The following is a 144179-nucleotide window of genomic DNA, read 5'->3' on the forward strand; positions in this document are numbered from 1 at the left end:
TTGGGATGTAAGTCGAGAGTGCTGGGAATGGGAAATATAACAGCAGCCACACAGAATGTCACGCCCACCTTTGAGGATGCCACCCCCCTACAGTGGAGACCACAACCCCAGCCAGTGTCCGGATGCTAGTCCCTGAACCCACAGACCTGTTGAGAAGTGGCTAGTTGGGCGGGCGCTCACAGTGGAAATTAGGGCAGGTATCCCCACGGCCAGTCCCGGTGGCTGGTGTTGAGAAGCATGGGGCTGGATGAGGAATGGGTGCACAGGGGATACACAGACCTGTTGAGAAGAGCAGCTGCTTATTTTCTTTTTTAATAATTTTTTAATTTTATAAAGGATTTCACAATGTTTGATTACATTTAATATTCAAACACCAATCCTACCACCATTATGTCTTCCCAACACCGTATTTCAGGTGTTTCTGTCCTGAACCCCAATCCCTGCCCCAAAGCAGAACCGAAATAGTATATTTTGTATTGCTTATTATGAAAAACACGGAAAATGCCACAAACAAAAAGTACCCTTAGAGGAAAGAGGGTGAAGATTGTTGTATTTCACCAGGGGCCATTAAGCCCTTCTATAAAAGATCACTAACATGTTGTTAGAAGTTGAGCCTTGTGTACTTTAATATATATATATATTGTTTTTTATTGCTTCTATGTAAAAAAAAGTTCCCACTAAGATAGGTTGCCTCCTACTTTGAACCCCATCAAATGTGGTGTGGTACTCTTGGAGTATGGATAGGGTGTGTCCTATGAGGTGTCGCATGGTCCAGAAATAGGTTCACTCATGGGTGAGGCTGAGCCTAAGCATGTGGACAGCAACCATGAGCATGGTGGCAGTTGAATTCTGGAGGTTTTTGGCTGCTGAAGTTGGATCCCTTGGGGCAGGGAGGACTATCAGACACCCACCTCTGGGATGCCCTAAGTGAAACAGCCTGACATGGGGTCCTGCAACATGGTTATGGTCATGTTATGCTCCCCTCTGGGAGAGAAAGACATGCGATCTGGGTGTGGCTGATTAGGAGATTATCTGGTACCAGCCAGGGGTGGCTTATGGGTGTGACTGCTGAGTTGCCAGAGACAGAGGATTGCAAGCAGAGGATCTCCATTCCCAGTCTGGTTGAACCCAGAGTTCTCAGTCACAAAATTCCACATACCTGGGTTTTCCGGCGGTTCACTCATGGGTGAGGCTCGACCTGAGGTTGGGTGGAAAGCAGTCATGAGCATGACGGTAGTTAAGTTCTGGAGGTTTCAAGCTGCTGGGGCTGGGTGTCTTGGGGCAGAGAGGGGTCTCACCCACCACCCTCTGGGACACCCCGAGTGAAACAGTTTGGCTCAGGGTCTGGCAGTATGGTTATGGCGAGCTTCATGTTATAGCATTTCATTTTCAAAGTCCCTACTGTAGGATAACATTGGGTTTGTCCTTTCAGCCTTGCCACAGGGAACTTAGTTTACCTTAAAGCAATGTCCTTTCTGTATGGACACAGGAAGACAGTTAATATTGTGCTTTGTAATTTGGGAGCTGATTGACTCCAATAATATTTACTTCCAGGCATCTGCTTTCTCAACTCAGTTGCCTTTAGTTCCTAGTACCCCAAAAGCAGGGTCCTGATGAAGGATGGAATGGACCCAGGGCAAGCTGTGAGCTACCCTGGCATCAAAATGGGCCAGGCCAATACTCAACTATAAGTTGAGAACATGGTCATAGACAAATGCTGTCATGATCCAAAAGTAACAACAAGACTAGGACCCTGATGGGATTAAGAAGACTAACCTGGCCTGAGGACTGTGGTCTGGAATATATAGTGAATGTCCTCAGAAAGAACCAAACTTTAAGTCTTGTATCTCTTACTGTGCTCATACAGAATGACATTGCTAGAAATGTTAGAAGTAAATTTACTATAACTATTTAAGTGGATTACTATCTGAGGAAGGAAGAAAGAGACACACCCTTGTTTGGATCCCACCCTTGAGCGGATCTCCTAGTAATCTAGAGTAATCTCCTTAAGTGAGATTTTGTTAATCTCCTGGAGAAATTGTCTTACCCCTCCTTGTTGATTTGTTAATGTTCAACCCACCTTTGTGTCACTACCCTATGTGATTGCTATATAAACTAAGACTGTAAGGGGAAAAGAGGTAGAGGTAAGACAGAAGCAAGGAGAAGAGACAGAAATGGAGAGAAGAAACGGAGGCAAGACAAAAGACACAGGAGAAGACACAGAAGCAAGAAGGAAGGCACAGAAGCAGAGAGAAGACACAGCAGCAGAGACAGAGAGAGTTCGGAAGAGAACAGAGAGAGACTACAGAGACAGAGATAGAGAGACAGACAGAAGAGAGCACAGTGGCACACAGAAGCAGAGCACAAGGAGGAGCCATCCCGATTCAGTTCATACACAGCGACTCGAGAGCACCGAACTCAAGTGGCAAGAAAGAGAGAGCTCCACCCCAAGAGCCTGCAAACAACACAACACGCATCACAATGTGTGCGTGTCTTTGTATTTTTTACACCCTACTTCATGTGTCTCCAAAGAGCAACAAGTGCCATAAGGTTCTGAAATCATCTTCTATACTTCCATATTCTTTGAATGGCCCTAGTGGCCATCTATTTAATGTCCCTAAGGGCTCGAGGGATAGCTCTACAATTCAAGCACATGCTTTGCGTGCAGAAGACCCATATTCAATCCCCAGCACTATATGGCCCCTCAAGCAACTCTAGGAGTGACCCCCTAGAACAGAGTCAGGAGTAGCCCTTGATCACTGCTGGGTATAGCCCCCAAACAAAAAAAAAGCCATAGAGGGGACAGTTTTCTTGGTTTTTCATTTAATATATGCCAAAGCTCACTTTACCAACTCTTTGTTATCTACTTGTCATATTTAGCCTTCCAGGCTAAATGGTTCAATTGATTGAGTTTTTGTTGTTGTTGTTTTATTTGTTTGCTTGTTTGTATTAGGCCACATCAAGTATTGCTCAGGGATTATTCCTAGTTCTGCAGTCAAGAGTTACTCGTGGTGGTGCCTAGGGGACAAAATGGGAAGCTGAGGATCAAACTCTGGTTGCAAAGCAAGCACCATACCATTATACTATCACTCTGGTCCCATGGCTGAATCATTTTAAATTCAATATGTATTTTAGTATTTAGTTATTGATTTAGTATTACCAGCTATGTTTCCTGAAACACAAAAAAACATTCATCAATGGTTCAAATGTCATCTGGCCTAGCAATGTAGGGTTTCTTAGGCCCAACAGTGCTGGGGGTCTACAAGGTCCAATGTGGCAGACTTGGGAAGATCATGAAGTATCAGAGATTAAGTTCAGGGGCTTGCCCAGGTAAGCGTGCATCCCCTATCCCTTAGCTATCTCCCAGACCTTTCTATATATAATTTATTTTTTTTTATTTTTTATTTTTTATTGAATCACTGTGAGATACAGTTACAAAGTTTTCATATTTGATCCACCACCAAACCCCACATACCCCCCTCCCACTCCCCCTCTGCCTGTGTGGCAGACACTTTTCACTTTACTCTTTCCTTACTTTGATTACATTCAATTTTCAACAGGAATCTGACTATCATTATTTGGAGGTTTTCCTCCAACAGTCAGACATGTTGGATGGCATCAATAGATTATACGTCTTCATTTTTCAGAAAATGACATTTAGTTATGTGTATGAGATTGGATCAGTGGCCGCACGGTTTGGAGATGTCCCAGTCCCGCATCCCAGAGCCGTGTTAGTGGTTGCTCAGTGTCTCCGGGGCTCCATCTGGAGAAGGCGTACCGGCTGTGCCTCCTCCGTCTGGTTCCCCGGTGTTGCTGGCCTGGTCTGGGGTCCGGAGCAGTCTCCAGCCTGTGCCACTTACCAAAACGCCCCACCCCTTCTATATATAATTTTAATCCTATCTATGTGCCTTAAAATCCTATCTATGTACTTAAAACTTCTGAAATTATAAAGTAACAGAATGGGAGACTAACACCCAAGAATAGTAGAGATAAGTACCAAGAGGTGTATTCCACAGCTTGGAAGCTGACCTCACACCCTATGTGAAGAAGCAGATCTGATAGAGAAGGGATCACCAAGCAAAGGGTGCTAGGCGGGCCCACTAGGGATGGGAGATACAGGCTGAAAATAGACTATAGACCGAACAAGATGCCCACTTGATACCTCTGTAGCAAACCACAACACCCCAAAAGAGAGAGCGAACAAATGGGAATGCCCTGCTACAGAGGCAGGGTGGGGTGAAGGGGACAAGGTGGAATGGTGGGAGGGATGCTGGGACCATTGGTGGTGGAAAATGGGCACTGGTGGAGGGATGGGCACTTGATCATTATATCACTGAAACGTAAGCATGAAAACCTGCAAGTCTGTAACTTTATCTCACGGTTATTCACTAATAAAATAAAATTAAATTTAAAAAATTCTGAAGTTTTTAAGTACTTCCGAAGAGTAATAATTTATTTCTAAGTTTTGTTAAATAAGTAGTTATTTTATACTTTGAGTATGTCTTACCAATCCTAATTTTTCAACAAAATAAGTCTTATTTGATCCTAATTCTTTGCCAAAAATGATTATTGGCAACATATATTCACAGAAAATCACAAGAAACTTATTTTCCTTGTGCTAAAAAATAGCAATGACAATTTTACTAAATATAAAATTTCCCTAAAATTGAAGCAAGGAATAAATGTCAGTGCAATATGATTATTCTGATAATTTACAAACAATGCACATTTTTTAATTTATCTAAAGGAAGTAAGTTTTTTAAACTGACTTATGAAATTACACTGGTGTAGGGATGGGTGCTAAAACATTATATGACCGAAACCCAATCATGAACAATTTAGTAATGCTCTATCTCATGGTGGTTTAATAAAAAAATAATTTTAAAAAATAATTGACTAATGGGCTGAGTGATAGTACAGCAGGTAGATAGTACGTCTTGCACATGGTCAACCCAGGCTCAATCCCCAGGACAACATGGTTTTTCAATCACCATCCAGAGTCATCCTTTAGCACAGAGCCAGGAGTAAACCCTGAACACTGCTGGGTGTGGCCTAAACCACATCTCAAAAAACGGATTTGTAAAAGAACAGTGAAAGACAGAAAAAATTTTTTGCAATTTTTATAGCTTTATAGCTATAATTTTTATTTTATAAAGTAGTTCACAAAAAAAACTAAAAAAAAAAGTAGTTCACAATGTTTGATTACATTTAATATTCAAACACCAATCCTACCACCATTACACCTTCCCAATACCGTATTTCAGGTGTTTCCGTCCTGAACCCCAATCCCTGCCCCAAAGCAGAACCGAAATACCCAAGGATCCAATTCCATACACATAACTAAATGTCATTCTAAATATATCATTCTTTGTGGGGTAGGCTACATAACTTCCACACTTTTGAGCATGAAATAGAGGATCTTTTACAAACTAGAAGTCCTATTTCTGTATCACTTTTCTGTAATACTTTACAAGGGGTTTTATTAGGTTTTGTATTGTTCTTGAGTTAGAAATTTTTAATAATCTTTCATGTTTCATTTTCAGCATTGTCTCCAGTGGGTAAGTTTCTTATATATTTTCAATAGTGATATTTTCTGTCTTTTTTTTCATAGTGAAAGACACAGTTTCATAGTTATTCATGATTGGATTTCAGTTATGTCATATACTCTGTGTCTTATGGTTATTTTCCAATATAATTATTTCTTCTTCCAAAATAATTGGACCTACTAACATCATTTTTAATGTTCCTGTTCTCCATAATCTCCTAACATTTTCAATAACTATATTTAGAGATATTGCTGTAGAAAAGATGAACTTTTGTATAAAAGGATGCCATAACCTCATTCCAGCTTATTAAGTCCAAAAAAGAATCTCCTGGCTAAGGAAATAACACAGCTGCTAAGGTGCTTATCTTGTACATGGCTGACCCAGGTTCAGTCCCTGGCACCCCATATGGTCCATCAAGCTCTACCAGGAGTGGGCCCTGAGCACAGAGGCAGGAGTTAGCCTTGCATAATATTGAAAAAATCTCCTAACTCTCAGAAAACTATAATGGAAAGAAGAATAGTTTCTGAATACCATTAGTTTTCCTCTGGAAAGATAGAACTGCTGAGTCATGTAAATAAGGAACACACAGTTAAAAGCAAAATTTTATCTAACTTCTGTTCCTTTATAAAAATAAGTATATTTGATGAATAGTAGATATTGAGTACCTACAATAGTGTGTCAAAAAAAAGAAAGAGATAAATAATTCATATATCATCATCATCATCATCCTGTTGATTGTCAAATTTCTCAAGCAGTCTCAGTAACATTTGCATTCGTCCTAGCCCTGAGATTTTAGAAGCCTCTCTCTACTTGTCCTTCCCAACAATGCTACATTGGAGGCTCTTTCAGGGTCAGGGGAATGAGACCCAGCTTGTTACTGGTTTTGGCATATGAATACACCATGGGGACCTTTCGAGGCTCTCCCATGTGGGAAGGAAACTCTCAGTAATTTGCCAGATTCTCCCAGAGGGATAAGTAGGCTATAAAATATCTTCCAGGAGCTTGCTTTTAAGTCTCTGGATGTGGCCATTGATGGGATTACATGGAGCCTGAGGCAGTCCCTGGGTGTGACCGCCTACCTACTGGGAAATGGGAAATCTGGGCGGAGGAGGCCGAGTCCCGATCGGAGCAGGCTTGGAGGTCTCAGCCCCAGGTCCCACACACCTGGGTTCTTCTGCCAGTACCTTCATGCGTGAGGCTCGTCTGAACATGTGGAGAGGGGCCTTGAGCATGGCTGTGGCTAGGCTCCAGAGGTCTTCGGCTGCCAGGAGCTCTGCTCGGGGCGAGGAGGGAAGCTGAAGCCCATCCCCTCTGAGGGGCCCTGGGAAGACAGCCAGGCGCGCAGGCAAGAGACTCTCATATAATATTCATATAATATTATACATAATAGTAAGTAAAAAACAAGTTACCCTCAAGATATAAATCTAAAACTACTTATTTGTTGCAAAAAGATTGGTTTGTTTAGGAGTTCATTCCATAGGATTCTCAAGGTTAGAAGCTTCATCAGAGAAACATACTCATTTTCATATAGCACAACACCCTTAAGCAAAATAAGTATCTATTAGTAGTATTATCACAGGATAGTCTGGGTCATCATTCTTAATACAGAAACACAACATATGACCAGCAATTTTCATTAGAAAGTTGTGAACAGTTTTGTGTAGAATAAAATGTCAGTAGTTACACCTTACTGATCAGAGAGGAAAATATATAAAAAGGTTCAGAGAGCACTGCTGCAAGATTCATAATGTTATTTTGATTTTGGTGTCAAAGGTTTAAAATAGCAAAGGAAAACTGGTAAACTAAATAAACATTTTAATTTATAGTTATCTTCTTATCAAAGAAGTGTCTGGGGGATGGGGTGATAGCACAGTGGGTAGGGTGTTTGCCTTGCATGCGGCTGGGTTTGATTCCAGCATCCCATATGGTCCCCCAAACACTGCCAGGAGTAATTCCTGAGTGCATGAGCCATAAGTAACCCCTGTGCATCGTTGGGTGTGACCCAAAAAGCAAAAAAAAAAGTGTGTCTCATTTTTAACAACTGATAAGATTAATTATGAGGCAATATTTCAAACATCAAACACTAAGAATACCAAAAAGTTCTCTATGCTGTAGACTAGTTTTAAAAATTTATGCAGTAATACAATGAAATATTTTCTAAAATATTTTACTAGAACTAAGAATGCCTTGTCTTGATAAGTCACAGATTATAACTATACTATCTCATTTTATACTAATAGTTTCCAATATCTATTAACCACTTACTGTTTAGCATGCATTGCATTATGCATTATTATCTATTCCTAAATAATATCATTTCTACATATTATTATTTAATCTGCTAACACATTAAGTGCATAAGTACAGTTGTCCCCATTTTACAAATAGGAAAGTGAAATTTACCCAAGGTCATTAGATAACTGAGCATGAAATCCAGATTTGAACTAGTCTGTCTCTAAAGACCATGATCATTAAACATTTTTCTTGAATCTTTAAATAGCTATGAAATAAGAAAACTATGGGGAAATAACTGATTTTCTAGAATGATATCTAGCTTAATGCCAAAGCCATGTGTTCTGATTCAGCTTTAAAATTCAATATTTTTTCTACTACTACATATAAAACATTAGGCCATCTCAAAGTATATCATGCCTCTGCTTTATAGCATAAATTCAGTTTTCCTGGATATTGTAGTCCATTTTTATAAACTTTTTTTTTTGCTTTCTGATCACATCCGGCGATGCACAGGGGTTACCCCTGGCTCATGCACTCAGGAATTACTCCTGGAGGTGCTCGAGATACCATATGGAATGCTGGAAATCGAACCCGGGTCACCCGCATGCAAGGAAGACACTCTACCCGCTGTGCTATCGCTCCAGCCCCCCATTTTTATAAATTTATAGAACCAAAACACAGAAAAAGAGAAGGAAGAAGAAATAAAAGAGGAAGGAGATAACAAATTCAGGTTTATTATGTCACAAAGACATTGAGACATAGAAAATTTGGTTGACCTGTCACTTGTATCACTAGTCACTTGTCTTCCCATTGATCTTCGATTTGTTTGAGCGGGTGCCAGTAATGTCTCCATTTGTCCCTGTTGCATGCTAGTGTAGCCCAATGATATCTGCTCACTCCAGGAACAGGAAGAGCCTCAAACCGTTCATTCAGGGTTTTGACAAAGAAGTCTGACCATCTCGTTGGTGGATGGCCATGAGGTTTTCTGACATCCCATGGAATCCAGTCCGTAACAGTTCTAGTCCAGCAGTCGTCTCTGAATCGCATTACATGTCCGGCCCATCTGATTTTTGATGTCTTGGCAAACAAGACAGCATCCATGATTCTTGACCATCAATGGAGGTCGGAACTTCAGATTCTTTCTCTCACTTGAGTGAGACGTGATACTCCTAGCATAGCTCTTTCTATTCCTCTTTGGGATACCCGAATAGATTTACCTATAAATGATTAAAAAAACTGACATGAAATTTATTTAAGTAAACATATATCAAAATAAGCAGCCTAGAGTACTGGTTAAAACTAAACTCTAGTGGGATCAAAGTGATAAGCAATAAGCCTAGCAGGCAGGGAACAGGGATATGATTCCCGGCAACCCCATATGGTCCTCTGAGCCACCAAGACTGATCTCTAAGCAGAGCCAGGAGAAGCCCCAAGCACCACCAGGTATGGCCTTAAACAAAATAAAACAAAAGAAAAACCTAAACTCTAAGAGTCTCACTACTCAGGTTCAAATATAGCTCCACTAACTTTGATAATAATCTTCTTCATTGAAACATCCCATGCTTCTGTTCTTTCATCTATAAAATAAAGATCATAACAGCATTCACCCAATCAAATTTTTGTGAGAATTAAATAGTTAATGCATATCAAGTTCCCAAAACAGAAAACGCCTAGTTTATGAGAAATAATAAAAGTCGGGGGCTGGAGCGATAGCACAGCGGGTAGAGCGTTTGCCTTGCACACGGCCGACCCGGGTTCAATTCCCAGTATCCCATATGGTCCCCTGCGCACAGCCAGGAGTAATTCCTGAGTACAAAGCCAGGAGTAACCCCTGTGCATTGCCGGGGGTGACCCAAAAAGAAAATAATAATCTCAAAAAAAAAGAAATAATAAAAGTCACATGAAATGTTTTTATGTCTGCATAATGATATATGTACTGCAACAAAACAATGTTTGAGTTTCCTTTTCAGGTTTTTGGAGAGTGGGCACACACCCAGTCATGCTCAGAAACTATTCCTCACTCTGTTCTCAGGAGTTACCAATGACAGGGCTTAGAGGACTATACATGGTACTGGGGGTTCCAACTGGGATCTGCTGCTTACAAGTCAATCACCTTATCTCCTGTATCTCTCTACCCCTTTGAGTTCTTTTGTTTAAAGAAGCAAATATTCTTTCCACCATTTTCAAAAATCCTGTTTCTTTTCAGAATATATCTTATTTTTAGCTATTAATCATTTCTATTTAATTATAGTATACTAAACTTATGTCAGTTTATTTTAATCATTTCATTAATTTTCTAGTTTGTTGAAAGAGTCCTGGATATCTGCATAAGTTCCACCAATTTTTTTCAGGAAAATTTATATTATTATCTATTTCTCTGTTTTAAGACAAAGAAAAATATTGGGAGGAATTGTAGTACTAAAGAAAAAATACCTGATATGTGAATCATACACTTTTGCTGTCTTCAGTTTTATATCCAGGTTGCAAGAACAAAGACTTTACAAAAAAAATGGACACCTCAAGTTCTCAAAGTATGGAAGAAGAAAGCAGGACAGCAGTTCCATTTACAGATTCTGATAAATCTTTGACATCAGTAAAAAAGAAGGCAATAGGCAAAGCAACAAGAGTTGAGTTGAAGAAAGATGAGATAAGAATAGAGGCAGATGGAAAGAAAAAGGGAAGCGCTAGAATACTAAAAAAACAGGAAGCCCAAGTAGAGGAGAGTGAGTCTGCAATATTAAAAGGACAGAAGGCCCAAGGAAAAAGGAAAGAGGCCAGAATACAGGAGACCCAAGAAAAGGAGAGTGAGGTCAAGATACCAAAAGGATCTAACTCTCTGGAAAAGGAATATGAGACTGGGATACCAGAAGAAGAAGAGGTCCAAGGAAAGAAGCATGAAGTCAAGAGATCAAGATATAAAGTTCTGAAAAAGGGCCATGAGACTGGAATACCAAAAGGACACACATCCCAAAGAAAGGAGGATGAGGCCAAGATACCAAAAGAATCTAAAGTTCTGAAGAAGAACCATGAGGCTGGAATACTAGAACAGGAGGCCCAAGGAAAGAAGAGTGAAGCCAACATACCAGAAAGACAGGGATCCCAAGAAAAAGAGATTAACTTCAAGATACCAAAAGAATCTCAATCCCAGAAAAAGGAGAATGAGACTGGAATACCCAAAGAACAGGAATACCAAGACAAGAACAACGATGCTGAGATACCGGAAGAAGAGATAGCCGATGAAAAGGAGACTGATGTACCAAAAGGACTGAAGGCCCAGGAGGAAGATAATACAACAGAAAATACAAAAGGACAGGAAGTCAAAGAAAAGAATGTTGAGGTTAAGATAGCAGGAAAACAGAAAGACCAATAAAAGAATGAAGCTGGTACACAAAAACAATAAGAATGCCAGGGAAAGAAAAGAAAAATTTCTGAGGATAAAGGAAAACAAGCCTTCTGGGATGAAGGAAAGAAAAGGAAGATTCAAAGAATGTATCAGCACAAAAAGATGATATAAACAAGAAAGATGATGAAGAAAAGGACAATGTTAAAGAAAATGAGGAATCAGAAGTACCCCAAAAGGTGGAAGAGTAAAGTAGATAATTAAAAGACCCTTAAAACAACTGAATATTATGATTCTCATCCTCCAGATACACATCATATTTCAACAATTGCCTAAATGGATCATAACTACAGAATTCCTTTATCCTGCAATCTACAGTTTCTTTGGAAGTTTCACCATTTTAGACCCCAGAACAAACCTCAGATTCCAAATGTTTCTTTTATAAATTGCTACCTATATTCCTTAGTCAAAGAAAGAGTAAATACTTTCTGAAAGAAGGCATTTCTTATTTTGTTTTATTGGCTGAGATTCTGTAGTTTACAATACTATTAATAAGAGTTTCTCATGAACATAAATCCAACACCACACCAGTGTATCCATCTTCTCCTCCTAAGGACCTGAACACCTGTTGTGTGAATCAGTTCTCCCATTATGTTACCTTTGGACCTTTATTACTACTTTATTGTGTACCTTTAAAGCCCACATATTAGAAACCATTCTGTAGGCCCTTTCCTTCTGATTGACTTCACTCAATAGAAGGTCTCATCGTCATATCTATTGAGACATCATCTACACCACTCTTTTCTTATTGGAGCTGTCAATCCCTTTCATGTTCCCCTTACAAGAGGCTTATAACTTGTTTTATAATTCTATCTAAACTATGTTTTGACAATTAGATTTTTTTATTCTTAAAATAGTCATGTAGGAGCAATGAGTAAACAGGCATCAGAGCTTCAGTTATATTAGAAATATGAATGAGGGATATAGCCTTATATCCAAAACACAGATTAAACATAACTGAAAACATGAGATCTAAGTGGCAGCCACTGGACTTAGTGTCTATTGAGTTCACAGGTGGGGATGGAGTGAGAGTTGAAGAGGGATGGAGAGGATGGAGAGGGAATCTGATAACATGGATGGAGTGAAGTTGACTGGTGGAGAATTGGTTTTGAATTATTGTATGCCTAAAACTCAACTATCAATATCTTTGCAAATCATGGCTCTTTAATAATAAAAAAAGTAAAAAAATTTTCTCCAAGAAAAGAGAATTCTACTCTGGACTACTATGAAACTCAAGTTTCAGCATCATCTCTCTTTTTTTTTATTTTTTTTTATTTTATCATAATGTGGAAAGTTACAAAGTTCTCAGGTTTATGTCTCAGTTATACCGTATTCAAACACCATCCCTTCACCAGTGCCCATATTCCACCACCAAGATCCCCGGTATACCCCCTCCCCCCACCCCAACTGTATAACTGATGAATTTCACTTCATTTTCTCTTCACCTTGATTACGTTCCATATTTCAACACAAAACTCACTATTGTTGTGGGAGTTATACCCCCAAACAAGATAGACCTACTAAGGAAGCATTTGATAATTAGTTTTCCATTAAAAGATTGTATGTTTTCAGGTTTTAGAAAAAGTCGTGCGTTAGCGGCCGCGAGGCTCAGATGTGTCCCAGTCCTGAATCGCGGAGCCATGTTAGTTACTGCTCAGTGTTGCCAGGGCTCCGTCTGGAGAATGTGTTGTGGCTGCACCTTCACCTTCCGGCTCCCCGGTGTTGTTGGCCCCAATTCGGGTCCGGAGCAATTTCTGGGCCGCGTTCAGCATCATCTCTCTTTAGATTTCCAGCCAACTGACTTGCTTTCAATATTTTGAACTTCTCAGTTCCCATGATTACTTGTCTCTTTTCCCTCTTCCCCCTACAGCATTAGAGATATAAATAGTATGAATGATTAATTATCCTAAAAAAGTAAGATCATAAAGCTCCTGACCCTGAGTGAAAAGAGTACAGCTCATAGGGATCTGAATACTACATACATATCATTCCCACTGATCATGCCAAATTTACTTATATGAGGGTGGTAGAAATAGAACTAGAAAATGTATTAAACAAAACATGTGTATGTAATATATTTGCTTTTTGTGTCTTAATTCCTTGTAGAAAATCAGTAAAAGGTATAGTATGAAAAAGGCAAAAGTACAGTTTTTAAAAGATTAAAACACTAAAAACACATATGCACATTACATAGATAAGTTATTCAGTTTCAGAACTCTAACTTACATTTTTCTGTGTAGAAAATATATACAATTCTATACAAAATTGCTAGAACAATGGTTTTCAAACATTAGGCACAGCAAGAGGAGGTATTGTTGATATAATAAGATTATCATGCCAAAATTAAACCATTTGGTTTTTTTAATGAATCACCATGAGGTACAGTTACATACAAACTTTTATGCTTAAGTTTCAGTCATGCAATGATCGAGTAGTATGACTGATCTCTCCACCAGTGCCCATTCTCAACCACCAATGTTCCCAGTATCCCTCCCACCACCCCCACCCCTTCCACCCCAACCCCCGCCTCTGTGACAGATGCATTCCCTTTTACCCTCTGTCTCCTTTTGGGTGTTGTGGTTTGCAATACAAGTATTAAGTGGCCATCATGTTCAGTCTATAGTCTACTTTCAGCATGCATCTCTCATCCCGAACGGGTCCTCCAAGCATCTTTTACTTAGTGGTCCCTTCTCTATCTGAGCTGCCTTTTCCCCCAGCATGTGAGGCTGACTTCAAGCCATGGATCAATCCTCCTGGTCCTTATCTCTACTATCCTTGGGTGTTAGTCTCCCATTCTGTTATATTCTATTCCACAAATGAGTGCAGTCCTTCGATGTCTGTTCCTCTCTTTCTGACTCATTTCACTTAGCATAATATTTTTCATGTTGATCCACTTATATTAAAATTTCATGACTTCATCTTTTCTAACAGCTACGTAGTATGCCATTGTGTAGATGTACCAAAGTTTCTTTAGCCAGTCATCTGTTCTCAGGCACTCGGGCTTTTTCCAGATTCTGACTATTGTAAACAGTGATGCAATGAACATACAAGTGCAGATGTTATTTCTACTATACTTTTTTGCATCTCTGGGATATATTGCCAGAAGTAGTATTGCTAGGTCAAATGGGAGCTCAGTTTCTAATCTTTTGAGAAATTCCATACTGTTTTCCAATTCTCACCAGCAGTTAAGGAAAATCTCTTTCTCCCCACATCCATGCCAACATTGGTTGCTTTTGTTCTTTGGGATGTGTGCCAGTTGTGAGATGATACCTCATTGTTGTTTTGATCTGTAGCATTGTAGCACTGTCGTCCCATTGTTCATTGATTTGCTCAAGTGAGCACCAATGACGTCTCCATTGTAAGACTTGTTACTATTGTTTTTGGCATATTGAATACACCACAGGTAGCTTGCCAGGCGCTGCCGTGCTGGCTGGATGCTCTTGGTAGCTTGCCGGGCTCTCTGAGAGGGACAGAGGAATTGAACCAGGGTCGGCTGTGTGCAAGGCAAATGCCCTATATGCTGTGCTATCGCTCTAGAAAAATACTAATAAAAACAAATGAGAGATCATCTTACACCTATGAAAATGACATATCAAAAATGCTGTAAACAAATTTAAAAGGTTCCTGTCAAGATGGCAGACTGAGAGTGAAGAATCCAGGCTGGTGGACAAAGCAAGCAAGAAAATGCTCCGGACCCCAGACCGGGCCAACAACACCAGGGTGCCAGATGGAGAAGGTGCAGCCAACCCGCCTTCTCCAGATGGAGTCCCGGCGACACTACTTCTACTAACATGGCTCTGGTATATGGGACTAGGACAATTTCTCCAAACCTTATCTGATATATAAAAAGACGCTCAGGAATGGCTGTGCCACCCCTGAGTGGCCATTATCCCAGTGGCACAGAAACCAACCTCGAGGGGCTGGAGCAATAGCACAGCGGGTAGGGCGTTTGCCTTGCACGCGGCCGACCCGGGTTTGATTCCCAGCATCCCATATGGTCCCCTGGGCACCACCAGGGGTGATTCCTGAGTGCAGAGCCAGGAGTGACCTCTGTGCATTGCCGGGTGTGACCCAAAAGAAAGAAAGAAAAGAAACCAACCTCCGAACTTAGAGGCTGCTGGCAAATATCCTCCTATGACTGTGAACTAAGCTATAGCCCCATGCAGCCCTGGGAGGGGAAAGGGGTTTTGTCCCTCGGCTTTTTCCCCTTTGCGGCAGCATGGTGACTGCCACCGTTCTGAGACAATTGGACAGAGAGGGGGGCAGAACCGGCCCTGCTCCCCGTCCAAATGAGACCCCGAGCGGCTGCCCATGAACAGCTCCACAACTCTTGAACAGCCATGATTCCAGAGGCACACAAACCAATCTCAGAATACAGCCGCTGCTGGCAGAAATTCCTTTGGGCTTAATTCCTAAAATACCAGAATCCCGAAACTGGACGGCTGCTTTTGCAACCATGCAACATCACATGCTCTTTGTTATTAACAATAGAAAACATATGATCTAATGATGCCATTTCGACAGGTCGGATTGTTGGGGGGGAAACTCCAAATAATAATAGTGGGTTTTCTGTCAAAAATTGAATGTAATCAAAGTAAAGAGAGAGTAAAGTGAAAATCATCTGTCACACAGGTGGGGGTGAGTAGGAGGGAGGGTATGCTGGGGTTCTTGGTGGTGGAACATGTGCACTTGTGAAGGGATGGGTGTTTGATCATTGTATGAATGAGACCTGATCCTGAAAGCTGTTCTCGTGGTGATTCAATTATATATATATACATATATGTGTGTATATATATATATATATATATTCCCAAAACCTAGGGGGAAAAAAAGATGGCAGACTGGGGCTGGGAGGATGGTAGGAGAGGGAATCTATGAACATACGAACACTGGCAAGAAGTAGACACTGGTGATGGAAGTGGTGATGGAACATTGTATGTCAAAATCCCAACTCTGAATAATTTTGTAGTTCATGGTGCTTTAACAATATAAAATTGGGGGTCATAATTAAATAAAAAACAATGATGAAAATTGTTCACATGTTACCACTCCAATCTGAAGAATCAATAAAAACCTTTTGGGCAAGAACAGATAAAGAAATTCATCACAATTATAAGAATCCTCCAAGAAATACTCAGAGGACTTCTTCAAAGGAAAAGAAACACCAAATTAAAGCTAGAGCTACCTAAGATAAAATGTGAGGGAAGAGGGGAATAGCGGTTCTATCTATTTTCACATTTATGGATTCTTTCCCTGTCTGTTATGTTAAGGTAATTTTTAATATGGAAGTTATATTTTTAGTTCTAAAATTTATATTTTGTTCTTTTACAATAAATCATTTCTCTATTAAAATAAAAGTCTGGAAACAAGAATGGTGATCCACTGTTGGCAGTATTTTCATCTGGTTCAGCCTTTAGAGAAAACAATATGGAGATCTATGAAAAATATAGGAATAAAACTCCCACATGACCCAGTGATTCAATTTCTTGTCATCTATCCACAAAAAACAAAATCATCAATTTGAAAGGATATGTGCTCATATATGTTCATCACCACACTGAGAACAATAGCCAAGATATGGGAACAACCCAAATGCCCAGCTACAGAGGAATGAACCAAGAAGTTATGGTCTATATTCCAAATGAAACTCTAAGAAAGAAAAAAGTGCTAACATTGGAAAATAAAGTTTATGCAAAATATTTTAGTGTAAATCCTTTCCCAATTAAAACGTTGCTAAGATTGGGGAGTCAGAGAGAGAGTACATGGGGTAAGGCACATGACTGAGCCTTGAATGTGACTGAGCCAGGTTCAATCCTCAGCACCCTTTATGGGTCTCAAGCACCATTAGAGTGATTCGTTAGTGCAGAATAATGAGCAAGCCCTGAGCACCATAGGTGCGGCCTAAAGACAAAATCCTAAAAGTTCCTGAATCAGAATGTTATTGCCTATAAATCCTAGAGTACAACTGACACTTAAATGAAACAGAATCTAAATACATAGATAAGATAAGGGAGAAAATATATGTAATTTAAAAATAGAATCCAAATAAATAAAAGGACAAACTGAATGGAATACTACACAGCTGTTAGGAAAAATGAGGTCATAAAATTTGCCTATAAATGGAGAGAGAGACTTGGAGAGTATCATGCCGAGTGAAATGAGTCAGAAGGAGAGGAACAGATGTATAATGACTGCATTCATTTGTGTAATATTAAAAACAGTATGAAATTAATATTCAAGCCAGGCAAAACAAGCCAGAAGGGCTAATCAATGGTTGGTCAATGGTATAGGAGATTGAGGGTAGTTAAAATAGAGGAGGGCCCATTATGACAATACTAGTTGGAAACGATCACTCATAGGGACAAGAACTGGGTGTTGAAAGTGGTTAAGCAGAGTGGGAGACTAACACCCAAGAACTGTAGAAATAAGTACCAGGAGGTTGACTCCATGGCTTCGAGGCTGGCCTCACGTTCTGGGGAAAGGGCAACTCAGAGAAGCGATCACCAACTACATTGTAGTCGAAGGCCATGTGGGGGAAGGGAGTTGCGGGCTGAATGAGGGCTAGAGACTGAGCACAGCGGCCACTCAACACCTTTATTGCAAACCACAACAGCTAATTAGAGAGAGAGAACAGAAGGGAATGCCCTGCCACAGTGGCAGGGTGGGGTGGGGGGGAGATGGGATTGGGGAGGGTGGGAGGGACGCTGGGTTTACGGGTGGTGGAGAATGGGCACTGGTGAAGGGATGGGTTCCCGAACTTTGTATGAGGGAAGTATAAGCACAAAAGTGTATAGATCTGTAACTGTACCCTCAAGGTGATTCTCTAATTAAAAATAAATAAATTAAAAAAAAGAAAGTGGTTAAGGGATATAGATAACCTTTCAGCATCTGTATCACAAACCATAATGTCAAAAATGAGAGAGAGAGAGAGAGAGAGAGAGAGAGAGAGAAAGACAAAGACAAAGAGAGAGTGAAGAGAGATGCCTGCCATAGGGGCAGGCTGAGGTGGGGGTGGCTTGAAGAGATGGGAGGGAAATTAGGGATACTGGTGCTTGGAAATTACACTGGTGGAGGGATGGGTGTTGGAACATTGGATGACTGAAATACAATCATGAACAATTTTGTAATGCTCTATCTCACGGTGATTCAATTAAAAAATTAACTAATTAGGTAAAGTAGTCCAAATATTCACTTTCATATTTGATGAAATTTCACAATTGCCCTTTTCTTTTTCTTTTTTTTACTTAAATAACCTGAGATAAGCAGTTACAAAGTTGTCCATAATTGGGTTTCAGTAATACAATGTTCCAACACCCATCCCAACATTATTTGTCGAATAGACTCTCTTTATTTCATTTCATGTTTTCAGCTCTTATCAAAAATTGACTGTCCATGTATATTGGGTTTAGTCATAGGATATTCAATTTTGACCCATTGACCAGAGGATCTATCTTTATTTCAGTACCATGCAGTTTTGATCACTATAGCTTTATAAACAGTTCCAAATAAGGAAATGAAATACCTCCCAATTTCTTACTTTTTAGCATGATTTTGGCCATTAATTTTCTTTTCTGATTCCATACAAACTTTATTATTGGCTTTCCTAGGTCCTGGAAGAATATTGTCTGAATTTGGATGGAGATTGCTTTGAATCTATATAATAGCTTAGGTAGAGTAGCCATTTTAATAATATTAATTCTTCCAATCCATGAGATATTTTTCCATTTCCTAAGGTCTTCTTCTGTCTAATTATTAAGTGATTTATATTATCATTGCATAGATCTACTACATCTTTTGTTAAGCCAATTCCTGATACTTGATGTTTCTGGATACTATTTTAAATGTCTTTTTAAAGAGCATTATAAAGAATAGGTTATGTATTGCTCATCAGGAAAGGTAGCTGACGTGTAACTTCACATAAAGTAAATCCTTAATTTGTTATGAAAACAAAAATCAGGCACTGATAAATCCCAACATAAGTACCAGAGTTCTTCAGTCTTGTTATACCGACAGATCAGCACCTGTCCTTCATACCAGTCCATGGATTGACATTTATAACCAAGGTGGTAGACTAGTGATTTTTCCCTTCTGCACCCAATGGACTGGCACTGGTCTGCAGACCAGTTGTTGAAGAGCACTGGAATAGATAATGACAATATTTATGGAATCTATTAAGGCCCAGGATGATACTGAGAAAACTCCAACACCTTCTGTATATTTCCAGGATTTAAAATTTTTCTTAACAAAGCAGCCCATTTATTTTACGATAAGGAAATGTTTCATGAGCAATAAATCATGCTAAAAGATGGTAAAAATGTGCATATATATACATATATATTTTTGTATCTTTGTGAATAAGAGAGATAGTTCAAAGGAATTTTTTATTAATTTATTCTTTTATTGAATCACCATGTGGAAAGTTACAAAGTTTTCAGGTTTAAGTCTCAGTTATACAATACTCGAACCATCCCTTCACCAGTGCACATAATCCACCACCAAGAATCACAGTATACCTCCCCCATCCCTCCCGCCTCCCCAGCCCCCACCCCGTATGTGTAACTGGTAAATTTCACTTTACTTTCATTACATTCAATATTTCAACAAAAAACTCACTATTATTGTTTGGAGTTTCTCCCCCCTAAAGTCGACCTGCTGAAAAGAAAGCATTTAATAATTTGTTTTCCATTGCTGAGAATGGAGAGATATGAGGTCGAGTGGCCGCACTAGCAGCCGCACGGTTTTGGATTTCTGTATTTTAGCATGTTAGTAACTAAGTCCAGAGAAATATCTGCCAGAAATCGCATCATTGTAAGCTTGTGCCTCTCAGCTACTTTATATTCCACATATGAGTGCAATCTTTCTATGTCTATCTCTTTCTTTCTGACTTATTTCACTCAGCATGATACTTTCCATGTTGATCCACTTATATGCAAATTTCATGACTTCATGTTTTCTGACATCTACATAGTATTCCATTATGTAGATACACCAGAGTTTCTTTAACCAGTCATCTGTTTTTGGGCACTCTGGTTTTTTCCACATTGTGGCTATTGTAAACAGTGCGGCAATCAACATAGAAATGCAGGTGTCATCTCTACTATACCTTTTTGCCTCTCCGGGATATATTCCCAGGAGTGGTATTGCTGGGTCAAATGGAAGCTCAATTTCTAACTACAAAGGGATTTTTTTGTTCTGGAGCCCCAGGTTCAATACCTCATATCACATGGTCCACTCAAGAACTTCCAGGAGAGACCCCTCCCAAGCAACAGGTCTGGAGAAGCCCATGAACACCTCTTATGTAGCCTAAACATCAAAAAGTACAAAAGCATACAGATAAAACAAAACTGTTCTGTGTGGTCAGTGAAACAGGCCTTACAGCTTATGGGGTAAGTTTATACCACTCCAGGCATTTGAGAGGCCACAGAAACCCAGACACAAAGAAAAACTCCAAGAAGAAAATGTCCTCTGAGCATAAAAACAATGAGAAAAGTAAGTTTATGTGTAAAATCCTATGTATAAACAAATATGTTCTCTACTAAAGTTGCTTTATCATCTAACAATTTTTGGCTTGTCAATATAGGCATGGTTAGGATTTACGTTTTATTGCCAAAGCCTATTAAATTTGTGTTGCATGAAGTGATGTATCAGTCAGTTGGAGGCGCTGATAAAAGACAAGACACATGAGAAGAATGTAGCAAGCCTCACATAGACTCGAGGCCAAGAGTGGCTGCCAGAGGCCTCTTTTTATTTTATTTCCTATCAACTACATCTCAATGAATTCATCATGGCAGAAGAAATCATTAACAGCGGAATTTTGGAATTTGGGGGCACAGACTAAACATATCTCACAAGAATGCCAAAGCATACATTGCCCTGCCACATCCATGAACCAAAATGCTACAGTCTGGAAGGAGGAATGCACTCAGGCATGTAGGCTTCATAAATCATGACTTCCTCACACCTGGGGTGATAAGTGGAAAGAGAAAATGTTTACATTTAAAAGCTAAGCTAAGTCTGAGTTATGTGGGAAGGGGAGTACTGCTTCTTTGTATTGCCAGGAGTTAAAGTAAGGCCAAGGCACCTGAGTGAAGACTTGTTAACCCTTTCCAGATAGGTAGGACTCACAAGCTTTAGCTCGGCCACTTAATGTAAAAGTGGGGTCCTGGTTCTGCTTTCTACTTGCAGGGCAGCTTCCGAGGACTTATTCTAATAATCTGGCTAGGCACCAACAAATTTGTCTTCTGGGGAAAAAAATGGAGATTAAGGTTTAAAAAGGAACACACCACAAGGCATAAATGTTATAGATGAAGCCACAAAATATAATTTTTGGATTGGATAGTTCAATGGGTAAGGTGATTGCCTTGCATACAGCCAACCCAGGTTCCATCGCTGGCACCCTATATTGTCCCCAGAGACCACCAGAAATGATCCCTGATCTCAGTGCCGAATAAACTCTGAGCACCAGTGTGACAGAAAAAAAAAAATTTTCATGACATCTTTTACAGAAATTCCTGGGAATATAGCCTAAGGGCCATAAAATCAATTCAGAAAAGACTTCTTTTCTGCATGCATGCATATGTTATGCAGCACTATTCACAGTAGCAAAAATCTGGGGAAAACCCAAGCATCCAAGAACAGGTGACTAAGAACGCAGCAATCTCCCCCACGCCCACGGTTTGGGGTCTGGAGACCCCAGGCCTGTCTCGCTCCTCTCACTCTCCCTGCAGCACCGGCCCTCAACTTTCCCTCCCCACCAGGGTGTTAGGGGCGTGGCCACACGTCAGGGGCATGGCCTCAAAAGGGGCGTGGCCTCCTTGTGGAATGGCGGCCGCTTACGCACTCATTGCATTGTGCTTTGGCCATAATTGATAGAATCTATTCCTCTGAAGAATACCCTGGTCATCTTAGTCACTATACGTTCACAGTCAACTGACCTAGCCTATCCTAATTTTACAAAAAGTGTCAGTGAACACATCAGGCTGCACATAAAGTCCTTTGTAAAAAGATCATAGCCCCACGCTTTCTTCTGAGACTCCTCTCAAGCTAAGGAGAGTGCCTAACAGTAAAACCCATAACAACATGAAGAAACAGTGAAAATCCCCACCACCAGCAGAGATGGAAGGGAGGATCTCAGCAACCCCAGCAATGATTCCCCAGAAATACAGTCTCCTCTCAGATAAAGAATTCAGAGGGGAAATCGTGAAGATGGTTGAAGAACTCACAGCAACTATGGAGCGAACATCCAATAAATTAAGGGAGGATATGGATGCAGCATTGGAACAATTCACCAAGATAATTCAGGAAGAAATGAAAGCAGAAATTTCAAAGCTACGATCAGAAGTGACACAATTAAAAGAATCGGTATTGGGGGCTGGAGTGATAGCACAGCAGGTAGGGCGTTTGCCTTGCACGCGGCCGACCCCGGTTCAATTCCCAGCATCCCATATGGTCCCCTGAGCACCGCCGGGAGTGATTCCTGAGTGCAGAGCCAGGAGTAACCCCTGTGCATCGCCGGGTGTGACCCAAAAAAGCAAAAAAATAAAAAATAAAAGAATCGGTAGATGAAATAAAAACCTCAGTAGGAGCCCTTAACAGTAGAATGACTACTGCTGAAGAAAGAATCAGTGATCTTGAAGACGAGCTGCAGAGAGCATATAAGCAACAACAAATAATGGCAAAAGACCTCAAAACAGCTCTAGAGCAAATTATATCCCTAGGGGATGACCTCAAGAGAAACAACATAAGAATCATTGGAGTACCAGAACCACAGGGGACCAATCCTAATGAAAAAAACACAATTAAAGACATCATTGCTAAGAAATTCCCAGAGCTAGAAAATATGGACATCCAGATCCAAGGAGTCCGAAGGGTACCAGCTAAAAGGGACCCAAATAAAAAATTCCCAAGGCATATCATAGTCAGAATGATGGATTCTATGAATAGAGACACAATACTGCAAGCAGCAAGATCAAAGAAGGAGATCATATACAAAGGCGCACCCCTCAGATTCACAGCAGACCTATCAGAAGAAACCTTCCAAGCCCGAAGACAATGGTGGGATATAGTGAAAAAACTCAATGAAATGAATGCCTCACCAAGAATACTTTACCTGGCTAAACTCCCAATTAAACTTGAAGGAACCATACACTATTTCACGGAGAAACAACAGCTCAGGAACTTCTTAGACTCAAGACCAAATTTAAAAGAAGGACTCAAAGGGCTACTATAAGACAAGGGGAAAAAACCGATAAGAACAACAAACCCTACAGAAAAATGGCACAAAATCCCATGACAATAATTTCTCTTAATGTTAACTGTCTAAATGCACCAATCAAGAGGCACAGAGTGGCAAAATGGATTCTGAAACTAAACCAAACTTTCTGCTGCCTACAAGAAACACATCTGAATAGTCAGAACAAACACAGACTCAAAATCAAAGGATGGAAAACAATCCTGCAAGCAAACAGCTCCCTCAAAAAAGCAGGAGTGGCCATACTAGTATCCGACAACATAGATTTCAGACTGAAAAAGATTAGAAGGGACAGCGAAGGTCATTTCCTATTGATCAAGGGATATGTACAACAGGAAGAAATCACACTATTAAACGTATATGCACCTAATGAACGATCAGTTAAATACTTAAAAGAACTCCTAACAGAATTTAAGGAGAACATAACTAGCACCACGATAGTAGTAGGAGACTTAAACACTGCTTTATCACCTCTGGATAGATGGACAAGAACAACACTCAGCAAGGAAACAATGGCTCTGAAGGAAGAAATGGAAGATTCAGGGCTAATAGACCTATACAGGGCTATACACCCCAAATAGAAAGAATACACATCCTTTTCCACCGCACATGGATCATTTTCCAAAATAGACCATGTTCTGGGTCACAAATTATACCTTAATAGAATCGGGAAGATAGAAATTGTATCAACTATCTTCTCAGACCAGACCATGATGCTCTGAAGATGGAAGTTAATCATGCACAGACTTGGAGAACCAAATCAAACACTTGGAAATTAAACAACTCACTATTGAACAACAAGTGGGTCATGAAGGAAATCAAGGAAGAAATCAAGAGATACCTCAAAACAAATGAGAATGAAGACACAAACTACCAGAACTTATGGAACGCAGCTAAAGCTGTGTTAAGGGGAAAATTTATAGCTCTGCAAGCTTTCCTCAGAAAGGAAGAAAGGGCCTATATAGATAGCTTGACTTCGCAGCTCAAGATCTTAGAAGAGGACCAGCAAAAGGAACCCAAACCAGATCTAAGGAAAGAAATAATAAAACTTAGAGCAGAAATTAACGATATGGAAACCCGAAAAACAATCCAAAAGATCAATGAGACAAAGAGCTGGTTCTTCGAGAAAATAAATAAGATTGATAAATCGCTAGCAAGACTCACAAAGAAAGAAAGAGAAAACCCTAATAAACCGAATCAGAAATGAAAAAGGGGACATCACAACAGAAACCAAGGAGATTCAAAAGATCATCAGAGACTACTTTGAAAGTCTGTATGCCACGAAACAAGAGAACCTAAAAGAAATGGATGAATTCCTTGATTCCTACAATCTCCCAAGACTGAACCAAGAAGACTTGAAATACTTGAATAGGCCCATAAATATCAAGGAAATCGAAACTGTAATCAAAAGTCTCCCCAAAAACAAAAGCCCAGGTCCATAAGAATTCATTGGCGAATTCTTCCAAACATTTAAAGAAGACTTGTTGCCAGTTCTCCTCAAGCTCTTCCAGGAAATTGAAAAGACAGGAACCCTTCCAAACAGTTTCTACGAGGCACATATCTCCCTAATACCAAAAGCAAACAAAGACACCACTAACAAAGAAAACTATAGACCAATATCCTTGATGAACACCGATGCGAAGATCCTCAACAAAATACTAGCAAATAGAATCCAACAACTCATCAAAAAGATCATACAGCATGACCAAGTGGGATTTATCCTAGGGATGCAAGGATGGTTTAACATTTGGAAATCAATCAACATAATCCATCATATCAACAAAAATAAAGATAAAAACCATATGGTCATATCAATAGATGGAGAGAAAGCATTTGACAAGATCCAACACCCATTCATGATAAAAACTCTCACCAAAATGGGTTTTGGAGGAACTTTCCTCAAGACAGTCAAAGCCATCTACCACGAACCTATAGCAAGCATTATCATCAATGGGGAAAAACTAAGGGCCTTTCCTCTAAGATCAAGGACAAGACAAGGATGCCCACTCTCACCACTTCTCTTTAATATAGTACTGGAAGTATTAGCAATAGCCATCAGGCAAGAAAAAGATATTGAGGGGATTCAGATCGGAAAGGAAGAAATCAAGCTCTCACTATTCGCAGACGATATGATACTATACCTAGAGAAGCCTAAAAGCTCTAGTAAAAAACTCTTAGAAACAATTGACCTGTACAGTAAAGTCGCAGGCTATAAAATCAATACCCAAAAATCCATGGCCTTCCTATATGCAAACAATGAGACAGAGGAAAGAGACATGAAAAAAGCAATCCCGTTCACAATCGTGCCCCAGAAAATCAAATACCTCGGAATGAGCTTAAATAAATAAGTAAAGGACCTCTACAAAGAAAACTATTAAACGCTACTCCATGAAATAAAAGAGGACATGAGGAAATGGAAACATATCCCCTGCTCATGGATAGGGAGAATAAACATTGTCAAAATGGCAATACTTCCCAAAGCATTATTCAGATTCAACGCGATCCCTATAAGGATACCCATGTCATTCTTCCAAAAAATGGATCAAGCAATCCTAAAATTTATATGGAACAATAAATGCCCACGGATAGCTAAAACAATTCTTGGGGAAAAGATGATGGGAGGCATCACCCTCCCCGACCTAAAACTCTACTACAAAGCGGTAACAATTAAAACAGCATGGTACTGGAACAAAGGCAGAGCCGAAGACCAATGGAACAGGGTGGAATATCCCTACACACAACCCCAAATGTATGATCATCTAATCTTTGATAAGGGAGCAAGAGAGATGAAGTGGAGCAAGGAAAGCCTCTTCAACAAATGGTGCTGGCACAACTGGACAACCACATGCAAAAGAATGGGCTTAGACCTCAACCTGACACCATGCACAAAAGTCAGATCAAAATGGATTAAAGACCTCAACATCAGACCACAAACCATAAGGTACATTGAAGACAAGGTCTGCAAAACCCTCCACGATATTGAAGATAAAGGTATCTTCAAAGATGACACGGAACTAAGCAATCTAGTAGAAACAGAGATCAACAAATGGGACTACATTAAACTAAAAAGCTTCTGCACCGCAAAAGACACAGTGACCAGAATACAAAGACTATCTACAGAATGGGAAAGGATATTTACACAATACCCATCAGATAAGGGGTTGATATCAATGGTATATAAAGCACTGGTTGAACTCTACAAGAAGAAAACATCCAACCCCATCAAAAAATGGGGCGAAGAAATGAACAGAAACTTTACCAAGGAAGAAATACGAATGGCCAAAAGGCACATGAAAAAGTGCTCTGCATCACTAATCATCAGAGAGATGCAGATCAAAACAACCATGAGATACCACCTCACACCACAGAGACTAGTACACATCCAAAAGAACAAAAGCAACCGCTGTTGGAGAGGATGTGGGGAGAAAGGGACCCTTCTTCACTGCTGGTGGGAATGCCGACTGGTTCAGCCCTTCTGGAAAACAATTTGGACGATTCTCAAAAAATTAGAGTTATTAGAGTTATTAGAGGACTCAAATCCCTCCCAGGGATCCCTGGAACCTTGATGACCTGGCCTGAATGGGTGTAGAAGAGTGAGCAATTTCATATAAGTGGATCAGCATGGAAAGTATATGAAATGAGTCAGAAAGAGAGAGACAGACATAGAAAGATTGCACTTATCTGTGAAATATAGAATAACAGAGTAGGAGACTAACACCCAAGAATAGTAGAAATAAGTACCAGGAGCTTTACTCCATGACTTGGAAGCTGGCCTCACATTTTGGGGAGAGGGCAATTCAGATAGAGAAGGGATGGAGACCACGCGGAGGAAGGGTGATGTGTGCTGAATGTAGACTAGAGACTGAACACAATGGCCACTCAACACCTTTATTGCAAACCACAACACCAAATTAGAGAGAGAGAACAAAAAGGAATACCTGCCACAGTGACAGGGTGGGGTGGGGGGGAGATGGGATTGGGGAGGGTTGGAGGGATGCTGGGTTTATTTGTGGTGGAGAATGGGCACTGGTTAAGGGATGGGTTCTCGAACTTTGTATGAGGGAAACATGAGCACAAAAATGTATAAATCTGTAACTGTACCCTCACGGTGATTCACTTATTAAAAAATAAATTGAAAAAAAATTGAAAAAAAATAAAGAAAAGAAAAAGAAGAGTGAGCAATTTCCTCCAGGCCATTGACTAGGTCTGCCACATGGTCAGCACTGCTACTAGCTCTGTCCTCACTCAGTGCTTGTGGCTACCAAGGGACATGCCTGAGAGACTCTGGGCAGTTGTGTGCGCATCTTTTATCCATCCCATAAGCAGTATGTCTGGAACCCAAGGGACCAGCCCCTACATGTTACCCATCACCTGTCTATTGTCCCTCACCCCTACATTCTCTCCATTATTCCTTTATTTAGCCCTTTTCTTCTTTTTATTTCACATTCCCTCTAATTAGGAGAAGTATTGGGGGCAGTGGTACGTCCTCCCAAGAAGTGCTCAAAAGATACAAGTGTCCCTCCCAGAGACTCTTGGTCAACCAGAGTAACAGTTCAATGTGAAGGTGCTGCTCAGGCCCTTTGATACTGGGGTTACCTGGGTCATCCTGGATGCTTGAGGAGTGGGATATAGAAAGAAAGAAAGAGGGGCGGGAGCGATAGCACAGCGGGTAGGGCATTCGCCTTGCACGCAGCCGACCCGGGTTCGATCCCCGGCATCCCATATGGTCCCCCAAGCACTGCCAGGAGTAATTCCTGAGTGCAAAGCCAGGAGTAACCCCTGAGCATCGCTGGGTGTGACCCAAAAAAGCAAAAAATAAATAATAAAAAAAAAGAAAGAAAGAAAGAGAGAGAGAGAAAGAAAGAAAGAAAGAAAGAAAGAAAGAAAGAAAGAAAGAAAGAAAGAAAGAAAGAAAGAAAGAAAGAAAGAAAGAAAGAAAGAAAGAAAGAAAGAAAGAAAGAAAGAAAGAAAGAAAGAAAGAAAGAAAGAAAGAGGGAGGGAAGGAAGGAAGGAAGGAAGGAAGGAAGGAAGGAAGGAAGGAAGGAAGGAAGGAAGGAAGGAAGGAAGGAAGGAAGGAAGGAAGGAAGAAGAAAAAAGAGAAAGGGAAAGAAAGGAAAGAAGAAGAAAAAGAGAAAGGGAGAAAGAAAGAAAGGAAGAAGAAAAAGAGAAAGGGAATAAAGAAATGTAAAATGGTATTGTCATTGGTTTAAGCAAAAAGATAGAGAGCAATTTAATTTAAAACTATGAAAAAATAGGAGAAAAGTTGTGTCAGTCATGCACACAGTTTCAAAGCAACTTACAGAGAAACTCCTGTGTTAGAGGATAAGAGCGGGGAAGAATCTTTGATTCAGCCTAAATTTTATGCTAAGCCACATTGTAATGATGGAGATTGAACTGGGCTTGGCTACATGCAAGACAAGTACCTAAAACTCTGTACTATAGGTCTGGCCCCTAAATCTTGAAACATTTTATGATGGTCATTTGCCCAGGTCTCACTCTTATTATTTCAAGTAAAATATCAACCTGCTTATTACCAGGAAAATTTATATTTCAGCAAGAAACACAAGTGAAACGTGGAAGCATTAAAGCAGCGGGAGCAGGAGTCTGCGGGTCTGGGGTGACAGTGGTGGCTGCTCTTTGTTGTCCTCCTTGTACCAGTGCCCAGTGTCCTTCCAGCCTTCTCAGGAAATCTTTCCTTGGCCTGGTCTCTGCTCCTTTCTCCTCCCAGAAGGAATCCGGGGACTGACACTTAGGGCAACGTCAGCTTTCAGGGCAGGATTGCCATCCTGGGGTAGGTCTGAGTCCAAGGTCCCCTTCCTGCTCCCTTTTCCCCTGAGTTGAGAGGAGCTGGGGTGGGGCTGGGCCCTGGGGGAGGGCAGGGCCTGCATGGCATCCCTCCCGCTCCATGAGGTTCTGGTTGAATGTTCCTGCACTCCATGGAGGGCCCAGGCCTATGCCTTCATCTCTATTTACATGTGTGACAGCCAAGGGCTACCAACTCATAAATGGTACTGTTAAAATTATAAACATTATTAACAGAAGAAAGGAAAAATTCAGTAAACATATACAGATGAGTACACACATAAAAAGGAGAGAGTGGGGCTGGAGCAATAGCATAGCAGGTAGGGCATTTGCCATGCACACAGCCAGCCTGGGTTCAATTCCCAGCATCCCATATGGTCCCCTGAGCACCGCCAGGAGTAATTTCTGAGTGAAGAGCCAGGAGTAACCCCTGTGCATCGCCGGGTGTAACACAAAAAGCAAAAAAAAAACAAAAAAGAAGAAGAAAATTCAGTTATCATATTGCTTTTTTTCTACAATGTCCAAAGCCCAGGTCAGGGTGAATATACAGCAGGTTTATGTTCCCTACATGGCAGGGAGCACATATCTTCAGTAAACATTTTTAAAGATATGAGTCTTCAAAAGTCTGCTTTCCTTTGTGCCCTGTTAACTTTTACTCGGCATTACAAAGCTTTCTGCAATTTACTCTGCACCGCAATTTACTCTCTTAGTGTGGGACTGAAGTGATAGTACAGCAGCTAAGACACTTGCCTTGCACACAGCCAGTTAGGTTTAATCTCTGGCATTCCATATAGTCCCTTGAACCACATCTGATGTGATTTCTTAATACAAGAGCCAAGAGCAAGCCCTGAGAACAGCCAGCTGTGACCCAAAGAAACAAGTAAGCAAAATCCTCCTAGTCACATCTTCATTTGGTAGCAGCTCTCTTGACATCTAATGTTGACATTATTTTTGTTAATGGGAAACCAGTTCCTTCACTTGAATCCATAAATCAACAAAGCATGAGTTTTTTATGTTAATAAAAAATTACTGCATTGGAAAAATAGATGTTTCTCTCTTGCCAGAATAGAAAATAGAAGAAAATATGAGATTCTTCTCCTATAAAAGATCCATTTATTATTCATTGCCAAGAAAAAATGAATGACCAAGTTTTCTAGGCAGACCCCAGATCCCAAATACACAGCTGAGGACCCACACTTGGTCTCAGTTTCTTTGCACAAATTCAACTGGATAGAGTCAACTTCTTTGTATTCTGAGGAGTAATTCAGTACTTATACATTTGTCCAAAAGTATAAAATACCCATACCTATTTTCATTACCAAAAATATTTATCTCAGGATAGTACACCAGGGAGGGCATTTGCCTTGCATGTGGCCAACCAGGTTCGATCCCTGGCATCCCAATGGTCCCAGGAGTAATTCCTGAGTGGAGAGCCAGGAGTAAGCCTGAGCATCGCTGGGTGTGACCCAAAAAGGAAAAAAATCTCCTTAGTAAAGTTAAGTCTTCACCCAGAGCACAGGGCAAAACCACAGACACACAGGACTCAACCAGAGGACTTTGGAATAGGTTCTGCAGTTCCTGGAAGAGTCACCAGAAGGGGGAGACACTGATGGGGACATGACCTCAGGGTTTCAGCAGAGTAATGGAGATGTGGGCCCTGGGGGAGCACCATCAACACCAGAGTCTGAGCTCACAGGCTCCTCCTGAGTAAAAGGAAAACTGTTCATGGGCACAGGGAGCTCAGGCCCAGGCACCACGGAGCAGATGGACAGGGACACGTCTCCTGATTGAATCCTAAAGTACGGAAAGAGGGTGCCAGAGAAGGAAACATGAGAGAAGGAGAAAATGTGGGAGCCATCAGTCATGTTATAGAAGGAGACATCCCCTTCCTCAGGGTCCAGGAAAACCCCCAGCCTCTGGGGAACCTGACGAAGGGACAGAGGAGTCCAAGGAGTAGTAAAAGCATGAAATCCATCTTCACAATTCCCCACAACCCAGAACCCCTTTTGTGGAGACTCTTGGTACCAGCCTGTCCGTTTCACATCTTCTCTACAGACCCCCAGAGCCCAAACACTTTTGACTCCATTCCTGATTTCCACCTCCCAGCAACAGCGCCCCGATGTGATGCCCTCAAGGCCTAAGATGCTACGTCTCTCTCCTGATGCTGTAGCAGTGTCCTTCAAGGTCAGACTTGTATTCTTGTGAGAGACGACAATTCCAGGACTGGAAGATCCTGGATCCAGAGTGACAGGCCCTGCAGAGAGAAGCAACAGTCATGCAAGGCCTTCAGCACACAAAACCTCACCCCATAGGCTTAGGTGCACAGGAGACAAGGGTATAAAAACCTACTGAGATGAGGAACACAAGCTTATAACCCTTAAGAAAAAGAAACCAACGACTGGTTTGGTTTATAAATTAGATAAGTCACGAGGCCCTTGAAGCCTAGTTGGGCACCATGAACTAAATGAAGTCTCTTTAGCTTCAAGTATCAGTCATACAACTGTATGACTATAACCACCACAGCCCAGCCATGTAGTATCTCTATCACAGAGAGAACTGATAGAGAGGCCACAAGCTGTGGGAGGAGCAGGAGCACCCAGAAAGAATATAAAGAATATGAAACCACTTACAGGTCTGGAATATGTCCTTGCGCCAATCTACAAGAAAACCATAATTCATATCAGAGATTTGTATACATATCAGAGTTGACTAGTCACTGTCACTGTCAGTCACTGTCATCCCATTGCTCATCGATTTGTTCAAGCGGGCTAGTAATTTTCTGAAATGATAAAATGAAGAGGGGTTTGGGCTCTGGGACATGTTTTGGAAATAATCAAATGATTTCCTAGGGAGATAGAGGGGGGGCCACCATACTGCAATCTTCCCATGAAGGCAAAACCATAAAGCTTAATACAGGGAGTAGGCGCTGGATATAGCTCTCAATATAGGAGACATTTTTTGCTTCTATAGAGATTTTTGTTATAGCCTTTTACTTATTAATATAAATCATGTACTATCTATAATTAAATATGTTCTAACATAAAAATATTTCTAACATAAAGCCCATATTTCTTTTGTAAGATAAAGCATACTTGTATACTTCTATAAACCTATTCAAATATTCCCCTAAAATTTTCTTAAGTCTGTTTTCACTCTTACTAAATTGTGTATAGGTGGGATTTATCTATTTCTTAATAATTTTAAAATATGTTAGCACAGAATTATTTATAATATTTTTAAAATTTATATACACAACCCAAAGAAAGATTTTTGGGGAAAAAATACATATTTTCAAAACTTATCATTGATTTACAATTTTGTAGAATTTCAGGAGATTATCTTTATTTATTTATGTGTGTTTAGGTGTCACCACCTCTACAAACTTTTAAAAGGATCTCTTTCATACGTGGGATACATAACATAATAAGAGGGAAAAATTGGCCAAAAAATGAGAACTAAAGAAATTGTCTGTAGAAATCTGAGCTTCCATGGGAGCAGGGGTGACGAGGAGGGGCCTTTAGGACACTGGGAAGGGGAAGGGGCATCCTAATACCCTACTGATGGTTGTGCTGCTGGAATGAGGTCTGCATAAAAGGTATAAATAACAGTATTATAAATCCCAGTGTTTCAAATTAAATGGCTTTAAAAAAAGGAAAAAAATCAAATGTTGTACTGGAACATAAAGACAGACCAGAGAGCAACCCAGCCATACAGGGAAATGGGAAGTTTTGTGTCAAGAGAAGGAAATCAAATGCCATATATAACCAGAGACAGGTGACCCAGACCATGGACTTCACTCTGATATCAAGTAGAGGCAACCAATAAAGTCACCAGATAGCTTTATGGAAACTACCTCTCCTCCACAAACACCAACACAATGATTTTAATAAAATCAAACAAGCACCTACCCACTGTACCATCACTCCAGCCCCAATTTTACCTATTTTATGTAAAATGTAAAATATCACAAAATTTTAAAAGTTTTTATTTATTATAGGAAAACATGATGATTACCACAATAAGATTCAAGTACCAAAAATACAATATATTTTAGCTATCATAGTTGAAAATTTATTTATGTAAATGAGATAAGCATTATATTAAATTAAATTATTATAATTTCTTGATAGGTTAAAATCATATAGTAATCAATCATTACAACTAAAATAAACTTTTGAGATTTTTTTAATAACTCCGTTTGCTACTCTTTAAGTTTTGTAGTAGCAACAATATGAAATAGATTTGTTATATGCCTGCCAAGAGGGTCAGGAGGAGGTGTGAGAGAGCCTGGGAACATTAGTAGAGAGAAGGAGGAGACACTGGTAGTAGTTGGTGTTGGAAGATTGTATATGTGAAACAACTCTATTATGAACAACTTTGAAAATCATAGTGTCTTAATAAAAACTATTTTTTAATGTATACATGTTAGGGGGACAGAGAAATAGTACAAGAATTAAAGTGCATGGGGGCTGGAGCAATAGGCCTAATTAAGCAATAGGGCGTTTGCCTTGCATGCAGCCAACCCGGGTTCAGCCAGCATCCCAGCATCCCATATGGTTCCCGAGCACCGCCAGGAGTAATTCCTGAGTGCAGAGCCAGGAGTAACCCCTGTGCATCACCGGGTGTGACCCAAAAAGAAAAAAAAAAGAATTAAAGTGCACACTTCCCCTATGGAAACCCAGTTCAATCCCCAGCACCTTATGGTTCTCCAGGCATCACAGGTGCAGGCCTGGAGGCCCCCAAACACTGCAGGAGTAACCCACCAGGCCACCCACAAGACCTAGGAAGCACCGTGTCATCAGGATAGTTCTCTTCCTCTCAAAGTACCTTGGCTTTAATTAGTGTCCTCTCATCTGCCACCACAATTCACCCAGAATCTCTGTAATGAAAATCTCGAATACACTCCACTTGACTACATTCCTCCTCGGGCACTCATCTCCTCCCCACCCATCGTTTTTCAATGATTTTTCTCCCCACAGTTTTTGTGGTAACAAATTTCCCTTGTTACAAATCTGGTAACTTCTCTAGATATGTCTTAGTTTACAGTCTCCACACATTTACTTGACTGACTGACCTGGATCAGTTCAGTCCGTCAAATAAAGAATTTTCCTAAAGTTGGAGAAAGAGAGAGAAAGAGACAGAGACAGAGGGAGATTTTGAAAATGTTCCATATATTCCTGTCACAAATATACACATAGAATTTGGCATATGATTTCAGATCTTTCATAAAAAGCAAAACCTACATGAAAGTCCTGTAGCCTGAAGTTCCTCCAGTGGTTCTGAACCCAAAATTCAGAACAGAGAACCTAAGTTGCATCAATTCTTAGCCACTTAGAGGAATAAACCCAACTTGCATGGAGAACCAGACCACGATAAAGCAAAGGATCAATATTCCAGAGGATTGAGGAGAAAGGGGGAATAAAGAAAACCAAAATTGATGATAAAGTGGTTTCGGTAAAAAACGGATTCAGAATCTATAATTAATCAATTAATTAAGAAGACTTGAATCCTGATCTGGCAGACAGGATTTTTGAAATCAGCAGGAGGGAGCTATATGGCTACCCTGCTGCAGTGTCCACTCACAATGACCTCCATTATCACTGTGCCCCCCCAAACCGCTCCCAAGGGAGCACCGTTACAAGGAGTTTTCAAAGGGGCTGCTCACCCAAACCTGACCTGCAGTAGACAGGGTCAGAGGAGGCAGATCTGTGTCCCCAAGGACAGTCCCTGCAATCTTCAGATGGAGGCTAGAGAAATGACAAGAACAACAGAGACAACAACCCCTTCCTGCCATGGGGTCCTTGGGTAGAGAAAGGGAAGGAGTGAGGCTGGAGAGGAGTCACAAGACACTTGGAACACCTACCTGCGTACAGCAGGGCCTTTCTCCAGGCTGAAAGGGAACACAGAGAGCTCAGTCTATCAGCCTGCCAAACCCTGCCTCTGGCCCAGCACCTGCTCTCTGCTGACAGAAGGGGGCGCAATGGAGAGAGGGGAGCTCCTGCAGGGTGCTGAGTCCCACTGCTGTCCCTCTGCTTCTGTGTGACTTGACAGTCACTTAGCTGCTGAGTCTCAAGATCCTGAAAAATGCCTCCTCTATCATCACTCACTTTTTTCACTGAGGGTTATAAATTATACTACATATTCAAATATTTTAAGGAACATAATATAAATTATTTGATAGCTAATTTTAAAATGTTGCTATTATACCATTTGTTAGTAAAAAGTTCAGAAATAACTTCAACAGGGTTATAATTAGGGACAGGAAAGGACACTTCGTTGCAGATCTCTGGGACAGAATAGTCTTTATTAGATAAAACATCACTATTCTGGTGGGCTAGAGAAAAAGGACCGGGGTTAAGGTGTTTTGCCTTGCATGCAGTCACGTCTGGGTGATCACTAGCAAATGATATTCTGAGCACCCCCAGGAGCAGCCCCTCAGCACTGCAGGTATAGCTCAAATCTCACCTGACCCTCCCCCCAAAATAAAATCACTATTCAGAATATTGAGAGAAATTCTAGCACATTCCCACCCTGCTCCGCCTCATAACTATGGCTCCAATCACTGTAGGATCACAGCACCTTTAGACGCTGAAAGGAACAGGCTTCCCCTAAGAAGTGTTTTGGAGACAGGGGCAGGAGTCACGTGCCTAAACTCAAAGTTCCCATTTAGTTTTCTGGCTCCTACAGTGCTTTCAGAGCAGCTACTTCTGTTTCTAGATGCAGAGTAAGAACGAGATGCCCTAAAGATTAGAATCTCGGCAATGTAGAGAAAGGGACCCAGAATGAAAGCAGACTGCAGAGGTCTCTGTGACAGCCAGGTCACCAAGTACAGGGTGAGACAGCAGGACAGACCTGGGAGAGCATGTGGGCCAGGTGGGGCTCTCAGCAGCTTCTGCTTCAGCTCAGGGAAGGGGACCCATTTCTGCCCCAGCACACACAGGGAGAGGAACACTTGGGCACAGGTAGGACAGAAGACAGGACACCTGAAGTGTCACTCACCAGTCAAGTACTCCAGCTTCCTCTGGTCTGAAAGGCAACAGAAACAAGTGAGCTCAGAACCACTAGAACCACAACCAAGGGAATCCAGGGAGTTGAAGAAAAGCAAAACTCAAGAGATTTTTCCAGACCCTGTACAAGGCTGAGTGGTCTAAGACAACCCAGGTGGGGGTGGGAAGGGAAGGTGAGCTCCACATCCACCCAAACAGAGCCCCAGCAACCAAAAACCTCCACACACCATGATCGCCACCATGTTCCTGGTCCTACTCCGCTGCTCAGAAAGCCACTACCCAGTTAAAATTTTTACTCCAGCTGTACACCCCATTAAAAAATTTGGACTTGGGGCTGGAGCAATAGCACGACGAGTAGGGCATTTGCCTTGCACACGGCCAACCTGGGTTCGATTCCCAACATCCCATATGGTCCCCTGAGCACCTCCAGGAGTAATTCCTGAATAGAGAGTCAGTTGTAGAGGAGTAACTCCTGAGCATCACCGGGTGTAATCCAAAAGTAAAAAAAAAAAAAAATTGAACTTCCTGGAGGATGCATCCACATTTATGACCATGTGACATCTAAAGTCAACACACTGATAAACCAGGAATAGCACACCAGATTGGATGAGTTGTAACAGAAAAGGCAACCAATCTCAATTAACAAAATATAAACACTGAAGGTTTAACCTATAACAACATCTTAGTACTCTCTTATAAAAGGGCTTAATGGCTCCACAGTGAGATTGAAAAATCTTCACTAGCTTTCTTCTAAGGAAACATTTTTGATCATTCTTTTAACAACTTATTTACAACAAACATATTAAATTACTGAGCAACTACTATGGGGGCAGGCTTAAGGGGTGGCTGGGAAACTTAGAAATCATGGTGGTGGGAAGGAGTAATGGTGGTGGGATTGGTGTTGGAATATTGAATGTTTGTAACAAATCATCATGAACAACTTGGTAAACCATGGTGTTTATATAAAGTATAAGGGAAAATTTTAAACAGAGGAAAATAGAGGAGAAAAACTCACCTAAATTTGCCTGCAGTTCACCTGAAACAAAATGAAAAAAATAAAAGCATGAATTCTCTAACCTAAGTAATAGGAAAAAAATGGGCCAGCAGAATCCACCAAAAAAGGATATCTGTATCTCTTTTAATTTATTTGTTATTAAAGCACCAAGATTAACAAAAGTTTCATAGTTAAGTTTTAGCCGCTCAATGTTCTACAACTGATCCCACCATCAGTGTCAACCTTCTTCCACTAAAGTTTCCAGGTTTCCCCTTCCACACTGCTGGTGGGAATGCCAACTCGTTCAGCCCTTTTGGAAAACAATATGGACGGTTCTCAGAAAATTAGTTATTGAGCTCCCATTTGACCCAGCAATACTGCTGCTGGGAACATATCCCAGAGAAGCAAAAAAGTATAGTCGAAATGACATCTGCACTTATATGTTCATCGCAGCACTATTTACAATAGCCAGAATCTGGAAAAAAAAAAAGAGTGCCCAAAAACAGATGACTCACTGAAGAAACTTTGGTACATCTATACAATGGAATACTATGCAGCTGTGAAAAAATTAGGTCACGAAATTTGCATATAAGTTGATCAGCATGGAAAGTATCGTGCTACGTGAAATAAGTCAGAAAGAGAGAGACAGACATAGGAAGATTGCACTCATCTGTGGAATATAGAATAACAGAGTAGGAGACTAACACCCAAGAATAGTAGAAATAAGTACCAGGAGGTTGACTCCATAGCTTGGAAGCTGGCCTCACATGCTGGGGAGAGGGCAACTCAGATAGAGAAGAGAACACCAAGTAAAATGTTTTTGGAGGCCACCCGGGGGAAGGGTGATGCATGCTGAAAGTAGACTAGAGACTGAACACAATGGCCATTCAACACCTTTATTGCAAACCACAACACCTAATTAGAGAGAGAGAACAAAAGGGAATACCCTGCTTCAGTGGCAGGGTGGGGCAGGGGGAGATGGGATTGGGGGGTGGGAGAGATGCTGGATTTATTTGTGGTGGAGAATGGGCACTGGTAAAGGGATGGGTTCTCAAACTTTGTATGAGGGAAACATGAGCATAAAAATGTATAAATCTGTAACTGTACCCTCACGGTGATTCACTAATTAAAAAATAAATAAATTTTTTAAAATAAAAATAAAGTTTCCAGGCTCCTTCCCATACCTCTCACCTCAGCCTGCCCTTTTGACAAGGACCTTTTTAAATTCAGTTGTTAAAGTTAGGGTGTCATGATTTTGGTGTTGTTGATTCTGTGGCTTGAATACTTAGCTCTATCATTCCGTAACACCACCAATATACTGAATCTTCTTAGCCCCTGTACCCCGTTGCTTCTCATCTATTTCTTCTCCTTCTCCCCTCCTCTCATTTTCATACTCTAGACCTAAGGGTGATCTAGGGATTCTCTTTAAAACTTTGCAGTCTCTCATTCAGTAATTCTAACTACCACATATAAGTGATGTCATCCTTTGTTTATCCTTTTTCTTTTATGTCTTATTTCATTTAATATGGTCTTCCAGTCCCACCCATGTTGCTACGAATTGCATAATTTCATAATTGCTTGCTTCTGCATATTATTCCATTAGAATTTATATATATACCACACATGATCCACTGATCTGTTCTTGAACATCTAGGTTAATTCCAAATCTTAGCTATTGTATTTAGTGTTTCAATGACTAATGGTGTGCATATGTCTCTTTGAAGGAACATTTTTCTGTCCTGGAGATAGATACCCAAAAGTGGAATTGAAGCACAATTTTAAGTTTACTGAGAACCTCTAAACTGTTTTCCAAAGGGGTTGAACCAAACAACATTCACACCAGCAATGAGTGTCCCATTTTCACCGCATCCCTGCTAACTCAGATCAATCCCGTTATTTTTGATATGTGCCATTCTCACCAGTGTAATATTATATCTCTTGTCATCTTAATTTGGATTTCCCTAATTGTAAGTACGATGTGCATTTTTTCATCATGTGCCTACTGACCATTCATTGGTCTTCCTCAGATAAGTGTTCATTTCTACTCCCCATTTTCTGATGGGGATTTTAGTTTGTTTGAGTTTGGGTTGCTCTTTGTGAATGCTATTTATATCTTGGATATTGACCTTTGTTATCTGAGTTGTTGAATACAAATAGTTTCTCCCAATCAGCTGTCTTTCAGTTTTAGCCCATGTTCCTTTTTCCATAATGAAACTTTTTATTTTAATATAGTCCCATTTGTTTTCTTCTGATTTTATTCTGATTCTATAGCTTTTGTCAATGGTATCATAGATTTGAAGTCTCCTTTGAGGTTTAGATCTTGGAATTTTCTTCCTAGAGATTCCTCAACGTGCTTTATAGATTCAGATATGATCTCAAGCCTTTGATCCACTCTAAGATGACTTTTGTGTAAAATTTAAGACATGGGCCCAACTTTAATTTCTCACATGTGGTTATCCTATTCTCCCCCAACAACTTTTGTTTCAAAAGCTGTCTTTGTTCCATTTCATGTTTTCAGATCCTTTATAAAAAAACAACTGATCATATATATGGGGGCTCATCCATGGATACTCAATTCTGACCCATTGGTCAAAGAGTCCTTCTTCATTCCAGGACTACACTGTTTTGACCACTATTACTTTACAGTATAGTTTTAATGTAAGTGATGAGATGCCTCCCAGTCTCTTATTTTTCAGTATGGTTTTAGCCATCCAAAGAGTCTCTGTATCCTGATGTGAAGATTCTCAACAAAATATTAGCAAATAGAATTCAACAACTCATCAAAAAGATCAAACACCATGACCAAGTGGGATTCATCCTGGGGATGCAAGGATGGTTTAACATCCAGGGGCTGGAGAGATAGCACAGCGGGTAGGGCGTTTGCCTTGCACGCGGCCGACCCGGGTTCAAATCCCAGCATCCCATAAGGTCCCCTGAGCACGGCCAGGGGTAATTCCTGAGTGCAGAGCCAGGAGTAACCCCTGTGCTTCGCCAGGTGTGACCCAAAAAGAAAAAAAAAAAGGATGGTTTAACATCCGGAAATCAATCAACATAATCCATCATATCAACAAAAGAAAAGATAAAAATCATATAATGATATCAATAGATGCAGAGAAAACATTTGACAAGATCCAGCACCCGTTTATGATGAAAACTCTCACCAAAATGGGTATAGAAGGGGCCTTCCTCAATATTGTCAAAGCCATTTATCACAAGCATCATCCTCAATGGGGAAAAAACTAAGAGTCTTCCCTCTAAGAACAGGGACAAGACAAGGATGCCCACTCTCTCCACTTCTGTTCAATATAGTACTGGAAGTACTTGAAATAGCAATTAGGCAAGAAAAAGATATTAAGGGCATTCAGGTAGGAAAGGAAGAAATCAAGCTCTCACTATTCGCAGATGACATGATACTATACTTAGAGAACCCTAAAACTCTACCAAGAAACTCCTAGAAACAATAGACTCGTATAGTAAAGTTGCAGGCTATAAAATCAATACCCAAAAATCCATGGCTTTCCTATATGCAAATAATGAGAGAGAAGGAAGCGACATGATAAAAGCAATCCCGTTCACAATTATGCCTCAGAAAATCAAGTACTCCGGAATCAGCTTAACTAAGGAGGTAAAGGACTTGTATGATGATAACTACAAAACACTACTTCAGGAAATAAAAGAGGACATGAGGAAATGGAAAGACATCCCCTGATCATGGGTTGGAAGAATTAATATTGTCAAAATGGCAATACTCTCCAAAGCATTGTACAAATTCAATGCGATCCCTATAGGGATACCCTTGACATTCTTCAAAGAAATGGAGCAAGCGCTCCTGAAATTCATACGGAACAATAAGCCCCCATGAATAGCTAAAGCAATTCTTGAGAAAAAGAAAATGGGAGGAATCAATCTCCCCAACTTAAAACTCTACTACAAAGCGGTAGTAATTAAAACAGCATGGTACTGGGGGCCGGAGTGATAGCACAGCGGGTAGGGCATTTGCCTTGCACGCGGCCGACCCGGGTTCGATCCCCGGCATCCCATATGGTCCACCAAGCACCGCCAGGAGTAATTCCTGAGTGCAAAGCCAGGAGTAACCCCTGTGCATCGCTGGGTGTGACCCAAAAAGAAAAAAAAAGCATGGTACTGGAATAAAGGCAAAGCTGCAGACCTATGGAACAGGGTTGAATACTCTGACACACACCCCCAAATATATGATCATCTAATTTTTGATAAGGGAGCAAGAAATGTGAAGTGGAGCAAGGAAAGCATGTTTAACAAATTGTGCTGGCAAAACTGGACAGCTACATGCAAAAAAAATGGGCTTACACCTCCACCTATTACCATGTACAAAAGTCAGATCAAAATGGATTAAATACCTCAACATTAGACCAGAATCCCTAAGGTACATTGAAGACAAGGTCGGCAAAACTCTCCACGACATTGAAGACAATGGTATCTTCAAAGCTGACACGCCACTGGACAAGCAAGTGAAAACAGAGATAAATAAATGGGACTATCTCAAACTAAGAAGCTTCTGCACCTCAAAAGAAACAGTGACCAAAATACAAAGACAATCTGCAGAATGGGAAAGGATATTTATGCAGTACCCATCCGATAAAGGGTTGATATCAAGGATATACAATGCACTGGTTGAACTCCACAAGAAGAAAACTGCCAACCCGATCAAAAAATGGGGTGATGAAATGAACAGAAACTTTCTCAAAGAAGAAATCCGAATGGCTGAGAGGCACCTGAGAAAATGTTCAACATCACTAATCATCAGGGAGATGCAGATCAATACAACAATAAGATATCTCACACCACAGAGACTGGCCCACATCCCAAAAAACAAAAGCAACTGGTGTTGGCCTGGATGTGGGGATGAAGGGACTCTCCTTCACTGCTGGTGGAAATGCCGACTGGCTCAGCCCTTTTGGAAAGCAATATGGACGATTCTCAAAAAATTAGAAATTGAGCTTCCATTTGACCCAGCAATACCACTCCTTGGAATATATCCCGGAGAGGCAAAAAGGTATAGTAGAAATGACATTTGCATTTCTATGTTCATTGCAGCACTGTTTACAATAGCCACAATATGGAAAAAACCAGAGTGCCCAAAAACAGATGACTGGTTAAAGAAACTTTGGTACATCTACACAATGGAATACTATGCAGCTGTCAGAAAACATGAAGTCATGAAATTTGCATATAAGTGGATCAACATGGAAAGTATTGTGTTGAGTAAAATAAGTCAGAAAGAGATAGACATAGAAAGATTGCACTCATATGTGGAATATAAAGTAGCTGAGAGGTACAAGCTAGCAATGATGCAATTTCTGGCAGATATTTCTCTGGACTTAGTTACTAAAATACTAAAATACAGAAATCCAAAACCGTGTGGCTGCTAGTTCAGGCACTTGACCTCATATCTCTTTATTCTCAGCAATGGAAAACAAATTATCAAATGCTTCCTTTTCAGCAGGTCCTACTTTCGGAGGGAGAAATTCCAAACAATAATAGTGAGTTTTTTGTTGAAATATTGAATGTAATCAAAGTAAAGTGAAAGTAAAGGGAAATTTATCAGTTACACAAGCGGGGTGGGGGGCTGGGGACTTGGGGGTGTGGGGGAAGGTATACTGTGATTCTTGGTGGTGGAATATGTGCACTGGTGAAGGGATGGGTGTTCGAGCATTGTGTAACTGAGACTTAAACCTGAAAGCTTTGTAACTTTCCACATGGTGATTCAATAAAAGAACAAATTAAAAAAAAAAAAGAGTCTCTGTATCCTAAAGTTTCACAACCATCCGGGCCTCCACAGTCCTCTGGGGACTCCTGAACCACCTGCTCTGAGCTACTGGAGATAGAGCCTAGACTCTGACCCACAGTCCTTGGGTCACTCCCGGCCTGGGCCTGTCCTGACTTACCTATGGCCTTCAGTGCTGCCCTCTTTGCCTGCTCATCCTCCTCCCAATCCTGGTGCAGCTCCTCTCGTTGCTGCCTCTCCTGCACCTTTATGGAACGTTCTCTCCAGGTGTAATAGGCAGCGCCAAGGATCAGGAACGTCAGCAAGGGCACACACACCACACAGACCAGCTTCCACGGAGAGGCCTTGGGAAAGAAGGGCTCTGTGGGCCCCAGAAGACCCCATAAGGGCACAGTCAGGACAGCCCAGCCCAGCTCCCCCAGGAATCCCTGCCCCTCCCTCCAGGTCGGGAGACCTACACGGGAGAGAGCAGCAGAGCCCACCTGGGATAAATATGGCCATGGCCTTCTCCTGGCCCAGGGTGGGGTTGAGGATGGAGCAAGTCACGTTTCCCACGGCGCTGTCTCTCACCACCAGCGCTGCTTCCACGCTGAACAGCCCCTCAGCGTCCTGGGCCTGGGTCTCTGAGAAGGCCAGAAACTTCTCCCCACTGGAGTCTCGCCACTGCACCTGGGGCTTGGGGAACCAGCCCACCGCCCTGCACATCACTCGGACCCCGTCTTCCTCAGTTCCTGTGATGTGCACCTGGGGGGCAGAGTTCATACCTGCAGGTGAAAGGGAGGGCCCAGGAGGCCAGATCTGAACATGCACACAAGCCCTGGAGCCAAGCTGCATCTGTGCTGCTTGGGAGGCCTCTTCCCACCCCCAACAACTCAGGTTTATTGGACTCACTGCTAGTAACCACAGTGCCCACGTTCCACTGCTCCTGCCGGCTCATGTCCTGTCCATCCTCCTCAATAGCTCTTGGGAAACCTGTCTATTAAACTCAGGTGCTGCTCAAGCAAACATCCAAAAGCTTTTCTAAGTGCCAGAGGCAGCAAAAGTCAACTCTTTTTGAGCTCCACTTACCAGAAATATCTTATAACTCTTTTTTTTTTTTTTTTGCTTTTTGGGTCACACCCAGCAATGCACAGGGGTCACTCCTGGCTCATGCACTCAGGAATCACCCCTGGCGGTGCTCAGGGGACCATATGGGATGCTGGGATTTGAACCCGGGTCGGCCGCATGCAAGGCAAACGCCCTACCCGCTGTGCTATCACTCCAGCCCCATTATCTTATAACTCTTACAACCCTGATGACCTCCTTGTGTGCCCAATCTCTCTGGGTGCTCCCTGCTCATACTTGCATCCCCACATATTCACTTGATTAAACCCCAATTGCATTCCATTTTGCTCAGATTATCAAAAGATGCAAACTGAGCCTCTCTATAACACCAAAGACTACCCTCCCCACCTAACCCAGCTAATCCCCTTCCACTATTCTACCTGCTCTTTTCCTAAAAAGTTACTATCTCTTAATCTTATCTCAAATGATATATTGTCTTATTTATTTGTTTCCACTTGAATAAAAAACTTACAAATGGACACTTGCCATGGACAATGGCTTATACCAGGTATTCATAGCAAGGTCTGCATGCAGGAGTTCTGTATCTGGATTAAATAAATGAATGAGTTTCTTTGTCAATAAAACAAGACACTAATTGCCCTGGTCCCTGAGGTTTCATTCAACATTCACCTTCAAGGATTCTAGAAAAGAGATAAAGTCACCTACCTACCACCTTCAGCTCCAAAACAGCTTCTTTAGAGAAACCTTCCTTCCTGAAGAAGCAGGTATACTTTCCTGCATCTGAAACCTGGACCTTGTGGATGTGAATGTTACCCTCCCCCTGGGAAAGGAGGTCTGTCTCCAGAGAGGTTCGCCCCGTGTACTGGGCCAGCTGCTCCTCCTTCTCCTCCTGGTGGTTTTGGTAGATGAACACAGCTTGTGAGAACTTAGAGCGGAACCACCTCAGCTCCATGTTCTCTGCATTCATGGCCGGAGACACACGACAGGGCAATGTGATGTTGTCTCCCACCACAGCAATAATAGGGTCCAAGGGGCCAATCACCAGGAACTCCTCTGTGGACACAGACACGGGAGTGAGAGGCTGAGGAGCTGCACACCCAGAGTGTGAGACACCCCCAGAGAGTAGAAGCCAGGAGAGCCGGAGCAGTCCTGATGAGAAGACTCCAAGCTGGGGGACTGAGTAATCATGACTCTGAATCTGGATAAGATCTTCTTTCTGCTCATTGTGGCCAAGGATGATGGCAAAGAGAGTCCCGCCTAGTCACCTTCTCAGCAGAGCCTTTATACAGGGCTCCATGGGTCTTAGATCCAGTGAGTCTCAGCCTTCCTCCTGCATCAGAAGCACCATGAAGGCAAGCAAAGTAAGTACTTGGCCCTAAACCCTATTGGAATCAGTTCATCTGAGCATGACCAAGTGTGCACATGAAGAAAGTAATTCTGGCATGCAGAGTGCGTACATTGCATAGAAACACAGCTACAACCTGGCCAACCAGACAAAATGACGACTGGAGCTGAGGAGATGGCTCAAAGGTTTCAACAACATGCTCTGTATGTGGGAAACCTGGTTTAATCCGAACTCCAGAGGGTCCCCAAAGAACCATAAAGAATGGCTCCTGAGCATTGCACATATTACAAAAAAAAAATGGTGGGGGTGGAAGAGTAGGAAAGAGAAAGTGTCAGGGTTAAGGTGTGCTCGCCTTGCATGTGGCTCACTCTGGTTTGATCCCTGGCACCCTGTATGGTTCGCCCAGCACTGCCAGGAGTGATTCTTGAATAGAATCAGGAATAAACCGTGAGCACCAATTGGTGTAAACCAAAAATGATTAAACAATAAAGGTAATGAAAAATATAAATAAAACTGAGCAAAGGGCACACCTGCAGTCTGCGTGGGAGCCCTGACTTCACAACAGGAACATCCTACTTCCACCCCTAACTTGGTCATTTGTGTTCAGATATTTCTCCTCTGTAGAATTATATCTACTGAAAACTAGAGCAAATTGAGTGGTGGAAAAACTCAAAATAATGGTGGTGGGAAGGTGTCATTGTGGTGAGATTGGTGTTGAAATATTGAATGTGATCAATTACTGTGAACAACTCTTTGAAAATAATTTTTTTTAAAAAAACAGGAGCTAAATATCATTTCATTAAACACCTGCCTCATTCATAGGAGTCCAAACACTAATTGTTAAGCAACAGAGTCTCCAACCTGTTGCCCCTTCTGAGCTTCTTGGCCTTCCAGAGCCTGGAATGACTCTGCAGGAGCAGCCCCGCCTCTCTCTGTGTCTCTCCTTCCCCCTCCCGCTGCCTGAAGCCCTTTCACCTGAGCTAACCATGTCCTTCCTCCACTGTAAGCCTTGTGATGGCTCTGTGGTTCCCACATGGCCCACGGACCCCATTGCAGTGACCACCCAGACTCCAGGCACCGTCCAGCTTCTGTCCCTCTGCTCACTCTGTCTCAGTCACTGTCCTGAGATACCAGGACAGCTTTGCATGGACTGTTCCCTTTGTTGAAGCCCACTTTCCATGGACACCCTCATAGGCTCTGCCCCACCACATCCAAATCTTTGCTCCCATCTCTCTATCTATACCAGAAGTTCCCAAATTCATCCTACCACAACTTTTCAGAAAATAGTTAATGACACAAAGGCCCTCAAAAATTGTCTTTTTAGGCAAAGGTCAGGAAGTTGTATTCCAGACTACTATCAGCCCCTGAATAGTTTCAGGGCCCCAGGGGCGGTACCGCACCCTTGGGAAAGCACTGATCCTCACTGCCCGCCTTACTCAACACAGCCGCCTCCACACACCCCTGCCCAGCCTGCTCCTATGCACGGAGCACAGCACCTTCCCCTCCCCAGGCCCCAGCTGCAGATTGGACTGCTCTGTTGCCCTTTTATTAACAGCATCTGCGAATGAAGAAATGAAATATTGATCATTGCTTCTCACACAAATAAGACTGGAAAACAAAAAAAGAATAAAATGTTTTTTGACAGTGGCTTTTAAACATAAATTTCTCACTGGAAAGTTATCAGGCACATTCCCCTTACTATATGATTTATTGACTCCTCTGGGATTCCCAAGTGGATGCAATGACTGAGAGAGCAGAGAAATCTCTAGAGCCAAGAGCACCGCACATGGTCACGAGCTCAGGGCCAAGCCAGGGAAATACAGAAGCACAGCACAGACTCACCTATGGACCCCGCGGTGGGCAGCTGCAGGAAAAGCAGGAAGGCCAGAGGCCAGAGCACGAAGGGTGGGGAAGACCAACGCTCCATCTCCTCGGGGCTGGAGAGAGACAAAGTGAGGAAACAGCCAGGACCAACAGGCAAGGCAGGGCCCCCAGAGCTCTGGGTCTCAGGAGAGCAGGGCTCAGGGCTGGGACACCCCCACAGGAGAGAGCATCTCCTCCTGGCTCTCCTGTGAGGGCAGGGAGCCCCACACAGCCTGATGTCAGCTCAGACCCCTACCAGCCCTCTGAGATCACCTGACTGCAGAGACTCAAGGTCAGCTGCAGAAAATGCTCCCTTGCCTTCTCTTCCTTTCCTGTCCCTTCCCTTCCCTCTCATCACTCCCCTCCCCTCCCTTCCACTTCTCTTTCTTTGCCTTTTCTTGCCTTCCCTTGCCTTCTCTTGCCTTCCCTTCCCTTCCTTCCTTTCCTTTCATTCTCCTTCCCATCCTTTCCTTCCACTTTCCTTTCCTTCCCTTCCCTCCCTAGCAGCATGCCCAGTGCACCCCACTCTACCCAGGACTTCTCATCAGCACTTGAGCCCCATGAGGAAACCATCCTCCATCTCTCCATTGTCACACACCATCTGTGACTCAGGACAGAAATCCAGTCAGGTCCTCACCATGAGGGACAGACCAGTTCAGCTAGTGGCTCTCACACCCCTAATGTGAGAAGCCTCAGCACAGACAACACCGTCCTCAAGGCGATGCTCCTGTTGGCTTGTTCCCCTCACCTGTATTTCAGTCCTACCCACCCCTGACCCTGTTGTGAGGGACCCAGGAATGACCCTGCACTCCACTGGAGCTGCCAGGTCACACCCAGCTGATACATGATTCTTTTTCCTCCAGCCTTCTGTGCGGAATCTGGGGATCAGGCGAGAGTCCCAGGAAGGACAGTTTTGGGGGAATGAGAGGAGCTAAGTATCCCAGATTCCCCCACTCTCTGTTGTCCGCAAAATAGATTTCCTGCCTCAGTTTTTTAACCCACAAAATGGGAAGTATCTGCTTCCCCAAATGAACTGACATTTGTAGACATTGCATTAACTAAAATCAGGGCTTATGCAGAATGGGTCACAAATAGCCTCAGTATTGGGGACAGTGAAATAAAGAAAAGCTCTCAATGTCTCAGTCCTGGTCCTTTTTACACTCACAACATTCTACAGCCACATGACCAGTCCCCCAAACCCTACATCCTCTGCCTCCATCTCATAACCAGATGCTCGCCACTTAACTCCTCTTGGACAAATGTCCTTTGAGGACAAATGTCCACAAAGCCAACATACCTGCTTCAAAGTCTCTTCAGAAGTATTTTGAGAAGGTTCAGGAAGCCAACAGCCCTCAAAATCTGCCTGTAGACTTTCCACCTGCAGTCAGCTGATCAGAGCCCCAACCCTGCTTCTGGCCCCAAGGCTGGGTGTGCGGGGATCCTCATGTCGGAGAGGCCGGAGGTTCCCAGGAGGGTGAAGCAGAACCTGGTGCCGGTTCTGTCCATAGAGACCCAGACAAGCGCTGCCTAAAATTGTTCCTGGACAGCCAAGTCTATGGTGTTCTGGCTCCTTCCTCTGTTTGAAAGTGAAAGCGACAAGATGCATTCCCAGGGGACTCTGCCCTGCCTTGTGGACAGGGCACTTGGTTATCAGGGAGGAAAGATCAAAACCAAAGAACCACAGTGGGTTGGTCAGGTACTTTGAAACAATGCTCAAAGGTGTGGCAGACATACACGCATTTGTTGAACAACCACTGCACTCCAATTTGGTTTTCTCCCAGACCTCAGCATGAGGAATTGTGTGTAGTCAAGCCAACGCTGATGCTTCCCTAGGCAGATCTGGATCTGTACCACAGACTCAGGACCAAATTGACCTCCTGCAGGTGACACAAAGCACACTGTCTGCCTGTCTATGCAGTAGCTGTTTTTCTTTTCCTCACAACAGAGGGCGCAGGAGTCCTCACAGCCAGGCTGCATGCAAGGGGGTTAACCAGGGTTTCAAGTAGGTTCCGAACCACCCTCATTTCACCTGGCACAGCAGAGGTCTCTCAGGTGTGTCCCCACCTACTCCAGCCTTTCCTCGCCAGGTTCATTCTCCTCCCAAGTCTATGGCCTTCCCTAGTCTGCTTAGATCTACTCTCTCTCATTCCCTTGAGGGATTCCTCTTCTCAATCACTTCTGAGGCTCCTCTCTGGCCTCTCCCCGTTGCTCTCCCAGATGCTCCTTCCTGGCCTGATCATTTCTCCAATCAAGGAATTTCCCAGTCTCAGGCCTTCTCACATGCCCCTGGGGGCTCTTTAAGGTCCTTATCGGACTTCCTGCTGCTCCGACTCAGTAAGTGCCCTCCTGATGGGAACCTCTGCTCACACCCTCCGTCTCCCGATGTGCACGGCACATTCTCGGTAGAGTTTGGGGCTCCCTGTTCTCCACCACAGTCCTGAGGTGTGTTCATGTGAGGACCATCTGTGGAATCCACTGGAGGAGCCACTGTGAGTCCTGTTCATGGAACAGCACCTGCTGATCATGCCACAAAGATTCCCTCACACTGGCTGCCCAGTCCTGTCCAAAATCAGGAAACAACATTGTCCATCAAGAAACAAGTTGTTAGCTCTGACCTAAATAAGTCAGACTCTGGGTGGACACAGTGATGCACCATCTTCTGTTTTTCTCACTACTCCTTACTCAGTAAACGATCAAAGAGCTGCATACACACTTGGCCACAAGGTGGCAGCAGGGCCTGAAGTGACCTGGAGAGACCCACATGGCCCCTTCTACCTGCCCAGCCCCTCTTTCTGGTTGACCCCCGAAAGGTGCTGCAGATTAACTCTGCTAACCTCTCTGGGGTCTGCTACTTTGGGAGTGTTTCAGGTGTGAGGAGATGACAGCTGGGTCCCACTGACAGTCACATTGTCCTTACAGGGAATTTTTGCTTTTCCCCTTCCCATCGTCTGTAGGTCACACACATCTGAGTTTGAGAATCAACTCAGAGATGTGGTAGCAGCACACCTACAATCTCAGGTAGCAAGATAGGGCTCAACAGAGTCACCCAAGCCAACATGAGTATATTTGAGCATACACTAGCAACTATTAACAAGTGTTGTACACATAACACATATACAAATACTGCATTAAGAGAGACAAAACTAAAGCTTTTATAGAAGAAGTGTAATATGTTTCCTTTTTTAATGACTGGGAATGTGTCACATCTGGTGGTGCTCAGGGGTTAATCCTGACTCTGGACTCAAGGGTCACTTCTTGAGACCATATGGGATGACCAGGATCAAATCTGGGACTGGCCCCATGCAAAAGGCAAGCCCCCTACCTGCTGTACCCTTGCTCCAACCCAGAAGTTATGTTTCCTGCCTCTCCTTTGCTCCTAGATTTTTTCGAATCACCCTGAGGCTGCTGTCCTATCTAGTGTGCCCCATTAGAGCTCAGCTGAGCTGTGGAGTGCCCAGCTCCCTGGGTGCTATCCACACAGCCACGTAACCCAGGCAGGTCTCCTCCTGCTGAGCTTCTGTTCCTCAGCAGTGAGGTGGGAAGGTAAGACTCTCCTCAAGGAGTGTAGAAAAATTCATGTAATGTCCTGAGTAAAATGATCCAGAGTTATCAAAGACCCAACTCCCTCCCAGGGATCCCTGGAACCTTGATGACCTGGCCTGCATGGCCATAGAAGAGAGAGCTAATTACTTCAGGCCATTGACTGAGTCAACCTCATAGTCATCACTGGTACTAACTTTGTTCTCATCCATTCTTTGTGGCTACCAAGGAACCTGCCTGAGATCATCTTGGCAGTTGTGTGTGTATCTGTCCCATGAACTGTATGACTGGAACCCAAGGGAACAGCCCCTACATATTCCTCAGTCAACTGTCCCTTGTCTCTCTCCCCTTTTTTCTCTCCATTATTCCTTTATTTATCCCTTTTCTTCTTTTTATTTCTCTTTCTCTCTAATTAGGGAAAATATTGGGAGCAGGGGGTCATCCTCCCAAGCAGTGTTCAAAAGACATGAGTGTCCCTCCCAGAGACTCTTGACCAACCAGACAAAAGGTCAACGTGAAGGTGCTGCTCAGGTCCTTTGATGCTGGAGTTTCCTGCATCATCCAGAATGCTTGGGGGAAGCCATACAATGGAGGAAATTGAACTGGGCTTGACTGCATGCAAGAAAACTGCCTAAAACTCTGTGCTATAGGTCTGGCCACTAAATCTTGAAACATTTTATGACAGTCTTTTGTTCAGGTCTTACTCCTATCCCTTTTCATATCATGTTGGGTCTCCTCACTTGCTCTGGAATCCTGAGAAGCACAATGCAGTGCTCACTCAAGAGGTGCAAGGACAAGGGCTGGGGTTGGGAAGGGGCTCTCAGGAAGTGTCCAATGGGCAGACTCCTGCTGCTAGTGAGAGAGCCCTTAGATAGTCCTGGCACCACCTACAGTTGGGCATTTCAGGCACTTCAGTTGTGGAGACTGAGCCTCAGAGGGAGGTATATTCCTTGGGGAGCTGCAGCACAGGGGCTTCCAGTAAAATATTGACCCATTTATTACAAGGACAATTTGTATTTTAGCAAGAAACACTGGTGAAACGTGGAAGCATTAAAGCAGCAGGAGCAGGAGTCTGTGGCTCTGGGGGGACAGTGGCAGCTACTCTTCAATGTCCTTATTGTTTTATGTAGCTTTTGTTCCAGTATGGAGAAATGTTGAACTGGGCTTGACTGCATGCAAGGAAACTGCCTAAAACTCCGAGTCCAGGGGCTGGCACTTAGGCTAATGTCAGATTTCAGGGCAGGATTGCCATCCTGGGGCAGGTCTGAGTCCAAGGTCCACTTCCTGATCCCCTTCCCCTGAGTTGTGAAGAGCTGAGGTGGGACTGGGTGTCAGGGAAAGCTGAGGCCTGCACGGTGCCCCTCCCCCTCCACGGGGCTCTGGTGGAATGTTCCTGCACTCCATGGAAGGCTCAGGCCTATGCCTTCATCTCTATTTGCATGTGTGACAGCCAAGGACTACAAACACAATTGAGGTAGTGCATCTGTGGGTATGAGTAAAATTGGATTCATTTCCATCCATCTTTACATTATCTCATAACAAAATTCTCTTATTTTATCTTAGGTCTTGACAAGCCTCCCCACTGTGTAGGATAACATTGGTATGTCCTTTCTCCCTTGCCACATGAAGCTAAGTTTTATTGGGTTACACCACTCATAGTACTTCCGAGGCACTCCCATTCCTGTATGTTTGTCTTTAACTTCTCTGTGCTCTCTTCCCCAGTTAATCACCTATTTCCCCTAAGTAGTACCTGTGACTAATAAGTCCAAATTCCTAAGAAATCTCTGATTTTCTACTTGTAAGTGAAATATTGCTTTTCTCATCCCCTTATGTCTTTTGCATAGTTTACTTCAGAACAATGTCCTTTTTGTATAGACACAGGAAGACAATAAATGTTATACTTTTGTAACTTGGGAGTTAATTGACTCTGAATAATATTCATTCCTGGGCATCTTTTTTCTTGAAGTAAGCCTCAATCACCCTTAGTTCCTAGTACCCCAGAAGCAGGGTCCTGGCGAGGAATTTGGATGGAACCAGGCCAAGCTGTGAGGTACCCAGGCAAAGCACCAAAATACTTAATTATAAGTTAAGAGCACGGTCATGGACAAATTCTGTCATGATCCAAAGAGAAACAACTGGACAAGGACCCTGCTAAGGTTAGGAAGGGCTCATCTGACCTGAGCACTGTAGTCTGAGATCTAAAGTGGATATTGACAGGAGAGCCACCCTATAAGCTTAATGTATCTCTTACTGTGTCCATACAAAGTGACTAATATTAGTAAGAAGTGAAATTAAGATGAATGCTTAAATGGTTGTGGGACTAAGGAAAGGAGAAATGCACCCCTAGATGGTATTTTGCCCCTAGGTGGATCATCTTGCTGGATGAGAATTTGTCCTAGAAGAAGCTTTTCCTAGGGAAGTACTTTACATCGGTCGACTGTATACCACACCTATGTGTAATTGCTACCCCAACTCCTCATGACTTGAGAATATAACTAAGGCTGTAAGAGTGGACACAAGGAGGCAAACTGAGGTGGATAAAGGAGGAATATGGGAGTGGGTGAGACTGGAAGGAGGCAGAGAGAGATTATATTGGAATAAACTGCTACTGACCACAAACCAGCCTGGCTCTCGTTTCCTCCTTCATCCGCCCATTGCCATTAGTCATCCAAGATGTGGGAAGTGGCTCGAGACCACTGAACACAGGCGGTAAGAGAGCACTGAGACTTTGAATTCATTTTTTGAATACACACCACTGAGCAGGAATACTTCAACAGGTGTTATTTGGTGTCAATGGGGGTATAGACTGGAAGCTATTGAATTCTTTACTCATTAGTCATCTTTTGCAGATATTTCCCTATATTATGTTTTTTGGAAGGAGGCATGTTGTTAATGCCCAGGGCTACCTGTGCAATGCTCAGGGGAGTTGCAGTGCCAGAGATCAAACCTGAGCTCCATCAGGCAAAGCATGCACTCACCCATTGAGACAGCTCCTGATACATTACTCAGTTTTGAATTAAGATTAGCTTCCTGCTCTGGAGAGATACTACAGTGGCTAAGGTCCTTCCTTTGCATACCACCCTGGTATGAATTCCTGGCACCACATATGGTCCCCTGAGCATGTGTAATCCCCGAGCACAGAGACAAGACAAATACCTGAGCACTGCTGGCATGGGCAGAAACAAACGAACAACAACTAAAAATTAGGGCTCCAATATCTCTGAGTCTAAGTGAAATAAACAGAAATGAACTTGGGGACGACACAAGTAGGGTGGATTTAGGGATGCCTAGCATTCCTGGCTTTTCGCAGTGCCTTACTGCTTTTGATCCATATTCCAGCTAGAAACTAAGCCATTCCCATGCAAATAAAACAACAGATAGAGGAATTTGGGGAGGGAATGGGAGAGGATATTTCCCCACCAGATTGATAAAGCACTCAGATATCCAAGATCTCTTATAATAATTTGGTGGTAGTGGTGTGCAGTAACTTCCTACATCATTTCTACAAATTTTGATATTATCATGGTCATATTACATAAGCTCTAATGAAAAAATAAAACTCAAAATTATCTCAACAAAATTGGGAGAAATGGAACATTACTCAACATTGTAATATTTATTTACAACAAACTCACAGCCAACATCTTAATAGCAAAAAATCTAAAGTCTTCACCATGAGATCAGGCACAGGGCCAAAAAAGTCCACTTTCACCATTACTATTTAATATACTTTGAAGGCCTTGACACAGCAATTAGATAAGAAAAATAAATCAAAGAATCCAAATTGGAAAAGAAAAACTGAAACTAGTTTGTGCAGATGTCATAAAAACATCCACAATCGGAGAGGATTGGCAGCTTGACGTCATGCAAATGATCAAATGTTCAAATTTTTAAGGTATAAATATCTATTGGTTCTTATTGATAGCTTCAGTGGATGGGCAGAAACATTTCCAATGTGCAAAGTGGCTTGGTGCTTTTATGCCATTAGAAAAATCTGGACACAGGAAGTCATTTTCTATCAACCATGGGTGAAGCAGTTATTCCTTTCCATTGTTTTTATGATAGAAATGGGCATGGCATTATGTTGCTTTGGTTTGTGTTGCTGATCAATTCCAAGGCTGATCAACTTTGTGGATACAGATAAGACCTTGAGCAGTGGACTCTGAGGAGATTGGACCCCTCCCCATGAAGGAAATTCCTCGAATTCCCTTGGACCTCTCCTTTAATCTGATTAATTCAGCCCAAAGAAGACCATCACCACTCCCAACCTCCCTGGTAACCTCCTTAGCAACAGACTTTTACCTGGAATAAGCCCCATGCAGGGGCAGGTTGGAGAAACCCTATAAAGGCCACCTTGAACAAAGAAAGGGCGCGGATATGCTGCCAGAGCCCATGTGCTGCTTGTGCCTACTGGGTTTATTGGTGGTGGAGAATGAACACTGGTGGAGGGATGGGCTCTCGAACATTGCATGAGGGAAAAATAAGCACTAAAATGTGTGAATCTGTAACTGTACCCTCACTGTGACTCACTAATTAAAAAATTAATTAATTTAAAAAAAAACCTCCAAGAGAATGTGGGGAGAAAGGGACCCTTCTACACTGCTGGTGGGAATACTGACTGGTTCAGCCCTTTTGGAAAACAATATGGATGATTCTCAAAAAATTAGAAATTGAGCTCCCATTTGACCCAGCAATACCACTGCTGGGAATATATCCCAGAGAAGCAAAAAAGTATAGTCAAAATGACATCTGCACTTATATGTTCATCGCAACACTATTTACAATAGCCAGAATCTGGAAAAAACTTGAGTGCCCTAGAACAGATGACTGGTTGAAGAGACTTTGGTACATCTATACAATGGAATACTATATAGCTGTTAGAAAAAATGAGGTCATGAATTTTGCATGGATCAGCATGAAAAGTATCATGTTGCCCTTTGCAGCCCCGCGCGAGATCGACCCCGGAGGCAACTGAACCACTTTGGACACGAGCGTCGCCCCCAAAATGCCTCCAAGTGGTGTGCTCGGAGCTTCTGGCCCAGGCGCTGCCAGCAGGTATGGTCTTTTCTCTCTCAACTCTTTCTTTTTGAACGCAGTGAGGCTATAGCCGGTTTTTAGACTCTACAGGAAGCCCGGGATAGCCGATGGGCGGGACTCCCAGATCCGCCCTGTGCCGGCCGACATTTAAGCACAGAGCCATGTGGGGACGCTCCTTTGCGGCCCCGCGCGAGATCGACCCCGGAGGCAACTGAACCACTTTGGACACGAGCGGCGCCCCCAAAATGCCTCCAAACGGTGTGCGCGGAGCTTCTGGCCCAGGCGCTGCCAGCGAGTGATGCAATTACCAAAAGAATTTCCCTTGGACTTCATATAGAAATCCAAAACCGCGCGGCTGTGATAGCAGCCGCGCGACCTAATATCTCTTGATTGTCAGCAACGTGTAAATGTTCCTTTTTGGCAGGGCTTAACGTGGGGGGAAACTCCAAACAATAGTACTAAGGTTTTTGTTGAAGGGTAAAAGATTGTAGCGATAGAATTTTAGGCAGAATTTTCCCTGGATTTTATATAGAAACCCAAAACCGCGCAGCCGCGGCAGCCTAATGTCATCTAATCATCAGCAATATGAAATGGTTCCTTTGTAATGGGTTGGACTTTGGAGGGACCATAATAGGGTTAAAGTTTGTAGCGACGTGTAATTTCTGGCTGTACTTTCCCTGGACTTTATACAGAAATTCAAAGCCGCAAGGCCACTGCCATGGCCGCGCAACCTATTGTCATTTAATCATCACCAATATGAAATGGTTTCCTTTTAACGGGTCGGACTTTGGTGGGAAATCCTAACAAGAATAGTGTTTTGCTGAAATATTGAAGGCCACCAAAGTGGTAGCCATCTCTATAGACTCAACTAAGCCATATCCCCACGCCGGCTGAGAAGAAATATCCTTCTTTCTCGGGAAGAAACGCGGCGTGGCGTTAACCATAGTATGATGTCCATTAAGCTGACACAGACCTGGTGGCGTGGGAATGGGATACAAGGGAATAAATTATTATGTACTTGGAACAGCGGGATGCTGGTGGAATCTTGAGCTGGGGCCGATACCAGCGTATTACTTTTGGTTCCAGAAACTGCTTGCAGACATTCTACCAGACTATCAACTAAGCCAGAGCCCCACGCCGGCTGATGACGAGAAATAACCATCTCTTTTGGTTTGTTTTCCCTTTGTCAGGCAGCGTGGTGATTACTAAACAGGCGTGATCTCGGTGGCACGGGACGAGGCGGGGGAAAAAATAGAAAAGTTATGTAACAAACAATGGGACTTAATATCTCTACATTCTCAGCAATGGAGAGCCATCAAATGCTTCCTTGACAGTGGGACTGTCTTCTCTTTTTTGGGGGGAAACCCTAGCAACAATAGTGAGTTATGTGTTGAAACATGGACTGTAACCAAGATAAATCGTAAACGAAGTGAAACTTATCACTTACAAGGGCGGGGACTGGGGGGGCGGGAGGTATAATGGGGTGGTTGGTGATGGAATATGGGCACGCGTGAAGGGAAGGGTGTTTGAGTACTGTATAACTGACATAATCCTGAGAACTTTGTAACCCTCCACATGGTGATTCAATAAAATTTAAATTAAGTGAAATGAGTCAGAAAGAGAGAGACAGACATAGAAAGATTGCACTCATCTGTGGAATATAGAATAACAGAATAGAAGACTAACACCCAAGAATAGTAGAAAGAAGTACCAGGAGATTGACTCCATGGCTTGGAAGCTGGCCTCACATGCTGGGGAGAGGGCAACTCAGATAGAGAAGGGAACACCAAGTAAAATGTGGTCAGAGGCCATTCGGGGGAAGGGTGATGCGTGCCAAATGTAGACTAGAGACTGAACACAATGACCACTCAACTCCTTTATTGCAAACCACAACACCTAATTAGAGAGAGAGAACAAAATGGCTGGGTGGGGTGCGGGGAGATGGGATTGGGGAGGGTGGGAGGGATGCTGGGTTTATTTGTGGTGGAGAATGGGTACTGGTGAAGGGATGGGTTCTCGAACTTTGTATGAGGGAAACATGAGCACAAAAATGTATAAATCTGTAACTGTACCTTCACGTTGATTCACTAATTAAAAATAAATAAATTATTAAAAAAAAACTCCAAGGGCTGGGGCAATAGCACAGCGGGTAGGGCGTTTGCCTTGTACCCGGCCGACCCAGGTTCGAATCCCAGCATCCCATATGGTCCCCTGAGCACTGCCAGGGGTAATTCCTGAGTGCAAAGCCAGGAGTAACCCCTGTGCATCGCCAGGCATGACCCAAAAAAAAAAAAAAAGCAAAAAAAAACCTCCAAATAAAATCTATTTACTTCAAAACAATCCACAAAAACACCAAAAATGCCACCAAAAAACTCTAGAAAAAATTAATCACTACAGCAAAAAAGAAGCATACAAAATAAATACACAAAAAAATTGTTATGTTTCTATATACAAACAATGAACGATCAAAAAGTACCGTACTTGGGGCTGGAATGATAGCACAGAGGGTAGGGCTGTGGCCTACCTTGCATGTGGCCAACCCGAGTTCAATTCCCAGGATCCCATGTAGTACCCCAACACTTCCAGGAGTAATTGCTGAGTGCAGAGCCAGGAGTAACCCCTGTGCATGGGGTTACTTCGATGGGTTTGACCCGAAAAGCAAAAAAAAAAAAAAAAGTACTGCACTTAAAATAATGCTCAGACATCAAATACCAAAGAAGCAACTTAACAAAGGATATGAAAGAAATAGAAGACACTAGGATATAGAAAAATATTCCATGTTTAAGAATTGAAATACTTAATATTTTCAAAATATTTATCATGACAAGGCATTAAACATATTTTTTAAAAGTCTTATCAAAATACCAATATTCCTCAAGGAATTACAACAAGCACTACTAAAATTTGTGTGGAAACATAAAAATCCCAAAAATAACCAAATCCATTTTGGAAAAAAAAATAAGTTGTGAGATATCAAAGCCCCTGATTTAAATTTTCCTACAGAGCTATAGTAATTAAACGATCATTGTAAAAGGCTAAACACTGGATGACAGAACAATTGATCAGAACTGGGATTCCATTGATAAATCCTCAGCTATCTGGACAGTTAATCTTTGAAGAGAAAATTAGATACCTGAAGTGGAGCAAGAAAATTTCTTTAATAAATGATTCATCGTTGTGTGGTTGTAACCCAAACATGAAAGCTTGTAACTATCTCACGGTGATTCAATAAAATTTAAAATAAATAAATAAATGATGCTGGGAAAATTAGATAACTACTTGTAAAAGAATAAAACTGGGGGCTCGCGCTCCGCCAGGATTCAAACCGGGTGGCCATGCGTTTGCACGGCCACTCTGCTACTGAACGACCAATATCCAGAGCCAGCTAGATGACTTCTGAACCCAGCAAGTGCTCCCAACCATGTCCCCAGACCGTGAACTAAGCTTTTTCTTTATGCTGCCTCAGGAAGGGAAATGATGAAATTTCCCACTTAAATCTCCATGTACTTAATTACTAAAACACAGAAATCTTAAACCTCGAGGCCACTACCCGCGGCCGCTCAACCTTTTACCTCCTTATTCTCATTCGTGGAGAACTAATTATCAAATGTTTCCTTGTCAATAGGGTCGTATTTTGGGGGGATAAACTCCAAGAAGAATAGTGAGTTCAGTGTTGAAACCCCAACAACAATAGTGAGTTTTGGGTTGAAATATGGAATGCAATCAAGGTAAAGAGAAAATGAAGTGAATTTTATCAGTTATGCAGGTGGGGGTGGGGGGTAGGGGGTGGGAGGTGTACTGGTTTTTTCTTCTTCTTTTTTTTTTTTGTTGGTGGAATATGGGCACTGGTGAAGGGATGGGTGTTTGAGCATTGTATAACTGAGACATAAGCCTGAGAACTTTGCAACTTTCACATGGTGATTCAATAAATAAATTTTTTTAAAAAAAGAATAAAACTGGATCCAGAGATTTCTCTGTCGATGGAAAGTTATCCCCACTGCTCAGTTTCTCGGGGAGTTGTGGAACTCAGGCTGGACCAAGGATTTGTTTTTTGAATAAAGAAAGGAAAGCAGTTCTAGCTTATTCTCAGGTTCCTTCTCTTCTGCTCTGCTGCCTAACCTCACAGGTGGAAAAAAAAAACAGAACAATGATGTAAGAAAGTGTATTTGGGAAGTACACAGAGAGAGAAAGAGTTTGGGACTTAAGGGAGTATTCAACCATTCCCAGAATGGAGGGAGTCAAGTACACAATCCCCAGCTGAGATGCAGACAAATGCCCAAGATGAAGAATGCGCCAGAGAGCACAGGCTCAGGCAGAGAGTCTGGCCACCTCTGGAGATGGGTAGCTGAAACCTTTTGCTCCTTCAAGTTACTTTATATACAGATTTCTCAAACTGACCCATAAAGTCTCCTGCTAGAATGGTAACCAAGAGGCAGAGCTTGGATCTCTTGATGGTCTCCACTCAGGGGATCCAATCATTCTCTGGAAATGAAGCTCTGTCCCTTAAAGATTTTTTGGGCTTCTCAGATGTGTCCTATAGTTCAAAAGCCTTTATCCCTCTATGCTGGTTTTTGTTCTAGACAGTGTCTTCCCCTTTAATAAAAGCTCCCTATTACAGTAACTTTAGGAGAGAACCCTTAAATTGAAGAATATGGAACTTTGGCCTGGGTAAAGTCATGATGTTCACTATTATGCCACAGATCAAAGTTGCTGGGCAGAAGCCAACCCTGTTCACTGACAAGATTCTCTCTGTTACAGTCATTCTATCACTGACTATGTCAGTGTCAGACATGGGCATTAACAGAGGGGAGAGAACAGGTCTTCTGATCACACTGGCATAACAACTTAGATCTTAGATTCAGGGGGAAAAAGCCATTTCCTCATCTTGAGGCAGGCAGACAGATAGGAGAAGGCCCATGCAATAGAATTTCTAAGAAATAATAAATCCAATAGCTTTGAAGCTGCAAAATTTAAGGGCTAGACCTGATTAAATCTTACTGTCACCAGTGACAGAACCTGAGGAGGCTGGACCCCACAGAGACACAACTTCAGCAGAAATAGAGGCTGCAATTAAGAACCTGAAGGATATTTATGAAATCTTAATGACCCCCACCTCTGCCAGAGAAACTCCAGACCAAGACAATCCCCTTAGCAACCACCCTAGCAATGAACTCTTACCTCGCTACAAATCCCCACATAGGAGCAGGTTGGAGAAATCTTATAAAAGTCAACTTGTACAACTTCTGGCAGATATCTCTCTGGACTTAGTTACTAAAATACTAAATTACAGAAACCCAAAACTGAGAGGCCGCTAAGTGTGGTCACTCGACCTCATACCTCTTCATCCTCAGCAATGGAAAACAAATTATCTAATGCTTCCTTTTCAGCAGGTCTGACTTTAGGGGAGAGACTCTCCAAACAATAATAGTGAGTTTTGTTGAAATATTGCATGCAATCAAAGTGAAAGTACAGTGAAATTTATTAGTTACACAGGCGGGGGGGCTTAGGGTGGGGGGCTAGGGGCGTGGGGGGTTTGGGGTGTGAGGGGGCGGGGTGGAGCTATACTGGGATTCTTGGTGGTGGAATATGAGCACTGGTGAAGGGATGGGTATTCGAGCATTGTATAACTGAGATTTAAACCTGAAAACTTTGTAACTTTCCACATGGTGACTCAATAAAAAATAAAAAAAAAAAAGTCAACTTGTACAAAGGAAGGGTTCACATGTACTGCTTGTGCCCACATGGCCAAGCATATGTGGTGCCCGAACAAATGTGTTGCCAGAATCTCTCCTCTTGAGATGTACAATAGATTCTCTTCATCTTTGGAGAAGTCCGACTTTACATTTTACACAACTTTAAACTTTACACTTCATGACTTTACATGAGAGTCTGTTGCTCACTCTCTCTCTCACTTTCTCTCCCTCCTTCACATTCCTCAAAGAACTCCAAATAAAATCTGTTTTTAATTCATTGCTTACCTACTCCTGCAATTTTATTCTGTGAGGAAGACAAGTGCCTATAATCCCTAGATAAGGCCTAGGTCTGACTCTCTTTTCCTGAAAAGAGCAAATACTCCCTCTATCTTGAGACCTAGACTTCCCAGCTGGTTCCCAGGTGGCAGAGGTGGATCAGGAGAAAGTGACCTTCTTTCTCCTCTCTGCCTTACATAAGCCACCCATGGGGGCCCACCTACATCAATCTGTGACAGGAGTGCCCCATGCACATTGCTGACAAAAGCTAACACTGTCACATGGCAGATAGGAAGCAGTTACAGGACTAGGTCCAGTATCACACAGCATGGCACTGCAGGGGAGACTTAGACTGAGAGGGCATTAGTTGATAGGAGGCGCCCCTTTGTCCACTAAGTCTCTATACACATTGGCCCCAGGAGGAATTCCTGAAAGCAGAGCCAGGAGTGAGTCCTGAGCATCGCTGGGTGTGACCTAAAAAGAAAACTAAAATCTCCCCTAGTAAAGTTAAGTCTTCATCCAGAGCAGCAGAGCAAGACTGCAGACACACAGGACTCACTCAGAGGCCTTTGGAACAGGGTCTGCAGTTCCTGGAAGAGTCACCAGGAAGGGGAGGGACACGGATGGGGACATGACCTCAGGGTTTCAGCAGAGTAATGGAGATGTGGGCCCTGGGGGAGCACCATCAACACCAGAGTCTGAGCTCACAGGCTCCTCCTGAGAAAAAGGAAAACTGTTCATGGGCACAGGGGGCTCAGGCCCAGGCACCACGGAGCTGATGGACAGGGACACGTCTCCTGAATAAATCATAAAATACGGAAAGAGGGTGCCAGAGAAGGAAACCTGAGAGAAGGAGTAAATGTGGGAGCCATCAGTCATGTTATAGAAGGAGACATCCCCTTCCTCAGGGTCCAGGAAAACCCCCAGCCTGTGGGGAACCTGACGAAGGGACAGAGATGTCCAAGGAAAAGTAAAAGCACCAAATCCGACTTCAGCATTCCCTATAACCCAAAACCCCTTTTGTGGAGACTCTTGGTACCAGCCTGTCCTTTTCACATCTTCTCTACAGACCCCCAGAGCCCAAAAGCTTCTGTCTTCATTCCTGATTTCCACCTCCCAGCAACAGCGCCCCGTTGTGATGCCCTCAAGGCCTAAGATGCTACATCTCTCTTCTGATGCTGGAGCAGTGTCCTTCAAGGTCAGACTTGTATTCTTGTGAGAGACGGCAATTTCAGGACTGGCAGATCCTGGATCCAGAGTGACAGGCCCTGCAGAGAGAAGCAACAGTCATTCAAGATCTTCAGTACAGAAAATCTCACTCCATACTCTTAGGTGCACGGGAGACAGGGCTACAAAACCTCCTCTATGAGGGACAAAAAAGCTTATAACCCTTTAAGGAAAAAAAAAAACAAAGATTGATTTGGTTTAGAAATTAGATAAATCACAAGGCCCTTGAAGGCTAGTTGGACTCCATGAGCTGAATGAAGTCTCTTTAGCTTCAAGTATCATTCATACAACTGTATGATTATAACCACCACAGCCCAGCCATGTACTACCTCTATCACACAAAGAACTGATAGAGAGACAACAAGTCGTGGGGGAAGCAGGAGCACCCAGAAAGAATATGAAACCACTCACAGGTCTGGAATATGTCCTTGCGCCAATCTACAAGAAGACCATAATTCATATCAGATATTTGTATACATATCAGAGTCAACAAGTAATTTTCTGAAACAATGTAATGAAGAACCTATAGGACATACTTTGGAAATATTAAGTGATTTCAGAGAGAGAGAGAGAGAGAGAGAGAGAGAGAGCATGCTACAACCCTCTCATGAAGGCAAAGCCATAAAGCTTAATACCCAGAGATTCGAAGATTCGAAGTTAGAGAACAGCTCTCGGTATGGGAGACATTTTTTGCATCTATAGAGATTTTCCTTATAGCCTTTTACTTATTAATGTAAATAATGTATTATCTATTGCTGGATATTAACCCTAAGTGTTTTAGTCTTCATCAGTGAACTGCCCTTTTTCCTCCTCCCAAAGAAGTTTGGAGTGCCCTTGCTAGCTTCCCTAATTTAGTTGAAGTTTATCTTTAACCTTTACTAGTTTATCTTTAACCTTTACTTTGCCCTTGCTAGCTTCCCTAATTTAGTTGAAGTTTATCTTTAATCTTTACTTCCTTTCCTTTGTGTTGGATATTAATCCTAAATTCTTTAGGCTTCTTCAGTCAATTGCCCCCTTTCCTCCTCCCAGAGAGCTTACCAAATCTTGCTAACATCCCTAACTTAGTTAAGATCTATCTTTAACCTTTCCTTTGTATTTTACTTCTCATTATAACAGTTCCCCAAGTCAGTCTTGATTGTTATAAGCCACAAGTTTCTGGTAATTCTGAACTTTGTATTTGTCCTGCTTTGTATTTGAAGTGCTGTACATTTGTACACATTTCCCCTATAGCCTTGTTATATTTTACCATAGTGCAATGTTCTTTGGTTAAATACAGAAAGACCATTAATTCTATGCTCCTAATATTTGTGAGTTAATTGACTCTGAACTATATCTACTCCTGGGCATAATTACTTGGTCATAATTACTTGACTCAGGCTTCAGTGCTGCAGTTCCTAACACCCCAAAAGGGAAGTCCTGGTGTGGGACTGGAATGGACCAGGGGTGAGTGGCAAAGCTACCCCGACATTGAAATAGGACATTCTAGAAAGCATAAATGCATGGTCTTGATGCAAGCTCTTATGGCTTAAGAAACAGGAGCCCCATGGGGAAGGAAAAACTGAATTGGCCTGAAGACTTAGTCTGGGATTTATGGTAAAAGCCTTGCTTGCTCTCAGAGCCCAGAGAATTGAGTGTTAAAACCCTGCCTGCTCACAGCCCAGAGAACTAAGTATTGGGATCTTTGTTTCTTACCCTGCTTATCAACCAACTCTAAGTATTAGTAACTTATGCAATTAGAGGGAAAGATAAAAGCAATGTAGATGACCATGGATTTCACACTGAGATCAAGTAGAGGCAATCAATAAAGTCACCAGATAGCTTTATGGAACCTACCCCTCCTCCACAAACACCAAGACAAAGATGTTATAAACTCAAGCAAGCACCCTACCCACTGTACCATCACTCCACTCCCAATTTACCTGTTTTATGTAAAGTGTAAAATATATTATCACAAAATTTAAAACCTTTTATTTATTATAGGAAGACATGATGATTACCACAATAAGATTCAGGTACCAAAAAATAATGCAATATATTTTAGCTACCACAATTGAAATTTTATTTATGCAAATGAGATCAGCACTATACTATATTAAATTATTTCCATTTCTTAATAGGTTAAAATCATATGGTACTTACAAATTAACTTTTGTAGACTTTTTTTCTAATAATTCCATTTGTTGATTTTTTAAGTTTTGTAGGAACAGTAATATGAAATAGATTTGTTATATGCCTGCCAACAGGGTCAGGAGGAGGTGTGAGGGAGCCTGAGAACATTAGTAGAGGGAAAGGAGACACTGGTGGTAGGATTGGTGTTGGAGCATTATACGCCTGAAATAACTATCATGAACAACTTTGTAAATCATAGTGTCTTAATTAAAGTTATTTTTAAAAGTATGCATGTTAGGGGACAGAGAAATAGTACAAGATTTAAAGTGCATGCTTCACCTATGGAAACCCAGTTCAATGCCCAGACCATATGGTTCTCCAGGCATCACCAGGTGCAGACCTTGAGGCCCCGAACACTGCAGGGGTAACCCACCAGGCCACCCACAAGACCTAGACAGCACCATGTCCTCAGGCCCTCACACTGAGTCACCTCTGATTGACCAAGAGATATCTCTGGTCCTCCTGAGCTTAGTAGGCCTAAATTAATTAATTGATTTAAATTGTGTTATTTAATTCAGCAGACACGAAGAAGACAGCAATCTGATATTCATTTTTGTCAAACAAATCCTGAAAGTGAGTCATACACTCTAATAAAGTTTCCTCAGACTTCTCAAGTTCCTTTACTCAATGGTTCAGCCTTCAACCCTTCTTTCGCCTTCTATCTCTGATAGCAACTTGAAACATCAGAGCAGAAGGGCACCTAACATACTCCAAGAACACACCCTGGACAGCCTTTCTGTGCATGAGGAGCCCTGCGCCACACTCCTGCCACAACTACTCTAAAAAGTGAAATGTTTCCACTATCAAAATAGTCCACTGTTTGGTCCATCCAAATGATTTTAAAAAATCAATCTTTAGGGGCTGGAGAGATAGCACAGCGGGTAGGGCGTTTGCCTTGCACGCGGCCGACCCGGGTTCAAATCCCAGCATCCCATGTGGTCCCCTGAGCACGGCCAGGGGTAATTCCTGAGTGCAGAGCCAGGAGTAACCCCTGTGCATCGCCAGGTGTGACCCAAAAAGCAAAAAAAAAAAAAAATCAATCTTTATTGAAATCTCTCAAGGAGCTGGCAATGAGTTTTTTTTATTTGTTTGTTTTTTCTGGGTTTCCTGGGGGCGGGGGGCGGTTGTTGGTTTTTTGTTTGTTTGTTTGTTTGTTTGCTTGCTTTTTGGGTCACACCCAGCAATGCACAGGGGTTACTCCTGGCTTTGCATTCAAGAATTACTCCCGGCAGTGCTCAGGGAACCATATGGGATGCTTGGAATCGAACCCGGGTGGGCCGCATGCAAGTCAAATGCCCTAACTGCTATACTATCACTCCAGCCCCAGCAATAAGTTGATTACACTTAATGTACTCAAATAATTTATAAATTTTCTATGTTCTCTTCCTCTCAAAGTACCTTGGCTTTAATTCAAGATGTTCTCTCATCTACCACCACAATTCACCCAGAATCTCTGTAATAAAAATCTCGAACACACTCCACTTAACTACATTTCTCCTCGGGTACTCAACTCTTCCCTACCCATAATTTTTCCCTGATTTTCTCCCCACACTTTTGGTAACAAATTTCCCTGGTTATAAATCTGGGAACTACTATAGATGTCTTCACACATTTATTTGACTGACTGACCTGGGTCAGTTCAGTCAGTCAAATAAAACATTCTCCTAGAGTTGGAGAAAGAGAGAGAGAAAGACAAAGGCAAAGACCTTGACAGAGGGAAATATTGAAAATGTTCCATATATTCCTGTCACAAATATACACATAGAATTTGGCATATGATTTCAGATCTTTCATAAAAAGCAAAACCTATATGAAAGTCTTGTAGCCTAAAGCTCCTCCAGAGGTTCTGAACCCAAAATTCAGAACACAGAACCAAAGTTGCATTAATTCTTAGCAACTTAGAGGATTCAACCCAACTTCCATGGGGAACCAGGCCTAAAAGCAGAGGATCAATATTCCAGAGGATCCAGGGATGAAAAAAATAAAGAAAACCAAAATTTATGATAAAGTGGTTCAATTTCAGTAAAAAGAGGGTTCAAAATCCATAATTAATCAATTATTTAACAAGACCAAGATCCCAAGCAGGTAAAAAGAATTTCTGAAATCAGCAGACCTCAGCTACATAGCTGCCCTGCTGCAGTGTCCACTCACAATGAACTCCATTATCACTGACCACCCCCCACCAGGAAGCACCTCTACAAGGATTTTTTCAAAGGGTCTGCTCACCCAAACTAACCTGAAGTAGAAAAGGGTCAGAGGAGGCAGATCTGTGTCCCCAAGACAGTCCCTGCAATCTTCAGATGGAAACTACAAAAATGATACGGACAGAAGAGACACCAACCCTTTCCTGACATGGGGTCCTTGGGTACAGAAGGGGGAGGGATGAGGCTGGGGAGGAGTCACAGGACACTAGAAGCACCTACCTGCATACAGTTGGGCCTTTCTCCAGGCTGAAAGGGAACACAGAGAGCTCAGTCAAATCAGCCTGCCAAACCCTGCCTCTGGCCCAGCACCTGCTCTCTGCTGACAGAAGGGGGCGCACTGGAGAGAGGAGAGCTCCTGCCCTGTACACCCAGCAGGGTGCTGAGTCCCACTGCTGTCCCTCTGCTTCAATGTGACTTGGCAGTAACTTAGCTGCTGAGTCTCAAGATCCTGAAAAATGCCTCTCCTATTTTCACTCACTTTTCCCTCTGAGGGTGATAAACTATACCTCATATTCAAATATTTTAAGGAACATAATATAAATTATTCAATGGTTCATTTTAAAATGTTGCTATTATACCATTTTTTCTAGCAAAAATGGTTGAGAAATAACTTGAAAGGGAATAACTAAGGGCAGGGAAGGACTCCTAGTTGTAGATCTCTGAGACAGAATAGTCTTTCTCAGTCTTTCTTAGATAAAACATCACTATTTTGGTGGGCCAGAGAAAAAGGATGAGTTTAAAGTGTTTTGCCTTGCATGCAACCGCCTCTAGGAGATCCTGGCAAATGATATCCTGAGCACCACCAAGAGCAGCCCTAAGCACTGCAGGTATAGCCCAAACCTCACCTGAACCCCCCAAAAAAATCACCATTCAGAATATGGAAAGAAATCCTAACACATTCTCCCCTGCTCAGCCTAATTACTATGGCCCAATCACTGTAGGATCACAGCACCTTTAGGCACTGGAAGGAACAGGCTTCCCCTAAGTAGTGTTTTGGGGACGGGGCAGGAGTCACGTGCCTAAACTCAAAGTTCCCATTTAGTTTTCTGGCTCCTACAGTGCTTTCAGAGCAGCTCCTTCTGTTTCTAGATGCAGAGGAAGAACGAGATGCCCTGAGAACTAGAATCTCAGCAATGTGGGGAAAGGGACCCAGTATGAAAGCAGACTGCAGAGGTCTCTGTGACAGCCAGGTCACCAAGTACAGGGTGAGACAGCAGCCCAGATCTGGGAGAGCATGTGGGCCAGGTGGGGCTCTCAGCAGCTTCTGCTTCAGCTCAGGGAAGGGGACCCATTTCTGCCCCAGCACACACAGGGAGGGGAACACCTGGGCACATGCAGGACAGAAGACACAAGACACCTGAAGTGTCACTCACCGGCCAAGTACCCAGCTTTCCTCTGGTCTGGAAGACAAAAGAAACAGGTGAGCTCAGAACCACAAGGCCTAAAACCAAGGGGACTCAGAGAGTTGAAGAAAAGAAAAACTCAAGAGATTTTTCCAGACCTTGGAAAAGGCTGAGTAATCTAGGGCAACTAGGAGCAGAGTGAGGAGAGCAGATGAGCTCCACATTCACCCAGAGTCCCAGAGGCCAAAAAACTCCACACTCCACAATTGCCACCATGTTCCTGGCCCTACTCCACTGCTCAGATGAGACTCATTCACAAATTAATCCACTGAAAAACTCGAATTTTGGGGCTGGAGTGATAGATAGCACAGCAGGTAGGGCGTTTGCCTTGCACGCAGCCAATCCGGGTTTGATTCCCAGCTTCCCATATGGTCCCCCAAGCACCGCTAGGGGTAATTCCTGAGTGCATGAGCCAGGAGTAACCTCTGTGCATCACCGGATGTGACCCAAAAAGCAAAAAAAAAAAAAAACTCAGAGTTTTGTGACTGAAATCTCCAGGCTTTCACGGAGTCAGGGATGGGCTACCTCCCCCATCTCCCTGTACTTACAGAAAGCCCAGCAGGCACACATGCACCCCAAGGCCACTACCCAGTTAAATATTTCACTCCAGCTGTACACTCTGTTAAAACTTTTGGACTTCCTGGAGCATGCATCTATATTAATGGCCATGAGACATCTAAACTCTACACACTGAAAAACCAGGAGTAGCACACAGATTGGATGGGTTGTAAAGTAGAGGGCAAACAATCTCGATTAACAAAATATAAACAACGAGGGTTTAACCTGTAACAACATCTTAATAATATCTTATACAAGGGCTTAATGGCTCCACGTGAGATAGAACAATCTTCACTAACTTTCTTCTAAGGAAATGTTTCGGATCATTCTATTAGCAAATTATTTGTAACAAGCAATATTAAGTAAATTACTGAGAACCTGCTATGGGGGCAGGCTTACAGGGTGGTTGGGAAACTTAGAAACCATGGTAGCGGGAAGGAGTAATGATGGTGGGATTGGTGTTGGAATATTGAATGTTTGTAACAAATCATCATGAACAACTTTATAAACCACAGTGTTTACAGAAAGTATAAGGGGAAATTTTTAAATACAAGAAAATAGAAGATAAAGACTCACCTAAATTTGCCTGCAGTTCACCTGAAATAAAACGAAAAATAAAAGCATGAATTCCCTTACCTAAGCAATGAAAAGACAATGAGCCAGCAGAATCCAACCAAAAAAGGACATCTGTACCTTCTTTAATTCATTTTTATTAAAGCACCATGATTTACAAAAGTCTTCATAGTTGAGTTTTAGACATACGATGTTCTAGCACTGATCCCACCATCAGTGTCAACATTCCTCCACTAAAGTTTCCAGGTTCCCTCCATACCTCTCACCCCATCGTGCCTGCTTCACAAGTACCTGTTTAAGGTCTGTAGTTAAAGTTAGGGTCTCATGATTTTGGTGTTGCCTACTCTGTGGCTTGAATATTTAGCTCTATCATTCCTTAACACAACCAATATACCTGAATCTCCTTAACTCCTGTACCCCTTTGATTCTCATCTGTATCTTCTCCTTCTCCACTCCTCTCTTTTTCTTCTCCCCATACTCTGGACCTAAGGGTGATCTAGGGATTCTCTCATAAACTTTTGCATTCTCTCATCCAGTAATTATAACTACCACATATAAGTGATGTCATCATTTGTTTATTCTTTTTCTTCTCTGTCTTACTTCATTTAACATGGTATCTTCCAGTTCCACCCATATATAAACACACACACACACACACACACACACACACCCCTTCATGATCCACTGATCGGTTATTGAACATCTAGGTTAATTCTAAATCTTAGCTATTGTATTTATTGTTGCAATGAATAATGGTGTGCATTTGTCCTTTTGAATTAATGTTTTTCTGTCCTGGAGATAGATAAGCAAAAGTGGAATTGCAGCTCAATTTTAAGTTTACTGAGAACCTTCTAACTGTTTTCCATAGGGGTTGAACCAGAAAACATTCAACCAGTAATGAAAGTTCCTTTTTCACCACATCCTGCTAACTCAGATTGATTCCATTATTTTTGATATGTGCCATTCTCACCAGTATAATATGATATCTTTTGTCATCTTAATTTGGATTTCCCTACTAGTAAGTGATGATGACCATTTTTTTTTCATGTACCTATTGATCATCCATTCACTGGTCTTTCTTAGAGAAGTGTCTGTTCATTTCTACTTCCCATTTTCTGATGGGGCTTTTAGATTGTTATGGTTTTGGTTGCTCTTCATGAGAACTATTTATATCTTTGATATCAACCTTGAATATATGAACTATTGAGTGCAAATAATTTCTACCACTCAGCTGTCTTTTAGTTTTAGCTCAGCTTCCTTTTGCCATAACAAAAATTTTTAGTTTAATATAGTCCCATTTTTTTTGTTCTGAATTTTTCTGATTCTATAACATTTTCCAAAGGCATCATAGCATTAAAGTCTCCTCTGAGGCCTAGATGTTAGAGTTTTCTGCCTATACTTTCCTCAATGCACCTAACAGATTCAGATAGGATCTCAAGTCTTTGATACACTGAGTTGACTTTTGTGTAAGGTTTAAGATATGGGCCCAACTTTAATTTCTTACATGTGGTTATTCTATTCTCTCCCAATACCATTTGCTTCAAAGGTTGTCTTTGTTCCATTTTATGTTCTCAGATCCTTTGTAAAAAATCAACTGTTTATATATATGGAGGGTTGTCCGTGGATACTCTATTCTGACCCATTCCTCATAGTCCTTCTTTATTCCTGTACTATACTGTTTTGATGACAATAACTTTATAGTATAGCTTTAACATAGGTAATGAGAAGTCTCACAGTCTCATATTTTTCAGTATTGTTTTAGCTATCCAAAGAGCCTCTGTATCCTAAAGTAACACACTCATCTGGGCCTCCACAGTCCTCTGGGGACTCCTGGGACACCCCCTCTGAGCTTCTGGAGCCAGAGCCCTGGACTCTGACCACAGTCCTTGGGCACTGGCTGACACACTCCCAGCCTGGGCCTATCCTGACTTACCTATGGCCTTCAGTGCCTCCCGCTTTGCCTGCTCATAATTCTCCTTATCCTGACACAGCTTCTCTCGTTGCTGCCTCTCCTTCACCTTTATGGAACGTTCTCTCCAGGTGTAATAGGCAGCGCCAAGGACCAGGAACGTCAGCAAGGGCACACACACCACACAGACCAGCTTCCACGGAGAGGCTTTGGGGAAGAAGGGCTCTGTGGGCCCCAGAAGACCCCATGAGGGCACAGCCAGGACGGCCCAGCCCAGCTCCCCCTGGAATCCCTGCCCCTCTCCCTCCAGCTCCCCCACCCACACGGGAAAGGGCAGCAGAGCCCACCTGGGATGAATATGGCCATGGCCTTCTCCTGGCCCAGCATGGGGTTGAGGATGGAGCAGGTCACGTTCCCCACGGTGCTGTCTCTCACCACCAGCGCCGCCTCCACGCTGAACAGCCCCTCAATGTCCTGGGCCAGGGTCTCTGAGAAGGCCAGAAACTTCTTCCCGCTGGAGTCTCGCCACTGCACCTGGGGCTTGGGAAACCAGCCCGCCGCCCTGCACACCACGCGGACCCCGTCCTCCTCCGGCCCTGTGATGTGCACCTGGGGGACAGAGTCCACACCTGCGGGGGAGATGGAGGGCCTGGGAGGCCAGATCTGAGCAAGCGCACAATCTCTGGAGCCAGTCACGCTGCATCTGTGCTGTGTAGGAGGCCACTTCCCACCCCCCATATGCAGGGTACAGTTGCTGCCCTGCCTAGGGACTAAGGTGACACCTAAGCAGGAGCACTTCTCCCCAGATGTGCAGGGGGAAGGCCCAAGGACTAAAGAGAACAGGAGGAGGAATTTCTTCTTGATTCTATCCTCATCTTCCATTTTCCTCACACATCTTCCAGGGCATCTTCTTCCACCCAACTGCCTCTCCTGCTAAATCACTTCAAAATCCATGAGATCCTATTCCTGAACTTCCCTCAAACTTCCAAATCTGTGTATTATCATTACCAGGATTCCTCTCATATACTTCTCATTCAAAATTCTAGAACTGGACCAAGAATAGAGCTCAAAGGATTGGAGCCCATGCATAACACGCATTTGATCCCAGGTTCAATCCAAACACCACATGCCTCTCCAGCACCACCTGGCCCTAAAGAACCCGCAGCAGCTCTGTGGAAACTCTGAGTTCTATGGCACACAGTTCTATGCCACATATCAGCGCCAGAAGTGCCGTGGAACACCAAGCCCCATCTCATGACTCAGCTACATCTATAACAAATTAGAAAGACATCCCCAGTTCTTCAGTCCTCTTTGTATCCTGTTTATCTCTGCCTCAGTTATAATAGTGCCTACACTCACTGCCTCTGGGCTCAGTCACGTGGTTTGAATTGACCACTGAGAAAACCTCTAGGTGCTTTGACTGTGGTTGAGTGTCTGTGCCTTTCCTCTGCCCTCTGCCATCTTAAGAACAGTCTGGGGGGCTGGAGCGATAGCACAGCTGGTAGGGCGTTTGCCTTGCACTCAGCTGACCCAGGTTCGAATCCCAGCATCCCATATGGTCCCCTGAGCACCGCCAGGGGTGATTCCTGAGTGCAGAGCCAGGAGTAAACCCCTGTGCATCGCCAGGTGTGATCCAAAAAAGAAAAAAAAAAGAACAGTCTGGAACTGTTATCCTAGTTCAAGCAGCTTAAACAAACCCAGCCTCAGCCTTCCTGATGGCCTCTCCTTCTGTCTATAAGATTCATTAAGCCTAGCTTTGTAAAAATTGAGATTTTATTATATATTTACCATCTCCTAATGGAGTATGATTGTATCAAATTCTGATTCATAATTATTTAAAAATAAAAGTGTTTTTCTTTTATTTTTTATTAGTGAAGTAACAGATTTTATTTAGAGGTTTCTGAGGGAAGGAGGAAGGGATAAGTGGGAGAGAGAATAGTAAGAATAACGAGCTCAAGAGAGAACGCGGATTTCTCCAAAGGTGGAGAGAGCTCTACACACATCCTAGTACTGGACATGAAAACATGAAAGTACACATCTCAAGGGGGGAGATGCGGCCGACACATGTGCTCGGGCACCACATGTGCTCGGCCACGTGGGCACAAGCAGCACATGGGCTCAGGCAGCATATGTGCCTAAAAGTGTTTTTCTTTATTCACTATGTGAAGAGAATATCCAGAAAGGGAGATTATCTTTTCTATTAGATATTCCCAGCATAACCAATGATGTGTGAGGAAAACCCAGTTAATATTGGCCCGGGGCCAGAGTGATAGCTCTTGGGTAGGGCATTTGCCTTGCACAAGACCAACCTGGGTTTGATCCCCAGCATCCCATATGGTTCACCAGTGCACCCCCATGAGTAACCACTGAGCAAAGCCAAGAGTAACCCTTGAGCATTGCTGGGTGTGACATATGTATGTATGTATGTATGTATGTATGTATGTATATTATGTATGTTAGCCAAATTCAGATTTGTTGAATTCCATTAAAAACCTGAATTAAATAAATGACCGTTGCTCTATGTCAATGAAATTTTTCACAATGTGTTATTCAGCATTAGTACAGCAACCAATGTAACACAGAATTGTCAATATTCTTGACAAACAGACAAGGAAAAACTCTGGGAGCCTTTGCAGTCTTCTGTCCCTGTTTATATCTCTAAATTCATAAATATATTCACTGTCACCCTATTATCACTGCCAGAGGTTGAGCAACGTTCTGTCCACCCCATAACTGTACTTCATACCCCCAACCTTGCTGGACCCACCATTGATCCATCATCATCACAATTGCCCCAGTGAATAAAGCCACCTCTATATCCAAATTCTACCACAATCTTCACTTCTCCACCAAAACCATTCCAACTCTTAACTTGCCCTCAACATCCACCACCTACTCCCCATAAGCTCACACCAACCTCAGGTTTATTGGACACAGACACACTGCTAGTAACCACAGTGCCCACACTCTACATGTCCCTGCTAGCTTTTGTCCTGTCCATCCTCCTCAATAGCTCTTGGGAAATTTATCTATGGAACTAAGGTGCCTGCTCAAGCAAACATCCAAAAGCTTTTCTAAATGCCAGAAGCAACAAAAGTTGAGCTCTTTTCAGGATCCACTTACCAGGAACATCTTTTAACTCTTACAACCCTGATGACCTCCTTGTGTGCCCAAACACTCTGGATGCTTCCCCTGCTCATACTCAGATCCCCCACATATCCACCTGATTAAATCCCTAATTCACTCAGATTATCAAAAGATGAAAACTGAGCCTCTATATAATGCCAAAGACTACCCTCCCCACCTACCCCAACTAATCTCCTTCCACTATTCTACCTACTCTTTGCCTAAAAACCTCTTAATCTTATCTCAAATGATATATTATCTTATTTATTTGTTTCCTCCTGAATACAAAACTCACAAGTGCATATTAGCCATGGACAATAGCTTATACCAGGTGTTCATAGCATGGTCTGGCATGCAGGATGAAATAAATGAATGCGTTTCTTTGTCTATAAAATAAGAGAATAATTGCTTTGGTCCCTGAAGTTTCATTCAACATCCATATTTAAGAATTCTAGAAAAGAGATAAAGTAACCTGTAGGATAACATGGGATTTGTCCTTTTAGCCTTGCCACAGGGAACTTAGTTTACCTTAAGACAATGTCCTTTCTGTATGGACACAGGATGACAGTTAATATTATGCTTTGTAACTTGGGAGCTGGTTGACTCCAATAATATTTACTCCTGGGCATCTGCTTTCTCCACTCTGTTGCCCGTAGTTCCTAGCACCCCAAAAGCAGGGTCCCGACAAGGGACAGAATGGACCCAGGGCAAGCCGTGAGCTACCCTGGCATCAAAATGGGCCAGGCCAAAGAGCCACAACACTCAAGTATAGTTAAGTTTCGAGCATGGTCATAGACAAATGCTGTCATGATCCTGCAAGTGAAAGCAAACATAAACAAATGGGACTACATCAAACTAAGAAGCTTCTGCACTTCAAAAGAAACAGTAACCAAAATACAGAAAGAGCCCACAGAATGGGAAAGAATATTTACCCAATGCCCATCTGATAAGGGATTAATATCCAGTATATACAAGATACTTGTAGAATTGTATAAGAAAAAACCTCAAACCCCATCAAAAAATGGGGAGAAGAAATGAACATAAGTTTCCTAAAAAAAGAAATACAAATGGCCCAAAGGCACATGAAAAATTGCTCCACATCCCGAGTCATCAGGGAGATGCAAATCAAAACAACAATGAGATATCATCTCACACCACAGAGACTGGCACACATTCAAAAGAACAAAAGCAACCAGTGCTGGCGTGGATGTGGGGGAAAAGGGACACTCCACTGTTGGTGGGAATGCCGACTGGTCCAGCCTTTCTGGAAAACAATATGCACAGTCCTTCAAAAACTAGAAATTGAGCTTCCATATGACCCTGCAATACCACTTCTGGGAGTATATCCCGAGGGTGCAAAAGAGCACAGTAGAAATGACATCTGTACCTATATATTCATTGCAGCACAGTTCACAATAGCCAAAATCTGGAAACAACCCAAGTGCCCTAAAACAGATGACTGGTTAAAGAAACTTTGGTACATCTACACAATGGAATACAATGCAACTCTTAGGAGAGATGAAGTCATGAAATTTGCTTATAAATGGATAAACATGGAGAGTATCATGCTAAATGAAATGAGTCAGAAAGAGAGGGACAGACATAGAGGGACTGCACTCATTTGTGGAGTGTAGAGTAGCATCACATGAGGCTGATACCTAAGGACAGTAGAGACAAGGGCCAGGGGGATTGCCCCATAGCTGAAAGACTGCTTCATGAGTGGACAGGAGAAGGCAGATGGAATAGAGAAGGGATCACTAAGAAAATGATGGCTGGAGGAACCAGTTGGGATGGCAGATGCATGCCAAAAGTAGATAATGGACCAAAAATGATGACCTCTCAGTGTCTGTGTTGCAAGCTGTAATGCCCAAAAGTAGAGAAAGAGTATGGGGAATATTGTCTGCCATGGGGGCAGGGGGAGGGTGGAAAAGGGGGGATATACCCGGGATATTGGTGGTGGGGAATGTGCACTGGTGGAGGGATGGGTGTTTGATCATTGTGATATTGTAACCCAAACATGAAAGCTTGTAACTATCTCATGGTGGTTCAATAAAATTTTTTATATTTAAAAAAAAATGCTATCATGATCCAAAAGAAACGACGAGAGTACGACCCTGCTGGGGTTAGGAAGACTAACCTGGCCTGAGGATTGTGGTCTGGGATGTATAGTGAATGTCCTCAGGAAGAACCAAACTTTAAGTCTAACATATCCCTTACTGTGCTCATACAGAATGACATTGCTAGAAATATTGAAGTAAATTTACTATAACTATTTAAGCAGATTACAAGCTAAGGAAGGAAGAAAGGGACACACCATGACACACCCTTGTTTGGATCCCACCCTTGAGCAGATCTTCTAGTAATCTGGAATAATCTCCTTAGATGAGATTTTGTTAATCTCCTTGAGAAATGGTCTTTCCATTCTTTGTTGATTTGTTAATGTTCAACCCACCTTTGTGTTACCGCCCTACGTGATTGCTATATAAACTAAGACTGTAACAAAAGTAGAAGACAGCAAGAAAAAGAGACAGCACAGACAGAAGAAGAGACAGCAAGGAGAGGACAGAGGCAAGACAGAAGCAAGGAGAAGACACAGAAGTGAAGGAGACAGCAGAGAGAGAAGAGGAGATAGCAGAGACAGAAAAAGAGACAGCACAGACAGAAGAAAAGACAGCAAGGAGAGGACAGAGGCAAGACAGAAGCAAGGAGAAGACACAAAAGCAGAGACAGAGAGAGGTCGGAAGAGGCCAGAGGAGAGAATACAGAGACAGAGACAGAGATAGACAGACAGAAGAGAGCACATCGGTACACACAGAAGCAGAGCACAAGGAGGAGCCATCCCAATCTGGTCCATACACAGTGGCTCGAGAGGGAGAGAGAACTGCCCCAAGAGCCTGTGAACACACATCACATCTCCCCAACCCGCACACGCGCCCTTGTAATTGTTTACAGTCACCTACCTACAACCTTCAGCTCCAAATGAGCTTCTTTAGAGAAGCCTTCCTTCCTGAAGAAGCAGGTATACCTTCCAGCATCCGAAACCTGGACCTTGTGGATGTGAATGTTACCCTCCCCCTGGGAAAGGAGGTCCGTCTCCAGGGAGGTCCGCCCCGTGTACTGGGCCAGCTGCTCCTCCGTCTCCTCCTGGTGGTTTTGGTAGATGAACACAGCTTCGGAGAACTTGGAGCAGAACCACCTCAGCCCCATGTCCTCTGCATTCATGGCCGGGGACACTCGACAGGGCAGTGTGATGTTGTCTCCCACCACAGCAATAATAGGGTCCGAGGGGCCAATCACCAGGAACTCTTCTGTGGACACAGACACGGGAGTGAAAGGCTGGTGAGCTGCACGCCCAGGAACAGAGACACACCCGCAGAGTAGGAGCCAGGAAGTTGGAGCAGGTCCCGATGAGAAGACCCAGACTGAAGGACTGAGTAATCATGACTCTGAATCCTGATAAGATCATCTGTCTGCTCCTTGTGACCCAGAAATGATGGCAAAGTGAAGCCCACCTAAGTCACCGTCCCAGCAGAGCCTTATGCAGGGCTCCACGGGTCTGAGATCCAGAGCCTTCCACCTGCATCAGAAGCACCACAAAGGCAAGCAAAGAAAATACTTGGTCCCAAACCCCAGTGGAATCAGTAAATCTGGGCATGACCAAGTGTGCACATGAAGAAAGTTTTTGTGCACAGAGGGTGCACACATTGCAGAGAACCACAATTATAATCTGGCCAACCCAGGACAGAATGAAAACTAAAGCTGAGGACATGGCTCAAAGGTCTGATCCACGTGTTTTATATGTGGGGAACCTGGTTTAATCCCAAACTCCAAAGGGTCCCCAAAGGACCACAGAGAACGGCTCCTGAGCATTGCAGGTATTACAAAAAAGAAAAAAGGCACCGTCCAGCTTCTGTCCCTCTGCTCACTCTGCCCCAGTCACTGTCCTGAGATACCAGGACTGCTTTGCATGGACTGTTCCCTTTGTTGGAGTCCACTTTTAATGGAGACCCTCATAGGCTCTGCCCACCTCATCCAAATCTTTGGTCGCAGTTCACTCTCTACACCAGAGGTTCCCATTTATTCATCCTACCACATCTTTTCAGAATATTACTAATGACACAAAGGCCCTGGAAAATTGTCTTTTTAGGCGAAGGTCAGGAAGTTGTATTCCAGACTACTATCAGCCCCTGAATAGTTCCAGGGTCCAGGGGGCGGTACTCCTGGGAAAGCACTGATCCTCAGTGCCAGCCTTACTCAATGCAGCCTCCTCCACACACCCCTGCCCAGCCTACTACTATGCACGGAGTATAGCACCTCCCCCTCCCCAGACTCCAACTGCGGATTGGGCTGCTCTGTTGCCCATTTATTCAAAGCATCTGTGAATTAAGAAATGAAAGATTGAGCACAGCTTCACACACAAATAAGACTGGAAAAAAAAGAAAATTGTTTTTTGACAGTTGACTCTTAAACATAAATGTCTCACTGGACAGTTGTCAGGCACATTCCCCTTACTATATGATTTACTGACTCCTCAGGGATTCCCAAGTGGATACAGTGGCTGGGAGAGCAGAGAAATCTCTAGAACAACAACTCTGCACATGGCCAGGAGCTCAGGACACAGCCAGGGGAGACACAGAAGCACAGCACAGACTCACCTAGGGACCCCACGGTGGGCAGCTGCAGGAGAAGCAGGAAGGCCAGCGGGCAGAGCTTGGGGGGTGGGGGAGACCAACGCTCCATCTCCTCGGGGCTAGAGAGAAAGAGGGAGGAAACAGCCAGGACCAACAGGCAAGGCAGGGCCCCCAGAGCTCTGGATGTCAGGAAGAGAGCAGGACTCAGGGCTGAGACACCCCCACAGGAGAGAGCATATCCTCTTGGCTCCCTATGAGGGCATGAGGCCCCACACACCCTGATGTCAGCTCAGACCCCTCCCAGCCCTCTGATCACCCACTGCAGAGACTCAAGATCAGCTGGAGAAAATGCTCCCTTGCTTTCAATTCCTTTCCCTTCCCTTCCCTTTACTCTCCTCCCTCCCTTCCCCACCACTCCTCTTTCCTTCCTTACCATTCCTTTGCCTTACCTTCCCTTTCTTTCCTTACCTTCCCCTTCTTTCCCTTCCCTTCCCTCCCTTTTCCCCCTTTCCTTTCCCTTTTCTTTCCTTCCCTTCCCTCCCTAGCTGCATGTCCAGTGAACCCCACCCTACCCAGGACTTCGAGTCAGCACTTGAGCCCCAGGAGGAAACCATCCTCCATCTCCCCATTGTCACACACCATCTGTGACTCAGGACAGAAACCCAGACAGGTCCTCACCATGAGGGACAGACCAGCTCAGCTAGTGGCTCTCACACCCCTAATGTGAGAAGCCTCAGCACAGACAACACTGTCCTCAAGGCGATGCTCCTGTTGGCTTGTTCCAACCACCTGCATTTCAGGCCCACTCCTGCCCCTGCTGAGAAGGACCCAGGACATGACACTGCATCCACTGGAGCTGCCAGGTCACACCCAGCTGATACGTGATTCCTTTTCCTCCTGCCTTCTGTGTGCAATACGGGAAGTAGGCAAGAGTCCCAGGAAGGACAGAATTTTGGGGTTGAGAGCTGAGAGTCCCAGACTCCAGCGCTCTCTATTGTTCATATAACAGATTTACTGCCTCAGTTTTCTCACTCACAAAATGGGAATAGTGACAGCACTGTTTCCCCAATTGAACTGACATTTGTAGACTCATTGTATTTACTAAGATCAGGGTTTACACAGACTAGGCCACTTATAGCCCCAGTAAGGGTGACCGTGAAATAAAGAAAAATTCTCAATGTCTCAGTCCTGGTTCTTTTTCCACTCACACTATTCCAGAGCCACATGACCTGGAAACCCCCAAACCCTACATAGCCAAATCCTCACCACTTAACTTGGACAAATGTCCTTTGAGGAGAAATACCCTCAATGCCAACATACCTGCTTGAGAGTCCCTTCAGGAGCATTTTGAAATGCAGCAGCTTGACAAGTTTTAGGAAGCCAATGGGCCCCAAATCTGCCTGTAGACTTTCCACCTGCAGTCAGCTGATCAGAGCCCCAACTCCGCTTCTGGCCCGAAGGCTGGGTGTGCGGGGCCCCTCATGTCTGAGAGGCAGGAGGCTCCCAGGAGGAGGAAGCAGAACCTGGTGCAGGTTTCTGAGTGTCTGTAGAGATCCAGGACAAGCGTTGCCTAAATTGTTCTTGGACAGCCAAGTCTACGGTGTTCTGGCTCCTTCCTCGGTTTAAAAGTGAAAGCGATAAGATGCATTCCCAGGGGACTCTGCCCTGCCCTGTGCACAGGGCACCTGGTTATCTGGGAGGAGAGATCAGGACCAAGACATCCAGGAGGGTTGGTCAGGTACTTTGAAACAAGGCTTCAAGGTGTGGCAGACATACAAACGTTCATTGAACAGCCACTGCCCTCCAACTTGGTTTGCTCCCAGACCTAAGCATGAGGAACTGTGTGTGGCCCAGCCAACGCTGATGCTTCCCTAGGCAGACCTATATCTGATCTGTACCACAGACTCAGGACCAAAATGACCTCCTGCAGGTGACACAGAGCACCCTGCCCGCCTGTCTGCACAGTAGCTGCTTTTCTTTTCCTCACAACAGAGGGCACAGGAGTCCTCACAACCAGGCTGCATGCAAGGGGGTTAACCTGTATCACTGTATCACTGTCATTCCATTGCTCATCGATTTGCTCGAGCGGGCACCAGTAACATCTCCACTGTGAGACTTGTTACTGTTTTTGGCATATGGAATACGCCATGGGTAGCTTGCCAAGCTCTGCCATTCAGGCGAGATAGTCTTGGTAGCTTGCCGGGGCTCTCTGAGAGGGATGGAGGAATCGAATCCGGGTCGGCTGCGTGCAAGGCAAACGCCCTACCTGCTGTGCTATCGCTCCAGTCATATATACATATATATGTACATATATATATAGAGAGAGAGATACATAGATATAGATATAAGTCCATATATATAATATATAAGGGGATTAACCAGGGTTTCAAATAGGTTCCCAACCACCCTCATTTCACCTGGCACAGCAGAGACGTCTCTGGGGTGTCCCCACCTGCAGCCCCTCCTTGTCAGGTTTATTCTCCTCCCAAGCCTTCTCTAGTCAGCTTAGATCTATCGCTCGTTCCCTCGAGGGGTTCCCCTGCACAATACTTCTAGGGCTCCTCTCTGGCCGCTCTCCACTGCTCTTCCAGATGCTCCCTCATGGTTAGGTCATTTCTCCAAGTCAGGTAATTTCCCAGCCTCAGGCCTTCTCACAAGCCCCCAGGGGCTACTGTGGGCCCTCATGTGACTCCCCACTGCTCCGACGCAGTAAGTGCTCTCCCGAGGGGGACCTCTGCTCACACCCTGCATCCCCCCGATGTGTACTGGCACATGCTCAGCAGAGTTTGGGGCTTCCTGTTCTCTACCACAGCCCTGAGGTGTGTTCCTGTAAGGAACGTCTGTGGGATCCACTGGAGGAGACACTGTGAGTCCTGGTCACAGAACTGAACCTGCTAATCACGCCACAAAGACTCCTTCACACTGGCTGTCAGGAAAATCAGGAAACATGGTCCATCATGAAACAAGATGGCCTAAATAAGTCAGACTCTGGGTGGACACAGTGATGCACCATCTTCTGTTTTTCTCACTACCCCCAACCCAGTAAATGATCAAAGAGCTGCATACACACTTGGCCACAAGGTGGCAGCACAACCTGCAGTAACCTGGAGAAACCCGCATGGCCCCTTCTACCTCTCCAGCCCCTCTTTCTGGCTGACTCCCCACAGATGCTGCAGGTTAACTCTGCTAACCTCTCTGGGGCCTGCTACTTTGGGAGTGTTTCAGGTGTGGGGAGATGACAGCTGGGTCCCACTAACTGTCACATTCTCTTTACAGGGAATTTTTGCTTTTCTCCTTCCCATGGTCTGTAGATCACACACATCTGAAGTTGAGAATCACCCTCAGAGATGAGGTAGCAGCGCATCCACAATCTCAGGGAACAAGGCAGGGCTCAACAGAATCACCCAAGCCAACCTGAACATACACTAGCAACTAGCAACAAAGTGTTGTACACATTATAACACAAATACAAATACTGCATTAAAAGAGACAAAACTAAAGCTTTTGTAGAAGTTTTAATACTCTTCATTTTTTAATAGTGGGGAATGGGTTACATCCGGTGGTTTTCAGGGGTTACTCTTGACTCTGCACTTAAAGGTCCTTCTGGAGGTGTTTAGGAGACCATATGGGATACCCAGGATCAAATCTGGGGCTGGCCACATGTGTACTACAACCCAGAAGTTATGTTTCTGCCTCTCCTTTGCTCTGAGATTTTTGGAATCCCCCTGAGGGTATTGTCCTAATCTAGTATGCCCCATTAGAGCTCAGATGAGCTCAGGCATCCCAGCTCCCTGGGTGCTGTCCACACAGCCAGTTGACCCAGGCATTTCTCCTCCTGCTGAGCTGTTTCTCTACTGTGAGGCGGCAAGGTAATACTCTCTTCAAGGAATATAAGAAAATTCATGTAATGCTCAGAGTGAACTGGTCCAGAGTTATCGGGGGACTCAAATCCCTCCCAGGAGTCCCTAGAATCTTGATGACTTGGTCTGCATGGTCGTAGAGAGTGAGCAATTTCCTCCAGGCCACTGAATGTGTCAGCCTCATAGTCAGCACTGGTACTAGCTCTGTCCTCATTCAGTCTTTGTGACTGCCAAGGAACCTGTCTGAGAGCTTCTGGACAGTTGTGTGTGCATCTGTCATCTGTGCCATAAACAGTATGGCTGGAACCCAGGGGACCAGCTCCGACATATTTCCTAGTCATTTGTCCATTGCCCATCACTCCTTTCTTCTCTCCATTATTTCTTTATTTAGCCCTTTCCTTCTTTTTATTTCACTCTCTCTCTAATTAGGGGAAGTAACAGCGTGGAAGCTGGCCTCACATGCCAGGGGGAAAGGCAGCTCAGATAGAGAAGGGACTACCAAGCAAATAGTGCTAGGAGGTCCTGCTCAAGATGGAAGATGCGGGCTGAAAATAGACTTTAGACTGAACATGATGGCCACTTAATACCTGTATAGCAAACCACAACACCGAAAAGGAGAGAGAGAGAGAGAGAGAGAGAGAGAGAGAGAGAGAGAGAGAGAGCAAAAGGGAATGCCATGCCACAGAGCAGGGTTGGGGTGGGGGGGACGGGGTGGGGGTGGTGGGAGGGATGCTGGGACCATTGATGGTGGAAAATGGGCACTGGTGGAGGGATGGGTACTCGATCATTGTATGACTGAAACGCGAGCATGAAAGTTTGTATATCTGTAACTGTACCTCACAGTGATTCACTAATAAAAATTTTTTAAATAAAATAAATAATAATAATTAGTGGAAGTATTGGAGGTAGGAAGATGTCCTTCCAGGCAGTGCTCAAAATACTCTAGTATCCTGCCCATAGACTCTTGGCCAACCAGACAAGTGTTCAGCGTGAAGGTGCTGCTCAGGCCCTTTGATGCTGGGGTTACCTGGGTCATCCTGGATGCTGGGTTTGGTGGTGGGGAGCATTACAATGCTGGAGATTGAACTGGGCTTGGCTGCATGCAAGGAAAGTGTCTAAAACTTTGTACTATAGGTCTGGCCCCTGAATCTTGAAACATTTTGATTGTCTTTTGCCCAGATCTCACTCATATTCCTTTACATATTATGTCAGGCCTCCTCACTTCCTCTGTGTGAGTTCAAAAAGCATGGGTGCGCAGGACACGTGCATTTGGTGACAGAGAACTATTCCTCCTCCAGGCCCACGGTGACAGACAGATGAAATAATGGAGAAAATGGAAGAACAAAGAAAACGGAAGAACAGGCTGGTTGATAATCAGGGACAATTGATTCCATTCTCATTCTCCTCTCTTACCGCTTCATTTTCCTTAATTCTCTCTTACAGTGTAGTTATTTCTCCTTTCTCCTTCTCCTTTTCTCTTGGAGAGTAGTTATATAAAAGTCATGAAGGGTGGGGGTACACATAGGGGGAGTTGAACATTATTATAAGGATAAACAGATGTAAAACCCCTCCTTCAGGGGAAGTTCTTCTAGGAGATTAACTCAAGGAAAAATCTCATCCGGGGGTTCAGCACTCTAGATCACCAAGAGATCCACTCAAGGGTGGAATCCCATCTAGGGCATATTGCTTTCTCCTTTCCTTAGCTAGTAATTTCTTAAACAATCATAGTAAATTTACTGTTTACTAATATTTCTAGTCATTTTGTCTATACACAGTAAGACATATATTAAGCTTAAAGGGTGGCTCTTCCTGGGGACATCTCGCTATATATCCCAGACTATAGTATCAGGCCAGGCTATTTTTTCCTAACCCCAGCAGTGTCCATCAGTTACTATTTTTTGGGTCAGGACAGAGTTTGTTCCATGACTGTGCTCTTAACTGATTCTACTTCTTATGTCACTTAGTTTGCACCTTTTTGATGCCGGGATAACTTGCAGCTTGCCTTCGGTCCATCCTTGTTCCTCGCCAGTATCCTCTTTGGCGGGTATTAGGAAGTAAGGACAACTGAGGCTTAAGTGTATATGAGGCTTAAGTCGAGTGAATACATACATTCAGAAGGTGCAGGGACAAGGGCTGGGGTTGGGAAGGGGCTCTCAGGCAGTATCCAGGAGGGACTGGGCAGACTCGTCCTGCTAGGGAGAGAGCCTTAGATAGTCCTGGCACCACACGGTTGGGCACTTCAGGCACTCTGGTGTGGAGACTGAGCCTCAGCTGGGAGATGTGTTCCTTGGAGAGGGGCAGGCACAGGAAATTCAAGTAAAATATTAGCCCACTTATTACAAGGATAATTTGTATTTCAGCAAGAAACATTAGTGAAGCTTGGCAGCCTTAAAGCAGCAGGAGCAGGAGTCTGGGGTTCTGGAGGGACAGTGGTGGCTGCTCTTCGCTGTCCTCCCTGCCCCAGTGCCCCTGCAGCCTTCCAGCCTTCTCAGGAAACCTTTCCTGGGCCTGGTCTCTGCTCCTCTCTCCTCCCAGAAGGAATCCAGGGGCTGGCACTCAGGGCAACGTCCGCTTTCAGGGCAGAATTGCCATCCTGGGGCAGGTTTGAGTCCAAGGTCCCCTTCCTGTTCCCCTTCCCCCTGAGTTGAAAGGAGTTGGGGTGGGGCTGCTCCTCGAGGGAGGACAGGGCCTGCAGGGTTCTCCTCCCCCTTCGTGAGGCTCTATGTGAATGTTCCTGTACTCCATGGAGGCCCAGGCCTATGCCTTCATCTCTGTTTGTATATGTGACAGCCAAGGACCACCAACACACTTGAGATAGTGCATCTGTGGGTATCAGTAAAATTGGATTCACTTCCCTCCATCTTTTCATTTTCTCATATCAAAATTCTCCTCTTTTACCTTAGGCCTTGAGAACTCTCCCCACTGTGTAGGATAATGTTGGTGTGTCCTTTCTCCCTTGCCACAGGGAGCTTCGTTTTACTGGGTTACACCATTCACAGTCCTCCCGAGGCACTCCCATTCCTCTGTGTCTATCTTTAACCTCCCTGTGCTCTTCTTCCCAAACTGTTGATCACCAATTTCCCCTAAGCAGTACCTGTGACTTATCAAGTCTAATTCCTCAGAAATCTCTGATTTTGTACTTGTGAGTGAAATATGCTTTTCTCCTTCCTTTATGTGTTTTTGCATAGTTTACGTCAGAGCAATGTCCTTTTTGTATAGATACAAGAAGACAGTTAATGCTATGCTTTTGTAACTTGGGAGTCGATTGGCTCCAAATAATATTCACTCCTGGGCATCTGTTTTCTCTACTTAAGCCTCAGTTGCCCTTAATTCCTAGCACCCTAAAAGCAGGGTCCCAACAAGGGACTGGATGGACCCAGGGCAAGCTATGAGCTATCCTGGCATCAAAACGGGCCAGGCCAAATGCCATAATACTTAACTATAAGTTAAGAATACAGTCATGGGCAAATTCTGCCATGATCCAATGACAAACAACTGAACAAGGACCCTGCCTAGGTTAGGAAGAGTTCATCTGGCCTGAGCACTGTGGTCTTAGATCTATAGCAAGATGTTCCCAGAAAAGCCACCCTATAAGCTTAATGTATCTCTTACTGTGTCCATACAAAATGACTAATATTATTAAGAAGTAGAATTAAGATGAATGTTTAAATGGTTGTTGGACTGAGGAAAGGAGAAACACACCCCTAATGGGTTTTTGCCCATAGGCAGGTCATCTTGCTGGATGAGACTTTGCCCTAGAATATGCTTCCCTGAGGGAAGGACTTTACATCTGTCGATTGTATGACCACACATATGTGTAATTGCTACCCCAAACCCTCCTGATTTGGGAATATAACTAAGGCTGTAAGAATGGGTGCAAGGAGGAGAATCAAGGGGGACAAAGGAGGAATACACGAGTGGGTGACACTGGAAGGAGGCAGAGGAAGATGAGATTGGAATAAACTGCAACTGATCACCAACCAGACTGGTTCTCATTTTCTCTTTCATCCGTCCATTGCCATTAGCCGTCCAGGATGTGAGAAGTGGCCCAAGGCCACTGAACATACACTGCGAGAGAGCGCTGTGGCTTTGAATTCATTTCTTGAATACACACCACTGAGCAGGAATATCTCAACAGGTGTTACTCGGTGTCTGTGGGGTGTGGACTGGAAGCGATTGGATTCTTTACTCTTAGTCATCTTTTTGGGATTTTCCCCTATATTATATTATGGTTTTTGGAAGGAAGCAGGTTGTTAATGTTCAGGGATATCTGTGCAATGCTCATGGGATCCTGAGTGCCAGAGATCAAACCTGGGCTCCATCAGGGAAAGCATGCACTCACCCATTGAGACAGCTCCTGACACATTACTCAGTTTTGAATTAAGATTAACTTGCTGCTCTGGAGAGATACTACAGTGGCTCAGGTCCTTCCTTTGCATGCAGCCAACCCTGGTTTGAATCTCTGGCACCATATATGGTCCCCTTAGCAGGTGTGATTCCTGAGCACAGAGACAAGACAAACCTCTGAGCATCGCTGCTGAAGGCCAGAAACAAACAAAAACCAACAACAAAAATTAGGTCCCAGTATCCCTGAGCCTAAGTGAAATAGAAATGGACTTGGGGATGACAAGTAAGGTGTATTCAAGGAACTCCCAATAGTCCTGGTTTTTCTCAGAGCCTTACTTCTTTTGACCCATATTCCACCTAGAAACTAAGCCATTCCTGTGCAAATAAAAAAACAAATAGGGGAAGCGTGGGAGGCCACAGAAAGGTAGAGGATATTTTCCCACCAGGCTGGTAAAGCATTGAGATACCCAAGATGTCTTATAACACTTTGGTGGTAGTGGTATGCAGTAACTTCCTGCATCATTACTATACATTTTGACATTATCATGATCATATTACCTAAACTCTAATAAAACTATAAAATTCAAAATTATCTCACAAAAATGGGGGCAGATGGAATATTACTCAAGATAGCATATCCATTTCAAACAAACCCACAGCTAACATCATACTCAATAGCAAAACACTAGTCTTCAGCCTGACACCAGGCACAGGACAAAAACGCCCACTTTCATGACTACTAATTAATATATTTTGGAAGGTCACCGCAATTGGATTAAAAAATAAATAAATAAAAGAACCCAAATTGGAAAAGAAAATGTCAAACTAATCCATGCACATGGCAAAATAATATCCACAAAAGACACCAAAAAGCACTAAAAAAAAATTCTAAAAAGAATTAATCAATACAGAAAAGTAAAAAGATACAAAATAAATACACAGAACTTTGTTGTGTTTCTATCTACAAACAATGAACTAGAATAGAAGGAGATAGAAAGTACTTTACTTAAAATAATATTCAAAGATGTCAAATACCAATGAATCAACTTAAAGGATATGAAATAAATAGAAACACCTAAATATAGGAGAATACTCCATGTTCAATAATTGGAAATTTTAATGTTTTCAAAATATTTATCCTGACCAAGGCACTAAATATATTTAATAAAATTCTTATCAAAATCCCAATATTCCTCAAGGAATCAGAACAAGCACTACTAAAATTTGTATGGACACATAAAAATCCCAAAAATAGTCAACCCCATTTTGGAAAAAAAAAAAGAAGTTGCGAGATATCAGAATCCCTGACTTAAACTCTCCTATGGAGCTATAGCAATTAAAAAATCATGGTACAGGGCTGGAGTGATAGCACAGCGGGTAGGGCGTTTGCCTTGCAAGCGGCCGACCCAGGTTCAAATCCCAGCATCCCATATGGTCCCCTGAGCACCGCCAGGAGTACTTCCTGAGTGCCAAGCCAGGAGTAACCCTTGTGCATTGCCGGGTGTGACCCAAAAAGCAAAAAAAAAAAAAAAAAATCATGGTACAAGGCTAAATATGGGATGACAGAATAATGGATCAGAACTGGGATCCCAGTGACAAATCCTTAGCTATCTGCATAGTTAACCTGTTTTTTTCTTTTTGGGTCACACCAGTGATGCACAGGGGTTATTCCCTGGCTCATGCACTGAGGAATTACTCCTGGTGATGCTCGGAGAACTATATGGGATACTGGGAATTGAACCCAGGTCAGCAGCGTGAAAGGCAAACGCCTAAACCTCTCCCTCAAGAAAAACAATATTATAAAAATTATTATGAAAGTCATAAATAGTACTATTAAAATTATAAACATTATCAACAAAAGAAAGGAAAAAATCAGTAAACATACAGATAAGTACATACATGAAAAAAAGAAAAAAATGCGGTTATCACATTGCTTTTTTCCTCAGATGTCCAAAGCCCAGGTCAGGGTCAATGTACAGCAGGTTAATGTTCCACACAGGGCAGAGAGAACATACCTTCAGTAAATATTTCTGAAGATATGAGTCTTCATAAGCCTGCTCCCTTCATGCCCTGTTAACTTTTACTTGGCATCACAAAGCTTTCTGCAATTTACTTTGCAACTCAAAGTTCTCTTAGTCTGGGGCTAAAGTGAGAGTGTAGCGGCTAAGACACTTGCCTTGCACACAGCCAGCCAGGTTTAATCCCTAGCATCCCATAGAGTCCCCTGAACCACCTCAGATGTGATTTCTGAGCACAAGAGCCAACAAGAACAAGCCCTGAGATCAGCCATCTAAACACAAAGAAACAAGTAAACAAAATTCTCCTAGTCACATCTTCATTTGATAGCAGCTCTCATGACATTTAATGTTGATATTATTTTTGTTAATGGGAAACCAGTTCCTGCACCTGAACTCCATAAATCAGCAAATTCCATAAAAAATGAGTTTTTTATGCTAACAAAAAATTACTGTCTGGGGCTGGAGTGATAGCACAGTGGGTAGGGCGTTTGCCTTGCACGCGGCCAACCCAGGTTCGATTCCCAGCATCCCATATGGTCCCCTAGCACTGCCAGGAGTGATTCCTGAATGCAAAGCCAGGAGTAACCCCTGAGCATCGCCGGGTGTGACCCAAAAAAGCAAAAAAAAAAAAAAAATTACTGTCTCTGGAAAATTAGATGTTTCTTTCTTGCCAGAATAGAAAATAGAGGAAAGAGGCTGGAGCAATAGCACAGCAGGTAGGGTGTTTGCCTTGCACGTGGCCGACCCGGGTTCGATTCCCAGCATCCCATATGGTCCCCTGAGCACTGCCAGGAGTAATTCCTGAGTGCAGAGCCAGGAGTAACCCCTATGCGTTGCCAGGTGTGACCCAAACCCCCCCCCAAAAAAAATATAGAGGAAAATATGAGGTTCTTCTCCTATGAAAGATCCATTTATTATTAATTCCTAAGAAAAATTGAATGACCAACTTTTCTAGGCAGACTCCAGATGCCAAATACACAGTTGAGGACCCAGACATGGTCTCAGTTTTTCTAAACAAGTTCTAGCTGGATAGAGTCAACTTCCTTGTATTCTGAAGAGGAATTCTGTACTCATACATTTATTCAAAAGTATAAAATTCCCATGCCCATTTTCATTAACAAAAATAATTCTCTCAGGATAGTATACTGGGTAGGGCATTTGACTTGCACATGGCCAACCACGTTCAATCCCTGGCATCCCAATGGTCCCAGGAATAATCTCTGAGTGCAGAGCCAGGAGTAAGCCCTAATCATCGCTGGATGTGACCCAAAAAGAAAAAAAAATCTCCCCTAGTAAAGTTAAATCTTCATCCAGAGCAGCAGAGCAAGGCTGCAGTCACACAGGACTCACTCAGAGGCCTTTGGAATAGGTTCTGCAGTTCCTGGAAGAGTCACCAGAAGGGGGGGACACTGATGGGGACATGACCTCGGGGTTTCAGCAGAGTAATGGAGATGTGGGCCCTGGGGGAGCACCATCAACACCAGAGTCTGAGCTCACAGGCTCCTCCTGAGAAAAAGGAAAACTGTTCATGGGCACAGGGAGCTCAGGCCCAGGCACCACAGAGCAGATGGACAGGGACACGTCTCCTGAATGAATCATAAAGTACGGAAAGAGGGTGCCAGAGAAGGAAACCTGAGAGAAGGAGAAAATGTGGGAGCCATCAGTCATGTTATAGAAGGAGACATCCCCTTCCTCAGGGTCCAGGAAAACCCCCAGCCTGTGGGGAATCTGAGGAAGGGACAAGACAGTGAAAGGTTTAGTAAAAGCATTAAATCCATCTTCATACTTCCCCACAACCCAGAACCCCTTGTCTGGAGACTCTTGGTACCAGCCTGTCCTTTTCACGTCTTCTCTACAGACCCCCAGAGCCCAAACACTTTTGACTCCATTCCTGATTTCCACCTCCCAGCAACAGCGCCCCGATGTGATGCCCTCAAGGCCTAAGATGCTACATCTCTCTTCTGATGCTGGAGAAGTGTCATTCAAGGTCAGACTTGTATTCTTGTGAGAGACAACAATGTTTGGATTGGCAGATCCTGGATCCAGAGTGACAGGCCCTGCAGAGAGAAGCACCAATCATGCAAGGCCTTTATCATAATAGGAGCACACAAAACCCCACCCCTTACACTTAGCTCCAAGTAATGGAGAAATTAGCCTCCTGAGATGAGAGACTTGTGACACGAGTCTTCTAAGCAAGAAAAAGAACCCCAGGATTGATTTGGGATTGGATGTTAAATATATCACAAGGATCCTAAGGATCAATGTGAATTCCATGAAGGAAACTTCATTGTCCTCCATATAAGATATACCTACCACCCACCGTCCACCCACCACCCACCACAACTGATAGTGGCGGCTTCTGTGTCACCACAGAGAGATGAAGGGGAGACCATAGTTGTGTGGGCAGCAACAGTATGACCTCCCAGAAAAAACAAGAAGTCACTCACAGGTCTGAAACTTGTCCTTGCGCCAATCTGTAAGAAACGCACAAACATACACACATTCATGTCAAAGATTTGTATACATTGTACACACCAGGTACATTTCTGAAACATCATAATGAAGTAACAATAGGCACATTTTGAAAACATTTAACTGATTCTTTTATATATACCCTTGACACATACATGCATGCACACACACAGAGACACATACCCACACACAAAGCTGTCATGTACCAATATCCCCATAAAGGATAAGCCCAAAAGCTCAATACTCAGAGATTGAGATGTTTTATAAACATCTCTCAGTACGAGAAACAGAAATGTTATTACCCAGATATGATTATCTCTATTTGTGCTGATCAAGCACATAGATAAATTTATCCTGAAAAGTAAATTTTCTTGGAAAAAATTAAGAGATCAACATTTTTTAGGCCTCACTTTAGTTATAAAGAACTTCAAAAGATTGTTCTGATCTCTAAATTTTCTCTAAACAATAGGAGAAAATTACAATTTGACTGAGCTTCACTAAAATGATGATTGTAATCCATAAGTGCAGGAAACTCAGGATACAGTGAAAGATTTATCTTAATGAGTTAGGAGTCAACTGAGAGGTTTCAAGGCAAGAAGAAAGGTTCAAAGCAAGGAGACACACATATTCAGTGAAAGGAAGGACATTTGATTTACCTATCTCTTTAGTGAGGTGGTGGGGAGAGATAAGGCTGACAGAGAGATAAGGGAGAACAAAATCAAACAAAACTGAATCTTTTCACTTTATTTCCCCCAAGTCTAGCCCAGAAAGCTTCCAGGAGAATATGTGTCATAGAAGAACCCCAAAGAATCCCATGTCTTAATCCCAAGGTATAATGCTAATTCCATGAAAAATGTTAATTCCATAAAAAATATAAATTTTACAGCTGTGACTATTATTATGGAGTCAAAGATGAAAGGCACATGTTCACAAGAGGTAAACATTTGTTCACTCTCACTCTCTAACACCAAATGATCCCCAAGCATAACCCTCAAGGACCAACCCTCAAGGGTCCTCAAGAACCCCCCCACCCCCCAGTAGAGCTCAGGTGGCCTGGTAATCCCAGTACTGCAGAGCTCAAGTTGGATGCTCTCATTGATCTGCTGCTCCTATTGGTTAAGAATGGCTGGGAGGATGGGGCTGGAGCAATAGCACAGCAGGTAGGGTGTTTCCCTTGCATGCGGCCAATCCAGGTTAGATTTCCAGCATCACATATGGTCCCCTGAGCACCGCCAGGAGTAATTCCTGAGTGCAGAGCTAGGAATAATCCCTGTGCATCGCCAGGTGTGACCCAAAAAGAAAAAAAAAAGAAAGACTGGGAGGAGATCCCAGGCTTCTGTGCATTGATTGGGAGACCCAAAAAAAAGGAGGGGGAAAAAAAGATTATAAACATTGAGATGGAGACAATATCCTTAGTAATATAGACTTAATCATAAGAATCCTTAAAAGCAAAATCATGTCAAAAATTTGGTCAGACAGCTAGATGTGACCCCAGAAGCAGAGTCAGAGACTTTTGTGGTGCTGGTTTGCAGATGATGAAAATGGGCCATAAATGAAGATGTCCTCTAGAAGAAGGAAAAAGACAACTGCCTCCAGGATGAAAAGACTTAGGAACAGCGGTGGAAGGATATTGGCACTTTGACAGTGGGTATGGTCAGTGTGTATGCCTTCTAACACATAAATATTGATACTACTGTAAAGCATCACTGTCACTGTCATCCCGTTGCTCATCGATTTGTTCGAACGGGCACCAGTAACGTCTCTCATTAAGAGACTTATTATTACTGTTTTTGGCATATCCAATACACACGGGTAGCTTGCCAGGCTCTGCCGACTGTAAAGCATAATAAAAAATATTTTTAAATAAGGAGAAAAAGTGATAGTACAGGCAGTAAGACATTTGCCTTACACATGGTAAATCCCCAGGACCCCATATGATCACTCAAGCTCTGCTAGGAGGGATCTTGAAGCAGAGTCAGGAGTAAACCCTGAAGACTGCTGGATGTACCCAAAAAAGAAAAAAAGGAGGAAATAACAAAACCCTCCAGACACAGCCCTAGCCACACTTTCATGAAATATGACTTCCAGAGCAAGAAAATAGGAAATGCGTTTTGTTTTAAGCCACAGAAGTGAATTCATAGTGGCAGCAGAGAAAAAACTTATATACCCAAAAATACTACCTCCAACATGAGAAAAAAGCTATATACCAGGGATATCTCTGGTTAGAGACAAGTGATTGATACCAAGGATTTCACATGGAGATCAAGTGGGGAGAACACAATAGTCCCCAAACAATTATACGGGACCTCTACTCCCCAGAAACCAAACCAAAGACCTTAACAAGCAGGTCCAATAATTCTCCCAAGCGAGGACCTAAAATGACTAAAGATGAAGAGGTATCTCTGTCCCACACTCTGTGACACATACTATCCTCTGGACTTCATAATCCCCTCGGAAAGAATAAGTGACCACTGACCATTGCAAAGCTTATCATATGGAGTGAATCCTGAAATGTTCTCCATGAGGGAGTTGCTATCTCCCAAGAACAAAAATAGAGGAAATGACATTTTAGCACAGCTGGCGTGTAAATTTGTGAATAACTCCATTGAGATATGTTCATTCAGAGAAATTGTCATTTGTCTCTGTCATTTGGATAGAGGTAAAAACAGTTGAACTAATCCATATTAGTCTTATTTAAAGGTGAAATATACTTTTAGGAACAATGAACCTACTGTAGAGATACTATGTTGACTACAGAAATCCATTGAATTTGTGTATAAAAACAATGGAAGAAGAAAAGAGATCAAAAAACAAGGTATTTTCCAAGGGTATTTCCAAGCTCACCCTAACATGAACCTCAGTAAAGGAGAGTCAGAGGAGGCAGATCTGTGCCTCGGGGACAGTCCCTGCAGCCCTCAGATGGAAACTGACAGTGACTCCTTCTTACGGTAGGTCCTTAGGTAGAGAAGGGGCAGAAGTGAGGAGCCATAGGACACTTAGAGCACCTACCTGCGTACAGCTGGGCCTTCCTCCAGGCTGAAAGGGAACACATGAGTGAGAGCTTGGCCAACCAGCCTGCCCAGCCCCAACTAGGGTCCAGTGTCCCCCACCTCCCATCCTCTCCAATGGTTATTGGATCTTCAATCTCAGGGGGACAGATGGGGAGGTGCTAGAGTGGGGGAGCTCCTACATGTGCAGACACAAGCCAGGACAATGGTCAGGAAGCCTGCATGACAGGCTGGTCCCACCACTGTCCTCTTGTGACCAGCTGCTTTAGCTTCAAATTGTTAGAAATTCTTTTGACACCTTCATTCAGTTTTGCCACTAGGGCTTTGTAGATTGTAGATTATACCACATGTTCAAATATTTAAGAGAATAAGACATTAACTATTTCATAATTATTATGCATTAAATTTTATATTCAGTTTTTCTCTTGAAAATATACTAGAGAATTAAAAGGGGAAATGATTAAGGCAAGAGATGAGGTGAGTTCTGGGGCAGTGGTCAGGCTTTCTCAGACAACAGCACTATTCTACATCCTTGAAGCCACCATCCCACTATACTCCCACACCTCCTGAGCCGGGGCCCCGGCTATTTGACCTCACTATTTGATGGTCTCTCATCACGACTTGACCATCTTCCATCACTGTTTGACCATCACATCAGGACCTGCAGGGGACAGACTCTCCCTGGGTGTTGTTTCAGGGGAAGAGCAGGAGTCACACACCTAGACTCATAATGTCTCCATTTAGTTATCTGGCTCCTGTAATGACCACATGTGTGTCCCCAGCACACACAGGGAGAGGAACAACTGGGCACAGGGAGGATAAGGGACACAGGATACCTGGAACATCACTCACCAGTGAAGTACTCAGTCTTCCTCTTGTCTGAAAGGCAACAGGAACAGGTGAGCTCAGAACCAGGAGACATCCAAAGAAGGGGACTCAAGGAGTTGAGGAAAAGCAAAACTCACCTAAATTTGCCTGCAATTCACCTGAAAGAAAATGAAAAATAAAAGCATAAACTTCATGACCTTAGGAACAGAAAACTGTGGGCCTACAAAATCCACCAACACAAAAAGAATATCTATATCCTGAAGTTCCACTCCACACCCATCAGGCTCCTCCCAGGGAGTCTCAATCCTGAGCCACTTGCTCTGTGATCCTGGAGCCAGAGCCCTGGACTCTGACTCACAGTCCTTGGGTCACTTTGGGCCTGGGCCTATCCTGACTTACCTATGGCCTTCAGTGCCTCTCGCTTTGCCTGCTCATCATTCTCCTTATCCTGACACAGCTTCTCTTGTTGCTGCCTCTCCTGCACCTTTACGGAATGCTCTCTCCAGGTGTAATAGGCAGCGCCAAGGACCAGGAACGTCAGCAAGGGCACACACACCACACAGACCAGCTTCCACGGAGAGGCCTTGGGGAAGAAGGGCTCTGTGGGCCCCGGAGACCTCATGAGGGCACGGCCAGGACGGCCCAGCCCAGCTCCCCCAGTAATGCCTGCCCCCTCCCTCTATCTCCCCCACCCACACGGGAGAGAGCAGCAGAGCCCACCTGGGATGAATATGGCCATGGCCTTCTCCTGGCCCAGGATGGGGTTGAGGATGGAGCAGGTCACGTTCCCCACGGCGCTGTCTCTCACCACCAGCGCCGCCTCCACGCTGAACAGCCCCTCAGCATCCTGGGCCTGGGTTTCTGAGAAGGCCAGAAACTTCTCCCCGCTGGAGTCTCGCCACTGCACCTGGGGCTTGGGGAACCAACCCTCCGCCCTGCACACCACTTGGACCCCGTCCTCCTCCGGCCCCGTGATGTGAACTTGAGGGGCAGAGCCCACACCTGCGGAGGAGAGGGAGGGCTGGGGAGACCAGATCTGAGCAAGCGCACAACCTTGGAGCCAGTCACGCTGCATCTGCGCTGTGTGAGAGACCACGCCCCACAGCCCTCACAGGGGACAGCAGCCGCCCCATCGCCAGGCACAGAAGGAAGGGCATGGGACAAGGGTGGCACTGAGGCAGAGCACTTCTCCCCAGCTGGGCAGGGAGAAGGTTCAAGGACTAGAGAATGAGAGGAAGAATTTCAGCCCAGGTTCCATCCTCATGCTCCACCCTTCCTACCTCACACATGTCCCAGGACATCTTTCTCCACTCCAGCTGCCTCATGCTAAAACACTTTGAAATTGCATCAGTAATTTCAGTATCTATATCACACACCATAAATACCAGAGACAGAGAGAGAGAGAGAGAGAGAGAGAGAGAGAGAGAGAGAGAGAGAGACGAGGAAGAAAACTACCTGCCATAGATGCAGGCGGAGGGGAAATGGGGACACTGGTGGTAGGAAATGTACACTGGTGAACGGACAGGTGTTAGAGCATGTTATGACTGGTGGGAATGCCAACTGGTCCAGCCTTTCTGGAAAACAATATGGACAGTCCTTCAAAAACTAGAAATTGAGCTTCCCCACATGATCCCGCAATACCACTTCTGGGAATATATCCCGAGGATGCAAAAGAGCACAGGAGAAATGACATCTGTACCTATATATTCATTGCAGCACAGTTCACAATAGCCAAAATCTGGAAACAACCCGAGTGCCCTAAAACAGATGACTGGTTAAAGAAACTTTGGTACATCTACACAATGGAATACTATGCAGCTCTTAGGAGAGATGAAGTCATGAAATTTGCTTATAAATGTATAGACATGGAGAGTATCATGTTAAGTGAAATGAGTCAGAAAGAGGGGGACAGACATAGAGGGACTGCACTCATCTGTGGAGTATAGGGTAGCATCACATGAGGCTAACACCCAAGGACGGTAGATACAAGGGCCAAGGGGATTGCCCCATAGCTGGAAAACTGCTTCATGAGAGGAGGGTAGAAGGCAGATGGAATAGAGAAGGGATCACTAAGAAAATGATGACTGGAAGAACCAGTTGGGATGGGAGATGCATGCCAAGAGTAGATAATGGACCAAACATGATGACCTCTCAGTGTCTGTGTTGCAAGCTATAATGCCCAAAAGTAGAGAGAGAATATGGGGAATATTATCTGCCTTAGAGGCAGGTGTAGGGTGGGAAAGGGAGGGTATACTCGGGATATTAGTGGTGGGGAATGTGCACTTGTGGAGGGATGGGTGTTTGATCATTGTGAGATTGTAACCCAAACATGAAAGCTTGTAACTATCTCATGGTGATTCAATAAAATTTTAAAATTTTTTTAAAAGAACATTTTATGACTGAAACCCAATCACGAACAACTTTGTAACTGTGTATATCTCTGTGATTCAATTTTTTTAAAATACCTTTAAAAAATGAAAACTGGTATTAAAATATATACTTACTAGCACCAAAATATTACCTAAAGTAATAGCACTGTCCCTGAGACCCCTCCTAATCATTATTTCCCTGACTATTGTCACTACCAACATTCCTTATATGTGTATCATACTCAGAATTCTAGGGCTGGAATCAGGGAGATAGAACAAAGGGCTGGAGCTCATGGCCATCCTTCATAGGGTCCTGGTTCATCCCAACCCCACATAACTTCCCTAGTACCCCCTGCCCTGGAAATCCCCTCTCCCACCACAACAGCCAAGTGGGGGTTCTGAGGGGGTTGGAACTCTTGGGGTCATGGAGATGGCTCAAAAGTCTGGAGTGCATGTTTTGCATATGGGAGTTTCCCGGTCCCCCCAACACTGCCAGCCCTGTGGTATCCCTCACACTTTCAGGGATGGGTTTCTCCCATTCAAAAACTCTACAGCTGACAGCCCTGCTCCATCAAATCCCAACTCAGTCTCCCAGGAGATGCACACTGAGCAGATAAACTTTATGGAATCACTAGTCCCTGCAGCCGGAAACTCTGGAGTGCCCATGGGAGACAAGGGCTCAACTCCACCGCTTCACACACATTCTCTGCAGAGAAGCCAATCTGCAAATAACTTTAGGTACCCAGTGCCCAGAATGAGAACTCCAATGTCGAGGTGGTAGCTTCTCCCTAACCTCCCATACTTCTGGATGCTTCAACAGACATACCCACTGCCTACCACTGCCACAATCTGGACTCTTTGTCCAAACCATAGATCCTGATGTCCCTGTACTACATGGTCACATATGTGGTTGCATGACACCTCCTAAATTCTTAGACAAGGACTTAGCAACCATGTGATCAGATATACAATGATACATAAACTGATTTTCTAGACCTAGTAATTTTAATATTGCAACTCTGTTATCTAATCCATTTTAATTATAGAGTTGTATCAAACAGTTGTGGCTTTTTATTACATTAAAATAATTTTTTAATGATTTCCTTGTCTCTGAGGTTACTGTCAACTCCAGCACTCAAGGATTCTAGAACGTAGATTGAGTCACCTACCTGCCACCTTCAGCTCCAAACCAGCCTCCTCATAGAAGTTTCCCTTTCTGAAGAAGCAGGTGTACTGTCCATTGTCTGTAGCCTGGACCTTGTGGATGCGCACGGCAGCCTGCCCCTGGGAAAGGAGGTCCGTCTCCAGGGAGGTCCGCCCCGTGTACTGGGCCATCTGCTCCTCTGTCTCCTCCCGATGGTTATTGTAGATGAACACAGCTTCTGAGAACTTGGAGCGGAACCACCTCAGTTCCATGTTCTCTGCATTCATGGCCGGGGACACACGGCAGGGCAGTGTGATGTCACCTCCCACCACAGCTATAATAGGGTCCGAGGGGCCAATCACCAGGAACTCCTCTGTGGACACAGACACAGGAGTGAAATGCTGGGGAGCTCACACCCAGGCCAGGAGACACCCCCACAGAGTAGGAGCCAGGAGAGCTGGAGCAGGTCCTGATGAGAAGACCCCCAGGCTGGAGGATAGAGTAATAATGACTCAGATTTGAATAAGACCTTCAGTCTGCAATTTGTGACCCAGAAGTAATGACAGAGAGTCCCACCTAATTCACCATCCCAGCAGAGTCTTTATACAGGACTCTGATTCAGTGGATCTCAGTTTTCCATATGCATCAAAAGCACCAGGGGCTTGCAAACAAACTGCTGGTTCTCGGTTCCCAATCCCACATGGATTCTATAAGTCTGGGGTGTGACCAAGTGTGCACAGAAAAAAAAGTAGTTCCCAGGATATTGTTGAGAGGTGGGGGCAGGGCAGCCATACCCAGCAGTGCTCAGGAATTATTCCTGGATCTGTATTTATGGACTCGTTCTAGTGCAGCTCAGGATACCAGATGCAGTGTCAAGGATGGAAACCCAGTAAGCTATGTGCAATCACACACCTTATCCAGGGTAATATCCTCCAGGCCCTCGGGATGCTGCTTGATGTTCCAGAGAGCACACTTTGAATATCATAGCTATTATCTCACCAGTCATTGGACAGAAAGAAAATTGTAGCAGAGAAATAGCACAAAGGGCTGGCCTCATACATTTTATGCAGGATCTCCAGGAACATTCCCGCTCTGTATGGTACACACACACACACACACACACACACACACACACACACACACACCAGGGGAGTGGCCCCTCACCTTGGTTAAGGCTCAAAAAAGAAAGAGGGAATAGCTATCAGTGTGAGAGCTGTGACATTCACAACAGTATCTGTTCTACTCCCACCCCTAGCTTGATCATTTGTGCCCAGGTCTTTCTCCTCAGTTAAATTACATCTACACTTGGAGCTGGAGCTATAGTACAGCGGGTAGGGCATTTGCCTTGCACACTGCCAACCCAAGCTCAATCCCCAGCATCTCATACGGTGCCCCGAGCATCGCCAAGAGTAAGTGCAGAGCCTGAGTAACCCCCTGTGTATCGCCAGGTGTGATACAAAAAGAAAAAAGAAAAAAATTATACCTACACTAAAAACTAGAGCTATATAGCATTCAATTAAATACCTGCCTTCATTCTGCCACACACAGGAGCCTAAATCACTGCTTGTTAAACACTGAGGGTCTCCTCCCTTGGAGAGAAACATGCTGAGTGAAAAAAGTCAAAAGGACGGGGACAGACACAGAATTATCAAACTCATTTGCAGGATCTTAAAAAAAATAGTATAAGAATAATAATTGAGGGGCTGGAGCGATAGCACAGCGGGTAGGGCATTTGCCTTGCATGTGGCCAACCCAGGTTCGATTCCCAGCATCCCATATGGTCCTCCAGCACTGCCAGGAGTAATTCCTGAGTGCAGAGCCAGGAGTAACCCCTGTGCACTGCTGGGTGTGACCCAAAAAGCAAAAAAGAAAAAAAAGAATAACAATTGAATACAGTAGAAACAAGGGCCATGAGGACTAGTTCATGGTCAGAAGCTGCCACAAGTTGTGGGGGAGGGCAGTTAGGACAGAGAAGGGACCATTGTGACAATGGTAATTGGAAATGATCACTCTGGTCAAGAACTGGGTGCTGAAAAGAGGCTAAGTGATATACGTGACACCCTTTCAGTAACAGTATTTCTACCACAGTGCCTAAAAGGAAAATAAGAGAGAGGGAAGGACAGTGTCTCCCATAGAGGCAGGCAGGGGTGGGGGCAGGGGGTAGGGGACATGGTGGGAAGGAAACTGGAAATATTGGTGTTGGTAAAATGTACACAGGTGGGGCCGGAGCGATAGCACAGCGGGTAGGGCGTTTGCATTGCACGCGGCCGACCCGGGTTCGATCCCCGGCATCCCATATGGTCCCCCAAGCACCGCCAGGAGTAATTCCTGAGTGCAAAGCCAGGAGTAACCCCTGAGCATCGCTGGGTGTGACCCAAAAAGCAAAAAAAAAAAAAATGTACACAGGAGAAGGGACGAGTGATAGGACATAGTAGGACTGAAACTCAATCATGAACAACTTGTAACTGTGCATCTCATTTAGACTCGATTTTTTAAATGAAAAAATAAATAAACTAAGGAGATTATCCCAATCCCTTCTGAGTTCCAGGGCCTTCTGAGGCCTGGAATGTCTCTTCTGCAGGACCAGCCCCTGGTCTGACTTTGTCCCCGTCTTCATCCACCCTCTGCCCTAAGCAGAGTTGTCTCTGCAGTTCCCACATGGCACATGGGCCCCATTGCAGTGACCACCCTCCAGAACCCTCCAGCTTCTGTCCCTCTGCTCACTCTGGCCCAGTCACCATCACTGAACAGCATGCATGGTCTAGGCCCTTCATGGAAACCCTCTTCCCACGGGGAGCTCTCAGGCATGCTCCACCTTCTCCAATGGCTGCCCAGATCTCACTGTCTACACTGACCCTTAGGGAACACTGCTGCTCCCAAGATACCTCCTCCAGCCTGCCTGCCCACCCAGCTCCCCTGCCCTGAGCCTCCCTCGTCTCCTCTATCCAGCTCCGTAGCTGAAGATCTGGCTGCTCTGCTGCACTGCTCACTCTCCCCTAGAACACGGGCTCTGTGAAGAGACAGTTTCTGTACTCGAACACCCCTAAGGAATAAATGAAAGACAGATCAGAACTTTCCATACAAATAAAACTGAAAGACAAAGTAATGGAGAGAAAGGTATCTTAAGTTTTGATAAGTAACTTTGTCTTTAGCGTGCCGATCGAGGCTCTGTGACTGACAGTACTGTTAATGATGGTGTCCAGTGCACCTAACTCCAACACCACACCCCGCACCAGTGTCACTTTAAACATCCATACCCCGTTGGACAATTTTCAAGGTCCTTCTCCTCACTTAATGGTTTAGCAACTCAGCTTAAAGTGTCTAAGTCCCCGGAGTGGGAGTGGCTGGAACAGCGGAATCTGGTATGAGCCTCCACACTCCACTGGAGTCCTGGTGCTCGAGGTTCTGGGGGAGACACGGCAGCACAGCACAGACTCACCTATGGCCCCCATGATGGGCAGCTGCAGGAGAAGCAGGAAGGCCAGCGGGCAGAGCATGGGGCAGGGGGAGCAACGCTCCATTTCCTCGGGTCTGGGAAGAGACAGAGGGAGGAGGCAGCCAGGACCAACAGGCAGGGCAGGGCCCCCAGAGCTCTGGGCCTCACAAGGCTCAGGGCTGGGACACCCCCACAGGAGAGAGCATCTCTTCCTGCTCCCTGTGAGGGCAGGGTTCCCACACAGCCTCAGGCCAGCCCAGTCTCCTCCCAGCCCTCTGAGACCACCCACTGCAGACACTCATTGGATGCAGAGGTCCAATGGGAAAACATACACTGCCCTGCCCTTCTCTCTCCTCTCCCTTCCCCTTCCCTCTCCTCTCCTCCCTCTCCCTTCCCTTCCCTTCCAAGCGAGCAGCATGCCCAGTGCTCCCCACTCTACCCAGGAATTCTTTTTTTTATTTTTTTTTAAATTTTATTGAATCACCATGAGACAGTTACAAGGTTTCATGCTTGGGTTACAATCTCACAATGATACCCAGGACTTCTTGTCAGCACTTGAGCCCCAGGAGGAAACCATCCTCCATCTCTCCATTGTCACACACCATCTGTGACTCAGGACAGAAACCCAGACAGGCCCTCACCAGGAGGGACAGACCAGCTCAGCTAGTGGCTCTCACACCCCTAATGTGAGAAGCCTCAGCACAGACAACACCGTCCTCAAGGCGATGCTCCCGTTGGCTTGTTCCAACCACCTGCATTCAGGCCCACTCCTGACCCTGCAGTGGGACCCAGGACATGACCTTGCACTCCACTGGAGCGGCCAGGTCACACCCAGCTGACACGTGATTCCTTTTCCTCCTGCCTTCTGTGTGGAATCTGGGGAGCAGGCGAGAGTCCCAGGAAGGACAGGTTTTTGGGGCTGAGAGCTGAGTGTCCTGAAGTCTCCCATTCTCTGTTGTTCATATAACAGATCCTGCCTCAGTTTTCTTACCCGCAAAATGGAAATAGTGACAGCATCTGCTTCCCCAATGAATTGACATCTGTAGACTCACTGCATTTACTAAGATCAGGGCTTACACAGAGTAGGCCACTTATAGCCCCAGTACGGGCGACAGTGAAATAAAGAAAAACACTCAATGTCTCAGTCCCGGTCCTTTTTCCAGTCACACCATTCTAGAGTCACATGACCAGTCCCCCAAACCCCACGTCCTCTGCCCTCACCTCACAGCCAGATGCTCACCACTTAATTCCTCCTGGACAAATGTCCTTTGAGAACAAATGTCCTCAAAGCCAACATACCTGCTTCAAAGTCTCTTCAGGAGCATTTCAAAATGCAGCAACTCAAGAAGGGTCAGAAAGCCAATGGCCTCCAAATCTGCCCGTAGACTTTCCACCTGCAGTCAGAAGCTTAGAGCCCCAACCCTGCTTCTGGCCCAACGGCTGGGTGTGCAGGGCCCCACATGTCTGAGAGACAGGAGGCTCCCAGGAGGAGGAAGCAGAACCTGGTGCAGTTTTCTGAGTGTCTGTAGAGATCCAGGACAAGCGCTGCCTAAAATTGTTCCTGGACAGCCAAGTCTACAGCGTTCTGGCTCCTTCCTCTGCTTTAAAGTGAAAGCGACAAGATGCATTCCCAGGGGACTCTGCCCTGCCTTGTGGACAGGGCACCTGCTTATCAGGGAGGAAAGATCAGGACCAAGGCGTCGAGGAGGGTTGGTCCAGGTACTTTGAAACAAGGCTTCAAGGTGTGGCAGACACACACACATTTGGTGAACAGCCACTGCACTCCAACTTGGTTTGCTCCCAGACCTCAGCAAGAGGAACTGTGTGTGGCCCAGCCAACACTGATGCTTCCCTAGGCAGAGCTGCATCTGTACCACGACTCGGGACCAAAATGACCTCCCGTAGGTGACACAGAGCACACTACCTGCCTGTCTGCTCAGTAGCTTTTATTTTCCTCAGAAAAGAGGGCGCAGGAGTCCTCACAACCAGGCTGCAAGGAAGGGGTTAACTAGGGTTTCAAGTAGGTTCCCAACCACCCTCATTTCTTACCCGCAAAATGGAAATAGGCCTGGCACAGCAGAAGCCTCTCCGGGGTTTCCCCACCTACTCCAGCCCCTCTTCGTCAGGTTCATTCTCCTCCCAAGCCCGTGGCCTTCTCTAGTCTAGATCTAGCTTAGATCTACTCTCTCACCTGTTCCCTCGAGAGATTCCCCTGCTCAGTCACTTCTAGGGCTCCTCTCTGGCCGCTCCCCGTTGCTCTCCCAGATGTTCCCTCCTCATATGCACTGGCACATGCTCAACAGAGTTTGGGGCTCCCTGTTCTCCACCACATCCCTGAGGTAAGTTCATGTGAGGATCGTCTGTGGAATCTTCTGGAGGAGGCACTTGTTAGTCCTGCTCATGGAACAGCACCTGCTAATCACACCCCAAAGACTCCCTCACACTGGCTGCTCATTTCTGTCCAAAATCAGGAAACAACACTGTCCATCAAGAAACAAGTTGTTAGCTCTGACTTAAATAAGTCAGACTCGGGCTGAAGCAATAGCACAGCGGGTAGGGCATTTGCCTTGCACACGGCTGACCCAGGTTTGAATCTCAGCATCCCATATGGTCCCCTGAGCACCGCTAAGGGTGATTCCTGAGTGCAGAGCCAGGAGTAACCCCTGTGCATCGCCAGGTATGACCCAAAAAGCAAAAAAAAAAAAAAGTCACTCTCGGTGGACACAATGATGCACCATCTTCTGTTTTTCTCACTACCCCCAACTCAGTAAATGATCAAAAAGCTGCATACACACTTGGCCACAAGGTGGCAGCAGGGCCTGAAGTAACCTGGAGAGACCCGAGTGGCCCCTTCTACCTGCCCAGCCCCTCTTTCTGGCTGACTCTCCACAGATGCTGCAGGTTAGCTCTGCTAACCACTCTGGGGTCTGCTATTTTGGGAGTGTTTCCGGTGTGGGAGATGACAGCTGGGTCCCACTGACAGTCACATTCTCCTTACAGGGAATTTTTGCTTTTCTCCTCCCCATGGTCTGTAGGTCCCAGACATCTGAGGTTGAGAATCACACCCACAATCTCAGGTAACAAGGCAGGGCTCAACAGAGTTACCCGACCTAACATGAGTATATTTGAGCATACACGCATCACTAGCAACTATCAAAAGGTGTTGTACACATTATAACACAAGTACAAATACTGTATTAAAAGACAAAACTAAAGCTTTTGTAGAAGTTTTAATACGCCTCATTTTTTAATAGTGGGGAATGGGTCACATCCGGTGGTCTTCAGGAGTTACTCCTGACTCTGCCCTTAGGGGTCCTTCTGGAGGTGCTCAGGAGACCACATGGGATACCTAGGATCAAATCTGGGGCTGGCCACATGTGTAAGGCAAGCCCCCTACCTGCTGTACCATCACTCCAACCCAGAAGTTATGTTTCTGCCTCCCCTTTGCTCTGAGATTTTTGGAATCCCCTTGAGGGTGTTGTCCTAATTTAGGGTGCCCTGTTAGAGCTCAGATGAGCTCAGGGGGACCCAGATCCCTGGGTGCTGTCCACACAGCCAGTTGACCCAGGCAGGTCTCCCCTGCTGAGCTGTTTCTCAGCTTTGAGGCAGCAAGGTAATACTTTCTTCAAGGAATACAGGAAAATTCATGTCATGCTCAGAATAAAATAGTCCAGAGTTATCAGAGGACTCAAATCCCTCCCATGGATCTCTGGAACCTTGACGACCTGGCTTGCATGGTTGTGGAACAGTGGGGAGCATTACAATGCTGGAGATTGAACTGGGCTTGGCTGCACTTTGGGGAGCCATACAATGTTAGAGATTGGACGGAACTTGGCTGCATGCAAGCAAGTGCCTAAAACTTTGTACTATAGGTCTGACCCCTAACTCTTGAAACACTTTGATTGTCTTTTGCTCAGGTTACACTCCTATTCCTTTACATATCATGTCAAGTCTCCTCACTTTCTCTGTGTGAGATCAAAAAGCATGGGTGCGCAGGACACATGCGTTTGGTGACTGAGAACCATTCCTTTCTCAGGCCTACAGTGACAGACAGATGAAGGAACAGAGGAAATGGAAGAACAAAGGAAAGGGAAGAACAGGCTGGTTGATAGGGACAATTGATTCCATTCTCATTCTCCTCTCTTACTGCTTCATTTTCCTTACTTCTCTCTTACAGTGTAGTTACTTCTCCTTTATCCTTCCCCTTTTCTCTTGGAGAGTAGTTATATAGAAGTCATGAAGTGTGGGAGTACACATAGGGGGAGTTGAACATTATCATAAGAATAAACAGATGTAAAGCCCCTCCTTCAGGGGAAGTTCTTCTAGGAGATTAACTCAAGGACAAAAATCTCATCTCGGGGTTCAGCACTCTAAATTACCAGAAGATCCATTCAAAGGTGGAATCCTATCTAAGGCATATTGCTTTCCCCTTTCCTTAGGTAGTAATTTGCTCAAACAATCATAGTAAATTTACTGTTTACTAATATTTCCAGTCGTTTTGTATGAACACAGTAAGAGATATAGTAAGCTTAAAGGGTGGCTCTTCCTGGGGACATCTCACTATATATCCTAGACTACAGTATCAGGCCAGGCTTGTTTTCACTAACCCCAGCAAGTTACTTCTTTTTGGATCAGCACAGAATTTGTTCCATGCTGTGCTCTTAACTAATTCTACTTCTTTATTTTGTTTTTTGGGTCACACCTGGCAATGCACAGGGGTTATTCCTGGCTCTGCACTCAGGAATTACTCCTGGAGGTGCTCAGGGAACCATATGGGATGCTGGGAATCGAACCTGGGGTCGGTTGGGTAAAGCGCACAAGGCAAACGCCCTACCCACTGTGCTATCACTCCAGCCTCTGATTCTACTTCTTATGTGGCTTAGCTTGTCCCTTTTCGATGCCAGGGTAGCTTACAGCTTGCATTCAGTCCATCTTTGTTCCTCGCCAGTACCCTCTTTTGGGGGATGTTAGGAAGCAAGGGCAACTGAGGCTTAAGTCAAGTATATATGATGGATGCCCAGGAGTAAATATTACTCAGAGTTGATTAACTCCCATGTTACAAAAGCATACCATACTGTTTTCCTCTATCTATACAAAAAGGACATTGTTAAATCATACAAAGAACATAAAGGAAAGAGAAAAGCAATAAAGCATTATTAGGGTCTGAAGAAATTGGGTGTGCCTCAGAAGCACTGTTGATGGGAGTAACTCAATAAACCTAAACTCTCTATCGGGAGGAGAAAGGAAAAACCAATGTTATCCAACACTCTGGAATCCTGAGAAGCATGGTGTAGCGTGCAGGGACAAGGACCAAGGTTGGGAAGGGGCTCTCAGGCAATGTCCAGGAGAAACTGGGGAGACTCCTCCTGCTAGTGAGAGAGCCCTTAGATAGTCCTGGCACCACTGGGCACTTGGGCACTTCAGGCACTTCAGCTGTGGAGACTGTGCCTCGTCCAGGAGGTGTGTTCCTTGGGGAGGTGCAGCCACAGGGGCTTCAAGTAAAATATTAACCCACTTATTACAAGGAAAATTTGTATTTCAGCAAGGAACATGAGTGAAGTGTGAAAGCGTTAAAGCAGCAGGAGCAGGAGTCTGAGGCTCTGGGGGGACAGTGGCGGCTGCTGCCCTGAGTGCCCTGGGCTGGCACTCCGGGCAACGTCAGCTTTGAGGACAGGACTGCCATCCTGGGGCAGGTCTGAGTCCAAGGTCCCCTTCCTGCTCCCCTTCCCCCTGAGTTGAGAGGAGCTGGGTGGGGCTGGGCCACAGGGGAGGGCGGGGCCTACAGGGTGCCCCTCCCCCTCCGTGAGGCTCTGGTTGAATATTCCTGCACTACATGGAGGGCCCAGGCCTAGGCCTTCATCTCTGTTTGCATGTGTGACAGCCAAGGACTGTTGGATATCATTGGTTTGTCCTTTCCCCCTTGCCACTAGGAGCTTAGGTTTATCAGTTACACCCATCAAAGTGCTCCCGAGTCACTCCCATTCTTTTGTTTATCTGTAACCAATTCTACCAGTTTATCTGCTCTTCCCTTAATCAAACTCTGTTAATTGGTAAGGTCAGAACTTTCTAGGACACTGAATATTATAACATTGCCTTTCTCTCCTCTTTATGCCTTTTGAATAATTTACTTTAAAGCTATGTCTTTTTTGTATAGACACAAGAAGACAATATTATGTTTTTATAACTTAAGACTTAATTGGCCTCGATATTCCCTCCTGGGCATCTGCTTTCTCCACTTCAGCCTCAGTTGCCCTCAGCTCCTAGCACCCCAAAGTAGGGTCCCCGACGTGGGAGAGGAAGGATCCAGGGCAAGCGGTGAGTTATGTGCTACCCTGGCATCGAGATGGGCCTGGCCAAAGTGCCTAATTCTTAACTATAAGTTAAGAGCTTGATCATAGACAAATGCTGTCATGATCCAATAGTAATTATGAGACTGGGACCCTGCCAGGGATAGGAAAGACTGATCTGGCCTGAGCACTGTAGTCTGAGATTGAGATGGCCCCAGGAGAGCAATTCTATAAGCTTTAATGCATCTCTTATTGTGTCCATACAAAATAATTAATATTATGAATTCTTATATGTTTGCTGGCTGAGGAGAAGAGAAACACATTCATGGGACTCTGCCCTTGGGTGGATCCTCCTGCTGAAAGAGAATTAAGTCCTAGGAGAAGCATCCCCTGAGGGAAAAGAACCTTACCCTATTGCTGACCACACCTATGTGTATGCCCCAACCCCCTGATGCTGTGGAGATTTAACTAGGCTGTAAGAGTGGGTTGGGGGCAGATCCGCCAGAGCGAGATCCACGGCGCTAGACCCACCGGGGCCAGATCCATGGGAGCCAGATCCACGGGGGCCAGATCCACAGATCGAGAGAGAGACCGAGAGCCGGGAGAGAGGCAGAGAGAGAGAGAATGAAGTAGGATGGGGGAGAAAGAAGCAGGAGGAGAATCAGAGGAGAATGGAGATGGACATGAAATAAACCGATCGAGCAACCAGTTTGGCCTTCTTCCTTCCTTCGCCTGCCTCGCCGCCTGCGCGCCCTTTCTTTTTCTTTTTATTTTTATACAAAGGACTACCAACACACTTGAGGTAGTGCAGCTGGTGGGTAAAATTGGATTCATTTCCGTCCACCTTTTCATTTCCTCATGTCAAAATTCTCCTCTTTTACCTTAGGCCTTGAGAAGTCTCCCCATTGTGTGGGATAACATCAATATGTTCTTTCTCCCTTGCCCATTGGTTTATTGGGTTAAATAAAGCACCATTCGCAGTGCTCACGAGGCACTCCCATTCCTCTGTGTTTGTCTTTAACTTCTCTGTGCTCTCTTCCCAAACCAGTTAAACACCTATTTCCCCTAAGCACTATCTAATATAGTCAAATTCCTCAGAAATCTCTGATTTTGTATTTGTAAGTAAAATATTGCTTTTCTCCTTATGTCCTTTGCATAGTTTACTTCAGACCAATGTCCTTTTTGTATAGACACAGGAAGACAGTTAATGCTATGCTTATATAACTTGGGAGTTAATTGGCTCCGAATAATATTCACTCCTGGACATCTGTTTTCTCGACTTTAGCCTCAGTTGTTCTTACTTCCTAGCATCCCAAAAGCAGGGTCCCGACAAGGGGTTGAATGGACCCAGGGCAAGCTACCCTGGCATCAAAATGGGCCAGGCCAAGCACCATAATACTTAACTATAAGTTAAGAGCACAGTCATGGGCAAATTCTGTCATGATCCAAAGAGAAACAACTGGATGAACACTATAGTCCTAGATCTATAGCGAGATGTCCCCAGGAGAGCCACCCTAATAAGCTTAATGTATCTCCTACTGTGTTCATACAAAATGACTAATATTATTAAGAAGTTGAATTAAGACGAATGTTTAAATGGTTGTTGAACTAAGGAAAGGAAAAACACACCCCTAGATGGTATTTTGCCCTTAGGCAGGTCATCTTGCTGGATGAGAATTTGTCCTTGAAGAAGCTTCCCCTGAGGGAAGGACTTTACATCTGTTGATTGTATGCCACACCTATGTGCAATTGCTACCCCAATCCCTCATGATTTGGGAATATAACTAAGGCTATAATAGTGGGCACGAGGAGGAGAATTGAGGGGGATAAAGGAGGAATATAGGAGTGGATGATACTGGAGAGAGGCACAGGGAGATGAGGTTGGAATAAATTTCAGCTGATCACCAGTCAAACTGGCCCTCGTTTCCTCTTTCGTCCGACCATTGCCATCAGCCATCCAGGCTGTGGAAAGCCACCCAAGACCACCAAACACAGGCGGCAAGAGAGTACTGCAACTTTGTATTCATTTTTTGAATACACACCACTGGAAGGTGTTACTCGGTGCCTGTGGGGTGTGGACTGGAAGCTATTGGATTCTTCACTCATCAGTCATCCTTTTGGATTTTTCCTATATTTTGTTTTCTGGAAGGAGGCACCTGTTAATGCTCAGTGGCTACCTGTGCAATGCTCAGGGGAGCCTGCAGTGCCAGAGATCAAACCTGGACTCCATCAGGCAAAGCATGCACTCACCCACTGAGACATCTCCTGACACATTACTCAGTTTTGAATTACAATTAACTTGCTGCTCTGGAGAGATACTACAGTGGCTAAGGTCCTTCCTTGCATACAGTCAACACTGGTTGGATCCTTGGCACCACATATGATCCCCTGAGCAGGTGTGATCCCCGAGCACAGAGACAAGACAAATCCCTGAGCACCGCTGGTGTGGGCCAGAAACAAACAAACATAAGAATTAGGTCCCTAATATCCATGAGTCTAAGTGAAATAAACAGAAATGGATTTGGGGAAAAAATTTAAATTAATTAAATTAATATTTTTTAAAGGAAATGAACTTGGGGATGACACAGTTGGGTATATTCAAGGGACACCCTACAGTCCCAGGTTTTCTCAGAGCCTTACTGCTTTTGACCCATATTCCAGCTAGAAACTAAGCCATTCCCATGCAAATAAAACAACAGATAGGGAAAGCTGGGGAAGCCACAGAAAGGGAGAGGATATTCTATCTTCTCCCTTTATCACCAGATTGATAAAGCACTAAGATACCCAAGAACTCTTACAACACTTTGGTGATAGTGGTGTGCATCTTTCCTACATCATTACTACACATTTTGACATTATTATGACCATATTACCTAAACTCTAATAAAAATATAAAATTCAAAATTATCTAAACAAAACTGGGACAGAGGAACATTACTCAAGACAGTAATATCCATTTACAACAAACCCACAGCCAACATCATACTCAACAGCAAAAACTAAAGTCTTCACCCAGACCATCAGGCACAGGACAAAAATACCCACTTTCACCACTACTATATAATGTATTCTTGGAAGGCCTTGACACAGCAATTATATTTAAAAAAATAAATCAAAGAATCCAAATTGGAAAAAAAAAGTCGAACTAGTCCGTGCAGATGGCATGATAATTTCCACAAAAGACACCAAAAATGCCACTACAAAATTCTAGAAAAAATTAATCACTACAGCAAAGTAGAAGGATACAAAATAAATATACAAAAATTTGTTGTGTTTCTTACATACAAGCAATGAACTAGAACAGAAAATCACAAAGTACTTTACTTCAAATAGTGTTCAAAGACATCAAACATCAAAGAATCAGCTTAAAAAATATGAAAGAAATAGAAAACACAAGGATATAGAAAAATATTCCATGTTCAATAACTGGAAGATTTAATATTTTCAAAATATTTATCCTGACCAAGGCACTAAACATATTTAACAAAATTCTTATCAAAATTCCAATATTCCTCAAGGAATCAGAATAAACACTACTAAAATTTATATAGACATAAAAAAAAACAAAAATAGCCAAACCCATTTTGGAAAAAAAAAGAAAAGAAGTTGTGAGATATCAAATTCCCTCATTTAAACTCTACTATGGAACTATAATAATTAAAGGATCATGGTACAAGGCTAAATATGGGATGACAAAACAATGGATCATGGGGATCCCATGGGGCTGGAGAGATAGCACAGCGGGTAGGGCGTTTGCCTTGCACACTGCCGACCCGGGTTCAAATCCTAGCATCCCATATGGTCCCCTGAGCACCGCCAGGAGTAATTCCTGAGTGAAGAGTCAGGAGTTACCCCTGTGCATCACCAGGTGTGACCCAAAAAGCAAAAAAAAGAAAAAAAGGATCCCAGTGTTAAATCCTCAGTTATCTGGACAGTTAACCTTTTTTTTTTCCCAGCAGCTGAAGATTTAATGTTGCTTTTGAAAATAAAACAAAATCCCACCAAATATTTATATAGCATGAGAACACTAGGAGAACATCAGTAGCAGGCCAGAGTTTAATATCCCCAGTAAAACAGGATTCAGGAGATTTTAAAGGGGATGTAAGTTGATTCAGAGCAAGAACATGATACTGATGGATGAAACTAATTAAAGTGGAATAAAGTTTTCATTTTAATACTAACATTAAATATTATTCATGCAGGAGCATGAATAACAGAAGCAAAATGAAACAGTCTGAGGTGAAGAATTGTGTTAAGAATTAAACCCAATTTTTATACTCTGATTCTCAAAGCCTAGCCATAAGGGAAGTTAAATGATGGTACAGTTCTCATTGTTTAACACTATGATACATTATCTGTTAGCTTATTAAAAGAAACAAATGTTTTTTACTTTTTATCTGAGGTGAGTGAGGCAATTGCACAAAGAACCTTGAAAAAAATGTATAAATCTCAACCTGTAAGATGGACACCAAATCTGTTTAAGTCATCATTTTGTTTTAATATACATAATATACATATTATATATGTATCTTATATATGTATTCATATATTAAATATATTATGTATTAATATATAATATATGTTGATATATTATATACATATCATATGTGTATATTATATATATTAAAACAAAATGATGACCTAAACTGCGCATTCCCCCGGAGATCTCTGCGGCCCTCGGAGAGACAACAGTGAAAAGCACTCCTAATTGGGTGGATTCTATGAGCGGTCCCGATCTGAAATAAAACTAGTGAGGTTAGTAAACAGGGGCTCAAGACGAAACGTACCGATCAAGAGCAACTTTATTAACAGCCATGCTGGTTTTATACTTTTCTTAGCAGGGGCTTGGTACATAAGTTGTCAATCATCAGGGAAGTGTCTTCTCAGACCAAATAAGGAAAGGTTCGGGGCATACTTTGGTGGGCTTACAACATTCTCCAAGAGTAGGTTGAGAAATAGTGGGGAGAGGAAGGCAAGGGTTTATCTGGCAGGAGCATCTGTCAGGAGGAATGCACAAGACTTTTAGTGTAGAGGAAGGCACTCTACTTTACGGGCTTCTACTTAACTGCCCTGGGCTACTTTTACTTCTTGAGTTTAGCTATTTCCTTTGTCACAAGGGCACCTGCTCATCAGGTTATGCAAAGCTGGTAATGGAATTTTCCGGTTTTTCCAGGGTAAAGGTTTCGGGGTCCTCTTTTGTTCAGGGTCCTGAACAGTCCCCAACACTAAACAGCTGGGTTTTTTGTTTGGTTTGGTTTTGTTAATAAGAAATTTTATTTGATCACCGTAAGATACAGTTAAAGACTCGCATGATTACATTTTGGTCACATAATGCTCAAACACCCATCCCTCTACCAGTGCACATTTTCCACCACCATTGTTCCCAGTGTCCCACCCACACCCACACCGCACCCCACTTCTTGTCTCTGTGGCAGGTATAGTCCTTCTTACTCTCTCTCTAATTTGGGGCACTATGATTTGTGATACTGATACTAAGAGGCCATCGTGTTTGGTCCTTGGTCTACTTTCAGCACATATCTCCCATTCCAGGTGATCTCTCCAATTATCACTTACTTAGTGGCTCTTTATCTGTCTCAACTGCCTTTTCCCCCAGCCCATTGGGCCTTCTTCCAAACCATGTCATGATCCTCTTGGGCCTTATCTCTACTGTCCTTAGGTGCTCGTTTCATATTATGCTACTTTATATTCCACAAAAGAGTGCAGTCATTCTATGTCTGCTCCTCTCTTTCTGACTAATTTCACTTAGCATGATACTCTCCATGTCCATCCACTTATATGAAATTTCATTATTTTATCTCTTCTAACAGCTGCATAGTATTCCATTGTGTAGATGTACCAGAGTTTCTTCAACCATCTGTTCTCGGGCACTCGGGTTTTCCCAGATTCTGGCTATTGTAAATTGTGCTGCAATAAATATACTAGTGCAGACGTCATTTTACTGTATTTTTTATTGCATCTTCAGGATATATTCCCAGGAGTGGTATTGCTGTGTCATGGGGAAGCTCAATTTCTAGTTTTTGGAGCATTGGACAGTCAATCTTTAGAGAGAGAATTAGAGACCTGAAGTGTAGCAGGGAAATTTCTTTAATAAATGGTGTTGGGAAAATTGGATAACCACCTGTAAAAGAATAAAACTGGATCCAGAGATTCCTCTATTAATGGAAAGTTATCCTCTCTACCCAATTTCTCGGGGAGTTGCGGAATTCAGGCTGGACCAAGGATTTGTTCTTTGCAGAAAGAAAGGGAAGCAGTTCTAGCTTATTGTCCGGTTCCTTATCCTCTCCTCTACTGCCTAACCTCAACGGAGGGAAAAAATCAGAACAGTGATGCAAGAAAATGTATTTGGGAAGTATACAAAGAGAGAAAGTGTTGGGACTTAAGGGAGTATTCAACCATTTCCAGAGTGGAGGGAGCCAAGTACACAATCCCCAGCAGAGATGCAGACAAATGCCCAAAATGGAGAATGCACCAGAGAGCACAAGCTCAGGCAGAGATGCTGGCCACCTGTGGAGATGGCGGAATGCAGCCTTTTGCTCCTTCAAGTTACTTTGTAGAGAGAGAGATTTCTCAAACAGACCCCTAAAGTCTCCTGCTAGGATGGTGACCAAGAGGCAGAGCTTGGATCTCTTGATGGTCTCCCTTGATATTCTTACAGTTCCTGCAGTCTGAGCCACTCCCCTCAGGGGATCTAGTCACTCTCGGAAATGACGTTCTGTTTCTTAAAGCTTTTTTGGGCTTCTCAAACGGGTCCTAGGGGCTGGAGCGATAGCATAGAGGGTAGGGCGTTTGCCTTGCACGCGACCGACCTGAGTTCGATTCCCAGCATCCAATATGGTCCTCCAAGCACTGCCAGGAGTAATTTCTGAATACAGAGCCAGGAGTAACCCCTGAGTATCACTAGGTGTGACCCAAAAAGCAAAACAAACAAACAAAATCAAATGGGTCCTATGCTGCCACTGCCGAGATGTGATCCCGGGGGCTGCACACATGTTCGGCCTCTCCGCAGCTGCACGAGCGTGAATCCAGACCCAGCCAAACCACTTTCGACATGGGCAGCTACTTGCAGAATGTCTCCAGCCTGAGAACTAAGCCGCGACCCCATGCCCGCCCAGGAGGGGAAAGGTATTTCTCTCTCTCGCCTCTCCCTTCCCGGGGATGAAGGGCATGGGGCCTGCCATATTATGACGACCACAGATGGGGTTTACAAGCTTGCAATGATCCAATATCTGGAAGAAATCTCCCTGGACTTAGTTGTTAAAGTACAGAAATCCAAAACCGCGCGACCTCATTTCCCTTCACAACAGGTCTGAATCTAGTGGGGTGCTCCTAACAATAATGGTGAGGTTTGTGTTGAAATATTGAATGTAACCAAAGTAAATAGAAAGTAAAGTGAAATTTATCAGTTACAAGGTGGGGTGGGGGGTGCAGGGGTGGGCTGGATGGAAGGTATACTGTGGTTTTTTTTTTGGTGGTGGGATATGGGCACTGGTGAAAGGATGGTTGTTTCAGAATTGTATGACTAAGACTTAAGCCTGAAAGCATTGTAATTTTCCACATGGTGATTCAATAAAATAAAATTCTTATTTAAAAAAATGGGTCCCACCCTCGGCGCCATCTTGATGCCACAATCCACAGAGAAGCGGCAGGCATTCTGGTGAGCAACGCGGCCCGGACAATGCTCCGGACCCGAATCGGGGCCAGCAACACTGGGGGGCCGGAGGGAGGAGGTGCCGCCAGCACACCTTCTCCAGATGGAACCCTGGCGACACTGAGCAGCAACTAACACGGCTCCAGGATTTGGGACTGGGACAGATCCTTTTCTAAAACCTGAAAACATACAATCTTTGAATGGAAAACTAATTATCAAATGCCTCCTTATTAGGGTTATCTTGTTTGGGGATATAACTCCCACAACAATAGTGAGTTTTGTGTTGAAATATGGAACGTAATCAAGGTGAAGAGAAAATAAAGTGAGGTTCATCAGTTATATAGTTGGGGTGGGGGGCGGGGGGTATACCGGGGATTTGGGTGGTGGAATATGGGCACTGGTGAAGGGATGGTGTTTGAATACGGTATAACTGAGACATAAACCTGAGAACTCTGTAACTTTCCACATGGTGACAAAATTTTTTAAAAAATTAAAATTTAAAAAAAAATGGGTCCTATACTGAAAGGCCTTCATCCCTCTATGCTGGTTTTGGTTCTAGACAGTGTCTTCCCCTTTGGTAAAAGCTCCCTTATTGCCTACAACAAAATCCCTTATATCAAAAAGGTACAAGTTAAATGGAATGGGGACACATGTGAATAATACAATAAATCAGGGTATTTAAAATTCACAAAAGTATCCCAGAGACTATTGTTGTAAGCCCTTAGAGTTGGGATAAATAATTCTGAAGAATGTGGGAGCTTCCATCACTCTTCCCGAGATACTGTGAGTGGGTCCAGGGCCTCGTACAAACTATATCAGTTAAGAGGTTGCTATCAGTCAGAGTCCAATCAGGAGCCAGAAACAACCTAAGTCATTTGAAGAGGAAACAATTTATATAATTAGTAACTCTGGTGACGGACTTCTGGAGGTTTTCACCTGCCAAGGCTGGTTCCATTTGTGCAGGGAGGGATCTCACCTGTCCCCCTCCAGGGCACCCAGAGTGAAACAGCCTGGTGAGGGGTTCAGGGGCATGGTTATGGTGAGCATCATGTTGCTCCCTTCTGGGAGAGGAAACTCAACTGTATGCCCACATGCCACCTCTGGCTGGCGCCAGATAATCTCGTCACTGACCACCATCCAGATTGCATGTCCTCCTGGATACTTCAAATCACACACTCTACCCATATTCCAAGATTACTGCACCACATTTGATAGGGTTCAAAGTAGGAGGCAACCAATCTTAGAGGGAAATATGCATTTTTTTACAGACATATATAAAAGCAACAGACTCAACCTTCAAACACATGTTAGTGATCTCTTATAGAAGGGCTTAAGCCCGTGGGTAAAATACAACAATCTCCACACTCCTTCCTCTAAAGATACTTTTTTGTAGCATTTTCAGCGGTTTTTCATAACAAACAATACAAATATATTGTTTCAGTTCTGCTTTGGGGCAGGGATTTGGGTTCAGAATGGAAATATCTGAAATCTGGTGGTGGGGAGGTGTAATGAAATATTGTGAACTACTTTATAAAATAATAGAATTTCAAAAGAGAAAAAGAAAAAAAGAATTATTAACTAGTAAGAGGTAGTTTTCTACTAAAGAAAGCAAAGAAAACTCTAAGGAACATAGAAATAGCAGGTGTGGGGAGCAAATACTCCCTCTATAACTGAGGCCGAGTCTCCCAATGGAGGGAGAAATTTAGGACAGGACCGTTAAATTAAAGAATATGGAACTTTGGCCTGGGGAAGGTCATGAAGTTCACTATCATGCCACAGACCAAGGGCTTTGGGCAGAAGCCCACCACTGCTAACTGCCAATATTCTAACTGGATAACAACCTATGTCACTGTCAGACATGGCCATTAGAAGAGGGGAGAGAACAGGCCTTCTGATCACACTGCCATCACATCTTAGATTCAGAAGAAATGTACCCAGACTAGAATACAAGCCATTTCCTCATCTTGAGAAGGGCAGACATATAGGAGAGGACTCGTGCAACAGAATTTCTGAGAAGTAATTACCTAATAGCCTCGAAGGTGCAAAAATTAATGCCTAGACCTGATAAGATCTTCCTGGTGCCAATGACAGACCCTGAGGAGGCTGGACCCACAGAGACACAAACTTCAGCAGAGACAGAGACTGCAATTAAAGACCTGAGGGAGTTTATGACACCTGAATGACCCGCACCTCTGCCAGAGAAATTTCAGACCAAGGCAACCCGGTTGGCAATCACCCTAGCAATGAATTCTTATCTAGCTAGAAATCCCCACATAGGGGCAGGTTGGAGAAACCTTATAAAAGACAAGTTGAACCAAGGAAGGGTGTGCATATGCTGCCTGAGCCCATGTGCTGCTTGTGACCACATGGCCAAGCATATGAGGTGCCCAAGCACATGTGTTGCCAGCATCTCTCCTCTGGAGGTACATAGTGAGGTTCTCTCCATCTTTGGAAAAGCCCAACTTTGCCCTTGAGTGTGTTATTCTCTATCTCACCTTCTCTCCCTCCTTCACCTTCCTAAAAACCTCCAAATAAATTTTTTTTTACTTCACTGCTCATCTACTCCTGAAATTCCTTTCTGCGAAGAAGACAAATAACCCTGGCTAAGCCCTAGACCTGACTCTCCTTTTATGAAAGGAGCAAATACTCCCTCCATCCTGAGGCGCAGTCTTCCCAGCAGTTCCCCAGATGGTAGATGTGGACCAGGAGATAATGACCTTCTCTCTCCTCTCCACCTCACATAAGTCACACATGGGAGCTCACCAAATTCAATCTGTGACATGACTGCTCCATGCACATTGATGACAAAAGCTAACGCTGTCAGTTGGCAGATAAGAAGCAGTTACAGGACTAGTTCCAATATCACACAGCATGGCACTGCAGGGGAGACTCAGTAGAGGCCGTTAGTTGATAGGAGGTGCCCCTTTGTCCACTTAGTCTCTATACACATTATTTACATGATTTTAATTTCATACAAACCTTAAATTTTCTGTGGTTCTGTGTTTTGATTTTGGTTTTGGGGGGGGTTGTTTTGTTTTATTTGTTTGTTTTTCAGTGTTGGCAATCAAATCCAAGGTCTCATACGTTCAATACAAGTACTCTACCACTGACCTGACTCCCAACACTACATTTTCACCCATCAAGACAAAGCTTACCTTACATTTCTCACCTGCCAGGGGGTCCTTGCCTTGCACAGAGTCAACCCAAGTTCCATCCTCAGTACCCGGTGTGGTCTCCTGAACACCACCAAGAGTGATTCCGGAGCACAGAGCCCTGCACACCTCTGAGTGTGGTCCAAAACAAACAAAACAAACTACCCATACTTTCCCAAGAATGAGAAGACACACAGTCCCAGTCAGTGTAACCAAAACAACTGCTATCTACTCCTCAAAATCAATCACAATCTTTTTATGTACTCTATTATCTAAAAATTATTATAAAGTCAGAGAAAAAGTAGAGGATTAAGGTCACATCCTGGCAAAAGACCCCCAATTGAGCACTGTTTGAAGTGACCCCTGAGCACAGAGCCAGGAGTAAACCTTGAGTGGTACTACAAAAGGCCTAAACTTCTCCCCCAATCACTAAGAAAATGATGGCTGGAGGAACCAGTTGGGATGGGAGATGCAAGCCGAAAGTAGATAATGGACCAAATATGATGACCTCTCAGTGTCTCTGTTGTAAGCCTTAATGCCCAAAAGTAGAGAGTTGGGAAATATTGTCTGTCATGGAGGCAGGAGGAGGGGGGAAAGTGGGGATATATCCGGGATATCGGTAGTGGGTAATGTGCACTCGTGGAGGGATGAGTGTTTGATCATTGTGTGATTGTAACCCAAACATGAAAGCTTGTATCTCATGGTGAGTCAATAAAATTTTTAAAAATAAATAAATAAATAAAATAAACCTCTCCCCCCAAAAAAACAATATTGCAAATATTATTATGAAATTCATAAATGGTAGCATTAAATTACAAACATTATCAACAACAGAAAGGAAATATTCAGTAAACATATACAGATAAGTACACACATAAAAAGAAAAAAATGCAGTTATCACATTTGGTTTTTCCTACAATGTCCAAATTCCAGGTCAGGGTCAATGTACAGCAGGTTAATGTTCCACACATGGCAGGGAGAATATATATCCCTTTGTCCCCTGTTAACTTTTACTTGGCATTACAAAGCTTTCCGCAATTTACTCTGCACCTCAAAATTCTCTTAGTGTGGGGCTGAAGTGATAGTACAGCGGCTAAGATACTTGCCTTGCACAGAGCCAGCCAGGTTTAATCCAAGGCATCCCATAGAGTCCCCTGAACCACATCAGATGTGATTTCTGAACACAAGACCCAAGAGCAAGCCCTGAGAACAGCCAGCTGTAACCCAAAGAAACAAGAAAACAAAATTCTCCTAGTCACATCTTCCTTGGTAGCAGCTCTCTTGACATCTAATGTTGACATTACTTTTGTTAACGGGGAACCAGTTCCTGCACCTGAACTCCATAAATCAACAGAGCATGAGCTTCTTATGTTAACAAAAATTTACTACCATTGGAAAATGATGTCTCTATTTGCCAGAATAGAAAATAGATGAAAATATGAGGTTCTTCTCCTATAAAAGATCCAATTATAATTTAATTCCAAGAAAAAAGTGAATGACCAACTTTTCTAGGCAGACCCCAGATCCCAAATACACATCTGTGGAGCCACACTTGTTCTCAGTTTCTCTGAACAACCTCAAGCTAGATAGAGTCAACTTCCCTTTAACTTGAAGGGTAATTCTGTACTCATACATTTGTCCAAAAGTATAAAATTCCCATACCTATTTTCATTAACAAAAATAAGTATATCAGGATAGTACGCTAGGTAGGGCATTTGCCTTGCATATGGCCAACCAGGGTTCAATTTTGGCATCCCAATAGTCCCAGAAGTAATTCCTGGGTGCAGAGCCAGGAGTAAGCCCTGAGTATTGCTGGGTGTGACCCAAAAAGGGGAAAAATCTCCCCTAGTAAAGTTAAGTCTTCATCTAGAGCAGCAGAACAAGACCACAGTCACACAGGACTCACTCAGAGGCCTTTGGAACAGGGTCTGCAGTTCCTGGAAGAGTCACCAAGAAGGGAGGAGCTGATGGGGACATGACCTCAGGGTTTCTGTGGAGTAATGGAGATGTGAGCCCTGGGGGAGCACCATCAGCACCAGAGTCTGAGCTCACAGGCTCCTCCTGAGAAAAAGGAAAACTGTTCATGGGCACAGGGAGCTCAGGCCCAGGCACCACGGAGCAGATGGACAGGGACACGTCTCCTGAAAGAATCATAAAGTACGGAAAGAGGGTGCCAGAGAAGGAAACCTGAGAGAAGGAGAAAATGTGGGAGCCATCAGTCATGTTATAGAAGGAGACATCCCCTTCCTCAGGGTCCAGGAAAACCCCCAGCCTGTGGGGAAACTGAGGAAGGGACAGGACAGTGTGATGATTAGTAAAAGCATGAAATCCATTTTCATAATTCCCCACAACCCAGAACCCCTTGTCTGGAGACTCTTGGTACCAGCCTGTCCTTTTCACGTCTTCTCTACAGACCCCCAGAGCCCAAATGCTTCTGTCTCCATTCCTGATTTCCACCTCCCAGGAACAGCGCCCCGATGTGATGCCCTCAAGGCCTAAGATGCTACATATCTCATCTGATACTAGAGCAGTGTCCTTCAAGTTCAGACTTGTATTCTTGTGAGAGATGACAATTCCAGGACTGGCAGACCCTGGATCCAGAGTGACAGGCCCTGCAGAGAGAGGCACCAGTCATGCAAGGCCTCTAGAATAATAGGAGCACACAAAACCTCACCCCTTATACTTAGCTCCAACTAATGGAGAAATTAGCCGCCTGAGATGAGGGGTTTTGACATAAGTCTTCTAAGCAAGAAAAGAAACCCCAAGACTGATTCCCAAGGCCCTGAAGAATCAATGTGAACCCCATCAAGAAAACATTTTTAGCCTTCTCCTACCACCCACCTACCACCCACCACCCACCGCTACTAATAGTGGAATCATCTGTGTCACCAGAGTCATGAAGGGGAGACCAGAGTTGTGTGAACAACAAGAGTGGACCTTCCAGAAAGAACAGGAAGTTACTCACAGGTCTGGAATTTGTCCTTGCGCCAATCTGTAAGAAACACACACACATACATTCATGTCAGAGATTTATACACACTGTACTCACCAGGTACATTTCTGAAACATCATAATGAAGTAACAATAGGCACATTTTGAAAACATTCAACTGATCCTTTCATATACACCTTTGACACATACATGTGAATACATGTACACACACAGACACATACCCACACCCAAAGCCATCATGTACCAATAGCACAGCGAGTAGGCCATTTGCCTTGCCCGTGGCCTACCCAGGTTCGATTCCCAGCATCCCATATGGTCTCCCAAGCACCGCCAGGAGTGATTTCTGAGTGCAGAACCAGGAGTAACCCCTGAACATTGCCAGGTGTGACCCAAAAAGAAAAAAATGGATAAGCCCAAAAGCTCAAAACTCAGAGATTGTAAGTTTTTATAAATATCTCCAGTATGAGAAACAGAAATTTTATTACCCAGATATGATTATCTATTTGTGCTGATCAAACACATAGATTTGTTTTTCCTGAGAAGTAAATTTTCTTGAAAAAATTAAGAGATCAACATTTTCTGAGCCTCATTTTACTTATAAAGAACTTAGAAGGATTGTTCTGGATCACTGTTTTCTCTAAACAATAGAAGAAAATTACACTTGACTGAGCTTCACTTAAATGATGATTGTAATCCATAAGTGAAGGAAGCTCGGGATACAGTGAAAGATTTATCTTAACCAATTAGGAGTCAACTGAGAGGTCTCAAGGGAAGAAGAAAGGTTCAAAGCAAGGAGACACACATAGTCAGTGAAAGGAAAGACATTTGATTTATCTACCTCTTTAGTGAGGTGGTGGGGAAAGAGAAAGCTCCCAGAGAGATAAGAGAGACAAAATCAAACAAAACTGAATCTTGTCCCTTTATTTCCCCAAGTCTTGCCCAGAAAGCTTCCAGGAGAATCTGTGTCAATGTAGAACCCCAAAGAAACCCATGTCTTAATCCCAAGGTATGTGAAAAATGTTAATTCTGTGAAAAATATAAATTTTACAGCTGTTACTAAAATTATGGGGCCAAAGAGATGATAGGCACATGTTCACTAGAGGTAAATACTGGCTCATTCTCACTCTCTAACACCAAGTGGTCCCCAAGCATAACATTCGAGGACCAACTCCCCCCACCCCTCAGCAGAGCCCAGGTGGCCTGGGTAATCCCAGAACTGCAGAGCTCAAGAAGCTCAGCATCCTTGGATGCTCTCATTGACCTGCTGCTCCTATTGGTTGAGAATGGCTGGGAGAGGGGGGCAGGTGAGAGCCCTCCCCACTCCAGGGGACCCAGCCATGGCAGCTGAAAACCTCCAGAACCCAACCACCACCATGCTCAAGGCCTCTCCCCACATGCTCGGGCCGAACCTCACATATGAGTGAACGTATTCCTGGATCGTATACGTATACAACACATCATAAGACACTCCCTACCCATTTTCCATAAGTACCACACCACATTTGATGGGGTTCAAATAGTAGGCAAAAATTATAGAGGTAAATATATATATGTGAATATGTACATATTTTCAGATATATATACAAAACCTCACATCACTCAACCTTTAACAACATGTTAGTGATATCCTAAAGAATGTCTTAATGGCCCCTGCCAAAATAGAACAATTTTCACAGTTTCCTCTATGAACACTTTTTTGTAGCATTTTCAGCAGTTTTTCATAACAGACAATACAAAATGTTATTTTAGTTGTGCTTTGGGACAAGGATTGGGGCTTGGGATGGAAACAACCGAAATTTGATAATGGGAAAGTATAATGGTGGTGGGATTGGTGTTTGAATATTAAATGTAATCAAATATTGTGAACTACCCTATAAAATAAAAATATATGTTTTAAAAATGAGAATGGTTGGGAGGAGAACCCAGGCTTCTGTGCACTGTTTGGGAGACCCAGAAAACAGGAGGGGAAATGCAACAAGATTGTAAACATCGAGATGGAGACATCGTCCTGAGTAATACAGAATTAATCACAAGAATCATTGAAAGCAAAATCATATCAAGAAATTGGTCAGACAACTAAATGTGACCCCAGAAACAGAGTCAGAGACTTCTGTGCTGTTGGTGTGCAGACGATGAAAGTGGGCCACAAACGAAGATGTCCTCTAGAAGAAGAAAAAGACAATTGTTTCCAGAACAAAAAAGAGTCAGGGACAGTGATGGAAGAATATTGGCACTTTGGTGGTGGATATGGTCAGTGAGTACGCCTTCTAACGCATAAATATTGATCCTACTGTAAGGCATGATTTTGAAAATATTTTAAAATAAAGAGCCAAAGTGATAGTACAGGAGGTAATACACTTGCCTTACCTTAAGGCAAATGTAAGGTAAGACCACTTAAGATTGCATGTGGTCGATCTTAGTTCAATCACCAGCACCCATATGATCACTCAAGTTCTGCTGGGAGTGACTTGGGGGCAGAAAGTCAGGAGTAAGCCCTAAAGACTGCTGGCTGTACCCAAAAAAAAGAAAAAGGGGGAGGAAATGACAATAGCCTCCAGAAACAGGACACAGCCCTAGTCACACTTTATGAAATATGACTACCAGAGCAAGATAATAGGAAAAATGTTTTGCTGTAAGCCACATAAGTGAATTCATAGTGGCAGCAGAGAAAAAACTAACACACCCAAAAATGTTACCTCCAACATGAGAAAAAAGCTATATACCAGAGATATCTCTGGTTAGAGACAAGAGATTGATACCAAGGATTTCACAAGGAGATAAGGTAAGGAGAACACAATAGTCCCCAAACAGCTATATGGGACCTACCTCTACTCCCCAAAAACCAACCCAAAGATCTTAACAATCATATCAAATAATTCTCCCAAGTGAGGAGCTAAAATGACTAAAGATGAAGAGATATCTCTGGCCCACACTGACCCAGTGACACATAATCTTCTCTGGACTTCATAATCCCCTTGGAAAGAATAAGTGATCACTGACCATTGCAAAGCTTATTAGATGTTTCAGAATCCTGAAATGTCCTCTGTGGAGGAGTTCTGTCTCCCAAGAACAATAATAGAAGAAATAACATTTTTGGCACAGTTGTGGTGTAAATTTGTGAAGAACTCCACTGTTCATTCAAAGAAATCATCATTTCTATCTCTGTTGCTTAGATAGATGCAAAAACAGTTGAGCTTATCCATATCAGTCTTTAATAAAAGTGAAATATACTCTTAGAAATAATAAGCCTACTGTAGAGATACTACAAACTGATTACAGAAATCCATTGCATTTGTGTATAAAAACCATGGGAGAAGGAAAAAACATCAAAAAACAAGGATTTTCCAAGGGGGCTGCTCACCCTAACATGACCTTCAGTAGAGGAGAGTCAGAGGAGGCAGATCTGTGCCCCAGGGACAGTCCCTGCAGCCCTCAGATGGAGGCTATAAAACTGACAGAAACTCCTTCCTGCCTTGGGTAGAGAAGGGGCAGAAGTGAGGAACCATGGGACACTTAGAGCACCTACCTGCGTACAGCTGGGCCTTCCTCCAGGCTGAAAAAGAACAAACCGGTGAGAGCTCGGCCAACCAGCCTGCCCAGCCCAGGCTATGGTCCAGCACCCCACCCCCCATCCTCTTCTGACAGTTACAGGATCTTCAATCTCAGGGTGACGGAAGGGGAGGTGCTGGGTGGGGGAGCTCCTGCCATGTGCAGACACAAGTGCTGTGAGACATAGGTCAGGCCACCAGTCAGGAAGCCTGCATGACAGGCTGGTCCCACCACTGTCCTCTTGTGACCAGCTGCTTTAGCCTCAATGCTTCTGACACCTTCATTCAGTTTTGCCACTAAGACTTTGTAGATTATACAACATGTTCAAATATTTAAGAAAATAGACACTGACTATTGCATACCTATTATGCATTAAATTTTATATTCAGTTTTTCTCTTGAAAAGATACTAGAGAAATAAAAGGGCAATGATTAAGGCAAGAGATGAGGTGAGTTCTGGGGCAGTGGTCAGGCTTTCTCAGACAACAGCACTATTCTGCAGCCTTGGAGCCACCATCCCGCCATGTTCCCATGCCTGCTGAGCTGAGTCCCAACTCTCTGACCTCACTACTTGATGGTCTCCCATCACCACTTGACCATCTTCCATCACTGTATGACCGTCGCATCAGGACCTGCAGGGGACAGACTCTCTCTGGCTGTGTTTGGGGGGAAAGGCAGGAGTCACAACCCTAAACTCATAATGACGCCGTTTAGTTATCTGGCTCTTGTTATGACCACATGTGTGTCCTCAGCACACACAGAGAAAGGAACACCTGGGCACAGGTGGGACAGTGGACACAGGGCACCTGGAGCATCACTCACCAGCCAAGTACTCAGCCTTCCTCTGGTCTGAAAGGAAACAGGAACAGGTGAGCTCAGAACCATGAGGCCTCCGAAGAAGGGGATTCAGGGAGTTGAGGAAAAGCAAAACTCACCTAAATTTGCCTGCAATTCATCTGAAAGAAAATGAAAAATAAAAGCATGAACTTCATTACCTTAGGAACAGAAAACCGTGGGCCTGCAAAATCCACCAAAACAAAAAGAATATCTATATCCCGAAGTTCCACTCCACACCCATCAGGCTCCGTGGTGACTGCACCCTCTTGGGACTCCTGAGTCACTTGCTCGGTGATCCTGGAGCCGGAGCCCTGGACTCTGACCCACAGTCCTTGGGTCACTCCGGGCCTGGGCCTGTCCTGACTTACCTGTGGCCTTCAGTGCCGCCCTCTTTGCCTGCTCATCCTCCTCCCGATCCTGGCGCAGTTTCTCTCGTTGCTGCCTCTCCTGCACCTTTCTGGAATGTTCTCTCCAGGTGTAATAGGCAGCTCCAAGAACCAGGAACGTCAGCAAGGGCACACACACCACACAGACCAGCTTCCATGGAGAGGCCTTGGGGAAGAAGGGCTCTGTGGGCCCCGGAGATCCCATGAGGACACAGCCAGGACAGCCCAGCCCAGCTCTTCTAGGAATGCCCACCCCATCCAGGAGAGGGCAGCAGAGCCCACCTGGGATGAAAATGGCCATGGCCTTCTCCTGGTCCAGGATGGGGTTGAGGATGGAGCAGGTCATGTTGCCCACGGCGCTGGCTCTCACCACCAGCGCCGCCTCCACGCTGAACAGCCCCTCAGCGTCCTGGGCCTTGGTCTCTGAGAAGTCCAGAAACTTCCCCCCGCTGGAGTCTCGCCACTGCACCTCTGGCTTGGGAAACCAGCCCTCCGCCCTGCACACCAAACGGACCCCGTCCTCCTCGGGCCCTGTGATGTGCACTTGAGGGGCAGAGCCCACACCTGCAGGGAAGACGGAGGGTCCAGGAGACCGGATCTGAGCAAGCACACAAGCCCTGAGGCCAGTCACACTGCATCTGAGCTGAGTGGGAGGCTACCTACTCCCCACCCCCCTCCTAGAGGACAGCAGCCGCCCCATCACCAGGCACAAAAGGAAGGACATGGGACAAGGGTGGCACTGAGGCAGAGCACTTCTCCCCAGCTGGGCAGGGAGAAGGTTCAAAGACTAGATAATGGGAGGAAGAATTTCAGCCCAGATTCCATCCTCATTCTCCACCCTTCCTACCTCACACATCTCCCAGGACATCTTTCTCCAACTCCAGCTACCCCATGCTAAAACATTTTAAAATTACATTTAAAAAAAATTACATCAAATTAACCTTTCAGTATCTGCATTGCACACCATAAAGACCAAAGAGAGAGAGAAAGAAGAAGAAGAAAACTCCCTGCCATAGACGGAGGCAGGAGTAAATGGGGACACTGGTGGTAGGAAATGTACACTGGCGAAGGGACAGGTGTTAGAACATTTATGATGAAACCCAATCATGAACAACTTTGTAACTGTATCTCTCTGTGATTGCATTTTTAAAAACTGAAAACTGACATTAAAATATATACTTCCTAACACCAAAATATTACCTAAAGTAATAAAACTGTCCCTGAGCCCCCTCCTAATCATTATATCCCTCAGTATTATCACAACAAACGTTCTTCATATGTCCATCATATTCAGAATTCTAAGGCTGGATCCAGGGAGATAGAACAAAGGACTGGAGCTCATGCCCATCGTTCATACATACCTGGTTCATCCCAACCCCACATGTATCCCTAGTATCCCCTGACCTGAAAATCCCCTCCCCCACCACAACAGCCAAGTGGGGGAGACTCAGGGGGTTGAAACTCTGGGGGTCATGAAGATGGCTCAAAATCCTGGAGTGCATATTTTGTGTATGGGAGTTTCCCAGTCCCCCAAGCATGCCAGCTGGGGGTATCCCTCTTACTTTCAAGTATGATTTTCCCCCATTCAAAAACTCTCCATCTGGCAGCCCTGCTCCATCAAATCCCAACTCAGTCTCCCAAGAGATGCACACCAAGCAGTTAAACTTTATGGAATCACCAGTCCCCACAGCTGAAAACTCTGGAGCGTCCATGGGAGGTGGATAGGTCCAACACCAACAGAGTCAAAGCTCTGCAGCAGCACCTCACCCAACCACTACAGCCATGCCAAAGGCTAAACTACACCACTTCACACACATTCTCTACAGAGAAGCCAATCTGAAAATAATTTTTGGTACCCAGTGCCAAGAGTTGGGGTGGAAGTCTCCCCTAACTTTCCATACTTCTGGATGCTTTGGCAGACACACTCACCTCCCACAACTGTCACCATGTGAACTCTTTGGTCCAGACCATAGACCCTGAAGTCTCTGGACTATGTGGTCACATATGCAGCTGCATGACACCTCCTAAATTCTTAGACAAGGACTTAGCAACACTGAGATCTGATTTTCTAGATCTAATAATTTTAATTTTGCAACTTTGTTTTCTGATCAATTTTAATTATTGAATTGTATCAACAGTTGTGGCAAATATTTAAATGATTTTCTTGGTCTCTGAGGTTCCTGTCAACTAAGTCACTCAAGGATATTAGAATGTAGATCGAGTCACCTACCTGCTACCTTCAGCTCCAAACCAGCCTCCTCATAGAAGTTTCCCTTTCTGAAAAAGCAGGTGTACTGTCCATTGTCTGCAGCCTGGACCTTGTGGATGCGCACGGCAGCCTCCCCCTGGGAAAGGAGGTCCAAATCCAGGGAGGTCCGTCCCGTGTACCTGGCCATCTGCTCCTCCGTTTCCTCACGATGGTTTTGGTAGATGAACACAGCTTCGGAGAACTTGGAGCGAAACCATCTCAACTCCATGTTCTCAACATTCATGGGCGGTGACACATGACAGGGCAGTGTGATGTCGCCTCCCACCACAGCAATAATAGGGTCCGAGGGGCCAATCACCTTGAACTCCTCTGTGGACACAAACAGGAGAGTGAAAGGCTAGGGAGCTCACACCCAGGCCAGGAGACACCCCGACAGAGTAGGAGCCAGGAGAGCTGGAGCAGGTCCTAATGAGAAGACCCCCAGGCTGGAGGATGGAGTAATAATGATTCAGATTTGGATAAGACCTTCAGTCTGCAATTTGTGACCCAGAACTAATGACAGAGAGTCCCACCTAATTCACCGTCCCAGCAGAGTCATTATACAGGACTCTGATTCAGTGGATCTCAATTTTCCATGTGCATCAGAAGACGGGGGGCTTGCAAAAATACTGCTGGTTCTCTGTTCCCAGTCCCACATGGATTCTATAAGTCTGCGGTGTGACCAAGTGTGCACAGAAAAAAACTAGTTCCCAGGATATTGTTGGGAGGTGGGCGCAGGGTGGCCACACCCAGCAGTGCTCAGGAATTATTCCTGGATTGGCATTTATGGACCTGTACTGGTGCAGCTCAGGAGACCAGATGCAGTGTCAAGGACAGAAACCCAGTCAACTATGTGCAATCACACACCTTATCCAGGGTACTATCCTCCAGCCCCTAGGGATGCTGGTTGATGTTCCAGAGGGCACACTTTGAATATCATAGCTACTATCTCACCAGTCATTGGACAGAAAGAAAATTGTAGCAGAAAAATTGCACAAAGGGCTGGCCTCATACATTCTATGCAGGATCTCCAAGAACATTCCTGCTCTGTATGGCTGTATGGTTCACACACATACACACACACACACATACACACACACACACACACGCACACACACACCAGTGGAGTGGCCACTCACCTTGGGTAAGGCACAAAAAAAGAACTAAACTGAGCAGAGGGAATAGCTGTCAGTGTGAGAGCTGTGACATTCACAACAGGATATGTTCTGCTCCCACCCCTAACTTGATCATTTGTGCCCATGTCTTTCTCCTCAGTTAAATTACATCTACACTCGGGGCTCTCTGACCAGATGTGACCTGAGTGGCTGTACATGTGCAGCCTCTCTGTTGCTGAATGCCCATGATCCCGGAGGCCACCTATCTACTTTCAGCACCAGCAGCTTCTTGAGGAAATGCCTCTAGACTGTGAACTAAGCCACAGCCCCATGCCGCCCCAGGAGGGGAAAGGTTTTTTTCTCTTGACTTTTCCTTTGGGGGAAGGGGGGATGGGGGTGGCATTGCGACCGCAATCTTATAAGGCCCACTAAACAGCAATATGAGCTTGCAATGATGCACTTTCTGACAGAAATTTCCCTGGACTTAGTTACTAAAATACTAAAATACAGAAATCCAAAAGCACGCGGCCGCGACCTCATATCTCTTCATTCTCAGCAATGGAAAACAAATTATCAAATGCTGCCTTTTCAGTAGGTCTGATTTGTGGGGGGGAAACTCCAAACAATAATAGTAAGTTTTCTGTTGAAATATTGAATGTAATCAAAGTAAAGAGAAAGTAAAGTGAAAACTATCAGCTACACAGGCGGGGTGGGGGTGCGGAATGGGAGGTATACTGAGGTTGTGGTCGTGGAACATGTGCACTAGTGAAGGTATGGGTGTTTGATCATTGTATAACTGAGACTTAAGACTGAAAACTTTGTAACTTTTCACATGGTGATTCAATAAAAAAAATTTTTTTTAATTACATTTACACTCGGGCCTGAGGCTGTAGTACAGCAGCGAGTAGGGCATTTACCTTGCATGCTGCCAACCAGGGCTCAATCCCCAGCATCCCATACAGTCCCCCAAGCACTGCCAGCAGTAAGTTCTGAGTGCAGAGCCAGGAGTAACCACGGTGCATAGCCAGGTGTGATAAAAAAGCAAAAAAAAAAATTACATCTACATTAAAAACTAGAACCATATAGCATTTCATTAAAAACCTGTCCTCACTCTGCCACTCACAGGAGCCCAAGTAACTGTTCGCTAAACAAGGATGGTCTCCCCGTGGAGAGAGACATTCTGAGTGAAAAAAAGCCAGAGGGAGAGGGACAGACACAGAATTACCAAACACATTTGCAGGATATTAAAAAATATAGTATAAGAATAATACTCCAAAACTCCAGAAATGAGGGCCAGGAGGACTAGTTCATGATGGAAGCTGCCACAAGTTGTGGGAGAGGGAACTTAGGACATAGAAGGGACCATTATGACAATGATAATTGGAAATTATCACTCTGGTCAAGAACTGGGTGCTGACCTAACCAGAGAGAGAGAACAAAAGGGAATTCCCTGCCATAGTGGCAGGGTGGGGTGGGGGGAGACGGGACTGGGAAGGGGGGGTGGGATGTTGGGTTTACTGGTGGTGGAGAATGGGCACTGGTGAAGGGATGGGTTATCAAACTCTGTAAGGGAGAAACATGAGCACAAAAATGTATAAATCTGTAACTGTACCCTCACGTTGACTCACTAATTAAAAATAAACTATAAAAAAAATAAAATAAAATAAAATAAAATAAAATAAAATAAAAAAAAGAACTGGGTGCTGAAAAGAGAAAAAGTGATATACGTGATACCCCTTCAGTAAAAGTATTGCTACCACAGTGCTAAATAAGGAAAATAAGAGAGAGGGAAGGACAGTGTCTGCCATAGAGGCAGGGGTGGGGGCAGGGATAGGGGACATTGAGGGAAGGAAACATGTGGTTAAAAATATACACTGGTGAAGGGACGAGTGATGGAACACAGTAGGACTGAAACCCAATCATGAACACCTTGTAACCGTGCATCTCACTTGGACTCAATTTTTTTAATAAAAAAATTAAGAAACGAAGGAGAATCTCCCAATCCCTTCTGAGTTCCGGGGGCTTCTGAGGCCTGGAATGACCAGGACCAGCCCCTGGTCTGACTTTGTTCCCATCTTCACCCTCCAATCTGACCTTTCAGCTGAAGTAATCACGTCCACCCTCTGCCCTAGGCAGAGTTGTCTCTGTAGTTCCCACATGGTACATGGACCCCATTGCAGTGACCACCCAGACTCCAGAACCCTCCAGCTTCTGTCCCTCTGCTCACTCTGGCCCAGTCATCATCACTGAACAGCGTGCATGGTCTAGGCCCTTCATGGAAACCCTCTTCCCACGGGGAGCTCTCAGGTATGCCCCACCTCCTCCAATGGCTACCCAGACCTCACTGTCCACACTGTCTACACTGACTGCTGCCCCATGCCCCCTCCCCCAGCCTGCCTGACCACCCAGCTCCCCTGCCCTGAGCCTCCCTTGTCTCCTCTATCCAGCTCCGTAGCTGAAGATTTGACTGCTCTGCTGCACTGCTCACTCTCCCCTAGAACACGGGCTCTGTGAAGAGACAGTTTCTGTACTCGAACACCCCTAAGGAATAAATGAAAGACAGATCGGAACTTCCCACACAAATAAAACTGAAAGACAAAGTAATGGAGAGAAAGGTATCTTAAGTTTTGATAAGTAACTTTGTCTTTAGCGTGCCGATCGAGGCTCTGTGACTGACAGTACTGTTAATGATGGTGTCCAGTGCACCTAACTCCAACACCACACCCCGCACCAGTGTCACTTTAAACATCCATACCCCGTTGGACAATTTTCAAGGTCCTTCTCCTCACTTAATGGTTTAGCAACTCAGCTTAAAGTGTCTAAGTCCCCCAAGTGGGAGTGGCTGGAACAGCGGAATCTGGTATGAGCCTCCACAGTCCACAGAAGTCCTGGTGCTCAGGGTCCTGGGGGAGACACGGCAGCACAGCACAGACTCACCTATGGCCCCCATGGTGGGCAGCTGCAGGAGAAGCAGGAAGGCCAGCGGGCAGAGCATGGGGCCTTGGGAGCAACGCTCCATTTCCTCGGGTCTGGGAAGAGACAGAGGGAGGAAGAGACAGGACCAACAGGCAAGGCAGGCCCCCAGAGCTCTGGGCCTCACAAGGCTCAGGGCTGGGACACCCCCACAGGAGAGAGCATCTCTTCCTGCTCCCTGTGAGGGCAGGGTTCCCACACAGCCTCAGGCCAGCCCAGTCTCCTCCCAGCCCTCTGAGACCACCCACCGCAGACACTCATTGGATGCAGAGGTCCAATGGGAAAACATACACTGCCCTGCCCTTCTCTCTCCTCTCCCTTCCCCTTCCCTCTCCTCTCCTCCCTCTCCCTTCCCTTCCCTTCCCAAGTGAGCAGCATGCCCAGTGCTCCCCACTCTACCCAGGACTGCTTTTTTTAATTTTTTTTAAATTTTATTGAATCACCATGAGACAGTTACAAGGTTTCATGTTTGGGTTACAATCTCACAATGATACCCAGGACTTCTTGTCAGCACTTGAGCCCCAGGAGGAAACCATCCTCCATCTCTCCATTGTCACACACCATCTGTGACTCAGGACAGAAACCCAGACAGGCCCTCACCAGGAGGGACAGACCAGCTCAGCTAGTGGCTCTCACACCCCTAATGTGAGAAGCCTCAGCACAGACAACACCGTCCTCAAGGCGATGCTCCTGTTGGCTTGTTCCAACCACCTGCATTCAGGCCCACTCATGACCCTGCAGCGGGACCCAGGACATGACCTTGCACTGCACTGGAGCGGCCAGGTCACACCCAGCTGACACGTGATTCCTTTTCCTCCTGCCTTCTATGTGGAATCTGGGGAGCAGGCGAGAGTCCCAGGAAGGACAGGATTTTGGGGCTGAGAGCTGAGAGTCCTGAAGTCCCCCACTCTCTGTTGTTCATATAACAGATCCTGCCTCAGTTTTCTTACCCGCAAAATGGAAATAGTGACAGCATCTGCTTCCCCAATGAATTGACATCTGTAGACTCACTGCATTTACTAAGATCAGGGCTTACACAGTGTAGGCCACTTATAGCCCCAGTACAGGTGACAGTGAAATAAAGAAAAACACTCAATGTCTCAGTCCTGGTTCTTTTTCCAGTCACACCATTCTAGAGTCACATGACCAGTCCCCCAAACCCCACGTCCTCTGCCCTCACCTCACAGCCAGATGCTCACCACTTAACTCCTCCTGGACAAATGTCCTTTGAGGACAAATGTCCTCAAAGCCAACATACCTGCTTCAAAGTCTCTACAGGAGCATTTCAAAATGCAGCAACTCGAGAAGGGTCAGAAAGCCAACGGCCTCCAAATCTGCCCGTAGACTTTCCACCTGCAGTCAGAAGCTTAGAGCCCCAACCCTGCTTCTGGCACCAAGGCTGGGTGTGCGGGGCCCCACATGTCTGAGAGACAGGAGGCTCCCAGGAGGGTGAAGCAGAACCTGGCACAGGTTGCTGTGTCTGTAGAGATCCAGGACAAGTGCTGCCTAAAATTGTTCCTGGACAGCCAAGTCTACGGCGTTCTGGCTCCTTCCTCCGCTTTAAAGTGAAAGCGACAAGATGCATTCCCAGGGGACTCTGCCCTGCCTTGTGGACAGGGCACCTGCTTATCAGGGAGGAAAGATCAGGACCAAGGCATCGAGGAGGGTTGGTCCAAGTACTTTGAAACAAGGCTTCAAGGTGTAGCAGACATACACACATTTGGTGAACAGCCACTGCACTCCAACTTGGTTTGCTCCCAGACCTCAGTATGAGGAACTGTGTGTGGCCCAGCCAACACTGATGCTTCCCTAGGCAGAGCTGCATCTGTGCCACAGACTCAGGACCAAAATGACCTCCCGTAGGTGACACAGAGCACACTACCTGCCTGTCTGCTCAGTAGCTTTTATTTTACTCAGAAAAGAGGGCGCAGGAGTCCTCACAACCAGGCTGCAAGGAAGGAGTTAACTAGGGTTTCAAATAGATTACCAACCACCCTCATTTCACCTGGCACAGCAGAGGCCTCTTGGGGGTGTCCCCACCTACTCCAGCCCCTCCTCATCAGGTTCATTCTCCTCCCAAGCCCGTGACCTTCTCTAGTGTAGATCTAGCTTAGATCTACTCTCTCACCTGTTCCCTCGCGAGATTCCCCTGCTCAGTCACTTCTAGGGCTCCTCTCTGGCCGCTCCCCATTGCTCTCCCAGATGTTCCTCCTGATATGCACCGGCACATGCTTAACAGAGTTTGGGGCTCCCTGTTCTCCACCACATCCCTGAGGTGTGTTCATGTGAGGACCGTCTGTGGAATCTTCTGGAGGAAGCACTTGTTATTCCTGCTCATGGAACAGCACCTGCTAATCACTCCCCAAAGACTCCCTCATTTCTGTCCAAAATCAGGAAACAACATTGTCCATCAAGAAACAAGTTTTTAGCTCTGACCTAAATAAGTCAGACTCTGGCTGGAGCGATAGCACAGCGGGTAGGGCGTTTGCCTTGCACGCGGCTGACCCAGGTTCCAATCCCAGCATCCCATATGGTCCCCTGAGCACCGCCAGGGGTGATTCCTGAGTGCAGAGCCAGGAGTAACCCCTGTACATCGCCGGGTGTGATCCAGAAAGCAAAAAAAATAAAAATAAAAAGTCAGACTCTGGGTGGACACAGTGATGCACCATCTTCCTTTTTTCTCACTAACCCTTACTCAGTAAATGATCAAAGAGCTGCAAACACATTTGGCCACAAGGTGGCAGCAGGGCATGAAGTAACCTGGAGAGACCCGAGTGGCCCCTTCTACCTGCCCAGCCCCTCTTTCTGGCTGACTCTCCACAGATGCTGCAGGTTAGCTCTGCTAACCTCTTTGGGGTCGGCTACTTTGGGAGTGTTTCAGGTGTGGGGAGATGACAGCTGAGTCCCACTGACAGTCACATTCTCCTTACAGGGAATTTTTGCTTTTCTCCTTCCCATGGTCTGTAGGTCCCAGACATCTGAGGTTGAGAATCAAGCCACAATCTCGGGTAACAAGGCAGAGCTCAGCAGAGTCACCCGAGCTAACATGAGTATATTTGAGCATACACTAGCAACTATCAAAAAGTGTTGTGCACATTATAACACAAGTACAAATACTGTATTAAAAGACAAAACTAAAGCTTTTGTAGAAGTTTTAATACGCCTCATTTTTTAAAAGTGGGGAATGGGTCACATCCGGTGGTGTTCAGGAATTACTCCTGACTCTGCCCTTAGGGGTCCTTCTGGAGGTGCTCAGGAGACCACATGGGATACCTAGGATCAAATCTGGGGCTGGCCACATGTGTAAGGCAAGCCCCCTACCTGCTGTACCATCACTCCAACCCAGAAGTTATGTTTCTGCCTCCCCTTTGCTCTGAGATTTTTGGAATCCCCTTGAGGGTGTTGTCCTAATTTAGGGTGCCCTGTTAGAGCTCAGATGAGCTCAGGGGTCCCAGCTCCCTGGGTGCTGTCCACACAGCCAGTTGACCCAGGCAGGCTCCTCCTGCTGAGCTGTTTCTCTGCTGTGAGGCGGCAAGGTAATACTCTCTTCGAGGAATATAGGAAAATTCATGTCATGCTCAGAATAAAATAGTCCAGAGTTATCAGAGGACTCAAATCCCTCCCATGGATCTCTAGAACCTTGACGACCTGGCTTGCATGGCCAGCCGTGGAACAGTGGGGAGCATTACAATGCTGGAGATTGAACTGGGCTTGGCTGCACTTTGGGGAGCCATACAATGTTAGAGATTGAACTGAACTTGGCTGCATGCAAGCAAGTGCCTAAAACTTACAATAGGTCTGACCCCTAACTCTTGAAACACTTTGATTGTCTTTTGCTCAGGTTACACTCCTATTCCTTTACATATTATGTCAGGTCTCCTCACTTTCTCTGTGTGAGATCAAAAAGCATGGGTGCGCAGGACACATGCGTTTGGTGACTGAGAACCATTCCTTTCTCAGGCCTACAGTGACAGACAGATGAAGGAACAGAGGAAATGGAAGAGCAGAGGAAATGGAAGAACAGAGGAAATGGAAGAACAGGCTGGTTGATAGTCAGGGACAATTGGTTCCATTCTCATTCTCCTCTCTTACCTCTTCATTTTCCTTGGGGCCAGATCGATAGCACAGCAGGTAAGGTGTTTGCCTTGCACTCGGCCGACCTGGGTTCGATCCCCGGCATCCCATATGGTCCCCCAGCACCGCCAGGAGTAATTCCTGAGTGCAAAGCCAGGAGTAACCCCTGAGCATCGCTGGGTGTGACCCAAAAAGAAAAAAAAAAAAACAGCTTCATTTTCCTTACTTTTCCTTACTTCTCTCTTACAGTGTAGTTACTTCTCCTTTCTCCTTCTCCTTTTCTCTTGGAGAGTAGTTATATAGAAGTCATGAAGTGTGGGAGTACACATAGGGGGAGTTGAACATTATCATAAGAATAAACAGATGTAAAGCCCCTCCTTCAGGGGAAGTTCTTGTAAGAGACTAACTCAAGGACAAAATCTCATCTTGGGGTTCAGCACTCTAAATTACCAGAAGATCCATTCAAAGGTAGAATCCTATCTAAGGCATATTGCTTTCTCCTTTCCTTAGGTAGTAATTTACTCAAACAATCATAGTAAATTTACTGTTTACTAATATTTCCAGTCATTTTGTATAAACACAGTAAGAGATATATTAAGCTTAACGGTGACTCTTCCTGGGGACATCTCACTATATATCCTAGACTACAGTATCAGGCCAGGCTAGTTTTTCCTAACCCCAGCAAGTTACTTCTTTTTGGATCAGCACAGAGTTTGTTCCATGACTATGCTCTTAACTGATTCTACTGCTTTATTTTGCTTTTTGGGTCACACCTGGCAACACACAGGGGTTATTCCTGGCTCTGCACTTGGGAATTACTCTGCACTTGGGGACCATATGGGATGCTGGAAATCGAACCTGGGGTCCGTTGGGTCTGCTGCGTACAAGGCAAACGCCCTACCCGCTGTGCTATCACTCCAGCACTGATTCTACTTCTTATGTGGCTTATGTACCTTTCAATGCCAGGATAGCTTACAGCTTGCATTCAGTCCATCCTTGTTCCTCACCAGTACCCTCTTTTGGGGGATGTTAGGAAGTAAGGGCAACTGAGGCTTAAGTCAAGTACATATGATGGATGCACAGGAGTAAATATTACTCAGCGTTAATTAACTCCCATGTCACAAAAGCATATCATACTGTTTTCCTCTATCTATACAAAAAGGACATTGCTAAACCATACAAAGAACATAAAGGAAAGAGAAAAGCAATAAAGCATTATTAGGGTCTGAAGAAATTGGGTGTGCCTCAGAAGCACTGTTGATGGGAGTAACTCAATAAACCTAAACTCTCTATCGGGAGGAGAAAGGAAAAACCAATATTATCCAACACTCTGGAATCCTGAGAAGCATGATGTAGCGTGCAGGGACAAGGACCAAGGTTGGGAAGGGGCTCTCAGGCAATGTCCAGGAGAAAGTGGGGAGACTCCTCCTGCTAGGGAGAGAGCCCTTAGATAGTCCTGGCACCACCTCGGGTTGGGTACTTCAGGCACGTCAGTTGTGGAGACTGTGCCTCGTCCAGGAGGTGTGTTCCTTGGGGAGGTGCAGCCACAGGGGCTTCAAGTAAAATATTAACCCACTTATTACAAGGAAAATTTGTGTTTCAGCAAGAAACATGATTGAAATGTGAAAGCATTAAAGCAGTGGGAGCAGGAGTCTGAGGCTCTGGGGGGACAGTGGGGCTGCTGCCCTGAGTGCCCTGGGCTGGCACTCCAGGCAACGTCAGCTTTGAGGACAGGACTGCCATCCTGGGGCAGGTCTGAGTCCAAGGTCCCCTTCCTGCTCCCCTTCCCCCTGAGTTGAGAGGAGCTGGGTGGGGCTGGGCCACAGGGGAGGGCGGGGCCTGCAGGGTGCCCCTCCCCCTCCGTGAGGTTCTGGTTGAATATTCCTGCACTACATGGAGGGCCCAGACCTAGGCCTTCATCTCTGTTTGCATGTGTGACAGCCAAGGACTACCAACACAATTGAGGTAGTGCAGCTGGTGGGTATCGGTAAAATTGGATTCACTTCCCTCCATCTTTTCATTTCCTCATGTCAAAATTCTCCTCTTTTACCTTAGGCCTTGAGAAGTCTCCCCATTGTGTGGGATAACATCGATATGTCCTTTCTCCTTTGCCCATTGGTTTATTGGGTTAAATGAAGCACCATTCGCAGTGCTCCCGAGGCACTCCCATTCCTCTGTGTTTGTCTTTAACTTCTCGGTGTTCTCTTCCCCAATCAGTTAAACACGTATTTCCCCTAAGCAGTATCTAATATAAAGTCAAATTTCTCAGAAATCTCTGATTTTGTATTTGTAAGTAAAATATTGCTTTTCTCTTTCCCTTATGTCCTTTGCATAGTTTACTTCAGACCACTGTCCTTTTTGTATAGACACAGGAAGACAGATAATGCTATGCTTATATAACTTGTGAGTTAATTGGCTCCAAATAATATTCACTCCTGGACATCTGTTTTCTCGACTTTAGCCTCAGTTGTTCTTAGTTCCTAGCATCCCAAAAGCAGGGTCCCAACAAGGGGTTGAATGGACCCAGGGCAAGCTGTGAGCTACCCTGGCATCAAAATGGGCCAGGTCAAGCACCATAATACTTAACTATAAGTTAAGAGCACAGTCATGGGCAAAGTCTGTCATGATATTAAGAGAAACAACTGGATGAACACTGTAGTCCTAGATCTATAGCGAGATGTCCCCAGGAGAGCCACCCTAATAAGCTTAATGTATCTCCTACTGTGTTCATACAAAATGACTAATATTATTAAGAAGTTGAATTAAGATGAGTGTTTAAATGGTTGTTGAACTAAGGAAAGGAAAAACACACCCCTAGATGGTATTTTGCCCTTAGGCAGGTCATCTTGCTGGATGAGAATTTGTCCTTGAAGAAGCTTCCCCTGAGGGAAGGACTTTACATCTGTTGATTGTATGCCACACCTATCTGCAATTGCTACCCCAACCCCTCATGATTTGGGAATATAACTAAGGCTATAATAGTGGGCACGAGGAGGAGAATTGAGGGGGATAAAGGAGGAATATAGGAGTGGATGATACTGGAGAGAGGCACAGGGAGATGAGGTTGGAATAAATTTCAGCTGATCACCAGTCAAACTGGCCCTCGTTTCCTCTTTCGTCCGCCCATTGCCATCAGCCATCCAGGCTGTGGAAAGCCACCCAAGACCACCAAACACAGGCGGCAAGAGAGTACTGCAACTTTGTATTCATTTTTTGAATACACACCACTGGAAGGTGTTACTCGGTGCCAGCGGGGTGTGGACTGGAAGCTATTGGATTCTTCACTCATCAGTCATCCTTTTGGATTTTTCCTATATTTTGTTTTCTGGAAGGAGGCACCTGTTAATGCTCAGTGGCTACCTGTGCAATGCTCAGGGGAGCCTGCAGTGCCAGAGATCAAACCTGGACTCCATCACCCACTGAGACATCTCCTGACACATTACTCAGTTTTGAATTACGATTAACTTGCTGCTCTGGAGAGATTCTACAGTGGCTAAGGTCCTTCCTTGCATACAGTCAACACTGGTTGGATCCTTGGAACCACATATGGTCCCCTGAGCAGGTGTGATCCCCGAGCACAGAGACAAAACAAATCCCTGTGCACCGCTGGTGTGGGCCAGAAACAAACATAAGAATTAAGTCCATAATATCCCTGAGTCTAAGTGAAATAAACAGAAATGGATTTGGGGAAAAAAGTTTAATTAATTAAATTAATTTTTTTAAAAGGAAATGAACTTGGGGATGACACAGTTGAGTATATTCAAGGAACACCCTACAGTCCCAGTTTTTCTCAGAACCTTACTGCTTTTGACCCACATTCCAGCTAAAAACTAAGCCATTCCCATGCAAATAAAACAATAGATAGGGAAGCTGGGCAAGCCACAGAAAGGGAGAGGATATTTTATCTTCTCCCTTTACCACAAGATTAATAAAGCACTAAGATATCCAAGAACTCTTACAACACTTTGGTGATACTGGTGTGCAGTAGTGTCCTACATCATTACTACACATTCTGACATTATCATGACCATATTACCTAAACTCTAATAAAAATATAAAATTCAAAATTATCTAAACAAAACTGGGACTGATGAAACATTACTCAAGATAGTAAAATCATTTACAACAAACCCACAGCCAACATCATATTTAACAGCAAAAACTAAAGTCTTCACCCGGACCATCAGGCACAGGACAAAAATACCCACTTTTACCACTACTATATAATATATTCTTGGATGGCCTTGGTATTATATTTAAAATTATATTTAAAAATTTATATTTAAAAAAATAAATCAAAGAATCCAAATTGGAAAAAAAAGTCAAACTAGTCCATGCAGATGTCATGATAATATCCACAAAAGACACCAAAAATGCCACTACAAAATTTTAGATAAAATTAATCACTACAGCAAAGTAGGAGGATACAAAATTAATACACAAAAATCTGTGTTTCTTATACACAAACAATGAACTAGAACAAAAGATCACAAAGTACTTTACTTCAAATAGTGTTCAAAGATATCAAATATCAAAGTATCAGCTTAAAGAATATGAAAGAAATAGAAGACACCAGGATATAGAAAAATATTCCATGTTCAAGAACTGGAAGATTTAATATTTTCAAAATCTATATCCTGACCAAGGCACTAAACATATTTAATAAAATTCTTATCAAAATTCCAATATTCCTCAAGGAATCAGAATAAGCACTACTAAAATTTATATGGACACATAAAAAAACAAAAAATAGCCAAACTCATTTTGGAAAAAAGAAAAGAAGTTGTGAGACATCAAAGTCCCAGATTTAAACTCTACTATGGAACTATAGTAATTAAAGGATCATGGAACAAGGCTAAATATGGGATGAAAAAACAATGGATCAGAACTGGGATCCCAGTGATAAATCCTCAGCTATCTGGACAGTTAACCTTTTTTTTTCCCAGCAGCTGAAGATTTAATGTTGCTTTTGAAAAAAAAAAATCCCACCAAATATTTATATAGCATGAGAACACTAGGAGAACCTCAGTAGCAGGCCAGAGTTTAATATCCCCAGTAAAACAGGATTCAGGAGATTTTAAAGGGGATGTAAGTTGATTCAGAGCAAGAACATAATACTGATGGATGAAACTAAAAGTGGAATAAAGTGTTCATTTTAATAATAATATTAAATATTATTCATGCAGGAGCATGAATAACAGAATCAAAATGAAACAGTCTGAGGTGAAGAATTGTGTTAATAGGGTCTGGAGTGCAATACCACTACTGGGAATATACCCCAAAGAAGCAAAAAAATATAGTCAAAATGACATCTGCACTTATATGTTCATCACAGCACTGTTTACAATAGCCATAATTTGGAAAAAGCCCGAGTGCCCGAGAACAGATGACATTGTACCAGATGAAACTCTGGTACATCTATACAGTGAAATACTATGCGGCTGTTAGAAAAACTGAATTCATGAACTTTGCATATAAGTGGATCAACATGGAAAGTATCATGCTAAGTGAAATAAGTCAGAAAGAGAGAGAGACATAGAAAGATTGCACTCATCTGTGGAATATAAAATAACAGAGTAGGAGACTAATATCCAAGGATAGTAGAAATAAGTACCAGTAGGTTGTCTCCATGGCTTGGAAGCTGGTCTCACATGCTGGGGGGAAAAGGCAGCTCAGATAGAGAAGGGAACACCAAGTAAAATGTGGTTGGAGATCCCGCCTGGGAAGGGAGATTCATGCTAAAAGTAGTCTAGAGACTGAACATAATGGCCCACTCAATACCCCTATTGCAAACCACAACACCCAATTGGAGAGAGAGAACAAAAGGGAAGACCCTGCC

The 144179-nt window shown here is 44.0% G+C and overlaps 4 protein-coding genes across 4 annotated transcripts; all 4 read right to left on the reverse strand.

The window, feature by feature from the left end:
• Positions 1-30864: 30864 nt before the first annotated feature.
• Positions 30865-47335, reverse strand: LOC129401616 (butyrophilin-like protein 1). Its single transcript, XM_055124340.1, has 9 exons — positions 47251-47335; positions 44769-45152; positions 43481-43762; positions 43159-43359; positions 37256-37276; positions 36233-36259; positions 35097-35123; positions 31864-31890; positions 30865-31487 (listed from the first exon to the last, which is right to left on the reverse strand). Exons 1-9 carry the CDS (start codon positions 47333-47335, stop codon positions 30865-30867), a joined length of 1677 nt encoding a protein of 558 aa, XP_054980315.1.
• Positions 47336-62462: 15127 nt separating this feature from the next.
• Positions 62463-79726, reverse strand: LOC129401617 (butyrophilin-like protein 1). Its single transcript, XM_055124341.1, has 9 exons — positions 79642-79726; positions 77947-78294; positions 72208-72489; positions 71885-72085; positions 69955-69975; positions 68791-68817; positions 67637-67663; positions 63456-63482; positions 62463-63085 (listed from the first exon to the last, which is right to left on the reverse strand). Exons 1-9 carry the CDS (start codon positions 79724-79726, stop codon positions 62463-62465), a joined length of 1641 nt encoding a protein of 546 aa, XP_054980316.1.
• Positions 79727-91276: 11550 nt separating this feature from the next.
• LOC129401618 (butyrophilin-like protein 1) lies at positions 91277-103184 on the reverse strand. The gene is made up of 9 exons (XM_055124342.1): positions 103103-103184; positions 99689-100036; positions 96871-97152; positions 96550-96750; positions 96288-96308; positions 96175-96201; positions 95324-95350; positions 92290-92316; positions 91277-91899 (listed from the first exon to the last, which is right to left on the reverse strand). Exons 1-9 carry the CDS (start codon positions 103182-103184, stop codon positions 91277-91279), a joined length of 1638 nt encoding a protein of 545 aa, XP_054980317.1.
• An 18925-nt stretch (positions 103185-122109) lies between these two features.
• LOC129401619 (butyrophilin-like protein 1) lies at positions 122110-134733 on the reverse strand. Its single transcript, XM_055124344.1, has 10 exons — positions 134718-134733; positions 134231-134293; positions 130161-130508; positions 128213-128494; positions 127913-128113; positions 127643-127663; positions 127530-127556; positions 126686-126712; positions 123173-123199; positions 122110-122819 (listed from the first exon to the last, which is right to left on the reverse strand). Exons 1-10 carry the CDS (start codon positions 134731-134733, stop codon positions 122110-122112), a joined length of 1722 nt encoding a protein of 573 aa, XP_054980319.1.
• Positions 134734-144179: the final 9446 nt, after the last annotated feature.

This window comes from Sorex araneus, chromosome 2 (assembly GCF_027595985.1).
Source record: "Sorex araneus isolate mSorAra2 chromosome 2, mSorAra2.pri, whole genome shotgun sequence".
NCBI lineage: Eukaryota > Metazoa > Chordata > Mammalia > Eulipotyphla > Soricidae > Sorex > Sorex araneus.

What these genes read in the sequence shown, in the direction of transcription:
- LOC129401616 (XM_055124340.1), bottom strand. Translation starts at nt 47,335, where the DNA reads ATGGAGCGTTGGTCTTCCCCACCCTTCGTGCTCTGGCCTCTGGCCTTC. An exon ending in TTTGGAGCTGAAGGTGGTAG is followed by an intron (nt 43,763 to 44,768) that starts GTAGGTGACTTT and finishes TTTCACCTGCAG; the next exon opens with GTATGAACTCTGCCCCCCAG. An exon ending in GAAGCTGGAGTACTTGACTG is followed by an intron (nt 35,124 to 36,232) that starts GTGAGTGACACT and finishes GTTCCCTTTCAG; the next exon opens with CCTGGAGAAAGGCCCTGCTG.
- LOC129401618 (XM_055124342.1), bottom strand. Translation starts at nt 103,184, where the DNA reads ATGGAGCGTTGCTCCCCCTGCCCCATGCTCTGCCCGCTGGCCTTCCTG. An exon ending in AGAGGCACTGAAGGCCATAG is followed by an intron (nt 96,309 to 96,549) that starts GTAAGTCAGGAT and finishes ATTTTCTTTCAG; the next exon opens with GTGAATTGCAGGCAAATTTA. An exon ending in GAAGGCCCAGCTGTACGCAG is followed by an intron (nt 92,317 to 95,323) that starts GTAGGTGCTCTA and finishes CGTTTCTTACAG; the next exon opens with ATTGGCGCAAGGACAAGTTT.
- LOC129401619 (XM_055124344.1), bottom strand. An exon ending in TTTGGAGCTGAAGGTAGCAG is followed by an intron (nt 128,495 to 130,160) that starts GTAGGTGACTCG and finishes TCTTCCCTGCAG; the next exon opens with GTGTGGGCTCTGCCCCTCAA. An exon ending in CATGGCCATTTTCATCCCAG is followed by an intron (nt 128,114 to 128,212) that starts GTGGGCTCTGCT and finishes CGGGGCCCACAG; the next exon opens with AGCCCTTCTTCCCCAAGGCC.
- LOC129401617 (XM_055124341.1), bottom strand. Translation starts at nt 79,726, where the DNA reads ATGGAGCGTTGGTCTCCCCCACCCCCCAAGCTCTGCCCGCTGGCCTTC. An exon ending in TTTGGAGCTGAAGGTTGTAG is followed by an intron (nt 72,490 to 77,946) that starts GTAGGTGACTGT and finishes TCTCCCCCGCAG; the next exon opens with GTGTGGACTCTGTCCCCCAG. An exon ending in TGAACTGCAGGCAAATTTAG is followed by an intron (nt 68,818 to 69,954) that starts GTGAGTCTTTAT and finishes TTTGTCTTCCAG; the next exon opens with ACCAGAGGAAAGCTGGGTAC.